Source organism: Drosophila kikkawai, chromosome 2L, assembly GCF_030179895.1.
Source record: "Drosophila kikkawai strain 14028-0561.14 chromosome 2L, DkikHiC1v2, whole genome shotgun sequence".
Taxonomy (NCBI): domain Eukaryota; kingdom Metazoa; phylum Arthropoda; class Insecta; order Diptera; family Drosophilidae; genus Drosophila; species Drosophila kikkawai.
Window position 1 is genome coordinate 19,523,203 of NC_091728.1, and position 114,973 is coordinate 19,638,175.

At 40.5% G+C, this 114,973-nt stretch overlaps 4 protein-coding genes and 1 long non-coding RNA gene across 6 annotated transcripts; 2 read left to right on the forward strand and 3 right to left on the reverse strand.

Annotated features, from left to right (window-relative positions):
- Nucleotides 1–21,751: 21,751 nt before the first annotated feature.
- On the reverse strand, nucleotides 21,752–91,607 carry side-II (sidestep II). Its single transcript, XM_017181801.3, has 20 exons — nucleotides 91,022–91,607; nucleotides 81,711–82,191; nucleotides 59,868–59,994; nucleotides 57,135–57,252; nucleotides 55,032–55,125; nucleotides 54,809–54,922; nucleotides 54,254–54,457; nucleotides 53,280–53,425; nucleotides 50,781–50,925; nucleotides 40,267–40,397; nucleotides 39,274–39,433; nucleotides 36,722–36,824; nucleotides 31,605–31,716; nucleotides 31,381–31,462; nucleotides 30,329–30,470; nucleotides 28,611–28,792; nucleotides 27,489–27,676; nucleotides 27,290–27,398; nucleotides 26,380–26,666; nucleotides 21,752–23,425 (listed from the first exon to the last, which is right to left on the reverse strand). Exons 2-20 carry the CDS (start codon nucleotides 81,916–81,918, stop codon nucleotides 22,772–22,774), a joined length of 3,306 nt encoding a protein of 1,101 aa, XP_017037290.1. The 5' UTR covers nucleotides 81,919–82,191; nucleotides 91,022–91,607; the 3' UTR covers nucleotides 21,752–22,771.
- Nucleotides 32,248–34,384, reverse strand: LOC138927876 (bromodomain testis-specific protein-like). Its single transcript, XM_070283199.1, has 3 exons — nucleotides 34,219–34,384; nucleotides 32,461–34,143; nucleotides 32,248–32,401 (listed from the first exon to the last, which is right to left on the reverse strand). The coding sequence occupies exons 2-3, from the start codon at nucleotides 34,126–34,128 to the stop codon at nucleotides 32,369–32,371; spliced, it is 1,701 nt and encodes a 566-aa protein (XP_070139300.1). The 5' UTR covers nucleotides 34,129–34,143; nucleotides 34,219–34,384; the 3' UTR covers nucleotides 32,248–32,368.
- On the forward strand, nucleotides 34,631–36,743 carry LOC138929631 (uncharacterized). The gene is made up of 3 exons (XR_011445862.1): nucleotides 34,631–34,712; nucleotides 36,114–36,417; nucleotides 36,580–36,743. It is a non-coding gene; the product is annotated as an uncharacterized lncRNA (long non-coding RNA).
- On the forward strand, nucleotides 41,916–48,820 carry LOC108085252 (protein strawberry notch homolog 1). Of its 2 annotated transcripts, none has more exons than XM_017181799.3 (8): nucleotides 41,916–42,593; nucleotides 42,655–42,741; nucleotides 42,856–42,954; nucleotides 43,016–43,159; nucleotides 43,212–43,319; nucleotides 43,371–46,463; nucleotides 46,527–47,709; nucleotides 47,766–48,820. In XM_017181799.3, exons 1-8 carry the CDS (start codon nucleotides 42,131–42,133, stop codon nucleotides 48,316–48,318), a joined length of 5,730 nt encoding a protein of 1,909 aa, XP_017037288.1. In that variant the 5' UTR covers nucleotides 41,916–42,130; the 3' UTR covers nucleotides 48,319–48,820. The 2 variants fall into 2 exon arrangements, with proteins under 2 accessions (XP_017037288.1, XP_017037289.1); XM_017181800.3 differs by having other exon boundaries at nucleotides 43,215–43,319.
- Nucleotides 91,608–95,121: 3,514 nt separating the features above from the next.
- On the reverse strand, nucleotides 95,122–110,070 carry mol (dual oxidase maturation factor 1 mol). The gene is made up of 7 exons (XM_017181806.2): nucleotides 109,850–110,070; nucleotides 103,372–103,570; nucleotides 103,062–103,119; nucleotides 102,847–102,981; nucleotides 96,521–96,952; nucleotides 95,855–96,452; nucleotides 95,122–95,757 (listed from the first exon to the last, which is right to left on the reverse strand). The coding sequence occupies exons 2-7, from the start codon at nucleotides 103,534–103,536 to the stop codon at nucleotides 95,715–95,717; spliced, it is 1,431 nt and encodes a 476-aa protein (XP_017037295.1). The 5' UTR covers nucleotides 103,537–103,570; nucleotides 109,850–110,070; the 3' UTR covers nucleotides 95,122–95,714.
- Between the last annotated feature and the right edge of the window lie 4,903 nt (nucleotides 110,071–114,973).

Consider the following 114,973-nt stretch of genomic DNA (forward strand, 5'->3'; position numbering starts at 1 on the left):
AGCAAAGAGTGGAAGAATGAAATGGGATTGAACTTCCACAAATCATGTTGACAAATTCGGCTGTAGGCCAAAAGGCATCCCGTCATCACATTGGATAAGCCCAGCATTCAAGGAGCCGCATATGTGAGTGGCTGCAGTGGCACCCCGACCATCATCATATCCTTCTGCCTGATCCTGCCGGCCCCCTTTCCCCTCTCGACGACCGACCGGTGTAATAACTTAAAATCCCATAATAAAGCTACTTACTGCCTTCGTCGCTGGCGCTGTCCTCGTTGCTCTAACAATAACTATTTTTCTTTGGATTTGGCTCGAATTGAGTTGCCGAGGCTTTCTGCCACCGCCAATGTGCAAGTCAAGTCAAGTACATACGTCACTGGTTCCATTCAGAGAGGCCATAGGACCTGCGGCAGGATGCATGGCATCCATTTTGGTCTCGTTTTTTTTCTGCACCAGTCTTTTTAGTTACTGTCTATAAAAATTTCCTAGCCGGGCGGCTGAATTAGGATTGAATTTTTCCTGATTTCGTTCCATTTATCTGATCCTTTTTCTGTGGCTGAAATTTTTATCTGGTCTTCGTCAGGTGAAGAGTCGTTTAGATAACCGACACAAAAGGCTGCTAACAATATTTTCATGTTGAAATAGAAATATTTTTCCATTGAAAATGGAAACGTTTTTGCTATTGTGTCCGCCTGTGTATGTATATGCAACCGGATGTTGTACAGTTATTGGAATGTCTCTTCATTTCCACAACCCATCCCGACGAACTATGTATATACATATAGCCATCCCCCAACCCAACCATCCAACGACATCGACAACGGAATTTTTCTAGAATTTTTGTCGTCCTCGTTGTCGTCGTAGACAGGAAATGGTAAACTGATTTCCCTTATTAATTTCAGTTGGCAATTTGTGCAGATAAATCAGTGCAGTTGTTAGTGCTCCGTTGCCATTTTCCCATCTGTCCCCCGCTGCTGCTCCTATTGTACCCGAAACCAATTCAATCCCCGTGAAAAGTAAGCTAAGCAATTGCTCGCATATTTGTTAAGAATAAGTATTCTGGAATTTCCAAGTAAATTAACCTTTTGCAAGGCACTTGCCCGGCTGCAGCGATGAATGGCGGAATAAAGGGGACTTCAACGGTGAAAGGCATTAAGGGCAAGTGCCGGCCATATTTGTCATTGCGTCAGTTTTGTCCAGGAGCTGGAATGAAATTGCCGCGGGCCGTTATTTTGAAATAACGAGGCCCTGAAGAGTAGGCAACATTCCGCTGATATGCAGCGATATTTTTAACGGTTTCAATTAAGCTGAATGGTCAATTCGAGGCATTATAACAACATTAACAATAATAACAGCAGCGACGTGACTTTTGTGCAAATTGTTAACGTCGCCACGCAGCTCCTCCCGATCCCGACATTGTTGTTGCTGCTCCTGCCGTTCCGCTAAATATTTTAATTAAAGAAATAATTACATTAAATGCATTTTCCGCACAACACGTGCCCCGTGTCGCTGCCGCTGACCACGCCCACAAGCAGTTGGAATTTTTTAAAACTTCATTAAGCGAATTTATTGCAAGCAGGCACCGACCAACGGGCAGCTCCGAACAGAATGCAATTTAAATCCAACGCACACAAAATGAATGCAAATGCAACAAATGAATGTGCAAGTGTCACTTTTGGGTCATCAATGAATCAATAAAATCAACATACGAAAATAATCATCGCAAAAACAAACTCTCCGAACAAACTATAAGGGGTACTCCAAATGCGGTTATCACAATATTAATTTTAATTTTCAGTGAAGTGAATTAAGTCTTTAATCCTAAGAGACTAACAAATTATTAAGAATATATAAGAAATATAACTAAATAATCTTTAATTTATATGGTTTTCATATTATTTTTCCAGGTTCTGATCTCTCAGCCTCTACAAGTTGTGTGTTTTTAATATTAAAATTAAAATAGATTTTGTAATTTTATTTTAGTTTTGTCTTTCAACGTTGTTTCATCTACATTCTCGTGCTCTAAACAAGGTATTTTTTCATAAATTAATGTTATTTCTAGACTCCTAGATCCTTGACTTCAATGAAAACCAAATTCCATATTTCCCCAAGACGGAGAATGGAAAATTTTGGAGGCATTCGCGGTGATTCAACAGTGTAAAGTGTTTCCTACGCTTCCTTGTTGCTGCTGTTGGTGTACTCTTGTTTCCATTTTCTGTGGCATATTTAATAACAGAGCATTAAGATGCGACACATTTGCAGTCAAGTCAACAAATTGCCGTCAGCAATGCCACCCCACTCATCTCCACTCAACCGCCGCCCCCCACACTCGTACCCTTACCCGTAACCATATTCGTATTCGTATTCGCCATGCCCATTTGGCTCACACTCTAAAATGTTGACGACGTGCGCGCTTTAATCTTGTTTAAAAATGCGCAGCTGTAGCAACAACGATGGCAAAGAGAAATTCGTGACTGAGCCAAGGTGAGGTGGCTCCACACACTGGGAAAAGTAAAAAGAAAAGAAGCCTTGCCAAAGTCGAAGATCTAAGCTTCTTTGGAAAATAATGAAAATACCAAACTCTTACTGATTTTTGAATATTTACAAAAACCACCGAAAAAAGTAATGCAAAATATATATTTTACTATTTTTCTTTAAGATTTAAAGTCACCTACAAAGCTCAATGAAAAGTAAGAGGTCCTTTTGAAAGTGTATAATAAACTGGGATACCCGAGGCAAGGGAAAGGTGCGTTAGGGTTTCGGGGAAGAAAAATGCTGGCTGTATTTAGGCGGACGTCTTGTCAAATCTGCGCTCTGAAGCATTCTAATGAGAAGTGCTCGGCTGCCAGTTTAGCAGGCTCACCTTCGTTACAAGGCCGAAAGGAAAACAACAAGGATGTGCTATCACAGCCGCATAATCAAACGGCTCGGCGTTGGGCTTGGCAGCCACTTTGCCTGCTCCTTTTTATGCCCATCTTGGAATTTCATATTTTCTGGCTTTCTCCCTGCGCAGCGGTTTTTTTTTTCTGTTTTTACGTGCGATATATAATTTCATATTTTTTAAGATAATTATGTCGATAAGTTGGGAAAAGGTAATGCATGCCGGTAAACAAGCCGGGGAGAAAAAGAAGATGCCTGCCTTGAGGGTGAAGGAAAAACAAAGAAATTATAAGCAAAATCCGGATAAAGGGAAGGCAAATCGCAGAAGGAAAATAAGGTCAGTTACCTCGAGACTGAGGTTTAGACAACGAAAATCCCTAAGTATGGCTTAGAGGGGAAGGCCCAGACATACTGCAGTTTTTTAGATCTGTTCAGGTTCTAAATTGTTCACAAATTCGATTTTTCAGTGACTTTTGATATTATTAAAGATTTTTTTGCAGAATATATATAAAACAGAATTGAAAATAGTTTTGATCAGGCATTCAGCGTAATTAGTCTCCCTCATTTGATATGGAACACGCCCTCTGGTCACCATAATCAATAGCTCCAATTATGCGTGCATCGAATACGGCAATTTAAAATGCGAAATACCCGTAGTTGGGCCCGGTACCATGGCCACATGGCAATTGCCTGGGATCAGTGGTGGAAACCTCAGCAACATTTAGCAGCGATGCATAAATCATAGCATACTTAACAGCGCAAACACGCACGCACACACGCCAATGAACACGGCACATGTACGAGTATATTATATGCGTGTGTGTGTGTGTGTGTGTGTGTGCAGGCAAAAGTATCCTAAATGTCCAGATGGCCTAACTCGCTCGCGGTTGTTTTGATTTTGTTTGCAACCTTTAATTAGAAATATTGCCACATACTAAATGAGTCGCAAAGTGTGGCCGCGCACGCAGCAGCAAGGGGTGGGGCGGGACGGGAGGCTGGACAAAACAAATTAAATATTGAAAAACGGAATAATAATTATGAGTGCAGCGGGGGGGCAGCAGCTGACTGTGGAAGTGAGTTAATCCCGGCAAATGCAGTTAACCGCATTCGTGCATTTATCTATGCATTTATGCGCAAAATTAACTAGTTTAAGTGACATGAAATATTCTGGTTACCATTCGGTTTCCATTGACGAGCGGACAAACAAAGAAATTATTATGGCACTGATGCTGCTGTGAGAGCACTGAATTAGCCGCCAATTGAGTCATAATTGAATTAGTTGGCCGACGAATAGGTTTTGCCAGGAAATTATATATTTCTACTGATTTATTATTTCGAAAAGGGTTCCTAAATAAAAGTCCTTCAATTGAATTGGGCAATTAAACAACTCCGAACTCCTTTGGGCCCTCAAAACTTCATCAGTCCCCGGACTAAGCACTTCAGGCAAATGAAGACCGGCCAGTCCCACAGGACTGTCTAACCTTCCGTGGTCAGGGTAAATCTCTTGAGTCAGGCAGTAAATCAAATACAAAATACTGGCACGTGCGAAGGGTCTAGGCGATAACTGGCGGTGGAACCAAGAAAAACTTGCTACTGCAAAAGATTATGGAACTTATGACAAAGCTGGGCCAAAGTCCAATTGAAAAATTTGAACTTAAATATGGCATCGTTCCTGGTTTTTTGGGCTAGGTCACTCCCTCGCCCAGTCATCGCCTTGCGGGTCAGCATCGATTAGGGGTACGTGTATTCCGGGCCATAAATCACAGGGCACGACGAAGTCTCGCCTCTGCTTCTGCTGCTGCTGTTGTCTGCCACTCTAATCGCATTAAAACCTAAACGGCAGAATCTTTACTACGTGTTCTTGTTAACTTTTGCAGGCCTTGAGATGCTGGGGTCGGTCCTAAAGACAACTGCTTGGGAAGTTGGAGAGAAAGTGCGTACTGAATTATCCTCTGGACGCTGACATTCCGCCAAGCTATAAATACTAGAGAAATTGGTGGGCAGTATTATTGTTTCAGCTTTGCAGATGTGAGAATTTCTTTTATTTATTGATAATTGGATATGAAAAAGAAGAAGGTAATCGAGTATACAATATATTATACGTTAAATATAAGAGGGCTTTTGTCATCCAATAACGAATATTTAGATTAATCTCCAGGGTTACGCTTTTCCTAAGTTCATTTCTTTTGATGTTAATACTTATTTGAAATAGAAAACATAAATCACTCTGCTCTTAAATATTTAAAATAATAAAAATGAAATGTAAAACGCTTCTTGGTCCACATTTTATTTGTATTTGTTTCCCTCTCGTCGCATTTGTCGCAGTTTGGCCAGACAGTTGATGCGGATGTTGAATGGATTTCTTTTTCATTGCTGGACATTTTGGTCCTTGTTGCTGATGTTGTTTTGCTTGGGTTATGTTACCAAACTCCCATTCGGGCTTTCCTTTTTTCGGGGACAGGGACAGGAACAGAAAGAGAGACAGAGCGGGGTGCCTTGTGGGTTAAGAACTTTGAACTTATGCTGTAACTTTTTCGTCGCTGGGGCTGGATCTGACAGCATTTGATTGCTCATGAAATCGATCGATTGTGGAAACGTGTTGATTGTATTGTTGTGAGCTCAAACCCAAAGGTCAAAAGTTTTCAATTCTCTCGTAAAAGTTGCTCTGTCGCCTTTTCTGTGGCATATAAAATGAAGTGTCCTCGTTACTCTTGGCTTCGGGAAAAATCATTTAAATACATTTCACTTCCCGCACCGCATTAAAATTGTATGCGACGAGGTCCCCAAGAAACATGGCAGGGGACGAACGAGACTCGTTTTCATTTGGATAGATACTCAGCCAAAAAGCCAGACATTTCCTGATTAATCTGTCAATATCCGAAAAGGAGAAGCGTTCACTTTGCCAAGCAAATCATATTTTTCGTAGAAATGATGGATGTCCAATGTCCCCCATAATTAGACCTAAGGACACATTGGTCGCGGTGAATCTTTTGCGACATTCTACAAGGATGCAGGCGACTGATGGATCGCTTGTTGATTGTTTGACCAACGGACTTGTTATATTTGATTTGTGCTCTTATGAATGGCCCATCGCTCATTTCGAGCTTTTCGCCTATCTTGCCGTGAAGAAGATTTATTGGTCACTTTTATTAGAACTTTGTATTATCCGGACATCTAAAACTTTTTATGTTCCTTTTAGTCTATTTGTGAAGCAAATGAGATCTGCTTAAAACCAATTAATTTAAATAAGATTTTAGTCTTTACTCTATTTGTCTGTGAACAATTTCCCAAGCTTCTGATTCCAGTCTCAACTTTGATATCTCCCTGGCACCATACTTCACTGCACCCGAGCTTCTTGATGCTGCGTGACACGCAGTGCCGACACGTATAATAATAAGCGGAAATGTTGAAAAATTCAAAACGCTTCCGCGGCGCCCCCCCCCAATCTACTTCACCTGCTTCCGTCGCGGCAAAAATGAGCACCTGAAGCTTGCTATGCTGCCATTATCCCATTGATGTTTCCCCCCGAAAAGTCAAGATTTGTGCGCATTAATGGCAGCGATTGAATTTTCAATATCTCAGGCACGTGACTGTCGCGGGCGCATCGATTTCATTGAAACCTAACGTGCTCAACATGTTTAATTGCAACGGGGGTAAAGGTAGGTGAATATGGGTGTTGGGAAATGGGGCTTTTCGTGGAGCTAATTCTGAAATATTGGAGTGTGAATCGGGTCTGTAGACAGCCAATCTGTAGGTCATAAATTCACACAGCAATAACAGACAAAAGCCAAGATACCAGCAGCCGCCATAACTGATAAAAAGGCATTGTTGGGTGTCAGAAGTATGCACTATTTTGCAGATACTCTGACGAATTTTAAGAAGAAATGATTTCTTAGAGACTAACAAAAGAGGAAATTACAATAATATTATATTAAAATTCAATGCATATTTTATAACTGTTTTAACTGATTTGCTATTCCAACCTTAAATACTTTTCCTCATATTCTCTAAAATGTAATTACAAATCTTTCATCTTTTTATGTCAAAAGCTAAGTAATGGCTAAAGCAAATATTTAATTAAGCAAGTAATCCAAATAATTAATGGGGTAAGGCAATAGCAAGCTTAAACATAGTAATGTGAGCTCTGAGGCTAGCTATAATGACGATTCTTTATGCTATCACTCATCGACTCCACAATTCGAGTCCACTTAAACAGGGTATAGGGGGGAAAAAAAAAACAACTTTGAACAGCTCCGCAGGGCCAGGATGGTGGGCCTTTGCACATCATACGTAGGCGGAGATTAATAGCCGCACTGAGTGCTTGGCACCTATCAAATTCAATCAGAGGCATTCATCAATTTTCAATTTGGCATTCCGGGGAAGAAGGGCGACCCGAGTGGGCAAGGCAAAACCACGGAAACAGAAAGTTGGCTCTGGCGGCTTGGGTCCGGTCCGATTCCTCTGTCGATGCTATCGGTATCGTGGCCAGACATCAAAGGCAAGCCCGAGGAAGCGACGACGCTAAAGGAGCGCAAAAAGTGCTGGGAAAATATGAAAAATCGACGCTGACCGCAGAGCAAACACACTCAAACACACACACACACACTGGCAAAATTGATTCAATGTCATAAATTAGATTTGAAATACTGAAAAGCTTTGCCATTCCCCATCCTCAGTGCGGAGGAAAAGGCGACCATAAAAATGTGTGCGAAATTCGTTTTTGTCGTTTGACATTTCTGCTCGCTCATTCGCACTGAAATCGAGTGTTGAAAGGAGCCAAATGGAGGAGGAGGGTAAAAGCATTGAAGCACCGCAAAATAAAGTAAATTATATTTACGTGTATTTTGCATGGCAATTGCGATGTGATTTTATGTTCCAATCCCGCTCTTTGTTTGTCTCGCCGGGGCCACGCTGCGTATGCGCAACAATGCTGTTTACAGTACATTACCGACATTACCAAAAACAGTTCGATGGAGGGCCGACGCGTGCCTTATAAATGGTACACAATCAATTAATTTGCGCCTTGTTTGCCCAGCAACTTAGAGTGCTGCATCCAGGGCACAATTTCGGTGGCTATGGGCGGGGTCGGAGGCAATAACAAACACAAGAGTAGCCTTCAAAAAATTATGCTCAATTTGGTAGCAAATGCTGGCGGCGGCAGTTGCTTTCGGCATTTATCACACTCGATAGGCAAAGTGTTTTTGTTAATGATGCCCTGTCGCTTGACATTCCAAGAAGAACCATTTATTCTGGTTTTGGATTGGAATCTCGGAATGAATTTGTGGGAATTCAAAGTAAATAAATTACTTGGGAAGCCCAAGAAATAGCGAGAAAAATGAGAGCGAATCAATTATGCTGTTGCGTTGTCACTGCACTTGATCGCCTATTAAAATTTATTAATGGTATAATTAATAATTTCAAAAATGTAAGCATTTTGCTTAGAAATAAGTTATAAACTCAACCCGATCGGAATCTGATCAATCGAGTCAATAAAAAAGGGAGTAAAAAATAAGTAAATGGCATATGATTTCTGTTGTTTGGTCTATAATGGAGACCAATGTAAATATTTGTCCAGCGAGTAAAGTAATGGAGATGTCGGGGCGGAACGAGTTGAAGGGTCTGAAGGCCCCTCACCTCTCGCCAGGCTCCACCAGCACCCCCTCCATTACACTCGCTCACATAACCCAACGGTTTTATGACTGCAGTAACTTTGCGCCATAAAATAGGATTTCCTACTGAGCCTATTCACAACTTTTCGCATTAGACTTAAGCGCAAAGCTCGCTGCTAGCTTCCTCCTTCATATCTCCCCTTTTGGTTTTTTGTATATATATATATACATTCCTTTTTTTTGGAAGCGCGAAGCGTTTTGCCTCTTGGCCAACACGGCACCCGTGGCAATAAAAAACCTATACACATGTGAAATTTGAAATGCTGGCGGGATTTATGGATGCGACGCCTTTTGCATGTGGCTTTCTTTTTATTTTGCTGTTGCGCTTTCCCCATTTTTAATAACCAGTCAGACAAACCAACAAAGCCAAAAAACCAACAACCAACTCTCTGGCGTTTATCTGCTTTGTGGTTTTTGAAATAATAAAAAGAAAACACACACATTTAAGGAATAATATTTGAGGAGTAAACACACTTTGCCAAAGGGAATATACAGAAAGGGTTAAAATAATCCTATATAGCACTGAAAAACAAAGCATAATAATTGTTTAAAATTGGATATTCTAACTTAAAATTGAAGTTCTCTAAGCCTAAACATAAAGTATTTAAGAATAAATAATTTTACTAGAACAAAAGAAAGTAAGTAAGAAAGGACTGTGTATAATTCCCTGTAAGAATTTAAAATTTTTTTCTGCTTAAAATTAGGGATGCCTCCTTACCTTTATTGACGCTAAAAAAAAAGAACAATACCAGCAATTTTAATTAAAATAAATTCGTGCGAAAACAATTTGAGGAAATAAATATTTTATGCTCCGGGGCGAGGAATATAAAAACTCCAAACAGTTGAAACGTGTTGTGACCGTTGAATTAAGCGAAAGCCTGGTTAGGAAATCAAAGGCTTTAACCCTCAGATATCCTCTCTACCAATTCCAGTGGCTGGGAAAGGCCAAAAGCAAGCAGGGAAGCAGGAAGACAGGCAGCCAAATAAATCAATTCTGATAATATCGTGCGTGGGACCCATACCCGTTTTATAATAAAAATGCTTTATATGTTTTGATGGCAAGGCCTGCCACATCTCACCCCTCTCCTTACTGGCGGTGGCCTTCGAGAAAATCCCAATAAATTGAAAAACAAAATCATTCAATTCAATGGCAGCAAATCAGGCAAGTAGGCATGCTACGAGTTTCCGGAAAAGGGTTCTTTGGCATGGCAATTGGGCGTGGAATAAATAAGACATCAGTGTTTCTCGTTGATAACCGAGAAAAATGCCGAGAGAGATGAGAAAATGTTTATATTCAAATTTAATTTAACTTTTACTATAACAGGATGTATGCAAAATATAACTATAAATATAGAAGATAGTTTTAACCTTTAAATTTCAATTTAAAATTAAGTCAACATTTTCTCATGTATATGCCATATCAACTTTAAGCTTTAAGCCTACAAACATGTCCCTGAAAATGTCTCGTAATGAGAGGTGAGGTCATAAATTAATGCCAAGTTCAAGGGGCTGTCATAACTTTGACCTTCGCAGACTCCCCGGTTTTAATTTAGTTTTGAGCCTCAACAGGAGGTTCCTCAGACTAAGAGGTCATTGTTGTTGGTGCCGCCGTAGTGTTTCTTGTCAGTATTGTGAAAGTTTTCAAACTTTGCCATAAAGTTAAGTGGCGAAAATTTTAGGCGCTGTCGAAAACAACAAAGAAACTAATTGACTCGGATTAACGCTGGGCGCCTGAACCGAAGCCAGAGCCGGAGCCTGAGCGTGAGTGTGACTGCCACTTCCCCCATAAATCTGTCAGCGAAAACTTTGGACACGAGACAATTTCGTCTCAAGGTTGTCGAGTGAGAGGGGTGTCTCGGAGCTAGTTTCCAATATCGTGTGCCCATATATAGAACGCGGTGAGCCCGATTTCGGGCTTTAACTCGATCCGGGGGAAAATCAATAGGCAAACGAGCTCACTGGCCACGCCCCAGGCCCCAGGAGCCACGCCTTCCGGCCAGTGCCTGCCACTGCTGTTGGTTCCTGCCAACGTTGGCAAAAATTTATTGTGTGTGAAAATGCGTTGACTTCACTCAAAAGTTGCTAGTCCGCTGCCAAGTTGGATTTATGTATACATAACAATCCCTTTCGCCGACTCACTCCGGGTGTCTGTTGTTTGGTCAACTTATCGTGCGTGCCATTTTTATGGGTCTCCTTCGCAGACAGTGCACTCGCAGTTCCCCCAGATTTATTGTCCATCTTTGATGCTCTTACTCCTTCGCTGACTCGGCGGGATTGTCCCCGAAAAATTCTTAAAGATCGACCATATTCTTCCTATGCTGACAGACGTCTGTCAAACGAATGATGTAAATGAGAAATTTCAACTGAAAAACCGTAGGACCGTCCAACCGTCGGCTATTAAAAATCACTTTGAGCAGTCGGGCGCAAGGCAACAATTTACTCATGAAAAAAATTATGATAAATTGTAGTTTAATCTGCAGAAAATTATGCAAATGCTGAAACCGAAACAAAAGGGAAAAGTGCTTGGACAAAGACAGGCTTTTATTACCCTTTTCTGATGTTTTTAAGTTAAAATAAAACAAGGCGCTTCATATATCTGTAATGTTCCTTATTATATATTTATTTTATTTCTCTGAAATATTTTACTAATTTTATTTTAAAACACAAATTTATTATTTATTATTTATGATTACTCATTGAATTTGTTTTGTTAATAGGCTAGTTTACCCTCAGTCTCAAAGGGTATGAAGGCAAATCCCCTTTCAGAAAAAAAACCTTGGTAAATGTCAAAGCACAGAAAAAAGGATAAGTAGAAAATGTCAGGGTCTTGTGGAAAAGGGTTACTCCCCGAGAGAGCTGGAAATGGTCTCATTATTCGTATATTCATTTATCATTCAGGCTTGATTTAAATGTAATGAAAATTGTATTATGCCGTAATCATTTAAGGAAAACCAGAGTCCTATTTACCAGGAGTACATAGTTTCCAGCGAAGTGAACCTTAAAGGAAAGACGACATATTTTGCTGATTTATGGGCTGACCACAGGACACATACTACAAGGCGCCTTCTTCCTCGCGACTGGCGGGGCTGTCAATAAATCAAGCCCCCCAATAAGGCCCAAAAACAACGGGTCCAACTGTGCGGCGGGCGCAAATCTAATTGCAAAGTTTTCAAAAGTGGGACAAGAATTAGTAAGCTACAACATGCCGCGTCGTCATTATAAGCACAACGGGGTTTCCAGAATAAACTCACCGCAAAACCGACAGACATTTCCCTTGAAATCCCCTTCGTCTCGGGCCTGGCCTAGAGCTGTCTTTGGTGTAATTTTAAATTTGCCATAAATTTGATGGCCTTTTGGGGCGATTAAAGTGTTTTCAACAATGTCGAATATTAGGTATAACAATTACATAAATGCTCCTGCTTATATGCATCAGTGGGCAAGCTGAAGCCAAGGTCGAGCCCAAAAAGGAGAAGTCAGGGCTCAAGGGGCATTTTCCTTAGCGCCAGTCTCAAGAAGAGATAATAGCTGCGGGCAAAGAAAAACATGGCCAATTCCTCTTGAACATTTTTATTATGTTTTATAAGTCCATCAATGGGGGGAAGGGAAAGTGGAATACGCGGTACAGGGCTGGACAAAAATAGGAGGTTTTGGAATAGAAAGATTTGTGTTAGTCCATAAAAAGTCTTCTATAATATTTTAAATTTTCAAATCAGCTTTGAACAAAAGTTATTTCTATTTATACATTTTGGAAAGGATTATTGTTTATTTAGAAACATAAACCAGTTAAAATCCCAACAATTTCTTAATGCACTGTATACAAAAATTTCCTCTCCTATTTTATATCGATAATTGTTATAATTTAAGCATTAAACTAATCACATTTCGAATTTGTTTGCCATCCCTGGATATAAAACCGGGAATGCGTTTGCCGTATCCTTGGTGACCGCCTGCTAAAAATGCGCAGCACAACAAATCCCCAAATCCCCGCTAGCAAATTTATTTTAATTCACTTTTGGACGCTGCCTGTCTGTTCTGTTCAGTTCCGTTTCGTTCCGCATTTCCCTCCTGTTTTCTTTTTTTTTTTTTTGTATTCTTCGTCCTCCTTCCTGTTTTCGGTTTTGGCATTGCCAATTTCCTGGGCCCCAGCTGCCCCTCCTGAACGTCCTGTGCGGCCTGCTGCTGTCCACATCCTGCCCTGACACTTGGCGACATTGAAATGAGCACTTTAGGCAAATACGGAAACGGCCTGGGGACTCGCTGGGGATCGAGCTTGGGCCCGTGCTTGGGCCCAAGGAACGAACTAAACACCAAAAACAGAAGTCGTCACTGTTATCAAATGTATTTTTATGCTCTTTTGATTTTTATGACCGCAGCGGAGCAGAGGCTCTTCGGGCACTTGATAAGTGAGCTGGGGAATTGGCCGACCGCCCCCATGGCGATTATGTTGACCCCGGCAGTGGGAATAGTTTTGCGTGGGCTGTGCCTAGGGCTACTTAAAATTAAACAAATTACTGCGACAGACGGCACATTGTTTATCCAAATGCTGTCGTCGATTTGTCCCAGCCGTCATCGTTGTCAGCGTTGTTTTTAGGGATACTCCACTGCCACTACCACTGGCTCTGCCGCTTTCCGTTGGCAGGCGCGTGCTGGAATTAAATGTGCCGTGAAATAAATCCAGCAAGGAAACAGCCAGAGCTAGAGCCCCGGCCCAAATGAGAGCTCTTCCAAATGTCCTTCACAGAGACTGGATCCCTCTGTCTGTCTCTGACAGTCTCTGTGTGTCATTAATAGAAACAAAAAGTGAATTGAATCCAAAAACCAAACAAACCCAAGTCGGAAAACTGCTAACAAGCCGAAGCTGCCGGCTCCCGGGAGTGAAATGGGATAGAAAACAAAGGCGATGTTCGTACAAGGAGAATAACAATTATGGCCGGCATGAACATAACCGTTCCTTAATGGGGATTAAATCTGCAGAAATTATTCAACATCTGCTCCAGGCTGTGCAAAAATACAAAACATTTTAATGGCAAATAATAATCATTCAATAAACTGTACATTTCACTTCAAAGTTGTGTGATTTCTTCAAGCTAGAAAAGAAAACAAATTAACCGTCATTGAAACACGATATTTTCTAGTTGAAGAAGAATTGTATAAATACTTGTTCAATGAAATACAACTAAATTAAGTAAAGACAATTATTTTCCGAATTTTGTTTTGCTTTTTAATGGCATTTTGACTCATATTTCAATTTTCAAAAATCAACATTCATAGATAAAGTGAATAAATATTTAGTTTTTATTTTATCTTGAACAAATCATCTATTGATTGTTTAATTTGTTCTTTATTTCATGCAGTAAGAAGGCAAATTCCTTAGCAGAACGTAAATTCCATTAATTGAGGAGAGAGAATTCCAACAAAGTCAGCGATAAGTTGTCTAGCCAACCACCGAAGGAACCCTCAACTACCCAACCACTTAACCCCTGAGTCCAGGACAACCGCATTGCGAGCAGCTGGAATCCTTGGCAACAAATGGCAAGGAATCCGGCCGGCCACAAGGCATTAGTCCTTCAGGATGTGTGTGTGTGTGTATGTGTATGTTTGTGCTGCGTGTGGGCTTTCTCAGCCTTATTTATCTCAACACAAAGATGACATTTGTGTTGAAACAGGCAAATTAGTATTTATTGCTTTTTGCTGCTGCTGACATATTATTTTATTTGTTTAATTAATTTACCAAAAAATGACCACAAAGCAGAAACCCCAGCCCCCCTGTGTATGTGTTGTGAGTCTGCATATGCTGCTGGAGCTGGAGCTGGAGCTGGAGCGTCCTTTGTCTTTTTCTTTCTCCCAGCAGCCCAGCATCCTTCGACGCCTGTTATGTCATATGGCATATGGCATCTGTAATAAATAAGCAACAGATAACCGAAAAGAACAATTAAAAGAGAGCCAAAAACTTCGGCGCTCGTAAATTTCCTGCCGTAGTTTGAGTTGATTTAATGGTTTCCACCACCCCTCGCCCATTCGCACATAAATACACGCTCGGTATGTCGACATAATTAAATCAACTAAATATTTAACGGGACATTTGTTTGGCCCCCCGTCTTCCATCCATCGTCTTGGATTTTTATTACATTGCTGTGGCATTAAGTGGGCTAAATATCCGGCCCCAGCGAATTCCTGCCGAATTCCTACACCATAAATTACCAATCACAAGGAAATCAAGTAGGAAAGCTGCAGAGAAGTTGTCTTATTTTCTTGTTTAATTTCGTTTTTGTGGCGGTGGGGTGTAAAGTTATTTAAAAGTAAATTCTTTATTATATTAAAAAAAATTAAACTAAATTTCACATAACTTAAGTATATTTCAGCTTTGGAAATAACCAATTATACAAGAATTAAGTACAATTTACATTTTAAAAATATAAAAATAAATATTTACTTTAAAGTTGGCTTGAATAAAACCCAATAAGTCATTGACAGAAGTATAATCTTCTGAAAATGGAACTTATTAGGCTCTACTCCCCTCTATTATATTAAAAAGGATTTATAAACAGGGCAAAATATTCTAAAAAATATATATTGAAAGTCTCGAATATTAAGAAACTTAACTAAGTAAAAACCTTGTAGAAACTTTTTCCTTTTCCGATTTAAAAGATTTAATTTAGAACCACATACGATGAGTGTCTTAAGAAGTATAGCATACTTAGTGGGGCAGCGGAGAAAACACCCCCTGGCCAACGCTAATCGCATCTAAGTGAAAATGGCCGCTTTTATGTGGGCGTAACTATGCTGGATTTCTGGACGTGGCATGGGTAGTGCTACGAAGCCACTTGCAACTTTGTCATTTTATGGGTCACAAGCGTTTGACTGCACTCGGGTTGGTGGGTTGGTAGTCGTTGCTTGGTGGCTTGCTGTCCTCTCTGTTATTGTTATGGCCAGTGTTGCTTACAGCTTCGCGTTGTCCATAATAAAGCAAACATATGACAAGCACACAACGAGGGAATTCTTGGGAGAAGTGCAAATGTTTTGCCCGGCAGGCAGGACGAGCTGGACGAGCAGCCAATAAAGTCGGAAGAAGCCGAACAAAGTCATGAAAAATGTGGCCAAAAAAATAAACAACGGTAGAGAGTGGCAGCCAGCGGAAAGGAGGAGCAAGGATATCCGTGGAAATGCCACAACGAGGCGGGAATGTATCTCGGTGTTATTATTATTTTTACTGCAAGGCATTCGCATAAAGGACATAATCATATTTTTCATCAAAGTCAGCAGTAGCGATAAAAACTACAAACACACTCTAGCATATACGGCGGCACATATATACATATATCTGGGCTCATCCTTTCCGGCACCTCCCTCGCTCACATAGCCTGCCCGCCTCACCCGGAGCATATCTATTCTGCAGTTGCTGTCAACATTTTTCATATCATAAACACTTTTAGTGTTGATATTACCAACAATAACTTTTCCCTCTCACATGCCAGCGTGCCACCAAGGATATTCGGCATGAGCGACACGCCCACCCGTCGTGTAGTTGCGAAGGTTCATCCTTTCTCGGCTGGAATTTTGGTCTTCATGCCCCTGACGCGACTGTTGGCCCACATACAGATACGGCCACACAAGGCGGTGTTGGCCTTCAGTGGGTGTAAGCCAGGCCAAGAACACTCCGAACATTGCGTGTGACCGGACGACACCTCTTAAAGCCGCTGTGGCTTCTTGGCCAGAAGCTGAACTTTTTTTTTATAAAAATTCATATTTGTATAGTAAAATGTTAGCTTTAAGACAGACAGATGAGATCCTAATAGAAAATAATATATTTCTTGAGAACATTTTACAATTGAGTGGAGAAACTTGCGCCTTCGTAGAGTAAAGTAAAGTTAAAGTAATATTTTGCAATAGCTTTATAATCAATTAAAGTTATGGGAATGTTATGTATTTTTATTATTTTTAAAACATATTGGGATTTTTCTTTTTTGATACCCTGTTTTTATATATTTCTAATGATGAAGATAATTCAAAGAAAGCTAAGGCTCTTCTTTGAAAATTTTAATTTATAAGAAATTAGTATTTTAGTCACGTTATATTCACAAACAAAAAAGAAAACTGAGCTTTCTTAACATGTAAATATGAATACCTAATGAAGTTCTCAAATGTTTTTTTATGAAAAATCGTGATATATTCATGGTTTGTTCTAAGCCACACAATTATTTTAAGGACAATCTTAGGTAAGGAGAGGTACAAGCAGGGGCTTATCGAAATTAGGAAGAACACCACTTCCTGTGCTTCATCTAATTGAGTGATGTACAGTAAAGGTTAGGACCAAAAATGGGTTTGAAGCTGTTTACTTTCTTTATTTCAGCTGAGGTGGTGCCCTTTTTTACTTATCTTGGCTTCACGCGGTGTGATGCGGTAACTAAATCTTCTCATTTTCTTGCCAAACCGAATACTCTTTCTAGGATGAGGTGTTTGATTTCTCAAGGAAGCTTGAAGATTATATTTGTAGGATATATATTAGTGGAAATACATATAATAGTTTGCTCTAATGTATTGTTTTTATTTATTTATTATTTATTAAATTAGTAAATGTAAAGATTATGATTATTATTTCCTCATTGCTTTCCTTTACAACTTCCGAAAAGAGCATTGAAATTTCGTCTAATCTTTAATCAACTTTCAACTTTTCCGCCTTTCTTTTTCTTAGTGCTCAGCAGCGTACTTTTCATTGTTTTTTCAGGTTTTAGAGAGATAATTACGAAAAATGTTCTGCGTGCCGCGTTCATTGCGCGATGGGCCAGGCATAATTATGACTCCTGCTGGGGCAGGGCTCGAGAGGAGACTAAGAGAAAAGGGTTAGTGAGCGGCACACTCCGCGCTTTTCACAGTTCAACACAATTTTTTATGCCTTCGCTACATTTCGTTTCGTTTCGCCGCTTGCTTTTTATGTATGGCGCGTGTGTTTCGTGTTAAATTTGTAGCTCCATTCCGGCAAGCAGTCCACGTAGATAAGACATTAAAAAGTGGCAGCCACCACAGAGGGCAGTTAACAAAGGCCACAGTGCGATACGGGAAAATAGGGCGAGGCATCAAGATTATGCAAAGGCGATTGTCGTCCATCAACTGAATTGAAAAAAAAGAGTAGATTTATGCAACATTTTCCATTTGCTAAGCAAACAGAACGCTGAAAACCTGAAATCGATTTGTGGCTCCATGACAAACACATGTTGCGTTCAATCCACGACGATCCCTTGCCAAGTGGAGTGCCATTGAGGAGTTGCCTGGCCCCGCTTTCTCCTCTCAGCCCCTCAGCCTTTCGGATTTCGCTGCAGTTTCTGGCATAGAGACCCGACTCTAGCCCCGATCCGTCATTCCCAGGCCGCCCCCGTTCTACGCCCCGGTCTTACCTTTGATGGCTTGCCAAACAGTTGGAATATGATTTTTGCAATTTTCGCATGAACTCAACCAAAAAATTAAACTTGACTACACTGCACAAATTGTAAAGTTTTTAATACGTTCTGGGGCGCTTCTCCCCTGGCGACGAGGGAGCGTGGCAGTTGTTTCAGGGTTGTCAATCTGTGCGAAAGTCAATAGGAGAAAAAATGTGTTGCCCCAACCATCCTGGCACTCCAATACAGTAATATTTGCACCACTCCACTGTGGCCTGTATGCGTTAAAACTTTTTCTGCTTGCAAAATATTTGAAAATTATTTTAATTAAGGCATTTTAATTAACACATACACCCTGACACACACTCACACGCGTGGCTTTCCCCGATGCTATTGCGCTGGTATGTTGGTTTTTCGCCTTATGTACATACACATATATATACATTTTTTTTTTTTTTTCTGCATAAATTGTTAGGGGAAGTCGGCCTGGCAACATCTCACCAGGCCGCATGTTGACACAGAATTTAAATTTATTTTTCTTGTTGTTTGCGTGATTATTTTACGGCCGAGTCAAACAAATTGAGGTACATGAGCTTAGGGGAAAGGTTTGCCGGGACTAGGAGAGGTTTAGGTTTATATTGCGAGTTGGTAGTTTTCTTGTTTCTAAAATATATGAGAAAATTATATTAATAGTAAACACCCTATACCTTAGCTTGTAATTTTGATGAATAATAAATATTTTGATACATTTAACCCACCTAAATCATTACAGAGAATTCTTCCTTCGTGGTCCTGGGCCAAGATAATTTTTTGCGAATTTCTCGTTCGGTGTAATATAACGATATTGCTCGGCTGCCATTAGTTCGAGACCGAGGCCTCCAGCCGACTGTAATTTATCGACGTGTTTCTATGTAACTGCCTTTTCTCCATATACATTTTTAGGCCAAACACGAGCGCTTAGCCATAAATTGTTGCGTTGAGCGACGCACGGAAACGGAGAGCGAAATATAGGTACAAAATAGCGCTGCGAAACGTCGAAAAAAGCTCAAAGGGAAAACCTAAAAAAAAAAACCTACAAAAAGCATATGAACGGGGCCGTTGCGCTAAATTTCATTTCATGCAGCACTGCGCCTCCAACGACATCGGGGCGGGGTGGGCTGGGTGAGGCAACTCCGCCGGGGTCAAGTTAAAGGGCGGCAGCCCGAGATTTATGTCTCCGTCCGGAGTGGCGGAGTGTCACCCTGGGCTGGAATTTTCCACGCTTCACTCCCTATGGCCGCCTGACAAATTTGCAATATTTGTGCGGTCGAGTCGCGGGTTAATTGAGTTCAAATATGCAATTACATATGCACTTGTTTACGGCGATTATTCCGGCCTTTCCGACAGGGGAAATAAATCAAATAATAAATGTCTGATGTTTTAATTAAAACTGCCGCCATTAAAAATGGGAATGGCTAAGAGCGGAAAAATTAAATGGAATACTTTGCGCGTATTTGCTCATTAATTTAGCTAACAAAAAGTGCGGTTGGTTTTTAATTAAAAAACACTAAAAAAAGAATCCGCATTACTATTCAAATTGTAATAAATGGCAAACGCTTCAATTATGAGTCTAACCTTAGCCCCAGGCATCGGCGAAATATGCTTCAATCCGCCTGCCGCCTTGGTACAGGACGTGCGAAGTCATTTGAATGCTAAAAACAAAAACCAATATTAACTTTTAAGCTTCCCTCTCGCTCGCGCTGCTAATTGCGTTGACAATGGTCGGAGGGTCAGAGGTTGGCAGGGGAACAGTGGCCGGCGGGGCGTGGTCCGCCTTCTGCTAATGAACATCGATTTGGCCTCAGCTGGGTGCGCGGCAGCAGCTCGAAAAACGCTTTCACCGTAATCGAAATCGGAATTTAAATTGACTCATTAAAACGGAGCAAAAAGCGGGTCGCACGACAATTAAACAAACGCTCTGGTCCCGGCTCCCCGCAATCCACTCCACTGGCACCTCCTGACTGCGGCTCCATTCTTAGCCCCCCCTGACGTGGGGTCATTAGTTAATTTGCCAAAGCGGCTTCTCTGCGGTAAAACGCTGTCGGTGGCTTTGGTCCTGCAAGTGTTATAGCACTCGAAGTTGGTATTCGAACAAAGAAACCGTCAGGCGAAGAGATTCAGGAGTCGTTACGGAAGTCTGGAGTTTTTGTAAATGGATATTAAGAATTAAGTGTAGAAGCCTTAAGTATTCAGATAGGTTAACTAGCAGCCAAAATATTATTCTCTCTTTTTAGAATCCCTCAAAATCCGAAAATTGTATACTAGAATCTTATTATTATCCCTAAAGTCAACTTTGACATTTCATATGATGTCAATCAGAATTTGCCACTGTCAAGGACAGGCTTTGTTCCCGTCCAGTAATTTATGTCTGCCACCTACCCCCGAGATCCCTGCCCGTCCTAGCCGCGGTTGCCTTGGTGCGGTGCGTGCCAAGCCGCAATCTGCCGGGCTATTAGATTTTATTGAGCCGCTGATTTACACAATGCGCTTCAATTCAATTCGCCGGCTGGTTTCCGCGTCGGGCTGGAGTCGAGGCGCGCAGCTAATCGCTAATGGGGGAAAAACTCTAAACGGGAATTTAATTTTCACACATAGTTGGGGCGGAAAAATCAATATGGAGCTACCCAGACAGGCTGGCCGGCGAACAACAAAGGCATAAATCACGCGTATAATTTTGTTACAGTATTTTTCCTTAGCTTTTTCTATTAGATGCCTTTCTATATACTCTATATTTGCGATGGAGCACTCCTTTTATTTACATTTACTGACCTCGGGGCAACTTGTCTATGGCTTTTCTGTTCTTTTTCTTTCTATTTCCCATTTTCTTTGCAAGCCATTGTATTGGGTCTGGGTAGTTTCTGGCACGTGTGATGAGATATTTATTAGGAGGCGACATGAAAGCAAACGAATCAATTGTTGGAAGGAACTCAAGTTGTTTGGAAGGCAATGTCTTGTAAGCTTAGAAAGGAAAGACTGCTGTTGTATTTAATTAAAAATAACAATAACTTAATTGCATATTAAACTATTATTATTGCCTGACTTGAGGGTCCCTTTCTTGCTCTATAATTAGTGAATAATAAACACTACGTAATTATTATTTGGCACAGGAAAAGCTTCATGTTCACCTTCAAGCTAATATTAGAATTATTGATTTGTATGTTCTTCTAGAAGGTATTTAGATATATGAGTATAATCAAGATTTACTAACCTGTCTCCTAGATCTGTAACCTAAAGTTATATTTTAAATATGTGTAGTAGCGACTAGTTTCTCTTATCCATTTGAAATTGTTTAAATTCCGAATGAAGCTCTCTTTTTGCTTACTCCCTGGACGCTGTCGATTCTAGTTGTATCCAACGTTTCATGTGGTTGACCATTCGAGTGGACGAGTGGGTTTTGGGGATGGTCCAGCGACGTGTATAAATTTGATTTACTAATGAGGGGAGAAAAGTCCAGTGGAGGGGAAAACCCGGGGCGAGAGCATATGAAATTTTAAGTAGTTTTTTCGCTTGGCACTTGCGGTTTGTCTTGCGGGTGTTGGGAATTGCGGTTGGCATGCGGACCGCAGGACGAGCAGGACTGCACACATGCCAGATCGACGAACGATTTAAATTGGCCAAGTGAGGGCTGAATAGGATTTCGGACATGTGTCCAAAAGTAGATTCCGCAAAGAAGCGAAAATTCAAATTAAAACCAACAAAGTTGGTCCAAAGTTGCGAATTGGATTCCAAACAAATAAGTGCGGACCGCAGAGGGTTGGAAAATAATTAATTAACTCTCTAAGGTTTTTGTAGTTCATCTATATTTACTTTTCGGCTTTTGCTTATACTCCGAGTATTTAATTTTGTTTTTGTCACATCTCTCCACCAACTTAGCTAACGCTTTAATTGATATTTATGCTTAATGCTGCTAGCCTAGCACAGTTTAAACTCTTTTATTTTCTATGATCTAGGGTGTCTTATAACTAGCATTCCTTTCCGAGCATTTCGCTCAAAAACTGTAGCTCTACGCAGGACCTTTGGCCAGTTAAAACGGCATTTTAAACATAAACTTTGATACATTTACATAAGTATGTTGTCTATATACAGTAACAGAATGATCTTTGGGTTAAACCATGATTTTTTACACAATCCACGAATATTATGTACACCGTTTACTTACAGTACCAATTACTCCTATGATATTTCTTTCCTATTTCGATAATATTTTTGCTACAAATATTTAGCTACTAATTTGTCCGAGTCTTTTTGAAGTTACTTTAAAATAGGGTGTATGTTTAACTGTGTTTCTTGATAAATCTTCAAATACCCAATCATCTGTTTTTATTTGACAGATTTTACATTGTTTAAATATTTTTACCGAGGTTCACTTTACTTTTTAGTTGTAATTTATGGAAGGCAGGGCGAAATCATTTTGGAAAAGAAAGTCATTACAAAACCATATATTTTATGATATTTTGCTTAATATTCTATCGTTTATTGATATAACAAGGGATATGCTATTGAACCGAAGGGTTTCTCGGCTTCCGATCAGTTATGCTTAGTTCTTAATATTCCAGATTTCACTTAGGCTTAAGATTATATATGCACAGCACCTTAACAAGAACAGAACAGACTTGTTTTAGTTTTAACATACACTGAAATTCTTGAATGTTGAAGGATATGTATAAACGAAATGATTTTATTGTTGAAACTTAAAGGGAAGATGGTGTTTTAGCCGAAACGGAATATGTTAGTTCAGTGTTTGTCTCCCAACGCCAACGGAGACCTGTATGCCATACTTACACCTACAGCCAGACTTTCTGACTTTCGGACTTAGACACAGCTCTCGGGCACTCGCTGCGTCATCAGGCAGTCCTTGATCGCATTTATGTTGATATTATCGTCCAGGTCCTGCGACGAGTTGCACGAAGTGGTGGCCGTCGTTGTGGCGGTCGCGTTGTTAGCCACACCCATGACGCCCATGACACTGCCAGTGCTGCCCAGCAGCAGGCTGGAGCCGGAGTGGTGCTGCTGCTGGTGGTGAGGCAGATGGAGCTGCTGATGCTGCTGCTGCTGCTGGTGGTGCTGATGCTGCTGGTGGTGGTGCCTGTTCAGGGTGGCGCTCGCTGCTCCAGGCGGATGGTGCAGCCTTCCACTGGCGTAGGCGTTCAGTATATAGCCCCCGCCACTGCCCAGGCCCGGGGGCAGTGTGCCCACCCCGCTGCTGTGCGCCGGCTGCAGATGCGCCGCCAGAGTGGCGGTCGAAGACAGCGAGGTGGGCGATCCGACCGCGCCCATTCCCATGCCCATCCTGCTGCCCAGGCTGCCCAGCATGCTGCTGCTGGGCGAGATGACGGTGCTGCTGCATCCGCCACCCGCTGCCGCCACAGCCGCCAGAAGCTGTGCCCGCTGCGCGTTGATTTGATTGTAGGTGACAGTCGCATTCGCCGCCTCGCTGGACAGCATTGCCGTCGTCAGGGGCACCACCTGCAGAAGAGAGAAGGGAAATCCAAGGTACACTCAAAGTCAAAAAGAGTTTTATTTCTACTTATTAGAGTATAGATTTTAATTAATATTAAAATAATTAATAATTATAACTAAAATTTATTATCAATAATTAAATATATATTATAACTACTCTATATATTTTATTATATATATTATAATATATATTTTATGTTTTCCAGTGCAAGGAATCTTTTCACTTTGAATTTTATCTGTTCAGGCACTTATTTTTATATATATGAAAATAAGTCATAAGACAAATGTACATCTATAATAATATTGTATAAATAAAACCTGCATTGAGGAGTGAATATGAAATAATTAATTAATTTGTTTTTTTTTTAAGCCTTTCTGTGCAGGATAAACATTTGACGAAAATCCATTAAATGAATGATCATGGAATTAAGTGAAATGATTGATATAAATAAAAAATAAATAAATTTAATGCATACAACATAATAAGAATCCATTTAAAAATACTAAAAATAAGAAATAACATTTTATTGCTTTGGCATATAAAAAAGTTAAGACTAGTTTTTCACCAAATAAGCCATTCCAACTCCCTAATATATATAATATATATACCATATACAACAACACTTTCAACACTTTCTTTTTAATTACATATTTAATACGAAATTTTAAATGAACTATAACTAATTATAGGCAGTCATTATTAAATTAAAATGCATACAAGATTTCTAGAATTTAGAGTTCCATGGACCTCTCTAGGCCCCCCGTAATTCAATTACCTTCGATGATTATGCTAAAACTCTTGTGTTTCAGTTAGAACGCTTAAAATGCAACGAAAAATTCTTTGTTATTTTCCGATTTTATTTTTCTGGGAGGCAGGCAAAGCGAAATGAAATTCTAATTGAAATCTCGACGCAATTTCCAGGTGCCGGAGTGAGAGGGGCTGCAAACTGGTATGTTCGGCTGTTATGGCTGGCAATATTTAAAATTATTTAATTAACGAATTGAGTTATGCTGCGATTGCCGGCTGCCCAGCATCAGGATTCGCCCGCCCGACCGCATTTTAAGCCCCCGACCGGAATGGTAATTTAAATGTAATTGAAATCTGCGCAGAAAATCCCATTTACAGAATGAAACAAAAATTCTCTTTTAGTTTAACTCCGGATCCGATTCGGGCTGGGATTCGGATTCTGATTCAGATTCGGGATTTGGATACTTTGTTATCGGTCAGGGGGGCTGTGTGCAGTGCGGCGTAGGCCGATTGGGGAACATGGGGGTGGAAAACCGCAGCGTTCGCTGATTTCCCAGCTACTTCTGTTTCGGTTTCGGCTTTTTTCTGCATTCCAAATTGGTTCGGTCCGGGCTGGAACGGGTGTGGGCTAATGTTTTTGGCCAGATTAGTGATATATATACATATATTCGCGGACTGGCAGTCAATTGGTCATGGCCGATGCATACGGCCATTTCCCGGCTCTAATCTCGTTCGCACAGCTTATGGTAATGGCTTTCGGGGATCTCGACCGTTGTCAACGAATAAAAGAGATATATACACATATATATTTGAATATTCATATGTGCCATATGCCTGCCAGGGCGGGGGCCAGCCCATAAATAAATTCTAATTGCGAACTTAATGAAATGAAAATAAATGTGTTTCGGTCGACACTCTAATCTCGAATGAATGGTCGTCGGACAAAAAATATTTTTAAAATAAAATCGGAGTGGTGGCGGATTTTAGAATGGTTTTTGCACAATTAATTCATCTTTTAAAAATTGAATTTCATCATAAAATTTAAAAACCTTTATGGTTTTGGCGAGCACATCAGGTGCATAACTCACATCGCCACACCTGTTGCCACTCTTGTAGCCACTCCATCCATCCATCAGCTGGAAAAGCAACCGAAAAATTTGCTGTAGCTAGACAAGACTTATTCACGGATTCGTGCTCAATGCGAGTGCCGGGCAAAATTGATTGATTACCGCCCACTCAATATGATATATTGTGTTTTAAAAATCTCACAATTACCCCAGAGCCCCCGGCTCCTAGCACGTTATCCTCTGATTTAGCCAATGGATTTTTATTTATAACCTGAGTGGCAGTGTGGCAAGGAGTGGGCAACGAACGAGTGGGAAATTCGAAGGAGCCGTGACAGTTTAAAAGCTTTTTTTAATACAGCCGGGTGTCCGGGGAGCTCTTGGCTTCTGACTGTGAAGTCCGAGACTGGCACCGTGCCGGAGCCGGAGTCTGGCACCGGCTACCCGGTTACCCGGGCCCCTGCTTAGCAATTTGACAATTTGAGTAGTTGATTGCTTTCAGTGCACCAGCCAGATTGCCAGGACAAAAGTGACATCGAGACTCACGAAGTCTGGGCGAAGTGGCCCAGTAAATACGAACCACAACTGACAACTGACAGACGTTAAACGGTCCAGCTGAACCAGCCAGGATTCATGGACAATCTGGACTACCTGGTTCTCCAGCGGACACGACACACTCACAGACAACGAACCGTTAGTTCGTTGGCAACAAAGCTTACCAAATCAAATTGCATTACGAAGACAATTGCAAGCAGCGTTTCATTGTCTTTCTTTCCATTCAACAAAAATTGAAAACCTTTTAATTATTTTGCAAACTATTCTTAGGTTTAACTAGCTCATTATTTATATATTATATTTGGTTGATAAATATAGTTAAATATTATATATATTTTTATTATTAAATAATGAATATTTGTAATGCCCAAAACGAGTAACTATCAGACGTTCTAATTCTCCAATATTTAGAAAGTGTTGCTAGGTATTTTATTATTTAATGCCTATATTTTCGTGTCAAGAGATTTTATTTTTAATTTTTAACTACGATTATAAAACAATTTTATAAAGTCTAACTAGTTCTTAATGTAATACTTCCCTCTTATAAAGGTAAAGGTAAGCTAGTAATTCCTGAGGGATAGTTTTATACTCACATTGCCATTGGGTGACCACTTGGCAACACCTGCCGCAGTTCCGCCACCCGCTGATGCGACTGTTGCAAACTGATGGACATCCGTGGCAGTGGCTCCTGCTATCGCTCCCGCTCCAGTTCCTGTGGATGCTCCTGCTGATGCTGACGCTGCTCCTCCTCCTGCTGCTGATGCTGCTGCCGTGGGGGCCACCACTGCGGTAGAGGTGCTGCTGCCCGTGGCGGTGCCGGCGGTGGTGCTGCCCACATTGGAGGCATTGCTGCCGCTGCTGCCGGCGCTGCTGCCGCCGACTGCTTGATTGAAATTTATTGATGAGCAGCCACGTTCGATTCATGGGAGGGCAGTGTTAGATTGGCGGGTTCCGTCGTTAAAATATTTACGGTTAAGGGGAAATTGCATTGGTTGATTGGATTGGATCGGTTTGGTTGGGTTTGTTTCGATTTTGGTTTGGCGACGGTCGTATTGTTGTTGTGTTGATGAGATTGATTACGATTGCGAGTCGCCAAAGAACAAAGAAGCCGGATGTGCAGAAAGCGAATTGCCATTGCGATTGCGGGACACATGAAAGTAAATGTCAGAAAAGTGGCCATAAAATTTGATTAAAGTTTAATGTCCGAAGTGCACACTAAAAAAGAGCAGAGTGGCGGACACTTGATTCACTTGACTGGCATTAAAAAAAAAATGAAAGCCACAATTGAGCGACTACTGGATACCCTACACAATGACAATGACTTAAGAGATGGATATCTAAACCATCACAAAATGTAGGATATATTTTGTATTATATAATTATAATTAAGACACCATCAATTTAATTAAAGTGGTGTAAAAACTGTAAATGAATCAACTTGGCTAAGCACTCCTGAGCCATGACTTAAGCAAGTGTGCCGCCATCAACTGTTTATAATCTTACCATATTGCGATGGTATTACGTCCGGATCACGTTCGTCCTCAACCAAATCCTCGGATGATTTCGTTTTTATGTCCGTGTGCTGCCATCGCGGCTTCTCCAAGTTGCCGCCCTGCGTGGAAAACATTCAACGACAAAATAATACGTACATTAATTGCTCGGATGGAAAATCCCATATCCAGCTCTCGCCATTCCAACTCACCTTGAAGACATCGCCTGGCTGTGCGGTTACTCCGGCGGTGGTGGCTTTTCCGCCATGATGACGATTCCGCCGCAAATTGTGCACAAATGTCACCACGAATATTCGTATCGCGATGGCGACACCAATAATTATGATGGTCAGGACACTGCCGACAATCACCGGCGACAATGTCAGTGTTACATCGTCGTCTATTTGTTGTTATTCGCGTAATTACAGGTTGACAATCGCCGTTCATAAATCATCATCGTGTTTTAGATAGATTGTCATCAAAGGCAACGCCAACGCCAACGGGAACGAGAACGAGAATGAGAATGACAACGCCATCGCAAACGCCATCGCAATAGCACATATCCACGCATCAAATTGATTGCCGATGGGAGTGGTAGTTAAGGCATTCGGTTCCGTCGGTTAAATTTGTCGGCAGTTGACGGTTTTATTTTTAGCGTAGAAAATTCACATGAAAATGAGAAGAGCAGAGAGCGCATGTATGTCAAGAGTTATAAGGGGAAGGAAGCCATGGGTAGGAAACGATTAATGATTAATTGGATGGGCAGACAGTGGAAGGAGTAGCCTTCAGCAGCCGAAATAAAGGCTCTTGAAATAGATTTGATTTGGATTTTAAGCTTTTTACATGTAAAATGCTATATATAGACTTGATACTCCATTTATTATTACATATTTGGTTTACTTAAGAGCAATAATATTTATAAGACCCACTGTTCAAAGTCTTGCTTGTCAAAAAGTAATTTTTCACATATTTTACGCCCTTGGATGATGGATGCCGGCTGCAGGCAGGCATTTTGATTGCGTAAGCACTGCAGATGACTGGCGGAGGAGCTCGCTCACCTGTCAGGTGTCACAGGCATAGGCCGGGACAGGGACAGGAACAGAGACAGGGAGAGGCACAGAGAACGAGGCCCATTTCCTGCATGGGATTAATGCAAGCAGGCAAATCATAGGCCAAAGAAGCCCAAATAATTCCCCATCTGATGAGAGAGTGAGCCGCTCGAGCGGCTTGTCAAAGGCACAGCCAGCCTCAGCATCCGACCATCATCCATCAATCAGGGCTGCGAATTGCCCGTTTTTCGGCGACGCCATTTGGCGGCTGGTAGTGCCACTCACCTGTCTTGTAAGCTGTTGAGCCAATTATGAAGTCGGGCAGGAGATAGGCGGCGCTGCGTCCCTTCTGGTTGTACGAGTAGATGCGCAGCCGGAGCGAGTTGTTCTCCTGTACCATCATCGAGGTCAGCGTGTCCAGGTTCTCCAGCGAAAAGAGAGCCTCCTCGGCGTTGCTCAAATTGAATCTGCGGAAAGGGATCAGCATCAGTATCAGCATCAGCATCAGCGTTATTGACAGTCAGGCCCAAGATGATTGCGAATTAAATCAAACGAAATGGCCAGGAAATCGACGGCATTAAGCCTTTAATCAAATGTGCGGACCGAACAGAAGCCAATGCCACAAATACTTTCTGGCACAGCCCCAGCCCCTTTCCATTGGCATTTTTACGGGTTTTTCGCTGGCATGTTTTCCTAACCCCAAGCACTTTTCCCGTCCTGAGATATGCGCTCTTTCCAATCATGACCTCAATTTGAATTTGATGCCGTTGCCGGCGAATTCGGCTATGCGGCTTTGACTTGTCTGCCCGGGAATCCTTTCCTTGAAAAGTTCTGAAATATTAGGGTTCGATGTCTATATTTATTTTGGCCAAACATTTGAACATTGATGGCGATGTTTGTTGCGTTTTCCGCTTCTCAATGTGGGTTTGATGTTTTCCTTTTTCCCTTTTTTTCGGTGTTTTGTTTTGCTTTGTTTTGATGATGTCTTTGTTTTTAATAAGAAATATTTATTAGATGCTGCCGCTCAGATATTCAGCCCGAATATTTGGCACAAATTTATGCGCAAGAAAATAAAACGGAATAAAGGCGACCCTCCCATAATGTTATGTGCGCATATGAATTTGATTTCCCATTTCCATAACATGTGCATACACACCATCCTATACACGTTTAATGCCCACTATGAATTCAATGGCTTGAGGGCCCATTTAAAGACAAACATTTCCTGCCCAAGAGCTGGCTGTTTCACGCCTAATTACACACCTGCACGGAGTGCTTTATACATATCCTATGAGGTGAAAGCACTTGAAGCCCACTTACGGGAACCACTGCTATCGCGTGCCTGCTGAGCCCGAACTATCTCTATTATTGAATAAAATGATGCTGGTACTCATGTCATTGTGGGAGGTGTCAGAACCAGACACATACTGCCGGGTGGTGTGGTTTCGGGGTGGAAAGGTGTTTAGCTAAACGCACAGCCGTGCTATCCTAAGGATAGGTTTTGATACTAATCAGGATACATTAACTACTTTAGCAGGTAATAATCTTAGGTGAGTTTATAAATCTCTTAGGAACTTAAAACAAATGTAAGTCTGACGATATAAAAAATTAAAAGAAATATAGAAAACATCCCACAAAAATGATTACAAATCAAAACAAACCCAATTCGAATGACAAGTTCCTAGCTGTGGAGCCAGCGCTGTGCTTCATTTGATTAAAGCCTTGTATATGGTCAATGTATATTACCCTCCCGGGGGCTAAGGCCCAAGGACACACATGAATGCGAATCGTGTATGCCTGAAACGATATGGAGCCATTTGTTTGACATATGCCCCATATCAGAGCCCGGGGTCAAGCGGGGGCTCACGGTCCCCGGACCGGACATAAGCGGCTTAAATCAAGACCCAACAGGGGCTGTGCAGGGAGGGCCACTGGCCACCACTGGCCACTGGCCCCGGATATGGGCGTTGGCAGTTGTAGTTATAGTTGATTAATATGCTTACCTGGTGATGCCGGTGCGTGTTGAAAACATTTCGAGCACAAATATTTGCGGCAGGCCCCCGTCATAGCCCGGTATGCACTGGATGTCAACACTGAGCTCGGTGCGGTTAAAGACGGTACAGTTGCTGACGGCGTTCGGCAGGGCTGACATCGGAATCAGAATTGAAATCGGAGTCAAATGGGATTGCAGTCCGCACACACGCCCAGGCACATCCACATATCGCCATCGAGGAATCAGATTTATGTTGGGCCCCGTTACGCAGGAAATTAACAAGCAGCAGCAGCGGTAACCAGAAACCAGGAAAAGACAAAAGGGGAGTCATGATCATTTGTTCTTTTTCAGCATGGAATCCGTTCCCTCCCGTTCCGTCTCGTCCCTCGAGCTGCCTCGGAGCGCCCCCAAACTGCACAAACCATCTCTGATTTTGCTGGTTTTGGGTATGGGAACTGTGGTCTGTCTGTTTGACCGTCCGGATGTTTGCCCCCAGGTGGAGTTCTGGCCCAGTGTCTGTGTTTGCATGCGGCATTAACATGTTAAGGTCAAATTGCACGTAATGAAGCAACGACAAGCACAACCGACGACAAGGCAAGCCCCGTAAGGATCTCGTTTACGTTCATGCGTGGATTTATCCTGACATAAAGGAGCCTTACTCGAATGGAACAATTCCTTAATGAAGGTGAAGAGCATTATTAAGAGAGTACCTTGGATTATGAGACAATCACAAGTATTATAGTATAGAGAAGTTCTGTTTTTTTAAGACAGATTTTTGCGTATTCCTAACCAGTTTTTTAGCTTCTTCAATTGGCATTACAAAATTTTAAAAATGTAGTAAAATGTGATCACAAATTACTTATGATTTTATAGCATATTTGTGTAAGAAAATAAATTCTTTAAATATCAAAAACATTGACAATAAAACTTTACAATGGAATCCTTAATGTCTCGATAATTGTAATTTTTTCCACATTTTGTGCTCTGCATAACCGCTCAGACTGAAGCTCTTTCTGGTTGGCAAAAACTTCCCAATCCCCTCCCATACCCACTGACACTTACCGGCTAGCACTACTTGGAAGAGGCAGGGATGCTGCTGGGTGCCCACCTCGTTGGATGCCCAGCAGGACAGTGTGCCATAATCCTGCAAATACATATTTATTTATTATTTAAAATGCGGCTCTTGCTTAATTGCCCGGAGCTGACTTCGGTCCCCACTGTGGACACACTATATATATCCTATATGTAGATATATATATAGGACGGCCGCGAATCGGAGTGTTTACCTGATCTGTGACCGGTGTGTACTTTAAAATGCTGCGGCTGCCGTTCACGCTGAAGCGCTCGCTTCCCACGTCCAGAGTTTCGCCCGAGTTGTTGAATTTCCAGCGAAATGTCCTGCAAAATGTTCGGGCACATGTGTGAGTAAGTTGCGTTAACATTTTGACAGAAGTGTGTGTGTGCAGGAGGCAGTCGGAGCGACAGCAGTGAAAAAGGACAGGTAACGCGGGGACAAGAGGACATGGGCAGGAGCCGGCGAGTGAAGCATGTTTGCGAAGTTTTCCATTTTTAAAATAGCTCGTTAAAATATTAAAGGTTAAACGCAGACACACCCACACACGCTGATCGGAGGCCGTAGCGGAAGGAGTCCTGCTGTCCCTGAGACAGCAACTCGCACACTGGAAGCCTTTTAAAAGGTTAATTATCTCTGGCATATTCGGTCGGACGCTTTCGCATCTTGGCAGTGCAAAAATAAACGTAAATCAATAAAAACAGAAATCCATTTAAAAATCGACAAGGGGAGAAAGGTAAATGAATCAACGAGAGACAGAAAATATGGTGGCCGAAGGAGAGATACTTTAAAGCGAAAGCAGTCGATGTCAACATTGTTAAGTTTGATATTAATGTAATGTATTACATTTAGTTTAAATTGGTTTTATTTACATGCGCGTAATATTTACATCATACAAAAAAACATTTAAATTAGAGATATTGTTATTTGATCCATTCATTTCCAAGGACCTCTGCAACATAGATCAATGGAATTAACTTAATCGGAGTCCGAGCTGCTGGTGCTGCTTGCCTGTAAATTAAAACCATAGTGATACACAGTGATCAGTGCTATTGATGACTTGAACTTACGTCTTCGGCATCTACCTTATAGGGGCATCCACGGTTGACTTCAGGAATCGGAAGAGTAGGATTAACAGCTTTTTCCCTCTGTTTTTTCATCTCCTCAGCTACCACTACACGAGCCAATGCCTTTTTATTGTCCACCAGCTTCTTGATCTCTACCAATTTGCTTTCAAACAGCGACCTGGCCTGCATCATGGTTGAACCAATGAGTCCATCTTCCGGGAAGCTGCTCGAACCATCTCGGAACATCTGATGAACCAAGGCAACGAAGCTATCAATGCTCTCAAAATCATTCGATTCAAGCAGCTTTATCAGTATGAACCAATCAAGGCTCTTCTCGGGGACATAAAAACTGTCTGAGAATTCCTCCCAGAGATCTGCGCGATTGAAGGGCCATGTAATATGGCGGTTTCTCGGAGCCACCATAATCTGTAGCAGCGCCTTACAGTAGTTTTTCTCGATATTTCTGTCTAAATCTTTATAGCAAATCTTAGGGGAACCTGCTCCGATTTTTTGAGCTTTAGGGGCACTCAGGGCTGGTGGGATCTTATATGGATTTCTGTTGCCACTTCGGCGTCCCTCCTCTTCCAGCTTCTTAAGCTCCTGTGCCACTGTAACCCGAGCCAACTCCTTTCTAGCGTTAACCTCTTTCTTGATCTTTACTAGCGTGATATCAAACAGCAAGTTGGTGTCCTTCATGGTCGAATTAACCAGTCCTTCTTCCGGGAAGCTGCGCAAACCATCTTGAAACATCTGCTGAATCAAGCCAACGAAGCTATCCATACTATCAAATTCCTCAGAGTTGAGGTGCTCCTCCAGTTTGGACCAATCCAAGTCCCTTTCGGGGACATGCTTACTGTCCGAGAAAAAATTTCGTAGGTCTGCGCGATTGAAGGGCCAAGTGATTTTGCGATTCTGCCAGTGCGTCATTGTGGTCAGCAGCGTTTTGCAGCAGCTCTGCTCGATATCCTTGTCCACCTTTTTATAGCAAATTTTCGGGGGCGGCGGCGGTGGGGGTGGTGGTGGCGGTGGCGGCGGCGGGTGTGGCGACTGTGGTGGTGGTAGTGGCGGTGGCATTGCTTTCCGCAAAGTTGGAGGCACCGAAATCGCCGATAAGACAGGGATGGGGTTATTATTAAAGGTTACACCAGGAAAGGAATTTTTAGACCGAGCCTGAGGCGCCGCAGGTGTTGCCTGCTTCCGCTTTCCCCCCTTCACGGGCACCTCCTCCTCGTTGGTTAAATCGATTGAGGCTAGGCGTTTGTGGTAACATTTCTTCAGCTCCAAGCCCGACTTGTGGACCGCAGTGCCTTCCTTGTTGAACAGCAAGCAGTTCTCAAAGACAAGCTTCACGTCCTCCAGAGCCTCCTTCGCCTGGTAATAGTAGTTGTTGGCCAGCCGCTTCTTGATTGTGCCCAGGTCCATTGGCCGCTTGATCAGTAAGTGATAGTCGGGCACACCTAAGGCGTTCGAATCCACGGGCTTGAGGAAAGGGGATGCCCAACGCGTTCTCCAGATGGAAGTCAGCACTTTCTTGATGGCGTCCATGACGTTAGTTCTGCGACCCGGTCGATTCGGTGGGGGAAAGACCGGCGGCTGGACAATTCCATTCACCGGTTGCAGCACCGGTGTCCTGCGAGGCTCTGGCACCTTTAATTTGTTAAAAGGAGCCATTTTTTTTTCATTGGACTGCAATGTCAGCACAACAAATTAATAAAGAATAAAAAAGTTAAAAACACAAAAATAAAAGCACTTTTTACTCACTTAGCTCACTTTTTTTTAACTAGCTTAATTAATAATTCACAGCACACAACCTTTCGCTTGGAAAACCGAAGTAAAGTAAGCTTTCTGCTTTGTCGAGACTCAAAAGGTGATTTTTTATGTCACGTTGATGTTTATGAAAGGTTTTGACGTCTAAAATTGCGTTGAAGCTTATGTCAGAGGTAATCTTGATGGAAAATATAATTTTTTCGATGCTACACAAACATTTGCCATTCACCTCGAAGACTTATATACCCCAAAATATCGATTATTATGAAACATGATACAAGAATCATGTATCATGTTATGAATTTTTGTCTTTTCTAATACTTATATATTATTTCTTATTGTTTTTGACATTATTATTTGTCTTTGTATTGTGATAAATATAAAACTGGTAACATGAAATCTGAAATAAGTTGATTAATTTCGATGGACACGGGGTTAACATCATTCTAGCTTTGCAAATAAAATATAAATATATATATATATTGTCGGTAAGCTGCTCGCGCCATTCACACGTCGCCGAATAATGTATTTCGTATAATCGTATTTAATTATAATAGATTTAAATTAAATTTGGTTTGCAGTTTTTCCTATTTCGTTTTGTTAAAAATCAGCTTACCTATGCACTTTAAATTCTTGAAATAAATTCTGCAAACATTTTGATTAAATTCTAATGCATTACCGTGTGCCTGTGGTAATACATTTTTTACCCCGCCGCTTGTCAGGCGTTTAAATGCTGATAAATTAACTTGTCGCCCCACAGCACTATGGGGTTTTTGACCAGTTTTTGTGGCATTAATTAATAACTCGATCAGTTTTGAAGATATCGACATGAAGCTTTACCAATCATCATTATTTGTCCCTAGGCACATATAGTATGAAAATCGTTCGGATCAGGAAACTATATCCTATAGCTCCCATAGGAACGATCGGGTAAAAGTAAAGATAAATTAATGAAATTTAAGGAGCTTATATTTGTTGCTATTTTAACACGATATAGCAATTTTGAACAAAATCGGACAACTCTTTCCCTAGGAACCAAAATAACCAAAATACCGGAAATCAGGGTTTTTCCATACAAACAGCTACCAAATTGGCTCTGAAAACAGTGAGGTTATCTGAGAAAAATTCAAATTGCTACAAAAGTGCGGAAAAGTGCACGATAAGACTAACTGCTTTTTGCTCAGAATTGACAACGCTACAACATACACTTGGACGCATTGAAAACTAATGCGAACTTCTATTTCAAAACTCTTCCCAAAGTTTAAATTTGTTTCTCAAAATTCAGCTTAAGGTGCATTTATAAAATGACAAAATGTCAGTATAAACACGCACAATTTAAACAATTAATACCTTTAACATGTAGTTAAAACCTGTGAAATCAGTGTCCATTAGTTTTTTCCTTTGCAAATTGTGTCTTACACGAATAGTTTAATTTCAAAGATCACTTCGTAAAAATTACAAACTTAGCAGACGTGCTTTTGGATGCAACAGCTGACTTTACAGCTCTGTTGCTAACATATGCTGTTAAGTATTAACATTTTGAGTATGAGGCATAACAGTTCGATGTTTTGTTAATACAATCCCACTATTTTTTTTTTAATTTAAGAACTTTTAAAAAATGATTAAATGCCACAAAAAGTGGTCAAAAACCCCATAGTGCACAGGCCCCCTGAGACCCACCCCCGGGGGGGGGAGAGCCTAAAAGCTGGCAGCAGCTTTTTAATGTTCGCGCGATGCGCCCAGCCAGCTCTCCCGATACTTTTTCCAGCAAAACAGCAGCCCCAACAATTACACGGCGCCGCAGCTGCTCTCGCCACGGTCTCAGTCTCAGGCGCGGCCTCGGCCTCGGCCTCGCATATTTTCCGCCGGCTAATGATTAATTATTTTAGCATAAAGCGTCAGCTCAAGACACAGCACAGCGGCGGCAACAAAAAACGAAATTAAATACAAAACAAGACGCACTCGGACTGGCAGGACTAAGGAAGAGTGGCAGCTGGCCGGGACGTCGGGGCTCGGTGGTGTGGCCTCATTAAAAAAACATTAAAGTGGGCAATGGGCAACATTCCCGCTGACCGGCTAAGTCTCTGACTCAAAGTCAGTTGCACATTTAAAATGAATTAAAATCAACAATTTAAAGTCCAAAAAGAACGACAAACAAAGCTGGGATAAAAGCGAAAATCTCAAGGAATGAAAGTAAGGAAAAACACAAACAAGCACAGAAACAAAAAAGGAAATATTGTTAAATTTTCTCACATTTCCTACAAAATAAACAGCACTTTCCGTTCAGCACACAAACACACACGCCAACGCACACAATCACAATCATTTGTCAATTTTCAAACTTCCTTTCAACAGGAAACCGGAAGCAATCGCCTACAACGCAGCAAAAACCTTTATGAGGAATTGTGCGGAGCACAAGGAGGAGGAGAAGAAGCTGGGTCTAGGACATGGATGTGGGATAAACAGGAAGCTCTTTAGATCCTTCATTGGAACTTACCGTGGCGGGGGATCGGCCTGAATCTCGCACACAACCTCAACGGTCTCGTCCTTTGAGGCACCAATTAATATCACGCGGTCGGAGTGCTTGCAAATGGGTGTATCTGTAATTAAGGTATTTCAATTAATTTTTAATAAATTCAAAAGATGTATAACAAAGGGATACATTTTATAAAAAATTAATTAGAACAAGAATGGTGTAAAACCATGCTAAATATAAATTGTTTTAAATATTACTGAGTTTACATTTTAATCTCAAATGTTAAATCCACAGAGAACTTCTAGTGTAAAAGATGATTTTAGCAGTTAAAAGAAAAATCCAAAAGCCTTAAAAATTTTATATAGAATCCCTAGAAATTTATCCAGCGGAAATCGAAGATAAACCGACACCAGTGAAATGGCACAACGTGGTCGTAAAACGAAACATTTCAGCTTTCTATCACCTGTTGAATGACAAGCCAGATGCCTTATCAGCTGTAGGACATTAAAATGTTCTCAAAATCGGTGGAAAACGAGCCCAAGTATTTGGTTTGTGTGTGGGCGTGGCAGGTGAAAAACGCACAAAAGTGATTTAGACAGCAGGGACCCTCGGAGGGCGTGACGCCTCCGCATTAGTCAGTCAGGGCGAAAGGGACGAACAGGACGAAGGGGAGGCAGGACGGCGTGGCAGGGCCCATGTCTCCTTTACGGGGAATTAATTAATGTGGCAACATGATTTAGTACTTCCCAGTTAAATAGGCGTTCCATAAATGTTAAAGGATTATTAGCTGACAGCACACGTGGCGTATGCGTAATTTGCTGTCGTCGGTGAGTCCTTCAAACTGACTTTCACCCCCAAGCCCACTTGGCACAACTTGAATTTCTGATGAATTGTTTATCTTCAAAAATGTACACAAAAACCAAGGGGGCGTAATTAATTAGCCGGAAAATTACGCCCAATTTTGGGCATCCAGCTGATGTTGTTGCTGCTAACATTTGCATTATACTTTCTGGGGGGAAGAGAGGAGCGAAAGGGAAGTATGTGGTGTGATTACTGGCCGCTTTACTAATTAAGCAGTTCTTAAGCGACAGAGAGGACTGGTGTGGGGTAAATGAGCTGACCTACTTGGTGGGATTATGAAAGGAATTCAATGAGGTTCTCGGTGGGCAATTCCCTGGACAAAAGCAACAAGTTGGGGCCCCCGCAAATGTGGTTTTTGTCATCAAAGCTAAAGGTAATTTCAGCCAAATTACGACTCATTATAATTCCCTTTCATCTATTCCTCGATAATGTGCAAGTAAATTATTTGGATTATGGTAATTTCCTGCACTTTTACCAAGAATGATTTTCACTAAAATTTATTATATTCCGTTCTCAAGGAAACTCTTTAAAAAGCCCCGATTTGCTAGATCCTTTCCAGATTTTGTACCAATTCGTACTTTATAATGAAGCAGATATCTGGATTTTTCTCAGTGGATCAGATATACACGAAGATATGAGTAGAACATCATCCCGACCCTGCAATGGCGGCGCACTCCATCTAATTTATGGTTCACAGCCATGCTCCTGTCAAAATGTGAGTGCCTGGGTGCAAAGGACTTCAGCCGGAGCAGCAATTTGTACGGCTCAAGCGGAAAATGCTGGGAAGTTGCGGAAAAGCCAGTGCAGCAGCAGCTACATGTGTATCGCTCGCAAGCAGGCTAAGCAACTACCCCGGCTCATCATCCTCCTCATCAGGCCGGGCGTCTGTCAAACTGCTTAAATTTAAGCCGCGGCTAGGCGGGAGGAGGCGGAGCATGCGGCGAACGATGTGATGCCTCATAAGTTGCAACATTTCGCGGGCTGTTAAATTGAAGCACAATTCCTCCGGCAGTTGCAGCTGCGATGAAATATGGCCAAAGCCAACGCATGTGGCAAGCATATGAAAGCGAAGCAACGCTGGCAGACAAACGAAGCCGAGCAAAATGTTGTATTTATGCAAAAAGCGGAATGAAAAATATTTTTTTCCAGCCTTGACGTGCAACTGCGCCAAGACTCCGGACGGAGCTCAGCAGAAAATGGAAGGGGGGGAAAAAATAAATAAGAGCAGCCAGCAGAAGAAAAACGCAAATTGCAATACATCAAATGAGTCGTGGATGCGGGCCGGGAGTATATTCGGGGCCCGGCTGCGACGGCTGCAGCCCTGACTTTATGATAAGAAAACAGACGAGCTCCGGCTCCGAGTGGCAGGCACTATTCCGGGGGAGGCGGAGCGACACTGCCAGATAGATGATGCATTCAAACAAAGTGCCGCTTGGCAAATTTATGCTTAAAATCGCTGACACATCACAGCGCTCGAGTGGAGCAGGATTTCTGTTTAAACAGAAACAGTCTTCCTAGGAGGCAAAGGACACGAAAAAGTCAAAGCTGTGAGCACTCAACTAAGTGCACTTTCATAGATTTCAAGATTTTAGAACGTGGAAGAAGGAATTCAATCCAATTTACTGATCATGGGAGGGGTTTTATTTATATATCTTACATTTTCTGATTGTATATCTTATATATTATTTAATTTATTTGTAGATACTACTTACACTTCACCCTCAGAGGCAGCTGATTGCTGACCGTCTCGCCCTCGTCGTTGATGGCACTGCAGGCATAATTACCGGCATAGTGCTTTGTGATCTTCTGAAGGACCAGGCTCTGGTTTGAACGAATTACTCTGGCGGATGTATTATGCTCCAGATGAATGCCCTAATAGAAAAGATATTTAATTTGGACATTATATATATTATTAACAAAAGCAAGCAAATAAGAACCAAACATTTATTTAGTTAATATATGATATTGTCCCTGATTTTGAAACGCCTCTTCTCCTGTTTTAATTGAGCATTTTATAATATAACTTGGTTTATAAACTGAGACTTCCTTAAAATTACTCACAATTAGTTTTCCAAACTAATTTAATATTCTCAGAATTTAAACTTTTGCGTACACTAGTGTGTTGGTAAATCAGATAATCTATACATAAATCACAAATAATACTGTAATGGATCAACCAGCTTTTACTGCTCCCAACTATAATCCGGTCCAAAATCGCTGGAGTTCGAAATTCAATTTGACAAAATCCGCTAAAATTCAGTGCCACACGCGCAAACATTGTCTCCCCGGGCAGGATGTGGAGTGGGAACTTGGCCTGAGTGATTGCCAAGCGAATGCGGACTGCAGTTGAGCGACGGCAAAATCAATGCCGCAAATCCCAAAACTATTTTACCCCAAAATGGCATATCCCAGGACCACCCCCAAACCGCCTCGCACACAAGCGGACAGACCACGGGAATTGAAATGAGCAAATGCAGCGCATCCGAGATCCCGTACATCAGGACATCATCGACGGCGACTCCCTGAGCAGCCACCTCAACGCATACGCAACCTGCCATGTTATTGACACTTGAACAGAAATGAATGCAAGGAGTCAGCCAAGCAGACAGCCCGGTATGCCTTTTAGTGGTTTGGCTTGGGACGGATCCGAGTGGATTGGACTGGATCCCATCGCCCGACTCCTGCCGACCCGTGGTGCGACCTACATTATGCAGCCACAACAGTTTCCGCCATTGAGGATTCGATTGTACGTGACACTCGAAGTAAACATCGTCGCCTTCCTTGATATCATCCGGTGTCAGAGTAGAGCCCAGGCGTAACGTCACCAGAGGTGGATCTGCAAAGAGGAACGAGAAAGCAAGTTAATTAGTCATGTACTGGTCTGCGGTGAGAAAATCGTAGTCGGTAGATTTTCCTTTAGCCTAAGGGTATATTAGCTGCACTTCCTGTTTTTTCCTTGACTCTTTTAGTAGGTCCCTCACCATAAATAGCGCTTAATAGCTTGTTGATACTAGTGACTTTGCTCTTTCTATCTGGTTATTGGACAAAAATTCAAGAGATCTAGTATGGCTTCACTCATCATGAAAATATCTTCATAATTACATACATTTTAAGATTGAAAAAAAAGCAAAGGTTAACCATCAATTTCTCAAGAATCATATACGTATTCTGTACACCTTTGCTTATCTTAAACGCAAATGCTGCTATTCACGGTCTTCTGGCGTACATAATCTGTCCCCTGTACTATTCTGTCATTGCCCAACTGCCGTGATCAAGCTGATTTAATAGTTTTTGCAAATATGAGCGATTTAGAGCAATAACGGCAGCGAAGTGAGGCAGCAGCCAAGAGTTATGACGACACAGCACCGACATCCGCCCATCGACCGCTGTTTGCCAACATGTGTTGCCGCTTAAGTCGTTTGAATTTGCTTAACGAGCCACAAACTTTGCGACAAACAGAGACCAACAGCAGCAAGGACCCGAGCAAGGAGCCAGAACCAAGCCCGGAAAGGGACCAGGACCAGGGCCAAGCTAAGGATCGGGACAAGCTTCAGAATGGGAACGGGCCGCACGTGCCAACCTTAATATTGCTGAGTTATTGGCGGACAAAACCAAGCGCCAACAGTCAAGAGTTGGCCAAACCCAAGCCCAAGCCCAAGCCAAAAAGTTCCCTTCCGCCTGCTGAAAACTTTAGAATGGCCTGGAAAAGTTTTGCCAGGCACGGGTGGTACTTTCCGCTCTTCCTTCGACGAAGGTCCGCTGCTCCGACGGGCGTCTGCCAATCAGGAAAAGTGCCCAAAGGGCTGCGAAAACTCTTTTGGTGGAAAAGTCGCGCCGCGTATTTCCGCACACATGTTGCAGGCCATTTTTGTGATTATCATTTACCGTTCCCCCACAAAATACCACCACCCTTCGCCATCGCCTTCTTCCGACCATTTTCCTTTCCCTTCGATCGATGGCGGAGCGGAAGTCAACGGTTGCCCGGAATTTATGTGCCAGCAAAGGCTGTTGGATTATGGCAACTGCCTCGCGGGATTTGCCAGAGCTTTAAAGCATGTCAATATTAAAGGTGTGTCGAAACTAAAGAAGCATAAATATATGATGGAAAAAATCAAGGTAAAGATTCTGTACAAGTCCCCACAGATTTCCTTGAGCCTTATTCAAATACTCAGAAATTGAAACTTGAAAGTTTGAACCACTTTTTGTGACCTATCGACTACCAAAAAGTCCCTCACATGCAACCCTAAAAACTTAACTTAAAATTAAAATGTTATTTCATTAGTTATATAAAGCAGTCGCTGATTTAAGTTTCAAACATTAATCATAACAGTTTTTATGACATTTTTGGCTAATTGATTAAGTAGGCAGTGAACATTTTCTGAAAAGTCGATGTCCCCCAGGTCACCAGAATGTTTCTCAGTCTCTGACTAGATTTTCAACAAGACGGTTAAAAAAAGAACAACAAAAAAGTGAACAAAGTAAATAAAGAAATTAAAGTGCTAAAACAACAACATTAAGTTAAAAAATAAAAATAAAGATTAAGTCGACAAAATTATAAAAATATCCAAAATGAAGGTAACGCAGGACCAAGGAGTTGGTAAAAAATCCAAGTCGGCTCGTAAAAGAGCTTCCCAAAGGAAGCAGAAGTCGACGCCCAATCCAGAAGGTGCTAGCACCTCCCAGGATTTGCCAAAGCAATCGACCCATGATTTTACTGTGATTCCGCAGTGGAACCCGGGTGGCAATTCAGATGCCCATCATATCCCAAAAGGAACGAAGGACGACCCATCGCCATCAACGTCAAAGCATTCAAGTTCCAACAAAAAAAGATCACGTTCATCGCGCAAAAATCTAAATACAGAAAAGTCGCAAGACGGATCTCTTCAATCTCATGATCAATATGGATTGGCTAAAAATGCTGGTCCACCACAGCGCCAAATAGACCCAAAAAAAGAGAAAACGGAAAAGCAAGACCTCGAGTCACCTACTCCGGTGGTTTCCCGCAGGTCCAGAAAAAAGAAAAATAATGCCGGTAAGAATATTTCCACTAATTGGAATCGAGCATCTTAGTTAATCATTAGACTTCGTTAAAGGATCGATTTCGAGCACCCAATCCAATTTCTTTAAAGAGGTAGTGGATGTTAACGTCCCTAACAAGTCCAGTAAGAAAGCGACCAATGGTAAATATATTTTTTGTTTAACACAAATTGATTCCATTATAGAGCTGATGCTTAAGCTACTCCTAGTTTAGAACTAATTTGTCTTAATTAAATAAATACATTATTTCCCTATAGAGCCGAACTTGACGATCAAATTTAATCCTCACAAGGCTATCAAGAAGGAAGCAAAAAGCCCCCAGAAGGGCTTACAAACGTCCAGGAAGAAGGCTACCGGTAAGGATTTTTAATTAAGATGGTTAAGTCTCCGCATTTACATTAATTGCTTTCATAACAGATTCAAACTCGTCGGTCAATTGGAATGCCAACAAGAATGCCAAAAGTGAAGTGAAACCCTTTGAATTACCTGTTCAATGCGGCTCCCAAAAGCCTAAGAAGATGGCTTCCAGTAATGAGACAAACTCGAACAAAGTGGCTACCGGTAAGGATTTTTCAAACAAGCCTCGCATATCCACCAAATGATTTTTTTATAGCAGCTCCATCAGCAACAAACTCACACACCAAATTCCATCCTAACCAGATCGGAGTTAGGGGGCCGCCTACTCATTTGGGGGGCCAAGGCATGAGGAAATTTGTTCCTGGTAAGAAAATTTACACTCCATGTCCACCAATATCATCCAATATCATTTTAGAGTTCAACAATTGTTTCAACTTTAATGCGAAAAAGAATATCGAACGGCAGGATTGCCCCACCCACTGTCAACAACCGGAGATAACTAACCAATTTGATCGAAATAAATGCATTACCAGCCAATGCGATCCGAACCTGGTCATTAAAGAGGAAGTTAAGGAAGAGTTATCTATCAAAGAGGAAATTCAAGACCCAGAGACACCTCATTATATTTCCAGCCAATTCAATCCCAACATAACTATCGAAGGGAATGTTCAAGACCCAGAGTCATCTTATCAATCTTCTCCCACTCAATCCGATACCAACCGTCCCATTGAAAGTGAAAATTGTGTCCCTAATATACCTCTTTGGTATGACAGCCAAAATTCCAATATATTGCCCACTCGAAGTACGGATGCGGACGACTCGTGGGCCAATTTGAGTCTAAACATGTTTGATGTGGAACAAGTGGTGGACACCCATGAGTTCTTCGCCGGTGACTCCACCGTAGGTAATAATTCGATGACCAACGTTTGGGAGCTTACGTGTCAGGCCGGAGACCAAGCCAGGTGCTCAAATCAAAACGCATATCAGCAGGCACAGAATAACGACTCTGGCTTCGTAGATCGGAATATGACAAGCCAGTATGATTTCGCAGACAATCAAGACAGTCTGAGCTTCGATGTCGTCTACGGTCAATATGCACAATTTGGATCCAAGAACGAAGCCAGTTACAACAGTGAGGAAGCCGCCATGGATGCGCGCTTTGAGGCTGAACTGGATTCGTTATTTGAAAGTTTGGATACAGCACCAATGCCCGAGCCGGAGAAGAATGACCCACCCACAAAAACTGAGGCTGAAATGGACGCTCGTCTGCAGGCGGAACTCGATTCCTTACCGTTTATTGAGGCACCTGTCGAGGCACTTGTCGAGCCACCTGTGGAGGCTGACAACTATGTGGATGACCTGATTAGCACGTTTCTAAATCCTGGACAGCAGGCAGAGCAACCAAGCAATGCAGTGCCCAATCAGGCACCTGTGGAGGCCGACAACTATATGGATGACCTGTTTAGCACGTTTCTAAATCTTGGACAGCAGGCAGAGCAGCCAAGTAATGCAGTCCCCAATCAGGTACTTCCCCTAAGCAATGTGCCCACAGCTCCTACGACCGTTGCGCCGACCAAGAACCTCAAGGTGCTCAATCCTGGAACTTTTCAGAAGACCGCTCAGCAGCCAATGGCTAGAAAGCAGCAGCAGCGCCCCTTGTCTCAAGTACCGATGGTCGCACAAGTAACTGGACTTCAGGGGCAGGTTGTGTCTCTGACCTATACCACTGCCCCAGACGGGCTCGTCACCAGTGTGTCCGCTACATCCCCAGAAACGCCACTTGCTCAGGAGCTGCAGAGTCTAACGGCCAGCCAAATGCACCAGATATTGCAGAGTGCACAGCCCTATTTGGCCCTGCCGATGATAGTGCCCGGTGGTCAGGAAGCGGGGGAGCTCGGGCTCAAGGATGCAGCCGGTATCGTCGCGCCAACTGGGCAGGCTGTCGAGGACGAGGAGGTCGACTACGAAGAAATTGGAGTGGCCGACACCTTTGCGGAATATTGGCCCAGTAAGCTAAAGTTCGGAATGTCTCATCCGGATCCAGTGGTGGAGACGGCGACGCTTTCCTCGGTGGAGCTGCCCGACATCACCTATGAGCTGGCATTGAGCCCGAGAACCACCAGCTGCCTGAGTGCTCTTCAACTGGAGGCGGTAATTTACGCCTGCCAGGCTCACGAGCAGATCCTGCCCAGCGGTGAGCGTGCCGGCTTTTTGCTCGGCGACGGAGCCGGAGTGGGCAAGGGCAGGACCATTGCCGGAATTATTTTCGACAACTATATGAAGGGAAGAAAGCGGGCCCTCTGGGTCTCTGTTTCCAATGACTTAAAGTTTGATGCCGAACGCGATCTGCATGACATCGGAGCCGACGACAAGGTCAAGGTGGTGGCCATCAACAGGTTCAAGTACAGCCGCATAGACTCCGACGAAAACGAGAACTTCACGAAGGGAGTGATATTTTGCACATACACAGCGCTCATCGGCGAATCCCAGACTTCCAACTCCAAGTACAAGACTCGACTGCGCCAGTTGGTTAGCTGGCTTGGCAAGAAGTTCGACGGGGTAATAGTCTTTGACGAGTGCCACAAAGCCAAGAACCTAAGCCTGATGAACGTGGGCAAGTCCACGAAGACTGGCACTACTGTGCTGGACCTGCAGAAGCTACTGCCACAGGCACGAGTGGTCTACGCCTCGGCCACGGGAGCCAGCGAGCCCAGGAACATGGCCTATATGGTGCGGCTGGGTCTTTGGGGCCCTGGCACCGCCTACTCGGAGTTCTTCGAGTTCGTGAATGCCGTGGAGAAGCGTGGCATCGGAGCGATGGAGATCGTGGCCATGGACATGAAACTCAGGGGCACCTATATTGCGCGCCAGCTTAGCTTTAAGGACGTGACCTTTCGCATTGAGGAGGTGCCCATGTCAAGGGAGTCCAGAAAGACTTACAATCTCGCCGCCGAGCTGTGGGCGGAAATCAACAAGAAGTTCATAAAAGCGTGTCGCCTGATGTGCATCGAAAACCGGGTGCAGAAGATCATCACTTGCCAGTTCTGGTGCGCTCATCAGCGGTTCTTTAAGAACCTGTGCATCGCCTCTAAGGTGAATCACGTCGTCAGGATGACGCGACAGGCCACGCGAATGGGCAAGGCGGTGGTCATTGGACTGCAGTCAACTGGAGAATCGCGCACCCTCGAACACCTCGAGCGGCACAACGGCAGGCTGACCTCTTTTGTTTCCACCTCCAAGATGATCATCCAATCCTTCGTGGAGAAGCACTTTCCGGCACCCAAACGGGACTCTTTTCACCGTTTGCTCAACACGGGCGAGTTTGAGCCTGAGCCCCGATACCGTCCGCCGCGATCCAAGAAGGCCAAGATGAGTGCCGACTGGTTCGACGACGACATGGATGCCGAGGCGGAAGATAGCGATATCGAAATGTACGAGAGCAACGATGACGATGACCGTCTCAAGGCGGGACGAAAGAGGCGAGGACGACCGCCCAAGACGGAAAAGGGTGAGCTTTTTTTTTGTAAATACAATTTATCCATCTACTAATTCACACTTCTTCCCCGTGCAGCTGAAAAGATAACCATGCAGGAGCGGATTCTCCAGCATCTGTGCAACAATATGCGAGCCCAGGACAACGATAACGATGCTACTTACACCTTCGACAACACAAAGATGCAGAAGGCCAACATCACCGAGCACGATGTGGAGCGGTGCATCAGGGCAAGAGAGATGCTTTTGGACAAGATTGAGGTCCTGGGTCGGCGCATGCCCTCCAACACGCTAGACAAGCTCATCTCGGAGTTGGGCGGCACCAAGCTGGTGGCCGAAATGACCGGCCGCCGAGGCAGAGTGGTCCGCACGGAGTACGACGGCTTCAAGTACGAGCCGCGCTGTGAGAACGACACCTCAATGGACCTGGTGAACTACCGGGAGAAGCAACGGTTCATGGTCGGCGCCAAGCATGTGGCCATCATCTCCGAGGCGGCCTCCAGCGGAATTTCGCTGCAGAGCGACAAGCGTGTGTCCAATCAGCGGCGACGCCTTCACATCACCCTGGAGCTGCCGTGGAGCGCTGACCGAGCAATCCAACAGTTCGGACGAACGCACCGCTCGAACCAGGTTAACTCGCCGGAGTACGTCTTTGTCATCACGGACCTGGCCGGCGAACGTCGGTTTGCCTCCACGGTGGCCAAAAGGCTAGAGAGTCTGGGTGCCCTTACCCAGGGAGATCGACGGGCCACCGACGCCCGTGACCTCTCGCAGTTCAACATCGACAACAGCATCGGGCGGAGCGCCCTCGAGAATGTGATGCAGCAGCTCACCGGAGAGAAGCCGCTGGACCATGCCAATGTTCCCGCCTCCTACAAGGGCGACTTCCTTTATGATTGCAGCGTGGCAATGGCGGGCGTGGGGATGCTCAATGTGCGCGAGGAGAACAAAGTGAAGCTGTTCTCCGTGGAGAAGGACAGCAACAACATATCCAAGTTCCTCAACCGTATCCTCGGCTGCCGCGTGGAGGTGCAGAACGCCCTGTTCAAGTTCTTTCTGGATAAGATGTACTCTCTGATCCTGCAGATGAAGCGCAAGGGTCACTTTGATCTGGGCATTCTCGATCTCGACGCTCACGGGGCTTGTGTGAAGTCCGTCAAGCTGATGAGGTTTGTCCGGAAGCATGCCACTGGCACTGCGGCCACCGAGCTGCATACCGTGACTGTGGAGCGGGGCATGTCCTACGAGACGGCCTTGGCGAAGTGAGTTTTGTCCCCATCCAGGACAGACCCCTATCTGACCCCTTCTGTTCTTTAAGGTACCGCAAAGAGGGTCGCCACGACCACGACGGATTCTACGTGCTGCAGCAGCTGCGGCACAACAAGAACTCTGCTATTCTGTGCCTGCACGCCAAGTCCAATGCGCCGGAGGGAGCCGCCAATTCCTCTCCCAGCAAAATCAGTCTGCAGCTCTACCGCCCCAACACTGGGCCCCAGGTGCGCCTGGAGACGCTCGGCTCCATCTTAACGCGCTACGAGAAGGTGGAGCCAGAGGCAGCCCGTGACTTTTGGCAGCAGCAACATGATTTGTGCCTGGACAAGTGCTCGCACGTCTATTGGAACGGTGCCTGCCCCTTTGCGGCTGGCTGCGAGGTGGGACTCCGCGTGCGTCCCTACCATGTCCTTTCCGGACTCATGTTGCCCATTTGGGACCGGATCGAGGTGATTCTCGAAAAGAGCGGCCACAAGATCCAGATCATACGCGTCAAGACCGATGTGAACAAGAAAATCGTGGGCACCGTGGTGCCGCACGGCGTCTACGATGCCCTGGTGGCCGATTTGTCCGCCGACTCCATCGTGGAGAGCCATTAATATGAGGACGCTACTGGATATGGCGAGGGCATCCATACCATCCCATGCCGGGTCCCGCCTTTAGCCGGTTTCTATTGCCACTTTAAAAATATCAACTCAAATCGTGGCATTCACTGCAATACACATGCCGTAAGCTTTCCCTTCTCAAAAATGCCAGGCACGCTCCACCAGCCGTCGAGGAGCAGGGACATGGAGCAGCTCCCGGTCATAAACAATGGCCACAAAAGCACATACGGGCAGACACTTACAGCCCGTCTGCGTGCGTATGTGATTCATACGTATTGTAGCGAGGGCTGCTACACGTACACTTGGAAAATTTATCTGCTCATTCTGGGTTAGCTTACAAAAAAACACAAATTTATTATTTAATTATCTTAAATTTATAATTCAATTCAGAAACCCCGTTGTTCTCGTTAATCGTTAAATAACTTGTTTATAATTTAAATATTATTTTGACATGTCCAATATCGGGTACTCCTTTTATACATCAAATTATTAAATAAAAAACACTTCAACTTAAATGCTTAATTTTGTTTCAATTATAGAAGAACTAATATTAGCATTTTTATTTTGTGTTAAAAAGCTACTGCATTTTTTTTACTGCACAAATTCTATTTTAGTCCTGCACTCTTGGGGGAATCTGCACAGCGTCTGTGATTGCATTCCATGTTCTGTCTTGTTCCCATTGCTAGGAGACCAACTAGAGACAGAGACCCTCCCTCGGATACATTATAAATTTTAAAAGGAGCGTGTCACACATGCGAGATATAAACAAAATATACAATGGCAGTCGGAGGATGGCGAGAGGAGAGCGCGAGCAGGGCAACGATTGGCATAAAGCATGACCAAATGGCCTTGGCAAATGTCGTGCCTAAGAAGCCAAAACGCAGTTGGCATAATAACTCACGCGTGATGCAGATATCGCAGTGGCAGCAAAAACAAAGATATAAAGAATTACAGGGCATATAAATTCTACATGTACTTAATTTTAAAATAATCCCACTTGAAGAAATTTACTACTACAATTATTAAATAATAGTAAAGTATTACTTGGGAAAGTAAGATTATATACACTTTATTTAATTAAAAGAAACCATTATGTTTCCACAATGATTTATTCTCTTTAAATTGTCATTAAAAAATTATAAAATATCATTGACGAATTTCTTGTTATCCTTGATTTCGGATTCTTCAGTATAAACATGAGATATTTGTGAGAAAATTAAAAAACACACTGTGTACTTGGAATTCTTTGGAAAAACACAGAGTCTGCCGGAATACCAGAGCTTTCGCAAGGCACAAACAGTTGAGCACACACACACACACCGGTGTGTGTATATGGGTTTGTTGTTTCTGTACGTGCCTATCATAAACTTTATTTGCGCCAACGTAGCTGCAAAAAAAAAATAAAATAAACAAGCGCAAGCAGCGGCAATCGCTTTAACGTGGCCAAAAACAAACAAATAAAATATAAAATTCTAAAACGTAAAATATGAGCCTGTAAAGTATGTGTGGCGCATAAAAAATATAATCATATTACGCTATACACAAATGTATATATCTATAGTCATATGCGCGCTGGGGAATCTCGCTTGGCGTAACCTGTAATTTCTTGAGGGGGCATAGCACAGGCCCCCTTACATTTCAGATTGAAGTTAACAAAATATTCATATTTTAACAAACGAAAAGTAAAAGAAAATGCCATTACGTGATGCCCTCGAATCGAAACCGGGAAAACGGGGAGCGGTACACACACACACACACACATTTTGGCCACACCACACATGGCGTATACGTAACGCAATTGAGTTCCACTCTCTCTTCCCTGCCGACACTTTCGCCGCGAACTTTACGATGTCCGCAGTACGTCCCTGATGGCTATGTCGGGGCCATGCAACACGGATTGAAGTAGCTTAAGGTGGGACTTACAATTATTGAGAGATTTCATTAAATTTGCAGGTAAAATCTGATGGCGGTAAAACAATTTTGGACCCAATTTCGTATCTCCACTTTGGGGGGGATATTTTGCCAAGTTATTTTTATTTATTTTTATGGGGACAGGGGGCCACTTCAAAAGTCCTTCATTTAATTTAAGCGACTACCATATATTTTGTTAGCCCACATATTTCATTTGTAGTCGGTCCCCCTCTACAATGTCCCTACCGACCGACTACGCTGTTTTGGCCCTTTGGCAAATTATTCACAATTTGTCATTTGTCTTTGATTTATTTGCATTTTAAAGGCTTTCAACGGCAGCGATGGCGATGGCGACATCACCGACGTAATAAATTTCAGCCTGGTCCTGTCCCGGGCCCAGGACTGTCTACCTTTTGGTAGCTGTCGGCAATGGTTTTTCTTTGCCGATGGCCCTCCTTCGGGTTGCCACCGCCCGGCGTTCCTTTCGGGAGACCTTCCGCCGCTTCGCTCATACTTTAGACTTAAGCACAATTTGTAATACTTACAAACGACATTCAATTTCCACATGGTCTCCAAATACAGGCCATTCACATTTGGATTTTCCGCACGGCATGTTATCGATTTGCCATCGTCGTCTGTGGTCGGCACAAAGCTCAGCTCGGAGCGTGTCGAGTTCTTTGATATGTCGTCCTGTAAGGAAAAGAAAAGAGGAAAAAGTGCACAGAAAATATAAGAAAATGTTTCTGCATTAATTAAGTTTTCCCCGCCGGCCGGGCCCAGTCGAGACTGAGGCTCAGACCTTGCCTCGGGCCAGAATTTCCTTTTGGTTGGCCCCTTTTGTCCTTTTTTGCTTACAAATTTGTCGAAATATTTTATGTTTGCAATTTAAAATTTATTAGTATGTTTGTTCGGGTTTTATGTGCCACGTGAGGGTGTGTGTGTGTGTTTGCGCGCGTATGTGCTTGCGGGGTATTATAAATTTAATGGCAGACAGGGACACCAGCAGGGCGTCACACAATTAGTTGAGCTTCGTTCTCCCCATAGTTGGTATGGTCATAAAGGGTTTTCCCCCGCCCCAAGTAAGCACTTCACACATTGCTCGAATTGCTCTAAGGCAGGGTTTGCCGAGATATGTGATGCGGGCTGGCGGTTTGTGGGTGTTAAAGTGCTGGCAGTTAGCAGCCACATAAATCCCTCCACTCGGTGGCAAAATATGATCGATTGGACGTTAAGTTCAATTATTTTGGTGACCGGAGGTCATTTGTAAAAACTTTGATGTTTTCTTTTAATATTTATTCATTTTAACTTGCTTGTAGACTTTCTTTAATAACTCTTCACCTTCGGTGTTGATTTAAGTTTGTTATAGTTCACATATATTGGTTATTCTTGGTACTAGCTAGGTGTATTCGACCTCTGAATCATTTTTATAGGTGTCATTTTCATTAAAATATAATATATTTATATACCAATATAAACCACACAAATATTAACAACCATAGATAACGCTAATAATTATGATTGTACAAAAAGTACATACATAAAGCTGGTTAATATTAATAAATATAAAATAAATGATAACATTTATATCTTTCTAAATCAAATAAATAACTATTAATACATTGTTCAACTAAATAAAAGTAAACAATAATTACCTCTGTACACTTAAAATCTCCAAGTTTAATAAATATTGTTTTATTTATTGTTCAGCAACCATTCTTCCCTCTAGCACTATTTACGTTCGCTGGCTAAACTTCTCAATTAGACTGTCTGCAGGGCCTTGATTAATGCCTCGCTTCCACGGCTAGTACATAGAACACCCACAGACATATTAGAAACCCCAAAGTAGGGTACGAAAAGGCATGTAAAACATGTTGGACCGAGGACATCGAGGACTGGGAGTGCGGGCCCTGCCGCATTACGGCAACTTTATGCTACATGAAAACTAGTGAAAAACATTTCCGGTCTTTAAAAACATTTGCCCCGGCACAGACCAAAGCGGCAAAGCAATCAGCTTGTACATATATATATATCTATATATAGGCGGATAGACACGGACATAAACAACGAGCCAGACCTGAGAGGCCCGGTTGGGATATGCCAAAGCAAAACTCGACTCGAGGTCCCCGGCACACAAAAATGAATTGCAACAAAATTGCACCAAAACTCCCATAAATTTGTCCAAAGTTAAGGGGGAAAAAAATTAAAAAAGAAAACAAAAACCACACACAGAAAACTGGCTTAGAATACAAATGTATTGTATACCCTAGAGACATTTTGATATAGAAAACACTAACGATTAAAAAGGATTGGGATTAATATTAAAATAGAGAAACATGTGATCCTTAAAATGAATTTTTCATTAAGTAATCAGTGATTTATATATCTATCATAAGAAAAATTAAAACAAAGATGCATAACGTCAGGTAAAATGCTAGATATTTCCAAATTTCAACTTTAAAAATATATTAATTTAAGAATTTTAGTACTAATATTTAATGTAATGTTAAAGTACGCAACTAAAAATATTATATACCATTCTTCATAGTCAGTGTAAAGTCTTGTTAATATTGATGATACCCTTAACTAGTCAAAGGGAAAAAAGTGGGAGAGCCAGAGCAAAATGCAAAGCGTACTAGAATCGTTTGTGTATTGTGGAGTTTATATCACATTATCTGTGTTTATTCTAACCAAGTTGTGGGGTGCCTAGGACCCAGCTGCGAGTGTGAACCACGCCCAGGCACAACAAGTGGGTGGCAGGTCATGTCTGTCCCTGCACTATGCCCCAGCGATGGTGCTGGCGGCGGAGATGGAGGTGGCCACGAGTTACGAGCTCCGTTTGTTTGGCATGACTGTGCAAACACAATAAGTTATCGAGCTGAACGTGAGTCAGTCAACAGCAGCAGAGAGAGCCAGCCAACTAGCTGCGTCGATTGCGGTCATTCCCACCCACTCCAATCTAGTCCACAAAACCAAAGCCACCAACCCTCCCACTCCCACTCCCACTCCCACCCAGTGTCACCCAATGCAGCCCGCCCACCCCTCACCTTTGTGCGGCGTAATTGGCGTTTTCCTTTGTACCAGGTGATGATGGCATTCGGTCGGGAGCCGGAGGACTCGCAGGAAACCTCGTAGCGACGATCGGCAATCATCGAGCTGGGCGGGTCCAGGATTTTCACAACCAGCGGCTTCACTATAATTGGACAGGAAGAACATTCAATTCAATGCAATTGTAATTAAAACTGTTTACCATAATATTTCATGGTCTCATAATTGCAGTTCGTTTTGTACGGCAATCATTTCCAACCACCTTCGGTTGTGTTTACCAAGTGTGTCGCTCTGTGTGTGTGTCTCTGTGTGTACTTGTGCCAGTATCAACAACAATTTGTGTCTATTACGTCTCGACAGCTCTCAAGTGCTGCACTTCCTGGCAGGATTATGACTTTGTCCGGCCATCGGTTGCCGTGTCTGCAGCTCGTTGATACTCTGCTTCTTGAGCTGCTCCTGGCGCATTGTGTTTTACGTTTCCACCTTGGAACTGGATCTACAATCGTGGTAGGGATTGGGTCTTGAATAAGGGGGAAAAACGAGGGCACAGGCTTCTGTGGGAACACGAGGACCTGACATTCGAGCGTTGACGCCCCCCCATCGACAATGTTGTTCTCCAGTTAGCATATAATTATTTAATGGCCCTTATAATGCTGCAATGAGTTAGCTAAATGCTAGCCTTGTGGCTCATGAAAAGTCTTAGCTAAGGTTATAGCCTTAAAGCAGAGCACTCGAGAGGTCGTAAGCAATATACACAGGCACATTGGTCGATTTCTTGGACTATTCGTGTGAAATGTATTGACTAGCCTTACTTTATTATGTTTTAAAATGTGTAAAAATAGTTTACTATAATATTCAAGTATTTTTTATAGGTTTTTAATTCTTGTAACTACATTTTTCAGGCTTCTTAAACGTTCAGTTTAACGTCAGAGTTTAAGCAAATATATCAGGCAAAAAGGCACACCCCACTTACAGTGCATATCCAGTATGAAGCTCTTCTCCTTGGGCTTATCTAATTGCGTATTCAGTGCCTGACATGTGAATACGGAATTCAAATCGTTGCGCTGCACCGATGGCCACAACAGACGGTTCTCGATAACATCGCCGGAATTGTGCTCGTTTTGATTGTCGACGAGCAGTCCATTTACGAGCCACCGGACCTGCGGTTGCGGCCGACCTATTGGGATAACCCAAAAAAAAATATCAGTAGTTGAAGGAGCGTAAGTAGAATGGTTGTAAAAACGAAAAATGGTGCAAATTAAAAAGTCAAGCTTGAGAAAATACCACAAGCCAATCCTGGGGGCCAAAGCGAGCCATGCCAAAGCAGACTTTGTGATATTTTCATTTGCTGCCGTTTTCGTCCTGCGCCGTTTTTTGCTTTTTGCCGGTCAAAGCTTTTAAGGAAATTAACAGGAAATTGTCTAGCCGAGCATACGGATGTGGCTCGTGTGTCGAGTGTGTGTGTATGTATCGGGGTATTGGGGTTAAGTTCGTCCTTTGTAGTCAGGCAGCTCAACTTTCAACTTACCGCCCACCACACGACAAGTGATAACGATATCGTCGCCCTCCTGCTTGGGCCCCAATTGAGTGCCATTCAGCTGACGACCCCAACGATCCAGGATGATTGGCTGCTCCGGAAGGACTAAGAACAAACAAATGGAGGGAGGGCAATGATGGTAAAGAGGAGGGTACACATTTTTCAATGGCACTCATGAATACGTTTCCAATGTTTCATTTGGGGCAACACTCACTTATTACTGACAAATTGAAGCGGAAGCTTTGCGTTTGACTGGTGCGAAAGTCCACACGACAGCGGTAAATGCCCTGATCATGACGCTTGATATCCTGCAAAAATTGTAAGTTATTATTTGTGGTTGCAACGGAGGTAAACAGACGATTAGCATGCACACACACACAGTGTCGCCTCTTGAAACACTTTTTCCAGCCTTATAATTTTCCATTACTATTGCATGACACCGAGAGCGTTTGCGGTTAGCATTTGAGGGGGCTTAGTCCTAGAATACTGTCTGTCACTCTAATAACATTTTGTTTTGGCCTGTGTGTTTCTGTGGGTACGGTTTTCAATAAGCTTTTTCAGTTTATTGTCTATCTGACTGAAAAACGAGCTCTCTCTCTCTCTCAGGAGCTCTCAGCCACTTGTCCGAGACAGCTCGGTCACTTATTTAATAATTGAATTGGGCCCCTCAGGATTTTGTTTAGAAAACTGTATAGTTTCTGCTTGAAATTTTACTCGAATAACTCTTGCCTGTGCTAATTCATTTTACTAAATAAAACTAAGAAAACTAATCTGTGTTTTGATAGTGTCTTGATTTTGTTGTGGGATTTTATTTATTTTTAACACATTTTTCTATATATCAAAGCAAAATTATACGCAAATATAACTATTTGGTAAAGAACTGATTTCTTGTGCCAGATATTATGCTATTTTACATTTCGTAAATTTTATATATTATACTAGTATTCATTCTAAAAAGTTTATATAATAAGCTTAAGCTTAAAATCAATTGTTTTATAGAATTCTATTGATTTATAATTTTATATATTTATGTATGTTCACAAGGTATGTCGCTGTGGAATCATAAGTAGTTAAGTCAGACTCTCCACTCATAATTAGAGAAAAACCTAATGGAAATGTGATATGTATTTCTAATATTATTTTCGTTCCAACAACGATGGCTCTTGACCTAACTGGCTTTTGATTGGAAGTACCTGAAAATCATCCCCAAAAGTGGAGTAAGTGTGCCTCTCCATACATAACCAGGATACTCCAGGATACTTGGCTCCTCCTGCATTCGCTTGCACTCATAAACAGCACAAAGTTAATTGGCTCGCAATTGATACGCAATTAAAATGAATTTATAAGCCAGACTAATTTCAGCACATAATTCATGACCTCTCCTTCCCCTTGGCCTGCTGGAATTATCCCTCATAAGAAGTCCTCGGCAGCGATCGCCGGATTTATGGTGGCCGCCTTTTCGTGTGCATTTCACATTCATTTCAAAATGCAGCTCGTTAACGAACCTGCTGTCCCCGAACCGCCCTGCTGGCTGTTTATTGCTTAACTCACTTAAGACCCCCGACCGAGTTGGCCTTTAAAAAGTCAAATGCCCTGGCAAGGCAGGACTGGCCCTGGCAAGGGCAATCCACGGCGAGACGATGCGAAGGCGACTGCGACTACGATGAGTTGAAGTAGCAAACACATTGCATAAGTACGTAGTACTATACCCCGGGCACACACAGCCCTATCTATGTGTTGCATGACAGAAACGCTAAATCAAGTTATCTGCAAACATGCAAGACATTAATAAACATTTCGCGTGCGCCAGGCAATTTAACAACTTTTGATATCTAAATTTGTTTTCCACATTCCATTCGGTTTCCTCGACTCTTCTTGGCCATGTTTTCACCATTGCTACTTCCGCTAGTTGCTTGTTTTTCGGCTTTCTCTTTTATTTTGCTCTGGTTTTTCTTTGATTTAAATTTTTTTTTGTGAAACGCATTTCAGACATTCATTTAAATTTCAGCACTTGCAAAATAATTGGAATTTATTATCTCTGGTTGTATTTGAAATAATCAATTTAAAGTCTAAATATTTATTTTAAATTTAAAGATTTAACTTTGATTTGCTTAAATTTGTTCCTATTTCTAGCATATTCAAAAGTGCACTCAGTGACCCCAATAAATAGACAACGAACTCATCCATTCCGTTGCATTTCAATTCAATGTCGCATTTAATTCCAGATTACTTAAAATATTAAACCCACCCGCCCCCTCACTCTCTGCCCACTGAAAATTAATGGGCACGGATTCTCGATCCCGCGGGTAAATCTCACCTTAATTTCCAAGGTTGCTGGCTGCGAGTCAAAGTGAAATTTGGCACGTGAGCCAAAAACCTCCGGGGCTGACCAATGTCGGGGCTGGTTGCGGCTCTCCTTATCGCGCACATCGAAGCTGGAACGAGAGAGACACAAATACATTAAATAACACGGAACACGGAGCCACGAAAACACCCGCCGCCCATCCACGATTAATATTTAATTTGGGCCTGGCTCGCGAATTGAATCAGGCCCCGGAATTCCAACCCACTCTGGAATTAATGAAATCCATAGCCAATATAAGTCAGCCGCCCACGCTCACATCCCCCCTGCTGCCTCTAAACTTTTAGCACGAGAATTAGCGTAATTTATTTCGGTTTGCTCATTAGGCCGTGCAAGTCCAGGGGCGGAGAGGAGGCTGAGCCTCCGGGTCTTGCATAGCCTTGCCAAATGCAATTTATGCGCAGCAGATAAAATTATTTGTTGTTGTGCGTTTTTTTCGACATTATATTTTTCGATTTTCAGTGAACATTTAAGCTTATACTGCGTTTAATGGGCCAAGTTTTCGATTCCAGAGAGTTTCAAACTTCTTAAGAGCTGCTGGGCCTAAGAGACAACAACAGGCATGTTTAAGGGAATGTGCATTACAAGGCTGCAATCTCAACGTAAAATATGAAATTTTAAGCTACTATGTCCCAAGTTAAATTAAATTGCTTATAGACGAGCAAGTAATGCAATTTTTAAATATTAAAATATAGTCTCCAGACTTCACTTTGCCCTGCCGTGAGTTTAATTTGATTAAAGCAACCGCTGTCAATTATATTTTCGGCTGCAACAGTTTCAAATTTTCAAGCCAGACCAAGGACTGTCTATCCAAAGAGGTCCTTAGCCGCGCTCTCTGTTGCTCTTCACCTAGCCCCCTCTGTCTGCCCCTCAATGGCTGCTGCGATTGCAGCCACTTCGTCTGCTTTTTGTGGCTGGCTGAAATTTAAGCGTCCTTTGTATGCAACACACAATAATTTATGCGGGAAACCGTCGAACTTGCCTGCGCACTCGCTGCGAATGCAACAACTTAATTGCGGCACGACGCCAGTCGGCAGCCGGCTCAAGTGCGGCAACACCAGGAGCAGCAACAGCAACAGCCACAGTGGCAACAGCAATACCAGAGGCTTACAGCGAGAGGGAAAGCCCCAAAAGGACACTGGGAGAAATGTTGGATTTTATTTTAATTACAGTTTGGTTTCAAAGCAAAGTTTAGTGGGAATTTAGGTATAAAATAATAATTCAAATAATTCTTAGTTGTCTCGATTTAAAGTAATGAATTTTGACTTGCCAAGGTTAGTTTCTATCCTAAGTCATGTACATCAAAGTTATCCAGTTTCGCCCAGTGTCCAATGTTAACCCAATTTTTTGTATTATTTTTTGTAGTTCCCTTAGCCGCCATTTTAATTAAAAAACTAAAAAGCAGTTGGACTTTATTTAATTGGAAGTAGGAGTGAGAGTGCGACTGAAAGAGCAAGTGGCGCGTGTGCGAAGGAAAATTGTCGAAAGAGTGCCCAACTTAATAACAGTTCGCAGGGAGTCCCGGTGCCTATGCTAAAAATGTTTATGGCTAAATAATACGCAAATGCGAGCAACGCGACTCCGGGCAAATTGAGTGAAATGGAAATGCACCGGGATTGCAGCAAGGATGTGGGGCTTACCACCAGGACGAAGGCCAGAGTTGTCAGGACAGGAAATAAAGCGCACTGACTGATTGAATTTAGAAATACCCTTAGGACAAATTGACTTTGGCTAACTGGGACGCAGTCTGGCGGCAAAAATGACTAAAACAATTCGCTTCTGCGGAAAATTTAAGTTCGTTGTTGGGAACAAACGACTACCAGGGAATAAAATAAAATGAGTTAAATTCAAGCTTTGAATGCTGCATATTAAATTAAGTATTAAAATTGTAGTGAAATTAGGATACCTTTGTATTAAAGGGAGATTTTTAATTTTTTGTTTACTACAACTTTGCCTGTATTGCCAGTATACCTTTAAATTTAAAGTTAAGGTATCCATGATTTTTTACTACATAGTTTAATCTTACAGAACGCCCCAAGTAACTCTAGCTTAGAGGGAAAAAAATCCCTTGGTTGACAACCAAAAGGCGCAACGGAGCATGAAAATGCCGTGAATGCAATTAAGAAGTAACCCCTTGCAGGCTTTCAGCCAAGAGCCAGCAATTACAGCCACTTTACCGGGGACTCCACTTCAGTCGACCTGTGATCATCTGACCTGCATTGGCTTCGCAATTTTCCGTAATTTAATCTTTGGCGGCGACGCCTTGCTGGAATATTTTGGACTACACATAATTCCTGCGGTTTGTCGGGCCCCGAGGTTAATCACTCTAAATTAGGTAAACATAATTAAGTTAATTCCATGGCGCTGACGGGGCGAGCAAAAGTCAAACAAAAAATGTGAAACAAAAACAGGTGGGGGCGGGGGAGCTAAGCTAAATCACACATTCTTCTGGCGAACACGAGCCCTGCTAAATACACACCCCGGCGTGCTAGACAGGGAAATCATAGCATACTTATGTGCGTCGGTGCCCCCAACGATTTAAAAAGGTAGAAGCTACTCTCGAGACTCTCGTTTGCATTTAATTATATGTGTGCATAAGCCGAGACAATGGACCAATTCAGCCCTCCAGACATGGACTCGTCCTGGGACTTGGAAGCTAGAAGCTGGGAACTGGAAACTGGGACTCACCTATAGAGCGGTATGCCGGCATTATCGCGGAACCATAAGACCATATACACGTTATCCAGCGGCTCCGTGATGGGGCAGGGCAGAGACACTGATTTCCCCTCGACGGCATCAATGTCCTTCGTTTTTACTGTGGTTCAGTTCCAGGCAAATTATGTTGTCACGGTTTTGCGTTGGTTTTGTTCGGATTTTTTTCGTTATTTTTGTTTGTGTGCGCGGTTGGACAGCATCAGCATCGCCATGAAAATAGAAAATAAATGCGTAAAATTTGTTAATTAAATGTTCCATTTCTCCGCCGTTCGCCCAGGCACGTTACCGCGGCATGCGTGGCTGCCTCGTTGCGAGTAAAGCTTTTAGCAATTAAACGTTGATGGCGGCTTAATTCCTACGTAATTACAAATGCGTAAATTTGAGCTGCCCTTTACGATGCCGCACATATTCCGCCCCCATTGGCTTAGCAACCGCCTGCGGGCGGCCGTATTTATTTATTATGCATGTGCAAATGCGTGCACCAACATTTTTTTCGTCCTTTGGGTTCGACAGGCTTTTAGGCCCTTTTATTGGATGCAAACTTGCAAAGCTCATCAGGCGGATGTTTGTGCAGAAAGTAATGTTAAAGAAATTTAAGCAAAACATTTGAATCCGGGGAGTGTATCCTAAATTAAGGCATACAAGTTGGGTGAATAAGCGGGAGAGTATACTATGTTGTCAATGATAAAGCTGGGTTAATTATTTTACTTTCTTTCATTATATAGATATTTGTAAAAATATTTTTACAATTTTTATAATCGAGATACTATTGATTATTATTTATTTCCCGCTTTCTTTTGTAACAAATGTAATCTCAAAACGCTACCAGTGTATTTTTCTGCCAAGTCAGCAGAAGCATAATTATTTGCCTCTTAAATTTCTTCTATTTTATGGCTCTATGCAGCGTTTTAGCTGCAACAACATTTTGGCATTGAATCAAGCAGCACAACGACAGCAACAACAACAACGTTGTAGGCTGTCACATATGCTGAGGCTGTTCTTGTTGTAAATGTTGCTGTTGTTGTTGTTGCTGTCCCGCGTCATCCTATATCAAATGCGTGTAGATAAAAGTATATATAAATATAAATAAAAATGTCTGCGCTGAAAATATTTCGAATCATATCAAAAGCAAAAGCGGCCATAAAAAATCGTTGTAACATCCTTCACATCGCGCCTCGCCTCCCTCTAAGCCTACGAGTTCCCATTCCCGCCCATTCTTCGTCCTTCGTCCTGCTCTTGTTGTTCTTTCTTTCTTCCTTTTCTTTTTTTTTTGTTGTTGTGCTCTCTCCGTTGACTTTATGTGTAAATATGAAAAAATGTCATTTTATTGCCACAATGCGTCGAAATTTTGTGAAAATTTATTGCGCATACGCAACGTTGTACAATAAATATGCGCTTAAATGCCCCCGAAATGTATGGGTGTGGGTGGGCTTGTGTCAGCATATTTTATGCTTTGCCTGTTTGCTTAGCACTGCCGCCTCTGTGGACAGAGGCTGGTTCACTGCATCCGACCAGCAGTGATCCATACAGACTGGGAAAACAGAATCAAAAAATGTGTGTAGGTTCAAGTGTCTTAGGTATGACGATAGGTACGATATGGCACTTGGGTGTCTTTAAGAGATTTGAGCAGATTTTTGCACCTAATTAGTTTGCATAAAATCTGGAAACCTAGCCTTAGTCTTAAAAATATATATGATTATTTGCACAGGAACTGATTATAAAGTGACACCCTCCTCTTTAAAGACTTCTTTCTGAGTGACTTATCCCAGATCGAATCTCTTCAAACCCCTTTGCTTTGGCATTTTTATGAGCCTTGGATTTCGCTGGACACCTTTTTGGGGCGTCCATTAGTCGGGCAATCTTAGCTCCAAACCAGGCAATCCATTGCATTTTCTAGGTGCTAGTGATGGTGCTGGTGCTGGCGTACTCCAAAAAGGCAAGAAGTTGAAGCGAAATGCATAACCAAACGACTGGAAACTGCTCTGGCCCGCCCTGGCAGATCTCAAAATTGTCTGCTCTGCTCTACTCAGCTCTCCTCTTTTTGGCTGCATTTTTGTGTCGCCTTTGGTTTTGGCCTTCACTTAACTACAGCAGTCAGCTCTCGACAGCTCGTGCATGTTAAAAGCTATTTAAATATGCTCTCTTTGAATGCCTTGATTGGCTTACTTGGGCTCTCTCCCAACTCGGGATGCCATTCCTGACCTCCGACCTCGCCTGCGTTTGCTTTTGCATTTGCCTTTGCTTCGTCTTGACTCTCCGGTGCCCTGGTGCTGACAAAAAGGAGAGAAAAGCCAAATGAAATAACAACGAACATAGATGAAGCAGTGAAGTGCTAGAGCTGCATAACCTCTTTGCATGAATTAACCCCATAACGACCATTGAGCACCGAAAACCAAATTGATTTGCCGTATCAAAAACTTGGGAAATGAATTCTAAAGTTTGGTGATGATTTTGGAGCTATAAAAAAATAACCAATCATCTCAAAAAACGTACCTTTATTTGGTAGAAACTTAAAGAGTTAAAGAGTTAATAACTATTTGTGGTATTGAGTCTATGATAAAAGAAGGGATTCCAATATAAAATTGTGGATTGCTTATTTGAAAAACCATAAGTTCTATGGATCAATAATTTTATCAATTTTATTAGGCAATAAAGAAACAGAAAATGTTTTAAATTAGTACTGTTATCTTTAAGATTAAGCCTCCTCTATAAATATTTCTCTGCTATATAAACCATATGACTTTAGGCCTATTAAAAATTTAATAAATAGGTTATAAGGATAGAAATATAAAAAAAAATGCAATATTTAAATAGATATTTTTATAAAGTCGCCATTATATTGAATCTTTTATAATAAATCTCCTGTAGCACCATAATATCCAACTTGGGTTAAGACAACCTCAATCAGTATCAGCTACCATATACATAAACACACACACACACGCATACCGCAATGCAACGCCCCATCACACAACGGTCTGACACGCCCCCAGCCCCACCCCATTGAAAAAACACCCGCATTTAGAAGCTCTCTGTTGATGCAATTTCAAATGCAAAACTTTAATGGAATTTTGCGCTGGCTGTGTGTATTCGTTTGGGTGACAATAGTTCAGAACAACTTGACGTACTCGCAAGTTTTGTGTCAAATGCATTTTGCACATATTTTGTTGCATATTTCGAAGGGCTGTGGGCGGCGGCGGAGGAGGGGATTAACTTCATGTGAGTAGGTTTAATTGATATTTAACAAGGAGTCTCCGGTCGCAAAGCAATTTCTATTTCCAGCCATATTTGCCGGCGGGCCTCGAGCCCTGCAATTACCCGTAATGGTAAACCAGACTGAAGCCCTCCGGGATGGAAATGTAACATGTTTACTCGGGGCTTTTCTGCTTTTTTTTCTCGATTAATCGTCGGCCTCATTAGGGTCGAGTATTTTTATGAGGCCCCAGGGGGCTCAAGGAAATTGCAGTGGTACATAGGTGGAGTTGGCCATGAAATTAAAGCTTAAAGTCTATAAATCGCTATAAGTCGCTACAAAAACTGAAAAAGAAAATATTTTTATATTTATGTTTATGAGGGAATTATAAAAATCGAGTCTCCAAATGAAACTGTATATGATTTTGCAAATTTATATGATTTGTTTTATAATAAAATAATATTGAAACTAATTTATATTAAAGTTTTTAAAATAATATATTTTATACTTTTAATTTTTTCTAGGACATGCTGCCTCAATAAGCAAACTTTAATTCATTTAAAAATTCTTTGCATGTTGCTATATTTTTAATTAAAAAAATTAAAAACACCAGCAGAATCCTGTGAAAACCACATTCAGTCTGCAGTTCGCCTCGACATTTTTCCCCGATTTTCAATGTATATTTACTTTTCTGATTTACTGAGCCGATATTTTTTTATCTGTTTCATGTGGTTGGCTTTTTACAAATTACAAGCATTATGGTTGCGCATTAAGTCCGCTGAAATTACTGTGTGTTCGAGTACTGTCAGTAAGTAATCCCTTTCCCATAAAACCTCGTGGTATTTCTGGCTTTGGCTTATTTTTCGCTATACCACTGAGCCATTTCTGATATTAAAATTCTTACCTCATTATCACCGAATCGATGACTTAATTTTGATTGCCTACCATGGCATTTCCAATTTTGTGAAACTAAAACCCTAACGCTATAAAAAATATGAATAGTTGACAACCCGGCATATCAGGCCAGGCAACTGGCAAAGAAGGAAATGAAAAAAGAGTTTTGCATTTATTTTATTATATTTCAAATTTAATCAAATTGAAATTTAGCCAGGACGAAGGCTAACGGCAAATTGGCAGACAGCCAACATGAAATAAAATTTAAACAAAATTGCAAAGGCAAAAGAGACCAAAAAAACAACGATATCCAACAGCAGCAGCAAAAAATATTCAAATCTAATGATATTTTGTCATGAAATTCAATTAAATTTTCCAAGAACTAGTCTCTGGATTGCAGGCCGAAAATGTAAATCCGAGTTTATTGGGTTTTAGGGAGCGGAGGGAAAATCATTTTGCTGGAATATATGAATTTCAAAGGTTGAACTCACAATAAAATCATACTTTCTTCTATGAAGAAAACGATTTATTATTGTACGAGGTCCATACAATTTAATCGTTATTTATTTTGATGCACAATACCAGAGATATTTGATTCAAGCCGCCTCCCTAGACTTCAGATGCACGTAACAAGCAATAATCAGAAAGAATGGAAACAGGAAAAAATCAAATGGGATGAGCTCAAGCTGAAAAGGATGCAACGACAAGGATAGCTGGATGAGAAGCAACATTTGCAGGTGCGACAGAAACAACCGGAGGAGCAGCAGCAACGTTTCCATCAGAAAACGAGATAAAAGCAATACCAATCGCAATGGCAGCGGCAATACCATCTTCAGTCCCACTGAATCGATTTGGGGCTCAACTACGGAATCTGCATAGACAGCAACAATGGCAACAGAGCCGGCCAGCTAAAGCAACAATCGGGCCAAACAACTAAGCCCGGCTTTATAATAAAGTAACAGAAATCTGTCAGATGCCCCTCACTATCCTCTCCCTCTAACTTTTTGACCTGACCTGGTCCTGAACTCAGACCCGGAACTTGGAAACGAGGCTTTGGGGCTTCTCGTTGTTGGGTATTTGCGGGCAATCATGTCGTCTGTCTGTGCTGGTCCAGGCCAAAAGGCACTGTGGGCGGAAAGTTCAAAGGTGTTGACCATGTCGGGGGGCAAAAAAGCATGGCGAATATTGAATTTGTTTTAAATGGCAGGCATAATGAGACGACAGGAGTGGCGAAAAAGTTTCCAGCTCAGCTCCCTTGTCCGTTGTCTGTTTCCCCCTGCAGGGGTTCTGGTTGTGGCCAGGCCAGGACAGGCGATTTATGGCTCCTGAGGGCGTTTTAAGTGCTCCCAAAATTTAAATATTTGTTTAGTTGACTTTTGTTTGAGGCAAGCCAAATATTTGATGGCAAATTCATCGGAAGTTAAATAAGCCAATCCATTGAATCGCTTTCAAAATAGGTTTAAAGCATTTTAGTAAAAAATAAATACAACAAAAATGTTTTCTAATCTCTACATGTTTTAAAGAACTGCTTAAAGCATCTCTAAAGTTTGGCCTTCAATTGGTTTGGAAATATTTGTTCATATATAAATCTCTTAAAAAAATTATTTGAGAACAACTTAAGTCTCAGCTTGCCCCAAAAAATAAACAAATAATATTTGCTTATTCAAAGATGGCCAATAAAAATGGCCAATAAAGTTTTGCAAAGCGAACTCAAGTCAGCATCTGGCCGAGCTTGTGTTTCATCTCGTTCGGGCTTTTGGGGCAAAGTCTTTAAGCCGAGTGGCCTGGCTAAAGGCAAAATCGACTTAATAACCCCAACCACCTGCGACCTGTGCCCTCCCCCGGGGCCAATGGAGATGGAGCTGGCACGAGGAGAGATTTACATACTAACATACTGCAGTGGTGAGCCACAAAATTCACCCACCTCATAATCTTAAATCCCGGCAATATGACGGGCAAAGGAGCCAGGCCAAAGCCGGGCCAAGCGCCACCGAAGAGGCCATGAAACTATGCGAGCTCCGGGAGAGTTGAGATGGAGAAAAACGAGGCATTCGGCCCGTTTCTGGTCCTGTTGCAAAACACACACATAATGATATGCAAATGTGCATGAATAAGTGTGCTGAAGTGTGCCAAGTGAGCAGGCTAACACTCACCCAGAAACACACACACAAGCTAAGCTACACAGAAAATAAAATGGAGTTTTAAATAAATGTGAAATTATTTTATTAAAAGCTAATATATAAATATATTAATCAATGGAAAATTTCTAATTGTTTTTATGTAAGGCCACAAAAAAATAATAATAGTTTTTATATAATTTTGGATATCAGAAACCCCAAGTTGAGTCATTTTTTTTCTCTGTGCCTTCAACATCAAAGTGGAGTCGTCGCCTACGTCAGCTAGTTAGCAGCTAGCGGAATAGGAAAAGGACTTCTCCGCCGGGTTCGACGTTAATGAAATGTGCAAATGTACCAATTGACCAAACCACCAACCCCCCAGTCAGCCCCAACCACCGACGACTGCCAATAGCCTCAAGACGCTCATTTAGTCATTTGCATATTAAAAGCTTTTGTCGCACAAAAGGTTAAATCAAAAGATAAAGCGCAATAATTTTTTGCGCCTTTTGGCTCCCTTTGGTTTTTGGTCTCATGGCCCTTTGCTAACCCCCCATCCCCGTATAGTTGTTAACATGCGAATCAAGTCGGTTGGTAGATTGGCTGGACGGGTGGGTTCGGTGGGTCGGTGGGGCGTGCGATGCGATGGGGTGTCGGCATGTGCGTGTCGATAAAATATTTCGCTTTGACGCTATGTAAACACTTTTGTGGTATTTTTTTCTTTTTAGCTTTTTTTTCTGCGAACCAACAGCCAACGCCAGTTATGATTGAAGTGCAAAGGGAGTTGAGTTTAGGAATGCCGAACGCAGCGGGGTGAATCGAAAGAATTGGAGGCGAACAGCACACACGTGGTGTAGTCGGGGTGTGTGGCAGTTGATTGAATACACATATGTGTGTGTGTGGGCTGTGTTTATTGGAATAAAAATAAACTAAACTAATTACTCAAGACATGGAAATAATAAACAAAATCAAGATAGAGAATTGGTTTAATGTAGTCTGTTTTTTTAGGTAGAAAAATGGGAAATCAAAAATAACATTACATTGTTCATGATAATTGTTAAAGCTTTTATTATCATATGCCACAAAAACGACGATACAGAAAATAAATATCATATATTGTTTTGCCTTGTATTAAGTTTCATTTTTTATGAAATCAATAGTGTCATAGCCTTGAGGCAGTCACTGTATTTGTTTATGCATATTCCCACTAGGTAAATATTTGCCATGATAAATATTTATCATTCACCGCCACATATCAGCATTTCAGAATTTGGCAGATTTTTTTTATCAAAATAACACTGAATGTGAATGGTGCTGATGCTGATTAAAGTCCGGCATAAGCTCCTAGTGGTTGCTGTTTTATGTGGGCTTGTCTCCATTTATTTGTTATTTTTCTGGCTCAATAAAATTGGCAGTGAGGCCAAGAGTCCTGAGCTCACATTGACGAATACAGTCCGGGGGATTGGCCGCAATTGTTGTGAGTTAAATCTGTCCCCTCCATTGCCGCTGCCGGAGATGCGATGCTCTGAGCCGACTTAAAATGCCACAACAATGGCCGACAGCTGCGGCCTAGAAAAAGGAGAAGAGGAACACTCGAAGTGCTTAGCTCGGCATGTATTTCGGGCTCGATTTTATATATATCCCACATTCAGTTCATAGCCATAAAGCTCAATGGCAAACGCTCGCAGCTGTGCGAGTTGACATGATGAGCGATTTTAACACTTATGCGGTGATATGTTTAAAGGGGGGTCCCCCCGGCCGGGGCAAATATATATTGCAAATGTTCAACCCACTTTCCTGTGACCTTACCGCACGAACATCGACAAATAGAAGAGCGACAGTCAACACCGATGTGTAGTTATTATGATGGCTTTTGTCCCCGGCCGGCTTATGGCATCGAGAGCGCGGATGGCCAGGACGACAGCCTGCAGGCCACTGCGGGCAGAGCTGCGGAATAGCCAGGGAAAATATTCTTTGAGCATGGGAAAGGGATGCTCTACGAATGGGAAGTTCCTCTATGATATTTTGTTGTGTAACCATCATTAGTATAAGCGATGCAAGTTAGGTATTCTGATTTCTGATTAAGTTCTATTCTCAGTGTTTCATCCAGTTTTTTAAGATTAGTTTTTTCTAAGAAACTCTGCTTATATACAATTCCCATCGAGCTGTGCTACCCTTTTCGCAGTGAAGTGTGTTTATCAAATAATAACAAAAATATAAACGCTTATATTTTATTGTTATGTGTCAGCAATGTTGTTATTTGCTGTCGCGGATGCCAGCACTGCCTCCGCTGAGCCGAAAGCCACATAACCAACTGGCAATGACATTTGACAGCACACACCCGCACCCTCGCATACAGTCGCTCCACTCGCGCTATGATAAGCGCGCGTTTACATTTCCAGCGGGGAACCACCGGCAATGGAAAGGCATTTATGTACATACACACACACACACACATGATAAACAACAATAGCAAAAATAACGAAGAACGAAACCAAACCGTCGTAAAAAAAGATAACAAGTTATGTTTTTGTTTTCGCCCCGCTCGTTGCTCGAGTCCTTGGGGATCCTTCTCAGCGGGCAGAAGCTGCGAGCATTGAAAATTTCATGCGCGTTGATTTGTTTAGCTCCAATGGTGCTTCGTATTTGCCCAAAGGACTCCGAACACAATTACTTTTAATTTATTTTCAAGACTTAAATGCGAGCAAGGAATTCTTTTCGAATCGCACGCACGCAGACAGTGTAATTTAAATTTAATTAACTGCGGGCGAAATAATAATTATAATACCCTTAAAGCTTAAGTCTGACATAAAGCGCGGAATCGTAAAAGCACGAGTGAAATTATATCATAAAGAACGGGGTCATCTGCTTCTGTTTTAACTCCATCCGAGATCGTAATTGAATCAGTATTAGCTTCTGCTTCCCCAGCGTCACCTACTGCCGGCTCGCTTATCCCATACACATGCTCCAGCGAGTGCAGGATATAATACGGTTGAGGGTCGCAGCCAGGATACTCTAAGGCCAAAGGAGGGGCCCAGCATACACACACACACACACACACACTGGTGCCAGCTGCTAACGAGGTCAATTGTAAGTTATTTCCTCTCCGCCAACAGCCAGGATATCACATCAAGGAGCGGCGGAATGAAGAGTAAGCCGAGGTCCAGACCAGGAAATAACCAGGCATGAATATCATTAACGGCTAAAGAGCGTAAAGGTCATTGTTCCTCTTAGCCTTCTGGCAGAAGTCGTAGGGGAGAGATCAGCTTAGCTCGGAAAGAGAAACTAACTCATTATTACGACTCCGTTATTGTGGCCGGGGACATTCTTGTGGGATTATTTCCTCCCGGAAGTAGGAGGCTACAGGAGGACTGTTAGCATAGGTAATACTAGAAGAACTTCAAGTTAAATAATAGATGTTTGTAAAAACTACAATCTTAATTATCCTAAAACTAGTATCTTCACTTTGCTCATTAAAAACCCCAAGCATTTCATTCTCTATGGCATTGTCTTCATGCCAATCTTTATACTCAGGGGCTAGCCTAAGCGCGCCATTTGCAGATACATTTTCACAAAACAATTTGCAGTCGCAATGCTGTGGCTGCTCCTGATGGAACAATTCTCATTTAAAATACCATCAGCAAAGTGCATTTTAAATTGCAAATAAAAACTGCAACAAAAAAAAAGAGAAGAAAAATAAATGAAGCGAAATGCAAAACTATGAGCAGAGTGAAAGTGTGTCACCTAATTTCACAACAGCTCTTGGCTACGCATCATTGCACAGGACAAATATCACACATACGCCTCGTATAACAAATAGTTAGAGTCGGATAGAAGGAGGGAGAAAAGGAGATAGGGCTCAAACCTGTGCACCTGAACTACCTGAGAGCAACAACAACAGCCCGGGCTACATTTGCATGGAATATGAGTTGCAGTTGCATTTATTTTTGCTCTTGTTTCACTTCACACGACAGCTGGAATTTCTGTCTCCTTTCACTGTCGCTCAGACCAGACGAAGAGATAATTGCATTCATATTTAATAATTCATAACGTTTTTTTTCTTTTTTTGTTCTGCTAGATCAGCAAAAATATGAATATTCAAGAACAACAAGAGTAGACAGAAAGTAGGGTAGGAGCGTAAGAGAACTACGGTAAAGCTCATTACCATAAGGCCAAAAACAAGAAATGCCTAAGAAAATTATAGAAAATGTTGATTAATCAACTGGAAACTTAAAGTAAATATAAGTAGGAAGAAGTAAACTTATTCAGTTTGGTCTAAAAACCATTCAATAAATTATTTATAAAGCTGAAAACATTTCACTTCTTCACTTCAAAATATATTAAATTACAGCATAGCCTTACTAGCCATAAAACACAACTTTACAAATGTAATTACATTTATGGAACGTGCTGTTTTCATGCTGAAGAAACTGTTTAGTTTGACTTCTCTGGCAGTTTGTGCTCTGTCTCCTGTTTTTGTTTCAAAAACTTCCTGCCGTCAACAGAGTCGCCGCTCCCCTAGGCTTATCTGCAGCCACTTTAAAAAAAAAAGTACAAGTTCTTTTTTATTTTTTGTTCTTTCACAGTTTCAATTGTTTAAATTTGGGTCAATGTATGCATCGAGAGAGATATTTAGCGCGGCTGACTGACAGAGATTCCTCTTACTTTTGTCTCTGGGCGCCAAGCAAACGAGCAACAAAAGGACATATGGAAGGACAATGACAACCGAAACATTCCATTTACGTGCCTTGTATACATTAGAGCCATGTTGAGTTTTCTCCCCCTCAACACAAAAAAAAAAAACGGAATACCCTCTACGACAAATTTTATTTTATGCAAAATAGTTTGTGTGTGCGCCTCGGAACAATATAAAATTTTGTTGTAAATGTTGCACGTTTTTGAGAGTATTTTTTAGTTTTTGTTAGCCCGATGTTGTTGCCGATGTATTGATTTTTGCATTTTTAGGTCGCACGACGTTGGCTGCTGTGCTGCCGGAGAGGTAAAGTTAGACGGGCGCCCACACACACGTTTAATGAACACAGATTTATGATACGAGTCACCTAACTTGGCTCCGGCACGAACATTTTGGCGCAGAAATCTGGGTTAAGGTGGGCTGCCACGAAAGTGGCTTGGAGTTTACTTGGCTATAGCCAATCTGCCAATTTCAATTTAAATTGCTCTACCCCCAGGATCAGTACTATATAAATATATTCGCGTTGGCCATTTCAATCGCTTTGATCCCGTTGCCAGGCACCGCGTACCCACGCCCCGGCAAGCTTGTCTTGAAATGCCCTTGGCTCTTTTGACCCCGAACCAGGACCCTGGCCAGGAATAAGCCGGATAACCCCCTGGCTGGAGTTGCCTACTTGTCAGCCACTCGCCACTCAACGCAACTGGAGGCCAGCGGAACTTTAAAGCGCAAAAGGCATGGCCAACGACTCTGGTAAACATTAAATAAATTTTTAATAAAGTTTTGCCCTAGAAATTGTTATTTTTAGCAGCAGCATCGCCAGCATCAGCCGTGTCAGTGGAAAGCGGTAGTGGGGCAGATAAAATATGACATTTATAGCTGCCTGAATACGTAAAGTTGAACGCACCCCGAGAGCTGCCGGGCTGCGAGAGAGGAGAATTTTATGTGGCTTATGTAACCCAGCGGGCGGGCGGGCGAATTTGATTGTGGTTGAATATATATATATATATATTCCAGGGCGGAGCCGGATGGATTGAGCAAAGTTTGTTTTACGACTAGGTGGGAGCATGATGTATCCCACTGCCAATGGAGAGATCTAACCAGGAGGGCTAACGAAATCATCACTGCCAATGCATATTCAGGTAATGCTACTTATTTCCATAGCCGCCCCCAATTCACGCATATATTTATCCAAACACACCCCATTGGGCGGAAACTCGACGAGGTTTTATTAAACTTTTGTCGCCTTTCAGGGCAAAAATGTAAATTACACAGAAGCAGAGCAGCCAAGGAAATGTATTTTAAAAATGCACCAGGAAAAAATTGGTTCTAAAAACGTTTTGATATGTTTTTAAATGCGAGTTCTCATTTATCATTTATCTCATATTTGATCTCATTTAGATTTCGAACATCTGCTTATACTTCTACAAAATTTAAGAATATTTTTAAATAATTTATTCCATTCCATTTTATTACAGTGTACGCACTGGCACACCGACAGAGACAAAGGACATTTATGCCAACACCTTCTAATCAAGCAAAGAGCTTAAAATAAAGTAAAGCCAAAAAGAATGAAATGAAAGATATTATGAAATTTGAAACACACCCTCAGACACACACTTACACACACACACACACACACACACATACGTTAAACGAAAATAGGAAAAGGCAAAAGGACATACATATACTTAGATACGTGTCTATGTGTGAACATGTGTGCTAGCTCGGCAAAATGGCAGCCCTTTTTGGCTAAAGCTCAGCGCCAAGACACAGAGTCGGGGATGGTATAAATATATACAAAGCACACATAACTGTCAACCTATCCACCGCCTGCCCCTGCCCCCCCAGCAGCAGCCACCCTTTGGTGCGTGTTTGTTAATGAAATGTTTGCCTTTCGCATTTAGTTACGCTACGTTAGACACTTTTGCTTATTAGTGCAAAGCGCAATTTAAACGCTGGCAAAGAAGAAAAGAAAGGAATGTCCTGACCAAGTCTTAATACGACTAAGGATGCCCTTGAAATGTTGGATTATATGCAGCTTTACAAGTATTATATTTATTTATTAAAATAATATTATAAAAAAGTGGATTTTAATGAATTAAACATGTTTATGTTTTATAACAAACACCAAAGAGTTTCATTAATAATTTATACATAGCCAGTACTTAACATGTAGATTTTAAAATTTTCTTAAATATATGCTAATTGTTATTTATAGTTTTATTAATCATAATTATATAAATATTGTAGTTATTCGTCCCCGAAAAATAAGTATTTGGTTTTATTTAACTTTTTGGTGGAAAATAATTAGAAACATTCTAAGGTTAACAAAACGCTCAATTAAAAATTCAGAAAAAAATCTTAATGAAGTGAGCGTCAAGTATAAAGTTCAGTTACCCTATTTTTATAAAAGGGTATTTTCCTACAACGTTTAGGCGCAGACAGGCGATATCAGCAGCGAAGGAAGGCAGGCAGAGACAATGCCCTCGTCTTATGTTACGACAAAAGCCAAAGGCTCTTGTTTGCCTCCCTACTAGAGTTCTTCTTCTCCAACTTTCTCCCAGGACTTCTCCCCGTTTCTAGCAAAGGTTCAAGGTTATAGACGTGCGGGGCCTTGAGTTCGCATTTTTGTTTGTAGATTTGGCGCAGTGCGATAATTTCCCAGTATTAGTAAAGTGTTGTGTGTATATGCACGTTTTTTGGGCAATTAAAAATTAAATTGCGCATACATCACGTATAAGGAGAAAGGCTGAGGTGTGAGTGGCAGGGCTTGGCAATGACTTTTAAAGTTTAATTGGATTTTGAAGGCTGCCTGGGGACGGCAAACAAAAGAACTGAAGACAACCATTTGGAGCAATCTTTGGCGAATTGAGTAAACATAAATGTAATTCCATAATCGCATTACTTTTGGAGAGATCTTTATTGTTGGCATAAATCAAGAGCTTAAATGAAATTATTATCAAGCCAGGAGCTGCACTAAAAGCTTTTAATATCCTTCCCAGACCTTACAATCTTAGTCACTCGTGTAATGGGATTGACTATTTAAGCACCGAATAAAAATTAAGCCGTCAGAGCCAATTCTCCATTCAGTCATCGATTTCTCTCACTATATTCCCTGGAGGCCACCTCAGTCAATTTCCAGTTACCTTGGTCCCCGCTGGATGAGGCACTAAAAACGTCTAAACGTCGTTGGTTACACGGCTAAGCCGCAGCAGGTCGGAACACCTGGACAGGCCCATAACCACGGCCACCTCAAAGAGCCAGCCCACTGTGTAGTTTATTTAAATTAAACCTTTTCTCACACAGCTATCCGCTTGGCTGGCTTTTCTTGGGTGTATTTTCTCCTCTCTCGTTTTTTGCTTCTTGTTTTTTTTTTCTTTTTTTCAATTAACTTTCTAGGCCAGCCGCAAAACAGCAACAAAATACTGCCAAGTAGACTAGCAGCTGTTGATGATAATGATGATGACGACGATGTTTAAGACGACCGAGAAGAAGTCCAACAAATTGCAAAATCCCCTTCAGGCCACACCAAGCGTAGGGCAAGGCAGGGCAAACATCTCTTGGCCGGCGGGCAGGTGAGCTCAACTTGACTGTGCACTCAGTGCGTATACTTAACGTAAACCCTAAACCACTAAAACCACCAAAGGAAAACACGAGGCAACATTGCTGCCACCACCAGTGCCGTCATCGTCAAAAGCAAAAGCAACAGCAACAACGGCACCGGAAACACGACAGTTTGGCTTTACGTATTTTACTGGCCAACGTAGCATTTTATTTAAACTGCAGTTATTTTCACTAAAACATTTTAATTGTATTTTTGCAATCTGTCTCCTACAAGTTTTCCACAGGGTTCAGGCGGAGTGCAAAGGAAAAACCAAGAAGTAGCAAAAAGCTAAAGGCCGGCTATGGACGAGCCAGAAATGCAGACGGTTACACTGGTTACAAAAATGTTTGTAATTTGGATGTAAGATTTTCATATGTCGATTAAAACTTGAAATTATTAATAAATAATTTTACATAACAATTTAGAAAACATATACATATTTTAATAAAACAGAGGCATAGTAAAGAAAAACATCAGAGCTCATTTATGCTTTTTTAAATGTAAAATTTCATAGCTTAAAATATATTAATAAATATAAAATTGATTAGGATTTAACAATTTGTATCAATTTGAACCTTTCCACTTTTAAATTAAATAAACTTACATATTTAAGCTAATAATTTAAAGCAGGTTAAAAAATATCAAAGCTCACCTATATTAACAAAATACATTTCTCAAAATTAATTTCAAATTAAACACCCAAATTGCTAAAATATTAAGCTGTACTTATTATATTTTAAAAGATATTTAAGTAATGATTTTATGAATTATCAAAAAAACCAAATTTCTTAATAATTAATCCCTTTACCAATATTAATTCCCTCCCAGATTTGTATTCTTTTTCCCCGTTTTGAATTGTCTTGAACCTTTTACAACCTTTAACCACTGTGAATGTGTTTTTTCGGTTAAGACCAACGCCCTGAGGTCTGAGGCCGCAATGGCCAAAGCCACTACCATTTTTAATGCAATAAAAGTCAACTTAAAATATGCAAATTACGGTAGTTTCGAAAAATTTGTACAGGCTTCGCCAGAGTCGTTACCCAGTGTGGGGGGGGGCAAGACGGCGGGACGGAGGGACAGCAAGAAGGACCCGAGTCACAGACTGAGGCTTATACTAAACTTCTGCTAGTACACTCTGTGGCAGTCTGTTGTCATTAACATTTCTCTGGGCCATGGAGTTTTAATTGTGTCTAGGACTGTTCTCTATGCCGCCTGCCGAGTTTTCGGATCCGTGACCCCGGGCCGTGTCACTCGGGGTGTCCCTTAGCAGTTGGCCCAAGACATTAATGTATATTAGTGTCGCAATAAATTAAGAGCATTTTGCTGTTCATATTTACCAGCGCCCCAGCCGCACTTAAATCTAATTGCAACGGAGCATAGAGCCAGACAAAATGGCATTTAAATGGCCGCAACAAGCAGCCTAATCAAATGGCCAGCCTCATTCTGGCCAATCTTTTAATGAGCCAGATCGCATTACCTTGTAACGAGAGAATATTGTTGCCTGAAATTTACGCCTATCGATGGAGGGCTGGCGAAAAAAGGGTGGCCACTCAGCCATGGCAGACACAAGAGGGTCGCCAACTTTTGACTTGGCTAAGCCGCTTAGCCGGGCGAAGGTGTCAAGTTTAGGAATCAATTACTTTGGAGTATGCTAATGTTAAATGCTGGCCCATCCGACCCACCTCTAATTCGTATTTTCTCTCATTTTCATGGCCTTCTTTTAAACAAACTTTGGCAGGGGTTGGCTTTCCTTACACGGAAAATAATTTGAGCGCTTTTTAATTAGAAAATATATTTATTTCCCTATTTAACCTAGTTGCTTTTTCCTTAAAATATTAAAAAATCTGGTTTTAAAATACTCAGCTATTACTTTTCAGTAATTGATTGTTCGGATTGCAGGTTGTATTTAAGTAAATATTCTAAATATTTTGGTAATTTTATTATTATCTCTATTTATTATTATTTTAATAATATAGAAATGTTAGATCTTTAATTCCCATAAACTGCTTTCAAATAGGGTCCTTTGATCTCGTCCCCCTACCACCTCTGTGCCTAAGAGTTTAGGCGAACAAACATTGCTCGACCGAACGCTTGGCTGGCACTTCCTGCTGCCACCGCCAACAACTTTAATTCACCGGCACTGCGCATTAGAAACACATGCCGCAAATGAATGTTTGTGAGCCACATTCAAAGCATATTTTTGATGCTCTCGGCGCGTGTTTTACTCGAGTTCACAACTTAAATTACGCAGCGAGCACACGCACAGGCTCCCACATTGGAGCCCCTGCTCCCCGGGTTCCGTAGCCTTTGATTGATGAAGAGGCAATTCGTTGGAGGAACTCGTCGGCCACGCCAGTGTTAAACACTAATGGCAGCTTAAATTAGATTACAGAGGAGTCCCTTTGGTGGGGGATGGGGAGATGGTTGAGTGCCGAGCGTGACCAACGCATTTGCAACCTCGTCTGCCTACTGCTCCTCCTTCTCCTACTTTGGGCCATTTGTATTTTATAGCACACATTTTTTGACTGCCATTTATTTAAACTATTCTTACTCAATTCGGGGAAAGTGAACCCCGAAAAATTCCAACTGGTATCAGAAATCAACTCATAAAAATCGCACAAAAAGACATAAATAAGATTTATTGTTATAGTTTCACACACCCCCACACACACGCAGACACACACACACCCACAAGAGCGCTCAGAGACGCGTTTCAATTGCCATTACGTATACGCAGCGTGTGCGGCCAAATGTCCAAACGAGTGTTGGCCACTGCCCCAGCTGCCACCGGAGTCGGTCTTTTATATTGGTGTTAAATTTCACGTAAAAATTGCACTAAAAATTAAATATAAATATTTGCTTAAGGCCATTAAATTGCCCTAACAGGGAGCTTACCAAGTTTGTGAAACAAGTTAAAGAACTTTTAAAGCGGCAAATGTAATGGTGCAAGTTTCCCGGTTCTTGTTAATCTTGGAAAATAGTTTAATAGGTTAAGCAGGAACTCAATTAAAAAGTTACATTACTGAAGATAAAATTATGTTATTTTCATTTGCCATCAAAGGATTTAGCGTATCCGTTATTCGTAGTTCCTTTGACTAATGCTTTCTGATTTTGTTTTGATGTCGTGCCTAAATCAAAACACGAACCAAAATCCTTTATTATGCAGATAGTTTCCCGTGGAATGGGCTGCTTGCCGTACGGAATTTCATGGTTACAAATAGTTAATGTACAGCTAATTATTACATAATCACTGGTCAGCACGAAACAAGGCGGAGTCCTCCAATCCGGTCAAGTCGAGAACATTGGACTCTGTATATAAATTCATACAGAGTCTACAATATATATATATTTACATTGCCTTACTTCCTCTATTGCTCCCTTCCTAGTGCAGCGTCGTATGTTTATTGGCCATAAATATTAATTATAAAACACGATATCCATTAAAGAGTTCTTCGGGCACGAAATCATCATCATCAGCAATAAAACGAAGGCGTTGTTTGTCCTGGGACTTGGCTTTTTCCGTTTCCCGGTACTCAATTTGTGCTTGAATGTTTGATGTTACCTGAAGTCAAGGAAAATTAAACATTGCCGTGCCTACAAATAGAAAATGCTTTCCTCCACTTGTTTGTCTAAGAAAGTTTCCCTATTTTTAAATTGGCTTTCCCGCCAGCCGGCAGCTAATCGTAGTTGTTTTTATATAGATCAATGCAGTTAGGTTTAGCCTTAATTGTGTTCTGGTTCGGGTAAACGTCGCGTCGACTGAATTTCCAAGTAAAGAATAATTGCTTTGGCACGGCATTCTAATGAGTTACGGTTGACAGTCCTTAAACGACGATGAACTCTAATCTAAACGGATAAGCGTTTCGGAATTGATACGGCTTAATTTATTGGTTTGGTATTAATTGCTTTGTAGGAATATCCATAGAGACATTGGTTAGGGAGCTAAGAAGCTTTTTATACCCCAATAAATAACATATTATATCGCACCTAATACAATAATATGCATAACGTTTAAATTTCCAAATAATAATAATAAATATTAATAGAATAACACATTGGATTTGTCCCATTTTAATGCCTAATTTCATAATAGATCTCGTTTTAGAAATATTTTGTAATAATTTCTACTCTGGCCTTGCAAAACCTTCACTACCTTCCATGTTGCCTGTCCCTCTCGCCATTCTTCCCTAGTCTATATTGTATAGTAATAACATAAAATAATTTATGGCAAATGAAAGTCACAAAAATACAAGACCAGGCGACAAGGCAACGGAGCAAAAAGTTGGTTTCATGCTCCATTCACCAGGGCCCGCTTCTGTACCACACCCACTCTCCGTGTGCCACCCTCTCTCTCGCCTTGAAAGAACCCTTTACCATGGCGACTCTTTAGAAATTTTCCTAGTATATTTTAGGCGAGCCACGGGCAGACACATACAAAAAAGACGCCTGGCCGCGACGTGTAAACTTTCATTTTCCTTGGTTTTTTGGTTGAAATGTTCTTTCCAAAATCTGAGGCTGCACGGCGAATGTTTTCCTTGTATCAGGGCTTTTGTGATCTGTCGTCTAGCCCACCGACCTCCTTCTACTGCCCTGCTGCGTACAATGCTTCTCTTTTTTTTTTTTTTTGAGAATTTCCGCAAAAGCCTTTGTCTTAAAAGCTTTTGTGGTGAATTCTTTGAATTTCGCTGCTGTCGCTGCTGCATTTTGATGTTTTGCGAAAATTGCGCGACAAAATTCGCAAATTCTGTGCACAAAGGAACCAAAAATGCAGCAAAACCATTCCTTACTGCCTCAAAGACTTGGAAAACACTACCAGCTAAGCAATTCAAATTTTGACTATATGAAGGAAAACCTTTGAATATACATCAAGGGTTTGTTATACAGTATTCTTCTCTATATTTTATATACAACGATAGAGAACAAGCTTCAGCGTTCAATTTTAATTAATTAAAGCCACGGATTCGTGGGCGTGCCACAGCCCTGTCCACTGCTGCTGCTAACCTGTCAACCATCTTGTCACTTTATCCCTTTGTGTAATTAAAAATTCGAAGGAAAGCGAAGGAAAGCTGGGGGAGGCCAATCCAGTCAGGTGAATACCGATGTTTGTCAATAGCTCGCTTCAAGCTTGCTTTAAGGGCCCAAAGTTTATCAAGGAAGCCAAAGAAGTAGCTAATTACATAGTTTAGTTTGGAAAGCAAAGGAAATAACAGGTTTTGATCAAGTTACAGACGGAAAACGAAATCCATTTAAAATGTATGTAAAGAATTTTTAAACGTAGTAGTAGTTTTCTGTTAAAGAGAAACCACAAGCATTATATACTAAAAATTATATAACAAATTGAAGTTATACATTTTCTTCAACCAGCAAAACCAGAATTTTTGAAGGCTTAATCCTTCAACCTCCAGCGGGGAACACGTCTACCTGGCATAACAAAAACCTGCAATCACCAAGTCCTTCCTTCGGCTTGTTTGTTTTTGGCGGAAGGGATTTTTCGTCGGTCGAAACGTGTTGCTAGCCCCAAAAGTTTGCAGCCCGAAGGTGCGACGAAGGTGACGCGATGACTGGGCACCCGTCCTCATTCTTCTCGCGTCCCCCGAGCATTTGGCCACATGGCTGCTGCACTCAACACGTTGACAAGTTTTTGAAAATTGTTGGCGGGAGCGCGACGTCGACAATTCGTCCGGTAAGTCAGTAAGTCAGTCGAGTTTCCCAGTTCGTTGCATACTTTTTTGGGCAACTGTTTAGCAGGAATGCATTAGCCGGTGAAAACGGAGGAGAGGAGAGGAGAGGAGAGGCGGCAGGAGAAGGCCTTCCTTACTCCAAGCTCCTTAAAGATTTATTATGGCTGTTGTTGCTGCTGTCCTTTGCTGCTTTCTGGTAGGTTTCGTGTGATAAAATGCTTGACACTTTTCTAAACGGCCAAACTTTTTGACTGCCAAGAGATGGTCCCTGCTCTCGTTCTATTTATAGCCGACTCAAGGGTATATAGCATTTGGGAAAATTTATTCCAGGGATAAGAAAACCGTTTTGATTCTTGAAATTTATAGTGTAAAGCTAGTGATTCCTTTTGCTATGAGAAGCAATTAGTATTTATTTTTTATATTATATTTTATTTTCCAATCTATACTTGATAAAAATTTATCTACTTAGACCTTAGTTTATTTATTTAAAATATTTTTTGCGATTTTAATGGTTTAAAAACAAATCCTTTTCGAATATCAAAGTCTTTAAGTTTTTTTTAGTAAAAGAAACTTCTCTCAGCCTAAGGTAGTGGGTATCTCTTAGCCGTAGCTCTTGGCCGCATACTTCTTTCTTGTTTTTAATGCTCCATAATGCTGGTTCCCATCCTTTTCATCCTTTTCATTCCTCTCTTACTCTCTCTCTGTCTCTGCAGTTTGTTGACACTGCCGGGCTTAGAGAGCGCATAAAGTGGAAATGATTTACGCAGTTCACCTTGCTCCTTTGTGTGAGTGCGTATGGTGTCTGTGTGTGTGTGTGTGTGCTCACATCCTGTGGGCATAATAAATAGCCAAGCTTTTGGTTGGCAGTTTTGTCAAATAGCTCTTCTGAGCTTCAAAACACCTGAAAGCTGTTTTTTTCGGCCGGCCTAAGACTTGCCGAAGACCTGTGGCGAGAGCTTAGCCAAGAGTTGTCACTGGAAAAGCATGAGGGACACAGAAGAAAAAGTGGAAAACTCTGAGGTATAAAGTTTTCAATCAACTACTCGTTCTATATTTTGATCCTGGATTACCATTTTTTAAATATTTAATTCTACACAAGATATGGCAGTGATGGATTTACTAAAAAATATGATTTAAAATGAGGTTTGTATTAGATTATTATTATTCCACACCACCCACAAAGTAATTTATATCTTCCTAACCTCCATCACTTTAATCCTTCGTCGTCCTTCTGAAAATTCAGCAATCATTTGCTTTGGTGCTAATGGACAGTTTAGAGAGTCAGCCAAACGAGAAGATACTGGGGAACTAGCTGCACTTGGGGCGCGGCTTACAACGGAGCGAAATGAAATCATAAATGCCAGGACACGTGCCAGGACAACGTGCCTCCCGTTGCAACGAGGTGCTAAAGTTTTCTCTCCCGCTTTTCCGTATTTTTTCTTTCTTTCTTTTTTTTTGGCAACTCCGGACGAGTCGCGAGTGGTTCGCATTCCGAATGCAAGTTAGTTAAATATTTAAATTTATTTATTGGACTTGGCTCGGCCCATGCCCGGACTCTGGACTCTGCAGTTCTGCAGCCAGGGCCATTTAAAATAATCAGAAAATAAAATAACTAAGGGGGATAGAGGTGGACTTACCGTGTGAATCCTTAGAGGATGCGCCTCCACCGCCGCCGCCACCTGCTCCGCCAGGACCCAGGCTGCTGCCTCCGCCGGACATTCCAACGCCGGAAGTGGAATGCAGGCGCGCTAATGTGACCGGCATTAGCAGAGCCATCGCAAGGAGCAGGACCATAAAAATTTTCCACATTGTTAACGTGGCCATTTGACTTTTATTGCACTTCATTTTCCCGGTTCGCCCTTTCTGTCTCTATAAATATATATATATTTTTTTTTATAATTCTTCCTTGACTCCTTCTCCGCTGGTCCTTCTCCGCTTGTTGATTTTAATTTGATGTGACTTAAGTTGGATTTGGTTTGCAGATTTTGCGCTGCACTTTTTCTCCTCCGATTCCGATTTCGATTGCGACTTCTCCAGTTTCGGTTTCCCCGCTCCTAATGGAAGCACATTTCGACTTTCTCTAGGCTCCTCCGGCTCCTTCGTTCTAGCGGGCAGCAGCTGCAATTGAGAAGAGAGGAAGACGGGGAGTGAATCCATTGGTTCCATTGGCTTGAGTATTGAAAAGTTTTTAGTTTTGGAGGCTAGTTAAAAAGTTGAACAAGTTTCTTTTGCTCTTTTATTCGACTCTCATTTTCTTTTTATTCTTTTTTTTTTTCTCCGTTAAAGTCAAGTTGAAGCCGCAATTATCGAGTTGTAAGGCGACGCGCCCTGTTAAGACCTCACACAGATGTTCATGTTCGCAGGGTTTGGAAAACTCAATTTTGGGCAGAAAAGTTTCCCAAAAGAGAGATGAGCAAGTTCGTCACCTTGCCGGAAAAGTTTTAAGGGGCTGGGACTCAGGGTGAATCAAAAGGTGGTTTGACAACATTAGTCATGGAGTTTAAGGGGAGTAATTATTGAAGCGACAGTTTGGAGTGGAATAATAAAATATTACGACTCAAAGTTTTAATTTTGTTGATGAAACCACTGATTAACCTAATAAGAGGTATTTGGTACTGTATCTGAGGAAAGACTTCCGAATACAAACAAATTACTGAGTACAAATGATTAACAATGGTATTAACTTGGAAATAAAAATATAAATAAAATATTATGAAAGAGGAACTATTATAGTTTTAACCTCACTCTGTATGTTAATTTTGAAATTTGAAATATTTCTTTAAAATTAGCCGTTCTTTGGAATTTGAATTCCTCTTGCTCCAATTACTTTATTTCATAAACATTTATAAATTAAAATTTGTTCAATGATTTATAAACTAAAGATTAAACCATAAAACAAGTGTATATACTTAAGTATTTCATAAATATTTAAAATATAAAACTAATCAGTAAATAAAGCATTTGCCGTTTGGGTTGCATTACCAAATTCAATTCAAGTCCCAGGATCCCCCCTGGAGCTGCAGATAAAACATCTACGCAAACAAAAAGTTACCATTTCCATTTGTCAACCCCACATTCTTCAAGCCAAATATCTCTCCTCGACAATCTTTAGATTGGCAAGCAACGATAAAATTCGCCATAAGCAATATCCAACAAAGGACGAGAAATATTGCTTTTCCCTTAAAAAACCAAGAACAAAAAAAAATGGAGAGAAATAACTGACATAAAATAACGGTAGAAAAAATTGACACACGACTGAAGAACAAAAAGACATCTCATGTATCTCTGTTGGAGGAAAAGATGTCCCCAGAAAATAATAATGATTTGCAAATATACAAAGCTAGGACGGGGATGGGGAAGAAGGTAAGGGAAACTTAAAGGTGAGCCGTAGAAGAGGACAAAACGCTGACAAAGGCGAAAAAGGTAGCGCCAATAAACAGACCCAAAAGGTGGCCCAAAAGCGTCAAGATGGCAGAGATGGAAAGGATGTTGGCCCTGGGATGGCATAGACAAAAAGGCAAATCAATAGGCAACAAAGACGCAAACCAAAAAATCAACCCAAAGTTGGGCAGCATTTTTCAAGTCCTTTGGACGGTGTGTTCCCCACACTCGGCTCTTCCTGTTCCATCTTTATCCCCCCTCCCACAGCCATTGTCATTTTGTCAACGCGTCCGCCGAGTGTCGTCCTGCTCCTTAATAATGATAAGAATGTAAGACAGCACAATAAGCGACCAAAAATATGGACAGCAGATAAGCAGCAAGGGCCACCGCCGGAAAGGTGCCAATGTGGGGCAATATAATAATAATCATAAGAATAACGGAGGTTCCCCCTCAGCACAAAATAATGATGATAAAACTAATGGTCCGGCTGGCAATTATAAAAAAAAAAAAAATTGTGTTTAGGTTCTTTCCTTCCGCAAAAATAAAAAAAATATACACTGGGTGGAAATATTTAAGCTGTCAGACCAGTGGGCGGCAGGAGGAGAGAGGGCTCAACTTGAACTACACTTGAGCAATTTGCGCACAGTCGAGTGCGCACATTAACCCACACAAAGAACGCCCAACAAACAGCAAAAACAACAAATGGGCAATGGCAAAACCAACATGGCGTACAGCGAGCGGAAACGGAAACGTCGGCCGGCCGAGCCAGCGACCAGCAACAAAACCATCCAACCAATAGACAAACACAGAGGGGCAGTAGTGGGGGTAGTCCGAGGGACAAGTCCGTGAAACTAAACAAAAAAAACAGATTTGTGCCAATGCAGGCTATGTCCAAGTCATAAATACCCTTTAAAAGTGACAGCTAAGCAGCAAAGATGGTTCTACTTTACGATAAAACAATCGATATACCCGATCATTGCTATTATAGGGAAAAAATATAGTTTATCGATCTTTAAAATTGTTCTATGACTATCTAAAAATGTTTCAGGCAAAGAATTTTCAGCAGAGCAAAGTATATTTCATAAGCATTTAGGTTAAAATATTAAAAATTAAATATAAAATATTAAATTTAAATCAGACTTTTGAGATTAACAAAACCTTTACTCCAAATATTTGTACTAAATAAAATATACTTAAAACTATTTATATTTAAATAATTATTGTAAATTGTGAAAATGTAACTATTTATATTTAAATAAATATTTTAAATTGATAAAATTTAACTTCTACATTATTCTTTTGGTTTATTAATATCTAATAAATTATGTACATTACAAAAATACCATTACGATATAAAAACACTGCTTGATATAATATTTAAGAACTATATAGATTTTATTTTCCCCCCAAGTCTCAATCCTTGTGATATTTAAAGACAACTTCAACTATCTGGTTTAATATTCTATACTTAAATATATAAAAAGTTAAGTAGTACGAAGCCAAGACAAACCCTGAGAGCCCAAGATAAAGCATTAAACACACGTAACGTAACACTGAAATAGGAATGAAAGGAAACATTTGATGGACATATTTTATTGCATGCAGTCATCGTCGGAGGCCTGTCGCTGCTGCCATTCAGTGGCTGCCTGAGAGACGGACGGATGGATGAACTGAAGTGCCCGGAGCAAGGATCTCCTGCAGCCGAGTAAGGACTCATGCACGGAGGCAATCTAGACAATAGTTGCGGCATACCCCACTCACCTCGCCACTCCCCTGCTGTCAATGGCTGCCCGGCACTTCCTGACCCTCGATTGGCCCTCTCACTTTGTGTCTGGGCCCGACTATGGTACTGGTCGTTGTAGTTTATTATTCCCGCCAGTCTCATTCTTTTCTGTTTGGTCTAAATAAATTTTTATCATGTTCAAAGGGCCGGCCAGAGCAAACAATCTCTTAGTCCGTCACTTCAATCTGCCATGCACTTGCTGCTGCCTCATTCCGACCGCTAGTCATTCAGTCAGTTATTCATTCAGCCACTCGCTTCCGCATCCCCCTGCTTCCTGCTCTCTGTTCCCTGTCCACTGGACTCTCTGCCTGTTTTGCCTGTTTCTTATAGTCTCTGTGGTTATTGAAGCGATCATTTGGAACATGCACAGAATTTTCCTTTGGTTTTTTCTCTTCGCTGGTCACCCACTCCCCTGATTTTCCTTTGCCAAAAACATTATTAATGGCAAAAGCGTTTAATATGCGAAAAATTTAAGAAAATTGCTTTCATATTACGACATTAATGGAGGCGCGAACGATTCGATTGCGCCATATCTGATTTTTAGTGTCGTTGAGATTAATGCTTTCGGCTTCCTGTACATTCGCACAAATAAATCTATATGTACACATGTATGTAAAGACGGGGCCAAGTCCTTGGTTGACATATGGCCAACACTTAAGCCAGTGGCTTTATGCCACAGCAGAGGGCGAAATTTATGTGCTCGCAGGGGAAATATCTTTTCATGTCGCATTCCCGCACACCATTGCCCATGTATAAATATTTATTGTTTATATGTTCTTGCGGTCAACCAATCGCAATCAAATTGTTTTCGAGCTTCAAGCGTAGCTCCCAGCTTGATTAACTTTGATAGACAAGTTATAGATAAATATTTAGGGCCTTTAATGGTATCAATGGGTGTTACTTAGGCGTATGCCAGTGTACTATATTATAGAATAATACTATTTATTTCTATCAAGACATTACGAAGTATTAGTTTCTAAAACTATATTTAATATCAATATTTTAAAGTTAATTGCAATGATTTCTTTATATAAAATTTCGAGTTTATAACGATTCATATTCGGATTGACTTACATCTCGTATATGTCCTTGTAAATTCTATTCCAAATATTGCACAAAAAGTTTGCAAAGGGCGAAAAATCAAGAAATGGACTTGGCCAAGGGAAAAGCCCTGAACATACAAATCAAACAGATGCCACAAATGGGGATAGAAGGCCTGAATGAACGAATGCTCGCCCCTCGGTTTGGTTAGCATTACCCTCCCGATGGCGCTGATTCAATAAACTTATGCAAATATTCAATTTGAGGAAGTTTTTCTTTTTTTTGTTTTTTTTTGACAAATGATAAGACCAAACAAAAGGCAGCCAGACAAATAAAGTTTTCACACCAAAAAAATAAAAAAAAAGAGAAAAGAAAAGGCACATGAATAAGGGATAAGGAAAGAGATATCCGGCGGGTTGCTTAGCAAAATTAAAATGGGAAATGCCGAATTCTAAACAACTTTTCACCAGGTTTTTCATCATACAAGGCGGCATACCAATCAAGCTAAACAACTTATTTTTGGCTCCCTGCCCCCTTGTCCCTGTCTGCTCTTGTAAAAGGAAACCGATGTAAATTTCAATTTAACCTTCATCGAGCAAAACTCATTTATATTTATAAATTCACCGACAACACCGCAGAAAAAAATAAAAATAAAAACAGATAGAGACAGACAGAAGCTGGGACAGAGATGGAATATGTAACCAGTATAAATAAATGCCAAGCGGAGGGCAAAGGGAAAACACAATAAATAAAAATGCGTGCGTCTGTGGTGGCATAATAAAATTGCACCGAGAGCAGTAGCAAAACGGAAAACACCAGACCAAACCTACCTACCGAAGCCGAACCGGAAGCAAATTCCGAGGAGCCCACAAAAAGATGTGGGCAAAGAAGGTTTGGAGGCGAGTGAGAGCTAACGAATAATAAAAGTAAGGCAGGCCCACACGGAGAAGCGGCCAAAAGGGATAAAAATCCATCAAACTTGCAGATAAGCCACACACAGACGATGAGATGAGAGAGCCACAAGGACGAGGACTTGGCGGTGTAGTAGCCCAAAATGGAGACCTCTGACTCTCTGATCATCCCCCCACAGAGAATTCTGTTGGCATTGGCATCGTAAAAGGCAGAAATATTGCGCAAAATAATGTTTCATTTCGGTAAAATAACATACTCATCATTGAATATACAATATAAATGCAAAGACCAAAACCAAGACGAAGCCACTAAGGACGAATGGCTGGCTGTTCGCCACCCACCTTTAATGGCTGGCAGGCCCACTAAAATTCCCAGCAGGGCTCTTTGACTGCGAAAAGTACTATATACTTTAGTATTGAATTTCGCTGGCTCACTACATTTTAATGGCTATTGAAAATACTCTCCCGGCTCTAGAATTAAATAAAAATAAAACAAATTTGCCTTAGCCACCAAATTTCGAGTTCTATTCATTGCAAGTAATCCCAAATTTCCTTTTAGATATATTGCTCTGCTTTCAAATCAATCAATTGAGACAAAGCCTGACGGAAAGCTATCCAGCCAGGACTTCAATTGTATTTCCTGTTCCAAGAACTAAACCGAACTCCCTGAGGAGTGCCTGCGCTGCCACCACCTGAAGCATCTCCTTCAAAAGGTGAGAATTGTTTCGGAATCATTTGCAGCCACAGCCAACATCTGTTTGCTTCTTTTCTGTGAGTTTTCGTGCCACGTCAGGTTTGTTTGCCGTTTGTTAATATACACTTTTTATGCCATTTCATTCTGTTGCTGCTTGGATCGATTACCGTTCCAAGTGCCAGATACTTGAGCGTGAAATTCACAGAATAACGCACGTGTCTACCAGCCAGCCGCCTTTTATTCAAGTTGCTGATTCTGTCTGGTTTGTCTGTCATTAGGAAGATTGATTTCAAACGCTTGGAAAATGTTCCCTTTAGCGCCTTTTGTTATCTGTAAGGAGCCACACGCAAAGCACTTTGTCCTTATTGGTATAGAAGCCTCATATTTCCAATTTGTTATACTATTTGAGTAGCCTTATTGGCCAGGTTTTATAAAGTATATTAAACTCTGGGAAATCTTTTCCGCGGCAAAGACCAAAAGTATTTTGAAAAATATAGAAACTAAAGAATATAAATTTTATAACTGTTCAAATTTAGTGTTTTTTCAAAATTTATTTTGCTATTTTAATAAGTGTTCTAAAAAATTAAAAGTCTTATCCAAGTCAAACAGCTGAAGGCTGTTTCAGGAAGCAGCCACCTTCTCCATCCTCAGCATCTCTTCCTTAGATCTTTTAAGAATAATTTAAATTATTCATACATTTAAATTAAGAACTTCTGCAATCAAGGATAATGCCAACTTGACAAGGCTCTTCAAAATAAGGTCAAATTTGTATGTCAAGATTTACTATTCAATTTTCACAACTGCAGAAACTTGCGAAGAAGTACAAAAACTTTCTTAATGTACACATTAAAAAAGAGTGATGAAATTGCATAAAACTTTAACTCACTCGGCACACACACACACAGGGAAATACAGAGCTCAAGGGGTGAAGGGATAAGAGGCCGATGGTAGGAGGAGGGTAAAAAGTACATTAAAATCACATTAACCCGTCGTCGGTTAAGGTTGGGTATGCATAACTTTTGTTTATACGCTTTGGCTTAATGCCTTTTTGAAGTACGCATTCACGGAAAAAATACATACCCCCGATAAGCCTCATATATATGGCACTCGGGCATGTTCATAAGTAGCACTGTCAACTTACTAACCCCCCAACTGCGAATCCCTCTGGGGAAACGTATCTCTCTTCCCTTTTCCGTTCTACCCATTGCACGTAATTGACTTTTCGCCATAAATTCGTAGTCCAACAATTGCAGGCGACAGTGTCTACCCTTGACTCCGTCCGCCATCCTCCAGCTCAATTAGCCATTAGGCTTTTGGAAATTGTCAAAAATGTTTGTGGGCAGTGCGCGAGGGAGCCAATCAAAAATGTAGCCAACAAATTTGTATCTCTATCTCCGCATTCGTATCTGTGGCTGGCAGCACACAGCCAGAGCCAGCCCTTGGCCATTATATCCATTTTTGGGGTAGTCGTGCGTGTCCATTTGAGAGGCTTTGTTGGTGGCTCATTTGCATATTTTAATTGTCCAAAAATAAGAGCCAGAGATTCGACATTTCTCGACAAGATTTAAATATTACTCTTTCCCAACTGTGCCCTACTTCTGCTGCTTAACTAATTTATTTACTTTCCCTGAAATTAAGTTGGAAATGTCCTTGTTTGCAGAACAGGTTGCAAAGAAGCTCGAACGGAAAGTTGTCACTTTTGCCCTAATGAAAGGCGGCATGCAAATTTAATAAACAGCTGAAAGTCATTTTGGCCTGCTCCGGGCCAAGTTGGTTCAAAAGTTAACTTGGCCTGAGCCCATGAAACTTTACTGTTCCCACGTGCTGTAAGTATCTCTAACTTCGATGGAACATCAGTTTCAGCTGTATTTACTTTATAAACATCCAAGGTTACATCGACAAGAAAGTATTTTAATCTTCGTTTGATATAGTCAAAGGTTCTCTTAGGTCTTAAAGGTATCTTGGACAAATAATAAGAGGGATTTCTTTAAGTTCCTGGCAAACATAAATAAATAATAAATTATAACACAAGTAAATTTTCAGAAACTTAATTATCTCTTTTTCAGAATGGAAATTGAGGGTTTTTAAATTATATATTTACAAAATTTTTAGTGGAACTAATGAAACATTCTAAGATCAAAACATTAGTTACAATGAAATAAAATAAAATAAAAAAATTAGATTTTTCATTATTTTCAGGCTGGCGTAACCCCTTAACAGTCTACCTCTTTTCTACTGACAACAATTTCCCATTCTCGTATTTTGCATTGCTAGACAATGGCAACAAAGATCAGTTAGGCAGGGCAGAAAAAAAGGAAAAAAGATGAACAAAAAAAGACGCAAAAAAAACAAGTAAATAAACTTTAGGCAAAAGTTTTTGGCAACTTTCTGGCAGTCAGTTGGCGCATTTTAAGTTACGGCAATCGGCGCGGGCCAGTGGCGTCGAAGGAGGGGAGAGACGAGGGAGATCACGGGGGAATACGTATAGAAGTTGCGAACGACGGGGGGCAAATCGGGAGGGCGGCGAAAGTGAAAAACTGGCGCATCGAGACAAGAGCTTAAAACCACGAATTCCACAACGCCCACACTGGGAAAAAAGCCAAAGTTTAAAGTCAAATCAGCTTAATGAGTTTAATATTTTATATACAAAATAATGAAATCCATGTAATAAATAGTATCAAAATTGTTGACTGTCTTTAAGGGGTCTTAAGAAATCTAGAATACCTAAAGATCACATCAGAATTTAAATAGATTTCAAATCAGCGAAAACTTCTGTGTTACTCCTGTGTAACTTGAATATTAAAATTTGTTAAAATAGTATAATTTTCCCAAGAGCCTTTTTGTATAACATAAATCATTTTAAATTATAAAACAATCCTTGAATAATAACCTTTCATAATAGTTTTCCCTTTTACTCCAGAGAGTCACGTAATTGTTGCTCGCACAAACAAATAAAAAGCAAACTCAATACGTTAGCTTTCCCAAAGTTACAGGATAAAACAGGCGTTTATTCAACTTTATATATATTATTTTTTCTCTCACTGCAAGAACTGTGGGCGGGAGGCGATTTAAACTTTAGCTTACAAAGTTTCCGGCAAAAAAGTCACTCTTAAAGAGCAAAAAGTGAGGCCAACTTACCTGGCCAACAATTTAAATTTGTCCCACGCAGGATAATCCTTTATTGCAGTTGTTGTTTCTAATTTGGATGTTTTTGCTGCCGTTGCTGTTGCTGTTGCTGCGGCACTTTTGTCACGCACAAGGAGGCAGTGGGCCAACTCGGAGCTGACCACGTGACCATCAAAACACAAACAAACACAGCACACACACTCGCGGTAGCCTGGCCAATACTTAGTAGCTGGTTTTAGTGTATGCCTGCGAACGAGAGCGGGCAATTAGGGCGCCCAGAAGGAACTGCCAAGCAGGAGTGGAGCGGCTCCTTTCGCTCACTTTCCCAAGCAATTGCGGGGACATAAACACGCAAACATTTCCCGCGCCCGCATTTCACGTTCCCAATGCTTTCCCAATCTAGCCCTGCTGCAGTCTTCCCAATCGGGGCGGAATATTCTAATTAGCGCTTATTGATTTCGATAATTCGTCCTGTTGGCGGCACCAGTTATGCTATATTCGCGACTACGAACCCGACTCCTTGCAGGACGAGGCCCGATAACTTCGCTATTCGACGGCTGCCGCACCGAGCGCCAGCATCCCCGCTTAAACGTTTCAAACAGTCCGACGGCTGAGCTTCAACTGACTCGGCCCAGCCAGGGCAGAGCCCCACAAGCCCCCACAATCCCCGCCGGAAGTCGTCAGCCCGAAGCCCAGGCCATCGGTTGCCGAAGCTCACGCGAGGCTCACGCGATGCCGAACTCCCCAGGAAGCCGAGCGCCGTAACCTCCACGAAAACCCACGGGAGGCTGAATAAAGAGAGCGCCACAAATTCTCTCACTGATTAAGTGCAAATGCGAAAATCGGACAAGATAATGTAATGGCAGTCGAGAAGTTGCCCTAGTGTCACCAATTTGTCCGATTCCACCGTTTGCTAGATAAGAATTTTGTTGGCCGAATCCAAGTTATATTCGTTATGATGAAGTTCTCGATAAAGTTATTATCGTTGACAGGACATGTTTATATAGTTTAGGCGGCCTTTCCGACAATATATATGTAGCATCCTTTTTCCATCCATAATCAGCTTCTTTTTTATCTGTTCTATTATTACACAAAACTATAATATTTAAAGGCTTAGAGCTCTTAGATCCTTAGGTTCTTAATATAGAACTATATACATTCCTTGTAAAAAATGGATTTAGCCTAGAATTCTGACCAAGGAAAGTACATTTATATTCAAAGTTGTATTTATAAACAGAAATTAAACTATTATCTTATATTTTAACCACTTCTTTACATTTCTGATCGTTGAAAATACGATTATAAAATTATCAAAATTTAAGCTACAATTAATTAAGCAAAAGAGCTGAATATGAAACAAATTCAAGAGAAAATATCTCAAATTTTGTGTCCGTCAACTCTTATACAAGGCGGAAAATAGGTATAAATTTGGTAAGTGCGTATGCTTAGTGGAGTTTCAAACCAATGTATAAGTGAGTAACGGGAAATGTACGTTTCATGTAAATTCAATTTAAAGTGTGTAAAACAGCGTAAGTGTATTCTTAAAAATTTAATAAAAATTTTTAAAAAATTCTTATTATTTTTTTATGCTATTAGGGTATTTTACAGCAAGGTGGTATGTATTACAGATTTCCTATAAAGTCATAAAAAACATCCCTTTATTATCACAATTTTAGGGCTTCGTTTCTTAAGTTATTGTTTTCTTATATCAACCCATTAAGAGTTCTAGTTTCATTCATGGACACTCACAAGTTGATCTTTAGTTTAAGGACATGATTTTTAATTGGTAATTTTAGGTACTAAGCTAAGCCCATTAAAGTCAAGCAGAAGTAGCTAATTATCCCTTAGTTCAGTGAAATTTGTTGTATCCCTTGATAACCCGTAAAGACTGTTCTGGCCAACCTACCCATGAACAGAGCGGCAATCACTCAAAGTAAAAATTGTCATCAAGCTGCTCGCGCCTTATACAGGACGCCAAATAAAAATTGGCAACGAAGAAGGCAGACAGCAACTGAAACCCGAAAACGAATTGCAACAAAATGCTCAAACACACTCTACGAAATTGACTTAAATAAATAAATGGGCTAAAACAAAGACAAAACACATGCGCAGCGGGAAAGTGAAAAGTGAATGAAGACGGTCCCCCGGGGGAGTGTCATAGAAACAAAGTGCATTCCCTAGCACAGGATGCGGGGTGGAGGGGAGGAAACGGGTTCGTTGTTAGCTTGTTGCAACGTTTTCATTTCATTTTATTCAGTCAATGCAATGCAACATTCGAATGCAACAACTGCAGCAGCAGCAGCAGCGGCAAAAGACGACGCTTAGTAGCTCATCCATTTTCATTTGTATTAAGCAAAAGGCAAAGGACATGGCTGGCGAAAGACTCCTCGAGGGCACCGCCATCACCCCCATTTTTTTCCGCCCGCGTAAAATAAGAGCATTGGCATTACTCAGCAAATACTTGTTTGTTTGCTGCCTTGACAAAAAGTCTATACAACCAACCGCCATCAGCCCCCCAGTCGTCCTGCTTTCCCCGGGGCTGCTCGTTAGCACAGCTGCGAAGAGAATTTATCTTACTCCCACGAATGCAACTCGATTTTATTTCATTTCATTTTATCGTATTTTATTCTCCTTTTGCCCTCATTGTTTCTGTTTGGCATATTGGACATATTGTTAGCCCCGCTGTGATCGATGCAAATTGATGCGTATTGTTAATGGAATTTTCCTTGTGCGAGGACACGAGTCCTGGAACCCTGGAACCCTGGAACCCTGGAAAATATGCAGTAACCGCAATTGGTGAAAAACAAAGCATTCTTACGAAAAAAGGGTTTAACATACAACAAACTAACTGTGGTTTTAAACTGAGAACATAATTTTCATGTTTTTTAGTAGAATATTTTAATAAGAAATCAACAAATTATTTTATATCGGGTATATATTTTCCTAATCAATCGTTTTATCCTTATTTAAGCACTTTCTTAAATCTTGCCGAAATATACATATTAAAGCAACTCAGTATTCCATACATTTCCCACTTTGAGACTTACCGAAGAAACCGAAGAAGTAAAGGAAAAAATGTCATAAATAAGAACGTTTTGCAATTTGTTTATATTAAAATGGAGAGTCAAAAAGCATCCTAAGGTGGAATGCTGGGCAGTGTTCTTGTATACGGTGCACAGATTCCCATTGCATTTGACTCTGCCAGCTGCCCACCGAAGCCCCATCTCTCCGGAGGTGCAGTATCGCCTGCTGTTTTGTGAATTATGCGCCTTCCGTTGCATGTGGCGGCATTTCCCAGCGCAAGCCAAAGCGCCAGCAAGGACACTGAGAGGAATTTTATTTAAAAATATATGATATGAAATTATCCCAAGTATTATAAAAGAGGATATTCCACATAAAGTATCATATCTAAAATCTTGATATAAGTGGCTATAGTGATTGTGATATGAGATTTATTAAATTTGATAAATATTGTAATAAGACCCCCTTTACAATTTAATATATAAACAATTTTGCTAGTTTAAAAATTTCAAAAAAAAATTACAAAAAATATATTTATACATATGTTAATATTTTAAATACCAATTTTTTCAGTGTCCTTCATTCCGATTCCAAGGCCCAAGTCAAAATAATGGCTTGACGCGCCTGGCTGCATATTTTTGAAGTCAGCGCCAGTAGATGCAGGATGCGAGAGTGGGAGATGGGAGGAGAGGGAGCTGGTCCGCCGCCTACAACTAACTGCGCTCGTTTTTGTAATAAAAATGTCATAAATCTTGATTTCTTGAACTCTAAACCAAAAAGCGTGCGATAGCAACGCAGGACATAGCCCTCTCCCTCTGTCCTTGCAGGACCTTTTAGCTGCTGCCATTCTCCCTTGCTCGCGTGCATTGTTTTGGGTGGGCAATATAACTGTCTATTTATGCTCGCCTGGCATATGAAGTGCTTTTTATTTGTTTTTATTTATTTGCACTCGTTTGCAATGCTCTGTCCTGCCTCATATTCTCGCTAGTGCCGTCATAATCTGTGCTGGGATAATTGATTTATATGAGTAGTTTATGAAATGAGGCGGCAAAAAATGTGGAGGTTTGCATTGGGGGTAAAAATAAACACACTTGTCGTTTTAAGTCATCATTTTTCTTCAAATTTCTTTGACATCGTAAAGGCTTACAGGTTAAACTTAAAATGAGTTTACATATTTTCGACTTATTCATTAAAGACACTGGCATTGAATTCATATTACAAATATTACAAATAATAAATTAGTCATTATACATAAACATCTGATCCTTGTCGTAACTCTTAAACACGTGTTTGCTGCTGTGTGCGTGTGTGGCAGGATTGTCTTATCACAAATGAACATCACTAAAAACATATTGGTCCCTAAATTTGATTTATCTTTTTCACATGATTTCATCGTATTTATAATTGATTAGCTTACTTCTAAATAATTTATTATTTAAATATATATTTTAATAATAATTTAGGTTTATAATTGTTTTGTTCATATCAACATTATGTGATCTTGTATATTATAATTGAATTTGTTGCTTCTATATGTCGTGCTGGATTTGTTTTGTTTAAATTAAAAAATTATCACAAATTGTTTTGTCATCAAGTGGTTTTTAAAATTACTTCCAATTAGTCAAGTCCAAGAATTAAGTAGCCCAATAAAAATGTTTGATTTTTATGGTTTGTCCAATGGCAATCACCAGTGATCCATGTCCCGGATGCGCTCCACTGGAGGATTACTGTAAGAAGAGAGTCATAATAAACGTTATAAATGCTTGAAATGTATACTCTGTAGACTCCAATTTCATAGATTTTTATTTTAAGAATAAAACTTACGGTAACATTCGCGCCAAAGCGTGCTTGTGCAGCGGCGAGATTTGCACAGCTGCCGAGGCTATGCTGGAACCAGAGTCCTGGGACATGGTGCGCTGCATGTGATGCATGGGATGCTGCACCACCGAACCCCCGACGAACTGCAGCTGTTGCTGGTGATGATGCTGGTGGTGCTGATGGTGCTGCTGCAACGGGTGCTGGTGCAGCGGATGCGAGTGCTGCTGCTGCTGATGCGTCATCTGCTGGGCCCTGCGGAAGGGATATCTCCACGGGCTTTTGGGGGCATCCGACTGGAAGGCCTTGTTCTCAACCCCTCCACTGCTTGACACACCGGCAGGACTATCTCGCCGCGGCGCTGTACCCTGCTGCATGTCCCGAGCCTTGGAGCTGAGACGACGCAGAATGCGAGATCCCAGGCCGGGAGGATCTTCAAGTCCACGACTGTTCCTTGGCTTTCTATACCGCACATCGCTGGACTCCTCTAGGATCACATGGCGATCGTAAGGAGTGCCATAGTAAACCTCAAGAACAGTGGAGAAAGTGTGTGGCCAGACCAGATCGATGATGGAGATCAGGACACCCGCAATAAAGCAAAGAATGCCTAAAAAAAGGAGAATTAATGAAAATATTTGATGCTCTGAAACAATTTAATGTATATATTTCACTCACCTGCCACCAGAACCAGCCAGTAGCACCAGCCAAAGTGGAACTCCAGTCGCCCGCCCTCCAGGTAAATGCACAAAGGTCGCTTTGGCAGCAGGCAGTGGTAGCCAATAGTAGTGCAGACCAGCAGGGCCCCGGTCAGAGCCTTCATGTAGGCTCCATAGCGGGGCACGGCGATTAGCAGCAGGTTCATCAGCAGCCACGAGGCCAGCGAGGCCCAGAGCATGATGCTCGCAAAGTAGCCGGCGGCTCGGTACTGTCCGCCCCAGGAGAAGCCCTCGCGACCCAAGCTAAAGTACTCGGCCACGGTCAGGATGGGAAAGGGCAGGCCACGCTGCAGGGCCTGGCGATAGTTGGCGCTCATGTCATTAGCACCTTCCCAGGTGAAGCGTTCATTGTAGTCTATGTCCGGCGGTGTGTAGTTCCCAATGGGAATTGCTGCAAAGAGGCAGGGTAAGAGGATTAACATTGATCCAATTTAAATCTACAAAATGTAAAGACCTTCGTGCAACTGTTTCCTGGGCTTAAACCTTCCTCCAGCTATATTAATTAATAAAATAAATTACTTGAGACACACTTAGTTTGTCATACTTCACCAACAGACTCTCGGCTGAAGGCAGGAACCTTTCATAGCAAACAGAGAACCTTTTCATTACAAAAAATAAAACAAACAATTCAATAGCAATAGATCATGAAACCTTAACATTAATTACAAGCAAAAAGTAGACAACAAATAATTATCATTTCCTGTTGCAGCCGGAAATGTTTGTTGCAGTTGCACACTGCGTATGCGTAATATGTTGATTTCCATGCCTCTCACTCATCGAGCAATTCATTGTCAATGGCTCCAGCGAGCTAACCTTACACAAGCCACACATTGAAGTGAGCGGCTTTAAAGTGCAACGCCAACAACAAAGTCGCATAATCAATGTGCAACAAGTGCTATTTTTTCTTCATTTTTTTCTGCTTGCATATTTTATAAACATTCGTCAACAGTTTTTCCGGTTTACAGCGCACGCGCTTTTGGTCCGTTTTGCATTTGGTTAATTTTTTTTTTCTTCCACAAGTTTATCGAGAGTGAGCAGGAAAAAACTACACAAAAATAAGCAAGAGCTTAGACATTTGCATAATTTATAGACAAATTCCGCATAGCACTACCAAACAAAAATAAACACCTCTTTGCGGTATTGAATTGTATGACTCATAGTTGTTTAATATAAAATAAACCTGAGTAATAAACACTTTCGTAAAATTTACGAATGGAAGAGAAACTCAATAAATGGGAAATCCACACAATTTTGTTCCCTTTCCTAAATCCATAAAAATTATAAATGGAACACAATGCAAATTAAAGCATCTTCTGCCCACAATAACCCAGCGCATTTATGAATTTAAATTCTAAAAGCTTTTTAAACATTTTAGACAAACCCATTAATCTTTTAATTTTTTGGCTTTCGAAGAGTTAAAAGCGGTCGTCATCGGCAAAAAAAAAAAACTTAAAATGATATATGATAGCTGATCTCGTTGCCGCGGAGACTGACACAGAGTGACAAAATATGCAAATTAACTTAAATGCAAATAAAAACCCTAGCCCCAAGTGGAGGAATTTTATTAATTTTAAACACCGGTATAGTGATGACAGAAAATTTAGATATACCGATTTTATATCGATATCTGAATCAATGGCGATACATAAGTCTACATAATGTTTCGATAAATCGAAAGTTTGTTGCCTAAGCTGTCAGTTCTTTTTTGGTGTTTTAAATAAAATTTGTAAATTTATATTCGGTACATTAAATGTTATTTGTATATATTTCTCAATACAAACAATATTTTTCGATATTTTGAGTATCGATATATCGAGAAAATCGAGATAATGCAAGATAACCTGTTCATTTATATTAACATCTAAGTATTAGTTATATGGTTTATATACAATTAAATAAATTTAATTTAAGTATATAAAATATTTTAAAAATAATCCCAATTTCAATAAAATTTTATTGTTTGTTTATTTTTTTTTTTTGCTAACTTTAATCCCAAACGTTTTTGATATTCCCACGCTCCATGCTTTTATACCAAATGAATGACTCATGTACGCCGGCAAGCGGTAAAAAATACATGTCCAAAATTGGCTGCCGTTGGTAGAAGCAAGCTTACAAATTACAAACTCCGCGCCACAAAAAAATATGTAAAAATTACATAAATCGTCAAAAGTTGTCATATATTATGTGCATTGGGGGCCTGGCCTTCGACTCGGGACAAGGTTTCGGCCTGGCCTCTGGTTCTCCCCTCTCCATCGCTTTTAAAACTGCACCGAAAATGGCAACCCCGACCTGAGGCAAGACTACTACGCACTCTGTCTACGCACATGTGGATCGATTTTGGAGTCATTAAACTGAAAATCGTTATGATTTCCCAGTTGGCGGTGACCGGACAGACTTGTTTCTCTGCTGGGCTCGTGAACGTGGAAATGCTGCCAGTTGAACCGGTCCAATTTACTTTGAATGGCAATAGCTGAGCTTTTATTTTATCTAAACGCTGTTTATACTTGCACCGATACAGATCCATCAAAGGCTAAAGTAGTATTTTGGGTAGGAATAAACGCATTAACAAGATATAATAGCAAACGGCGATAATGGAAGCTGGAATACCCTGCTGAAACCATTATTATTATGACTATTTTTAAATTATTCATAAATACTCATATCGAAATCATCGGAAACTGATATATTAAATTATAATAATCGAAAAATATCGAATTTATTGGTAGACTATCGATATTATTGGAATTTAATTTACTTTTTCATATTAGATTTATCGAACGTATCAAACAGGATATAAATTTCGATATAGAAGTTATACATTGGTGTTTTTCTCTTTGTGTTTTTCTTATACCTAAAATAAGAGATCAGTCATTTTAGATGACAACCTGGGAAAATCCTTTTTAAAACACGAATAATTAAACCTTTACACACATCATTATTATTATCTTGAAATGACTGATTGTTCAACCAACTTCCGCCAACTTCAAACTTCTTAGGCAGAGCTTTTGTATTGAAAATAAATGATAAATACGAAAATAGCACCATTAAAAAAATTACCATATCTACGTATACGCAATTGATGTTTGCCATACTTGAGGCGGATGACGATGATGTTGGGTAGCGCGCGCTTAAGTATGGACAACATCAGCAGCAACAAAAAATGGCTAGACAACAACAAAGATATAAGCATTTTTATGCTTTTTCATATTTTTAAGTGATGATTATGCTGATTTTCGTGCTTGCTTTGGGCCGAGAGCAGACACGGAGGTGAGAGGTGCGATGTTGATGAGCTAAAAACAATTTGGCAGCAGTAGCGGCAGCCCAGAGAAAAAAACCTAAATTAATCATGACTTTGCCGTGGAAAGAGGCACACGACACACGACACAACCCAGCGTAGAGACAATGAATGTGCTGAAACGTTTTTTTATTTTTTCTAATTTGTTCAACCCTCCTACCCCCCGACCCCCGATAGCCGGCACTTCAACAGCCGCCATGTGTCTGCAAAAATAAATGAACGTTCCATTTCTGTCATGAGCTTTAAACAACGCTCGTCTAGCCCCTGTCCATCTCCATTAAGAAATAAACAAACAAAAAAAATACAATAATAAGAAAATAATGGCTTAGACAAATATAGAAGAAAAATTGAGAATGATATAAGTTTAGAAATAGGATGGGTCAGTAGCTTAGATAAGATAAACCAAGCTCAATATACCATATAGGAAGTAACAAAAATATTTTAAAAATTTCAAAATATAAGCTTCACATTTACATTACAAAACATTGACATTACTTTTTCTTTCTTTTACAAATGCACATATAATGCTAGAAAAAATGTGAATCACAATAATCAAAAACACCTGGTGAATCAAAGGTACTTTTCTTCATTGATTCCACCCACCAAAGGCGTAAATAATGGAAGTAGATGTACATATAATAGCCTATTGAAAAGTCGAATAAATGCCAAGCTGCAGACATAAAAATGCAACTCAAATAATAGTGCACAAAAGTCATCATGAAGTATAATTAAGTGTCGATTGAACCAAAAACTACAAAGAAAACGACAGGAAAAAAAATGAAAAAAAAAACCTATAGCATTATTATACAAAGAGGATCATTAAAATGTTGACTTTAACCAATGGCACTTAGATTTTGACACCCGAATTTGACATTTGCCAGACTTTGATTTGGAAAATCAGCAACTCTGAAGCTCAACTCAAAATGAGTGTATAATTAAGTTGCCAGGCCAGACAGAGCCTTAGATTCAAGCCACCAACACCACTCGCCAATTGACGTGCGCAATTATGTTATTCAAAATCGAAATTTATACCGAACAAAAAGTGCTCGAGGAGCAGGAGCTGTCAACTTGAGCAGCATTTGCCCTTTTGCCATCAAAAACACAACCGCCCACCCATAAGCCAAAATAACAATAATGGAGAATAAAGGCATGTGAAACAGTTTTGGCAAAATGCTACCGAAATTACACTGCCAGAGCTCAGGCCTCGCAAGGGTGAGAGACACTCCACAAATCTGTATTAGTCTAAACCAATATGGCAACCGACATAATGCCCACAGTCGGCAGTTGAAGAGGTAACGGGGTAAATATATATTAATGCATATATATGTACCTTTACAAGGCTCTTAGAGTACCCTACACTTTGAGAATTTTTTGCTTCATTTGTTTCAAATATATTCTAAATATTTATTACCAATAAATCTATAAAAAACTACTTTAAAAATACAATTTAAAAGCACATTTAAATTAAAAACACATCATATCAAAACCATTATGTTATTACACTGGCTAAACATATTCAAAATCCAATTACCCAGCTGCCAAGGGGAAAAAATACTCCACAATTTACATAGGTTTCCATGAAGGACCCCTGGAGCACCAAAAGGGCATCATAAGGTTTAATCTCCCAATATGGCAAGCCAAAAAATTATTGTTACTGGGCCATTGGGGCAGGGGTAGACCCAACTGCTCATATTTGATTGCGGCCGGATTGGCGGTAAGTGGGGGGTATATATGATAGGATTGAATGGCTTGGATTATTCGTGCTCGAGTTGACTGGAAACTGGCATTCCAATTGATTCAGCTGGGGCCTAGGGTAGCCCCGGCCCAGGCACAAGAGCATTTCACCTTTTCGAAGACCCAACTGAGTGAGTGAGGCGAGCAAACAGTCAAACAAACGGCGAATGAATATACATATATATATCCATATGTTTGAGCGGATATACATATGTGTACAGAGGCCTCCTCGACGAGCGTTTGCTATTGGAATCGAATATTTCCGCAGGTGTCGGGCTGAGCGCGAGTCGAGTGGCATTTCAATTTGTTGTTGCTGCCGCTGCTGCAGCTATTGTTGCCAAGAATCGTGACATGCAACTTGACTTGGCACTTGGCAGCAGCCAACAAACAAAGCGACAGCGGCAGCAGCAACCGCAGCTGACGTCACCGCCCACACTGCGTTTAATAGCCAAGCAAAAACGAACGGCACGGAAAATTATCGCCAAAAGATCTGCCTCAAGTTTTCAAATCAATTAGCCAGCAGTTCAAGTCAAGTCCGAGCCCTAACCAACAACAGGAATGGAATATCTTAATTAAAATTTGAATGTAAGTAAGAAATTGAGCAATTGTTTTCCATCTCTTAATCGAAATTTGGTGATTTAAGAGACCTGAATATGCCTATTGTGAAATAATATTTCCTGATTTATTAAAAACTTATTTTTTTCCGACAAAATATAAATGGAAAGAGAATTTAAATTGTATACTCAATCTAATTAATATTTTAAAAAATCAATACAAGTTTTTAAATAATAGATTTTAAAATTTAAAATCATAAATTGATAAATATCTCTATTTCAATATATAGCTTTTTAAAGAAAAAAATCAAACTAAAGGATTATGTATTGATTTACAGAAAAATATTAAACAAAAATGATTTAATTTTTAAATCTTTTTATAATATATGAAATAACGGCTTAACGATCATATATCTAAATATTAAAATATATTTATCATAAATTATATGTCAACCCTGACTGAATGTTTATTTTTGCGACATTCTCCGGCTCATAGCCCTCACAACTATACCTACTATACCTCTCCCCCAGCTCTTGGAACCTACTAAATAAATTCAAGCTTTATCTTAAACAGAAAACCAAACATTAAATCACGGCTACCGCAACCAAGTCTCCGATATAATCAAATATGACAACCCATTCATCCGCGGCAGAAGTACGTACTTGTTGGCGGATTGGATTGGATTGGATTGGCAAACTTACCCGTCAGCGTCACGTTGACATGCATGAGGCCAATGTGGGTGCCGATGCGCGCTGGGAGCTTCTCGCGTGAGAAGGCTTTGTACGGTGCGATGATAGTTGCATGCGCCACATGCCACGCGGATCCCAGACGGGCGACTGTTGGTTAGAAACGCGAGGTGGATTTCAGGCACATAGAATATATTTAATTTTTTCCATTTAAAGGTCATTTTACTCACTTAATATGACCAGCCCCACGAAAAGGCTCAGTGTAACCGTCGAGAATGTTGTAAATTTCTGTGAAGGAGAAGGGATTAAAAATCAATTAAAAAAGCAAATAAAGGCGTGTCTCTTGAAACGAGTTTGTTTATAACTCTCTCATTAGCTTTTATCTTTAATCTGACATTTGCTGGAGATGTGGAAATAATTAAGGCAATGCCAAGCAGTTGGTACAATTCAATTAAACAAATCAAGCAGCTTTTGTAACTTAAATGTAATCTCTATCTTTAGCAATGCATTAGAATTAAGCGTATTATATATATATATTACCTGCTTTCGTACACCGGGGAATATGACCAGAAATGCCACGTAAAATGTGGCAAATAGCACGGACACGGCCACTATGGACACATCTCCGGTGACGGGCGTCCGATTTGAGAAAGAGTATAGCGTTGGTCCCCCATCGTCTCGAAACGCGTCGAACCAGCCTTTCATGCTGGTTTCTGTAGCCGATGAAGGCGCTTGATGTCTATATGAAAATAATAATAATAAAAAACAAACAAAACCAATGAACAAATTTATTTTATTGATACATCCATCTGCGTGGAAATTTGGAAAGAGCACTCAATTATAAAGATTGGCATTGCAAAATCATGCAAAGCTCCGCAAATCGGATCTCGCATCTTTGAGATACCGTGTATCTGCAGTTCGTGACTAAGCTTTTAGGTAGCAGATACTTCAGCGTCAAGTGACAGGACAGGCAGCTCAAAGCAAAATTAATTTGGTAAACAAAATATGCAAATACATCGACGTTGTTTGTGTGCGTGCATAGCCACCAGGAAATGTAAAATCCAAAATAGCCAAGTAATCTACACAATGTGTAGTGGTATTACGTTCTTTAGGAAACTGAAACAAAGGAATTTAATTTGAATGCTCTACAAAATTCGTGTGGAACCTCAAAAAAAAAGCTCAAAAAACCAGAAATAATACCTAGAACCGGATCCAACGACAAACAAATTAACAATAAAACGCTACGTCGAGATCTTCTGATGCCATGTGAGGGGCCCGAACAATTAAGAAACCAAAGCAGCAACTGAAACCAGCCAGAAACCATCGGCCACTTCGATGCCTGACTTCTGCTTCTGAAGGAATGACGTAGGCAAAAGTTATAATTAAGTGTCTATAAAATTGAAGAAGTGGAAAACAATAATAGCACGATCGTGGCGAATTGTTAAATACCTTAAACGATATGCTTATGGATATGTGAGTGATGATCTTAGCAACGAGACTTATTTGATTGATCCTCTAAAAAAAATAACACACTTGGTAAAATCAACAACACTATCTAGTGAACTGCTAAAAAAAAGAGTTAAAGATGTTATTCGTTTTAAAGATTTATAATTTTGTAAGGTAAATCCCTAGTCTCATAGCCCTTGTCGTATCTCTCAATTGGATAACGATATTGCGCATACGCAACGTGTTACGTACTAAGGCACACGGATGTATGTTTTTTCTTCTTTTATTGACTTTAAGCGCACCCTCATTATATTCCAGTTGGGATTTCCCACACAGCACGAGTTCTTGCTTGTGAAAGTTGAAGAGAATGAGCCAGAAGAATACATAGGAGATCATATCGATCATATCGTTGCCGTAGGGGCAACTTTAAAGAATTACCCAGTTCCGTAATTATTTTATTCAGCCTGTTTTTTTATATCCGCTTGCCGAGACAATTTTTTTTATTATCTGAGTATTTTTAATTCTACAACAATCATAAAACATTCGGTATGTCATTTATTCTCATTTATCAAGCTCTAAAGTTCACTTACCAAACTTGTCAAGACAAAACCGGCATTCAAAATAACTGTTATTTACTTTTCGTGTAGGATTTTTTCACCAATTTAGCTTGTCATCTAATTTTGATATCTAATATCTAAATTTAAATGAATATTTAAGCTACTAGTTTCAGTTTAAGGTATATATTTTAAGTTGGTCTTGAGAAAATTTATAAAATAATCTTGGTGACCACAGTTAAAAACCCTTTGACTCATTAACTAAATAAGTAAATAAATAATAATATTAAAATACTTGATAATTTCCTCTAATTTTTTTAATAAAATAAAAGTCTATTGCTCACATTAAAATATAATAGTTCTTTAAAAGCCAGGCACCTAAAACAATATTGCATTTTGTGTTGTAAGATGATGACTAGTTTCATTCTTAGCGCTGGAAGTATTTCATGTATTTACAAGTAATTTAAATAAATCGCTTTCGTTCGTTGATTTATTTTCATGTCTAAACATATTTGCAGCAATTCTTTAAACGCCACAAAAATGTTTTTCTAGCAATTGCATTTTCCTGTTACAGACTCGCCGCACCCCCGTTCTAGAACCGGTTTGACTAGTCAGACTTTGCACATAAATCGCATTTTATTTCTACAAAACCCGGTAATAAATTGTTTCATTTATAATTAGAATTTTTGCCAAAGTGACAGCCCAAAAAAAAATCCAAGCAACATGCATGTAGTAATGGTTTCAAAATGGAAATCTATTTTGGAGGGTTCTTGGCTTTGTTTTTATTTAGTTTTATTTTGAATTTTTTTGTTTTTATTATGTTGCCGGTTGACCTTCGCATATTTTTCGACCGGGAGTTTCGGTCGCGGAGACTCGCGTGTTGCTTTATTAGCGCACTTGCCCGCAAAAAAACAAAACAGAAAACGCTGGACTTGGCACCAAAACGTAAGGCGTTGCATGTGGCAATCATTGAGCACATTACTCTAGTACTTGTGTATGTCTGTACGTTTTGAGCTCATACAGACGCAACAGCAACAATGGAACAACAACCGGACAATGGGAAAAACAGACATTACAGTTACAAAACAAAATTTAATATATACGGAAAAGCGGGCGCAGCAAAACAATAGAGGCAGGCGGACAGTGGGGCATTAATACAGAGTTAATACAAAGTTTAATAGAAAATATTCATGGGTACCACAGAAATCGGAGTGGATTTTTTATTGTCATACAAATATTTTCCCTAAAACAAATGTCTTGAAAATTAATTTCCAATCAAAATTTGTGTATTATTAAAAATAATAATGGAAACTTTTTATTGACATTTTAGGTTTTATATTAAGTCTGTCTCACGCTTAAATTTTTCATGAGGAAAAATTATTCAATTAGGTTTTTTGCATACCTCTAAAAAATATTTAAATTAATTTTAAATCAAAACAAATTGTGGAACATCCTCCATTTTTTCTATTCTGCCAAAACTGTAGAGGTAATGTTACAGGAAACAGAGTCTTTTTTTAAATTAAAGATGTACATATGTACACATAAGGAACTGCAGCAATCACATCTTACCGATTTGTTTAAACGAACAAATTAAAAATATATATTGTTTAATCATTTTTTGTGCTTTTACTTAGTGTAAAAGTGTAGTTTGTGCATACTTGTCACATACATAATTTGTTGTTACAATCTCTTTGATGTAATATATCGGAGATAAGAACCAGGATCTTAGAGATCCGACCGTTAATATTATTATTATTATTTTTGACGAAGAATTAAAAACCTGCTCATTTGATAAGATTTGAGCTTTAAAAAGTAAGTTTGAAAATATTAATTTTTTTAATATGACTTTTTTATCTGCATCTTTTACAGCTCTTTAATGTCTTGAGCACACTGTGCATCAAAATGACACAGCAACAGAAACGGCATCAACAGCAGCAGCACAAACAGCATCCAAGCTGCAGCGCCCACTTGCTGTGCGTGCTCTCACTCTCACTTGCTCTCATTCCGTGCTTTTAGCTGATCCCCCGACCCCCCAACCCCCCAGACCCTGTCTGGGGGGTGCAGCTTTTATTTTCAAGTCCAACGAAAGTGAATTTACTGCCGCTCTCTGTACCGTTATCTCGCTCTGTGTTTCTTCGCTTTGCTCTCTCTCTCTGTGGCTGCGTTTGAGGAAATGAAGCAAACATGAAATTGACATAATCAACACGCAGCTGAAACCTCTGCAAATGTCTTTTAAAAAAGGTGAAAAACAACAACAGCGACAGGTTTTTGTGTCGCCTTGTTGCTTTTGCTTTCGTTGGTACCCAGCCAACCATTTCAATCGCGGAAGAGTCGCCTGCGACTCTTCTAGAAGATTAATTTGATCGCCTGCGACATCGCATTCTGATCGCTTTCCAATCTTCTGTTGGGAGAAAGTGTACCTACGAATGCGACTCTTCTAAGGGAGTCGCGGGGGGCTCTTCTGAAGGAGTCCCAGAGGAGTCTTATGGAAGACTCGCGGAAGAGTCTTGTGGAAGAGTCGCGGAAGAGTCTTGTGGAAGAGTCGCTGAAGTGTCGCCTTAAGAGAGTATAAGAGTTTTTAATTTCTTTTTTTTTTGTTTTTTTAATTTTGTCATTCTTTATTTAATTTCATAATTTTTCTTCCTTTCATTTTTCGACTTAACTAAGCTTAAATTTAACATATTTATTTTCTTTTCCTTCATTTTTAAGTTCTTTTTGTTTCTTATTTATTCTATCCTGCGCATGAACAAATCCAAAAGAATTCGGGAACTTTCTTAAACCAACACCTATACAAAAGAAAATTAAAATTAAATTAATTTCAATTATTTATTTTACTATTTTAAATAATACCTTTTATCGTTGAAAATACGTTTTGTATTTGTTCCTCGCCAAGTCAGTTTCATTATTTGTTTCACTTCTTTCACTTGTTTCACATGTTTCTTTTTTTTCACAAGGTTTAAAACGTTTTTGTGGCTCAGGATAAATAGCATCAAACATTCGCTTAATTGCCTTAGATTAGGAACTCATTTTAGTTCCAAAGAATATAAAACAAAAAACAAATAAATAAAACAAAAATCGTTTACCGAACAATTGAAAGTTACATACAGATCGACCGCAAAGACAAATGATCGAAGTCAGACTAAATGAGCACAGAAATATTGAAAGACGTTCGGTTGTTACTCCTATTCTCACTCAAATGTAATGCAATTTGTTTTTGTATAACTCTTTTGCTTTCGGACGCATTCTCTGCTTTGCATCTATGTACGGTACTTTAATCCCTCATTCCTTCATTTCCTAGTTTTTAACGCTAAAAAAAATCGCCAAATAATCGCCCCCGCGATTCCCAGAAGACTCTTCTTGGGGATTTTCGTAAATTAGTCGTCCAGCAATCGCCAAAGCGACTCGCAGACGACTCTTTTTGGGGATTTTCGTAAATAAGTCTTTCAACAATCGCCACCGCGATTCCCAGAAGACTCTTCTTCGGGATTCTCGAAAATTATTTCACCAATGATCGCCACCGCGACTCGCAGAAGACTCTTCTTGGCGATTTTTGTAAATAAGTCCTCCAACAATCGCCAAAGCGACTCCCAGAAGACTCTTTCTGGCGACCGGCGATTCGAGAATCGCCAAATGGTTGGCAGGGTATGTTGGTGTTGTTGTTTTTTTTTTATTGTAACTGTGGTAGTAGTTATTGTTGGTGTGGTGGCAGCGTGTGTTAAATGAGCGCTGGTGCGTGTAAATATGTAAGAGTTGCCTTCAACCGGCTTTTTCGTGCAATTTTTTTTTTTTATTATTTTTATTTTTTTGCTGGTAGCTGTGTATTTTTTGCGCTGGTCAGTTTGGCGTTGAATCATCTGGCAATGCCATATAGGAAATGAAACGGCAGATGAAGTAATCCCGTGGCATGAACACAGAGTTAAAACGCATCACAGAAATCAACCTGATGCACACCCACAAACCCGCATACGAATGCACCGGGCAAAGGGCAAGCGATAAAAGCACAGGGCGGGGGAAAAAAAACAGGGGAAACAAAGCAAAGTGTTGAGTAAGCGTAGCGGTAAAAATGTGCATCCCAAAATTACCAACAAAACGTGCACGTTTTTTCCCGCTTCAAACCGCAACACCCCACATGCTCTCTTACACTGACACTCCGGGCCCACTCAAACAAGGCGGCTCTCTCTTCAGAAGTTCTTCAACAAATTATTATTGCTTTATTTATGTTTATTTTTAGAATTTATTTCATTTTAAGTTTTGGCAAACATGATGATTGATATATGCCACTTGGGTTTTTTGTAAAAAGTAACTAGGCTATTTTTGGCAAATTTTGGGAAATTATGTAATTATGAAATTGTTGCTTTAGATTTTATTTATTTGTTAAAAACATTATTATATTTTGACTTCTTTTCTATCTTATATACTTTAATCTCCTTGTCAAAAATAAGGTATAAGGAACACCAACATCTAAATTAGTATAATAGCAATTTAATTAATTAAATCCTCTGCTTATAAAGTATTTGCAATCTAATGAAGTTTATATGTTTCAGATCTGCATCACCAGAAGTGTCAATCTAGACCTCTTTTTACTAAAAAAAAACTATTAAGGCATAGGAAACTATTTAGTCTAATTAAAACTACGTTCAATCTCAGTTCATTACTGTAAGATTTCACAAGGACATTGTAAAATTCATTAAAATCGAACTTTATAGGAACTTGACCTATTTTTCCTGTTAATTTTTAACGATTTGTATTACTTCACAGCCTACTGTGCTATTTAAATTACTTTGAATATTAAAAGCACAGCCCTTCGCACTTGTTTTTACGTAAGCCCCGGAATTGCACAAATTTAATGGCAACAAAGTAAACTTTATTTTTATGATTATTGCAAATAATTTGTTTTTGTTTTAATTGTTTTAATTATATTTTATATATCCAATTTTCATCACTTTATGGTTTGGTTTTAATTCGAATTATTAATACAAATAACTAGATGGTCAGCCATCTTTTCGACGTTGTTTTACCGTTTTCAAATTATAAGAAGTGGGTTTTTCGATCCGGCAAACTTATTTTGTTTGGGGTTTTCGATTTTTTTGGTTTTCTCTGCTTTTACGACCAAGCGTTGTGCATGGCATAACACAAAACAAAAGCACACAAACACAAAACACACTTCGTTGTTGCTGCGATTTATTGGCTGCGCGTGCGCGGCGGCGGCAGTTTCCACTTCTGCGTCCGTTTCAAGAGCTTGTCGTCAGCGAACTGAGCGCTGCTGAGCGGTGAGCGTTCAACAAAAGATCGCCGAGAGCAAAAGCTCTGTGCGATGCACAGTGGTATAGATTTTCGATATGGCACAAAATTAAAAATAATCCAATCTTAAAAAATGTTTTTTTAAGGAAAATTTGGATATATCATAGGTCGCTGAACGGGATATTTTAATCAATGATAAAAATCATTACGAAAAATTGAATAGAAATAAAACTTTTTATTTGAATACTTTGCATAACTTAAGCCATGTTAAGATTCAATCTAATTTAAATACATATTTGATATAGCTAAAATTACATAGACTAAGTTGAGTTTTAAAAAGATTACTACCACTGTGCAATGGAAGCTTTTTTGAACAGCCGCTAATTGCAACCTAAGTGAGTGTGAATTTATGAAGCAGTCAGAAAATCAGCGAACAAAAACTTGAAAGGGAACTTGGGCCACACACACAAATGTACAATATATGCGAGGGCTATTCCTGATCAGGGTCTGATACTACTATAACTTACTTTCGAACAGCCAACTACTAGTTCATCTTGAGAATGGCCTCAGACGTTTAATCGAAAATTAGCAAATAAATAATTAAAATCATTGATCCAGAATATGAAAACACCTGCTATGTATAGCTAGCAATAATAAGGTCGAGGCGAATTTTTTATTTACTTTGTTTCTTTAATAAATTTTCTTTTATTTACATATTTTTCACAAGATTGCATAAGGATTAATTTAAAGAGAAGTAGACCGAATAGTTTTTATGGGATAGATCGTGGGGATTTTGATTTCCAACTTAAGTTCTTATATTTTTTTAGTTTTATAGTAACAATAATACCTAAGGAATCCATAAAATATCACAAAATATGTAGAATGCAGTAAATTCCTGGTTGTTTTAATTAATCCAGACGTCACTAAGATACTAATGTAAATGTGAGGCTAATAATAATCTATTACTTATAACTTACTTCAGCCTTTTATAATTTTATAAACATTTAAAAATTCTTTCACATGGAATTTGTTGTGTCTCTATTTATATATTTATTTGTTATAATATTTCGTATAAATATAATCAAAAACAACAACTTTTTGTTCTACGAAACCCACGGGTAATACAAATTAAACAAAAATTATGCAGCTTAACAACTGCTGATAATGCTGATAATTGAATTAGCATCAAGACCCGGCTGGTAATTAATATTTTATATGCTAATTGATGTTTTACTGCCGACTACCGTGCCATGCACCATCGCCAAGTCAAATCACCAGGTTAACCTCCGTGATCTCTCTTTATGTCCAGTCCATCCATTCAGGTGGTGATTTCGTCTCGTAAATCTTGACAGTTGCCAAATCGGCTGGGCAACGCGAAAAAAAAACCGCTTTTCTGTTGCTCTGTGTTAAAAATTGGCATAAAATCTTTTATGATGTGCCAAATTAGCTATAAAACACACAAGCCATTAAGCAAATATCGTGGTTTAATTGAAATTAAATGAAATATAAATGCTTACTTGCTGAACTTTTGCTGAAATCATATAATTTCAATAGTAGAGGTACAAAGAAAATAATTAGATCATAAAAAAAAAATTCTATTTAGATCAATTAAATGTAAGACAATTAAGAAATATTTAGATCTTAACCACCTGGGCTAACTGTTCTTAATCATAAATTCGTTCATATGCTTACTCACCTCAAGTTTGTTGTTTAAGTCTTTTGTTCTAGCGGTATTTATATGCAAAATTTAACACCCTGAGGGTCTGACTCAAACCGGAAAAATCGAAAATCTTAATTCTATCAACCTTTCGGACCAGTGACCACAAACTTAAATTAATGAAAAATCCACAGACAAGGTCGTGCCTCAGCGGTCAATGACTGCAGGTACTCTGGAATAAACAGCTTAAAATGCCCTTTAGCAAAAAACCAAATTCTTATTTAATAATAAATATCAAAAGTTATATTACCTTGTACTTAAGGATGTCCGGCTGTGAAAAGATGGAATGTCCTACTGCTAGTCGAGGACGGTCGTTGGTCCCTGGCCAAAGAACCATACGGATTTGTGCATGAATAAGGTATGAATACATGTCCGGTATCAAGAATTCACAACACGCGAGACCAGGTTTAGTTGATTTTATTACCGCTTTTGGAACTTGCTCGACTGACTCAGTTTCTGCGATCTTCCACACACTAAAAGCATTCATAACTCAACTGCCAGCTGTCAGCACCAGCAGCAGCTAAGGCCTCAGAAAAGGGAAAGGGCAACGTAATGGAAAATTATAATGGAAAAAAGCGATTTGCCGACGAATGCTGAAGCTCTCGTGCCTTGCAATAGCCTCAAGTTCAAGGCCGGTTTTCAACCGTTCAGGGCAATGAGAGTGCATTAAATGAGGCGATGGGAGATTGCTGCCTGTAAATGAAATGGTAATTTGGGTGTGATTGTAATGGAACCCCCAACTATCGCAAACTAAACAAATAGACACAAAGAAGGAAGGCCTTTCCTTTCAGATAGGCTAGATCTACTCCCTGAACGGTAGATCATATAGTATCAGAGGATAGCCTGATATATCGACATGTGCCGAAATATAATTTTTAACCAAATTTGTAAGGGTTTCAAGATATTACCCTCATGTTTTTTCTATTCTTGAAAATTGTATGTCCCGTAATAAATATTTTTGTTTCATTTAATTTAATTTCTTAATACATTTTTCTTATACTACAAGTTACATAAACTCATTTAATAAGGACAAAAGAGAATAAACAATTGTAAACACCTCAAGAAATACCAAATATTTTCCCATGCAAATCATCAATGTTAAAATTAAACCCCCAAACAAATAAGGAAGTAATCACAATAAATACCCCAATTACAATTACAAACGACGCATACTGGCAATTGAGTTGCACATATTTTAAGCGATGTAAGCCGACTGTCAGTCTCTGAAATTGAATTCAGTCGATTCATTCACTCGCCTTGATGTCGAAACCGACAATCTATAATAAAAAAAAAGCCAGCCAGCCTCACAAATACGTTACGCACAAATTAAATTAATGAAGTTCAACATCTGAAATTCCAACAGAAACAGTGGCTAACAACGAATTACGTGGCATGCATAGCCAGCCCCGAATTCCCCCTTTTTTGGTTCGACCGATGGCAACGAGGAAGGTCAAGTGCACGCGCCAAATGTGTTTTATATTGTTTTACACATTAGTCTTGTCTTGACTTTTTGTTTAATTAATTTTTAATATAATTTTTGTTGTTTTTTATTTTTCGGTGGCTTGTTTTCTTGACAAGCGCGATGATGATGATGATGTGACAGGCGGCACACAACATGGGCGATTCTGGAGGCTAATTGTGGCAGTTTATGTCTCAGCATTTTTGATGTTTGGCACTTGGGTGCCAGTTCACGACCTTGATGGATAGGCAAAGTTTTCAAGTAGCCAAGTGAAAGATTAAAAAAGGTTTCCCAGGCTTATTTCGTTAGATATTTATGGATCTTTTATAATATTCCGTTAAAGAACATTCTAAATATATCTAGCATTTTCCCTAGCAACATTAATTTCTTTATCGTTTCGAATTGTGAGTCTCTGCCCTTGCTACTGCTTGTTCACAAATACTCAATAAAATAATTACAAAGCCCCATTGACCGCCACACTCATTGTTAGTTATCGAATGCCTAAAATCGAATTTAATTACTTCCACCCACTAACAACTTCCGAGGCACACTTTGCTTCAAAAACCTTGGCTGGATAGCTCCGTAATAAGCCCAGCCAGACTTGACAATCAGTGTCAATCTGCCACCGAACACAGAGGGGCCACCCAGCATGAAACCAAACCGTTTTGACACTGAGTCTTAAAGAGTTGGTTAGAAAACCTTAAAAGTTCAATCAACTGACAGATACAAGAGGCTTAATCAGCTGTGGTAGCTGGTTAAGTAGGTTGAAGGGCTTAGAAACTGATACCGATCGACTATCATATTTTATGAGACACGCTGAAAGGTAAAAGGATGTGGAAACAAGTCAAGTCACAACAAAGCTCTAATAAATAATGCCAAATATTAGATCAGAGACTGGTCTGATCTGGGCTCGTGTCTCTCGATAGCCTTGCCCATGGCATACAAAGTTGAAAATTGATTTTGCAGTTTTGTGTTTTTTTCTCTTGTGCCTCTACTCAGGTTCAAACCTATTAGCGCCTGCATGAAAAAAACTGGAGCTCAATAGAGCAATCAAAATAGGAACAATGCTTGAGCAGTAAGCAAATAAGCTTTCGACAAAAATACAGTATCAAACGTTTATTTAGCATTAAGGATATTTTTAAAAATATGCAATATATATATATATATCGAAGAGTTAGATATAAAATGTCGACAGAAAGATTTCGCTTAATATAACAAAAGAGTATAATTCGATATAGTGAATTTTTTAATATTGAAATATTACATTTAACATTAAAATATCTTATTATTAGGCCTAGGCCTATTTGATATAGTTCGATACTTTTTTCGATATATTTATTATTGATATTTTCGATAGGTTAAACGTTAAATTAAATCGATAGGTTAAACTTTAAATTAAATCAGCATAGATTACAAATATCTGTATTAACTCGAATTTTTATAATCTTACTTTAAAAGAAGATTTTTCCTGTAACAAAAACTAAATTATAAATATTACCTTAAATGAAATATTTATTATATTTTATTAGCTGCATTTTAAAGAAAATTACATTACTTAGAGTATTTAGTTTGGTAATTCAAATATATTTTATTTTATTATTTAGTTTTTAATAATAAAAAATAACTAAGAAAACATATATTTAAAAAGATACTTGCTTTATTTTTAAACAGGATTCGCTGCAAATAAATCGTAGAAATATATACCGCACTGTAGGTGTCTGCTGT

Coding starts and splice junctions, on each gene's coding strand:
- side-II (XM_017181801.3), bottom strand. CDS start 81,918: ATGAAGTGCAATAAAAGTCAAATGGCCACGTTAACAATGTGGAAAATT. Junction 55,126..57,134: donor CAGCAACCTTGGAAATTAAG/GTGAGATTTACC, acceptor CAATTTTTGCAG/GATATCAAGCGTCATGATCA. Junction 30,471..31,380: donor CTTCCAAGTAGTGCTAGCCG/GTAAGTGTCAGT, acceptor TTCCGATGTCAG/CCCTGCCGAACGCCGTCAGC.
- LOC108085252 (XM_017181799.3), top strand. CDS start 42,131: ATGAAGGTAACGCAGGACCAAGGAGTTGGTAAAAAATCCAAGTCGGCT. Junction 42,742..42,855: donor CAGTAAGAAAGCGACCAATG/GTAAATATATTT, acceptor ATTTCCCTATAG/AGCCGAACTTGACGATCAAA. Junction 42,955..43,015: donor GTCCAGGAAGAAGGCTACCG/GTAAGGATTTTT, acceptor CTTTCATAACAG/ATTCAAACTCGTCGGTCAAT.
- mol (XM_017181806.2), bottom strand. CDS start 103,536: ATGAAAGGCTGGTTCGACGCGTTTCGAGACGATGGGGGACCAACGCTA. Junction 102,982..103,061: donor CGTGGGGCTGGTCATATTAA/GTGAGTAAAATG, acceptor TCTAACCAACAG/TCGCCCGTCTGGGATCCGCG. Junction 95,758..95,854: donor GCTTTGGCGCGAATGTTACC/GTAAGTTTTATT, acceptor CTCTTCTTACAG/TAATCCTCCAGTGGAGCGCA.
- LOC138927876 (XM_070283199.1), bottom strand. CDS start 34,128: ATGGCTCCTTTTAACAAATTAAAGGTGCCAGAGCCTCGCAGGACACCG. Junction 32,402..32,460: donor ATAAGGTAGATGCCGAAGAC/GTAAGTTCAAGT, acceptor TTTAATTTACAG/GCAAGCAGCACCAGCAGCTC.